At 38.1% G+C, this 144,179-nt stretch overlaps 8 protein-coding genes across 10 annotated transcripts in view; 5 read left to right on the top strand and 3 right to left on the bottom strand.

Moving 5' to 3' along the window:
• LOC139136171 (sulfotransferase 1B1-like) overlaps positions 1 to 1,338 on the top strand; it is a 5,332-nt gene extending 3,994 nt beyond the window's left edge. The window contains exons 5-6 of one of the 2 annotated variants that reach the window (XM_070703920.1): positions 104 to 263; positions 953 to 1,338. In XM_070703920.1, coding sequence (XP_070560021.1) covers positions 104 to 263; positions 953 to 1,059 — 267 coding nt within the window. In that variant the 3' untranslated portion in view covers positions 1,060 to 1,338. The remainder of the gene's footprint in view (positions 1 to 103; positions 264 to 952) is intronic. The other variant, XM_070703921.1, reaches the window with a different exon arrangement.
• Positions 1,339 to 2,200: 862 nt separating this feature from the next.
• Positions 2,201 to 8,421, top strand: LOC139137052 (sulfotransferase 1B1-like). Its single transcript, XM_070705003.1, has 7 exons — positions 2,201 to 2,386; positions 3,062 to 3,185; positions 4,026 to 4,239; positions 4,834 to 4,960; positions 5,576 to 5,670; positions 6,147 to 6,297; positions 6,900 to 8,421. The coding sequence occupies exons 1-7, from the start codon at positions 2,230 to 2,232 to the stop codon at positions 7,004 to 7,006; spliced, it is 975 nt and encodes a 324-aa protein (XP_070561104.1). The 5' UTR covers positions 2,201 to 2,229; the 3' UTR covers positions 7,007 to 8,421.
• Positions 8,422 to 10,185: 1,764 nt separating this feature from the next.
• Positions 10,186 to 28,643, bottom strand: LOC139136379 (tyrosine-protein kinase receptor Tie-1-like). The gene is made up of 14 exons (XM_070704104.1): positions 28,533 to 28,643; positions 26,705 to 26,827; positions 23,785 to 23,913; positions 20,582 to 20,710; positions 20,129 to 20,251; positions 18,665 to 18,796; positions 17,800 to 18,087; positions 17,272 to 17,580; positions 16,467 to 16,769; positions 13,186 to 13,418; positions 11,806 to 11,869; positions 11,392 to 11,482; positions 11,090 to 11,136; positions 10,186 to 10,888 (listed from the first exon to the last, which is right to left on the bottom strand). The coding sequence occupies exons 1-14, from the start codon at positions 28,612 to 28,614 to the stop codon at positions 10,635 to 10,637; spliced, it is 2,307 nt and encodes a 768-aa protein (XP_070560205.1). The 5' UTR covers positions 28,615 to 28,643; the 3' UTR covers positions 10,186 to 10,634.
• Positions 28,644 to 35,304: 6,661 nt separating this feature from the next.
• LOC139137050 (sulfotransferase 1B1-like) lies at positions 35,305 to 40,782 on the top strand. Its single transcript, XM_070705002.1, has 7 exons — positions 35,305 to 35,477; positions 35,960 to 36,083; positions 37,148 to 37,358; positions 38,491 to 38,617; positions 39,239 to 39,333; positions 39,835 to 39,985; positions 40,582 to 40,782. Exons 1-7 carry the CDS (start codon positions 35,321 to 35,323, stop codon positions 40,686 to 40,688), a joined length of 972 nt encoding a protein of 323 aa, XP_070561103.1. The 5' UTR covers positions 35,305 to 35,320; the 3' UTR covers positions 40,689 to 40,782.
• An 8,228-nt stretch (positions 40,783 to 49,010) lies between these two features.
• On the bottom strand, positions 49,011 to 51,983 carry LOC139137049 (uncharacterized). The gene is made up of 4 exons (XM_070705001.1): positions 51,789 to 51,983; positions 50,988 to 51,078; positions 49,930 to 49,976; positions 49,011 to 49,720 (listed from the first exon to the last, which is right to left on the bottom strand). The coding sequence occupies exons 2-4, from the start codon at positions 50,990 to 50,992 to the stop codon at positions 49,467 to 49,469; spliced, it is 306 nt and encodes a 101-aa protein (XP_070561102.1). The 5' UTR covers positions 50,993 to 51,078; positions 51,789 to 51,983; the 3' UTR covers positions 49,011 to 49,466.
• A 4,684-nt stretch (positions 51,984 to 56,667) lies between these two features.
• On the bottom strand, positions 56,668 to 62,610 carry LOC139136378 (uncharacterized). The gene is made up of 6 exons (XM_070704103.1): positions 62,518 to 62,610; positions 59,951 to 60,079; positions 59,434 to 59,494; positions 58,592 to 58,714; positions 57,501 to 57,632; positions 56,668 to 57,014 (listed from the first exon to the last, which is right to left on the bottom strand). Exons 1-6 carry the CDS (start codon positions 62,608 to 62,610, stop codon positions 56,686 to 56,688), a joined length of 867 nt encoding a protein of 288 aa, XP_070560204.1. The 3' UTR covers positions 56,668 to 56,685.
• A 6,381-nt stretch (positions 62,611 to 68,991) lies between these two features.
• LOC139137048 (sulfotransferase 1B1-like) lies at positions 68,992 to 94,673 on the top strand. The gene is made up of 7 exons (XM_070705000.1): positions 68,992 to 69,362; positions 70,165 to 70,288; positions 70,946 to 71,153; positions 73,551 to 73,668; positions 89,672 to 89,766; positions 93,119 to 93,299; positions 93,617 to 94,673. The coding sequence occupies exons 1-7, from the start codon at positions 69,203 to 69,205 to the stop codon at positions 93,721 to 93,723; spliced, it is 993 nt and encodes a 330-aa protein (XP_070561101.1). The 5' UTR covers positions 68,992 to 69,202; the 3' UTR covers positions 93,724 to 94,673.
• Positions 94,674 to 101,426: 6,753 nt separating this feature from the next.
• On the top strand, positions 101,427 to 136,710 carry LOC139137047 (sulfotransferase 1B1-like). Of its 2 annotated transcripts, none has more exons than XM_070704998.1 (7): positions 101,427 to 101,739; positions 121,908 to 122,031; positions 122,918 to 123,128; positions 124,690 to 124,819; positions 125,901 to 125,995; positions 131,341 to 131,530; positions 136,259 to 136,710. In XM_070704998.1, exons 1-7 carry the CDS (start codon positions 101,538 to 101,540, stop codon positions 136,363 to 136,365), a joined length of 1,059 nt encoding a protein of 352 aa, XP_070561099.1. In that variant the 5' UTR covers positions 101,427 to 101,537; the 3' UTR covers positions 136,366 to 136,710. The 2 variants fall into 2 exon arrangements, with proteins under 2 accessions (XP_070561099.1, XP_070561100.1); XM_070704999.1 differs by lacking the exon at positions 101,427 to 101,739 and adding an exon at positions 109,274 to 109,557 and having other exon boundaries at positions 136,259 to 136,493.
• The last annotated feature ends 7,469 nt before the right edge of the window (positions 136,711 to 144,179 follow it).

Raw genomic sequence — 144,179 nt, 5'->3', positions numbered from 1 at the left:
GAAATTGCTCGGTTCATATATATATATATATATATATATATATATATATATATATATATATATATATATATATATATATATATATATATCATTCGTTTCCCAGGATCAAAGAGAAACTGTAAGGAAAATTGCTCGGTTTCTAGATGTACAAACTACGGATGACGCAGAGGACAAAATTTTGGAGCACTGTTCATTTCAGAGTATGAAAATAAATCCAGCCGTGAACTCCAAGATGCTGGAGGGCGGTCAGTTCATAAGAAAGGGTAACTTACATTTACTGTCGTTATATTCCCTATTAGCTGGGAAGATCTCGCTGTGGGTGATTTGTGAATTAATTATCCCGCGAATCAGTAAAAGAGAGGAGAAGGATAATTGATGTCCTTCTTCTCCACTTGCAGGAATGAGTTTTCAATAATTTACACATATGAAAGAAGTGAGATGCGCACGACCTGAAATATAGACTTCTATCATTTGCTTTTAGTTTCTATTTTATCATACAATTGTTACATCGTGATTATTTTGGTTGATATTGACCTTTACGACCAAAATGAGTAATTTTGGCGCCCGAGGTCGTACAGCAGAAGTAACAGTCCCTTCCGCCGTCACGTGAGCAAATTGTTATCATAACCGAGTTTGTAATTAACGCTGTAAAGGTTTCGTCACATATTGGGACGTACTAGCACGAATTATGTTACCGTTATATGACAAGTCGATATTCCTATCTCACGGGAATTCGTTTGCGAATAATTCTGAATCACCCTATGTGGAACAAAGTTTGAAAAATCGAGGATGAAGACATACAGTGATTGTTTACATTCTCTTAACAAGAATATTGTAGGTCACCAGATGGCGAGAATGAATACATGGCGGATAAAGGAGCAGACGACATTTCGTAGGGCATCTATTGGACATTGCCTTTTGAAGTTTATTTGAATTTTCATTAATTTTTCAGGTGTCATTGGTGACTGGGAAAACTACTTCACTGTGGCTCAGAATAGAGAGTTTGAGAAACTGTACGCAGAACGGATGGAAGGGACTGACCTTGACTTTGAGTGGTGAAAGTCACGCAGTTAGCCGAGTTACAGAGAAATGATGACTCAAAGTATAGTGATAGGACTTCCTAGCTTTTAGGTTTTTCTGATTTGAACGCTCAACTTGATATAAGATAGAAAGCGATGTTCAACAGCAATGTGTGCGATGGCTGTGGTGTTGACTTAATCAATTAATCCGCTGATACGGACAGCGGATTAGCAAGTTGGCAATGTTTTCGGAGCAATTACAGTGATGTATACACAGGTTGGAGAGGAGATAAGGACTTGTCGGTAATATATAAAGCAGTCAGACAGTGTGGAGTCAAAATCTTTATTTGAAATGCCAAAGTCAAAATGAATGAATTACTTGTAGTGATGAAGAAAGCAGTCAGACGGTTTAGAGTTGAAGTCTTTATATGAAATATCACAGTCAAAATTAATAAAATCAAAGTAAACCGTTGGACAAAAAACACCCTCCCCACCCCTTCCCACCCCAGGTGATGCCTTCTGTGCCCTGTGGTTCTTATCACGACATTTGGTCAGCAACCGAAACAGCAAAACAGCCATAATTTGCAGTAGTGCACCTTGCATCAAGTCTGCTTAAAAGAAGTTTATTCGATGGACGGAAAGTACGACGTGGTGTCTGTATATGAATAAACAGTCCAGTGGAATTGCTATCCATTCGTCAAAAGCTGAACTCTTGGTAGTCTGGACGTCCGACTTCATAATTTCGCATTTCGAGAGTGATATCAATGTTTTCTTCTGTGATTGAACATGTGTCACGACATCATTATACTGCAAAATAGTACACTGACGATCGCCGAAATATAGGGCCATTTAAATAAAATTCTTAGTTTGCCATCCTTGGATTCTTGCAAAATCTACCAGCCAGCCAGGAAAAAACAAACAAACATACGCAAAAAACACAGGTGTATTAATATAAGCTCATTTTTATTTGTTGTTTTTTTTGAAAAAATAATATTTTTATTTGTAATAGTGTTAACATTGGGTTTGTTTTCTTTGTTTTCTCTGAAAACCTACCAGCACGCGGACGACAAACAAAGAATTTTATCTAAAGTGCCTAAAATGTCTAACTGGCAGTACAGGGCACAACAATGTAACAGATCATTATCAATTTAGTAGAGTGACCCTTGATTTGAAATGGCCTTCAAAACAACGGGGGTTGTGACTTCACAACATGGCGGATCAGGAGGCTGAGCATGTTAAGTTTCCCAGACAGTACGAGCATGGCGGTGTGACGTTTTTGGAGTTCGTAAATCCCGACATCGTAAGAGATCCAGGAATCGTCAGCTGCCGCGAGGATGACGTATTCGTGGCCTCTTACCCGAAGTCAGGTGAGAAAAGGACCTGTCAAACACAAGTTTAGCGATGACCTACAGTGGTTTCCGACCACAGGCGCTCGTAAGCTGGGTAGTCTGCTAAATCGATCGATTTCAGCTTCATCTATCGATCCCGTGGTCGATATGCCCGCCAGTGAGTATTTAGGTTATAGAGGCGGCATATCGACTACGGGATCGATAGATCGAGCAGAAAATCGATCGATTTAGCAGTCTACTCAGCTAACGAGCGCCAGTGTTGCCGACCGGATGTTTTACAAAAACTAGAGCAAATACCAGAGGATACCTTAAGTGCGTTACCCATGCTTCAACAATTACGGTTAGTTAGCTTCGTGGGTAGTTCATTCAGGGCTGAAATTTAGGTAGAAGACGTGTTCATGCCCTGAGACGCCCCTTCGTACTATTGTACAAAGGAACTGACCTTTGTTCCAAATCGATTGCTGATACTATCGAAAACGTGAATTTTTATGCTATTTGAATTTCGAATGCTATTGTACGAGTTGCACATTGTCTTCAAATGTATGCATCGTTTCAGCTTAAAGACACTGTGCGTTATTAATTTGACCGAGCGCTCCAGTAGTGGAACGGCTAGGTCCATGGCCCAACAGGAATTTTGCACTCAGATCTCAGCATCGACGTTTGACCTCCTACCCTGTTACATTTGCTCGGCAGGTACGACAGTAACTATTGAGATGGTGGCACTCCTACTCAACGGCGCCGACGTGGAAGCTAATCGTTCTGCACCACAGAATGTACGAGTTCCAATGGTTGAGCTATATTTCAAAATGTTCATTCGGTATGTCAAATCTCGGGTTTTTACTTGTGATCGCCTTGCAACTCTGTGAAAGGCTGGCCGCGTATGTAAAGGCATAGTGCACGCTTTAAAAGACTTGAACTTTTCTCATACTTTTCTCAAGGAAAATTTCAACCCTTTTAAGGATAAAAGTTGACCTAAAATTTATCGAACTTAAAAATTTAAAATAGCCAATACCCATATATAAACGCCATCATGACGGGGCAAACTAAATTTTCGTTTTTCACACAAAAACAAGACGGTGAAATTTTACGGGCAGCATAGAAGAAAAACTACCGTAAATCTGTCTCCGGGGAGCATTCAAGCTGTATGAGGATTTGGAGGTGCAACTGAGAATATCCTCTCATCAACGTTGGGAGCCGAAAGACGTGTACGTACCGTCTGGCCACGACAAAATGTGTCCAATTCAGCGAGTTATCTCTAGCAGCGGTGTCATCAAACTTGATTCTATTGAGATTACGTATTATCTGAATCTAGCACAGGATCGGTTTGACATTCTTAAGAAAAAAAACCCACAAGTGCCATGACGAAAATCTTCAATTTGCATCATTCTTCGAGGTTGCAGCAAAAATTCGGAAGCGTTTAAAGTCTTTCACAATTACTGATCGACATTTTACATACAAAAACAGTCCTTTATGACAAAGTTGGTTGGTTAATTTTTGTTGGCAAATTTTTATGATGATAATTCAACTATATTTCTGCGTGGAGCTTTAAAATGTCATTGAAACAGTGAAAGAATAAGTAATAATGGCTTCTAGAATTTCATCGACTCAAATTTTCTATAAAAAATAATTGAATCTCTTTTTGTCCGGACCTATGCAGGTTTCGCTGGTTCTTTTTCTTCTTCATGAAGATCTACTCATTTCTGCCTGCGATTCTTCGTTACCGCTATCTAAAGATACCGCTGTTGACGCCGGAAGAGCTGGATTCTACGGACGGTCTGAAGTTTGTAGAAAAGCTCCCGAGGCCAAGGCTAATCAAGTGTCATCTTCCGTATCAGTTTTTTCCAACTCAGGCGATTCAAAAGAAATGCAAGGTATGTTTGGAAAGAGTTTTTCGATCTGCATTCAAATGTGAAAAGATGTTTTTATCCGTCTTTTACCTTATGAGCTGTTAACCAGTTATTTGGTCAGGGCGATCAAATCAATGATATTTTTTGTTGGCTGGGCATATTATAAGTTCAACCTATTGGCTTAGTGTTAAAATGGGAGAAATTTGGCCCACTTGCTCCTAAGCTCCTCTCGCATTAATGATCGGCAGAACAAATTAATGAAGTGGATTGGGGGATTGACAGATATGGACTGCTTTCTTTGAAGTACTGTAAAGAGATGGCGTGGGTAAATAATAGGCACGCACCCAACACAGGTAAGGCATTAATTGATCATATTCGTAACTTCTGGACGAATAATGCCTGCAGTACCCTGTACTTTATGTTGAGGTTTCGATCAACATGCCTACAAGGTAAAAAGGGGGACATGACCCCCAGGCCGTAAAGTGATGGTGGCGATGACCTTAACGAATCTTTCTTTTTTCTTTAGTCCTTTTTCATGAGTATGACTGGACGACCTTGAATGAATCACTGACCTCTTAAAATTTTCAATGTCGTCGTTATTTACATTATTATTTTCAGATTATCTACATTGCAAGAAACCCGAAAGACGTTGTCGTGTCTTTGCGTTATCATCTGAAAAACCTTCCGCCGTACTTCTACTGGGGACCTTGGGATACCTTCTATCGGACGTTTATTGATGGGAAAAGTATGCTGTCCCTTTTTCATTTTGTCTGTGTTTCGTTTCTCACTGTAAAACATGAAATGTAAAGGCTTAGTAAGTGTAACATGCGGCAACCCAACTTGTATTATCATTCGTTAGGAAATTATCTACCAGTGGTCACCACGTCCTGTATTAGGTGGGTAGTCTATGAAACAAAACAGGGGTTTTTAAATTGCTTGAAAACACGACCACCGTGGCAGCTTTAATCACATAGTATATGGGTGGTATGTATGTATACATATTTTTCGCATTTTTCTTTCAAAAAACTAAGTTTTAGCCTTTCTGAGATATGGCTTTTAGTATTGTAAACAATGCTATTCTGTTTGCAAAGTATATGGGTACATACTGTCTTCACAAACTATTATACATTTCGACCTTCTTTTAGGAGTAAAACATGGAAGTTTGTTTTAACAAAACAACGTTAACATGATCACTTGTAAATCGAGTTCTGGGACACGTTTATTATATTCGTGCAGTGATTTGAATTTGTTTACTGTAAGTAAAAGTACTGAAATGCTGTTACTCATTAACGTTCGACTTTTTCTCGATCCTTTAATTCATACGGGGAAATTTTCTAACTGAGATGGCGCCATATTTCAGTGTGTCATGGAGACTGGTTTGATCACGTGATAGAGTGGTGGAATCATCGGGAGGAGCGCAACATTCTTTTTCTCAAGTACGAAGACTTGATAAAGGTGATTTATTTTATTTAACTTGTTGAGAAGGATTTTTCCAGGATCTCTAGCGATGAAGACATTAAAGCGAAACCTTGAGATTCGCACATGTAAAGATATACTTTTTGATGATAGAATGGATGCATACTCTTTTAGGTCAGAAGGTGGGCTGATACACAAGAGTGAATGGTTGATTTAAACATACTTCAATAAATGGGTAAGTTGCAAGCTGTATGGTTAAATGAATGCCGGGTGTAAATATTTGATATAAATATCCTCCAAGTAATGTTGCGGTATATTTACCCTTTCTATCTGTCGACCAGGTCGAAGTCAATTGTGATTAACTGTTATGTGGCCTCGTTTCGGGACCGTCCCACTCACAGCCTCGAACCCGGCCCATTTAAACTACAATAAAACAAGTATTATTGTTCACTATAAGACATTTCTATTGTTAAACGTTGTACACTATACTTTCTCTCATAATATCATTTTTTCAGAGACCTCGTGAAACTGTCAGGGAAACAGCAAGGTTTCTTGATGTTGAAGTGACGAAAGATATGGAGGACAGAATCTTGGATCACTGCTCTTTCAAGAATATGAAGGAAAATCCATCGGTGAACTTTGGAGGCAGTGGCTTTATAAGGAAAGGTTAGTGAGTATTAGCATATGGTAAAAACAATTTGACAGTCCGAATATCTGTCCCCGAGGCACATTCTACCTTAATAAATACATCTACTATAGATCCGATATGGTTTCGCACAACGTAACAGATGGTCTACCATTTTAATAACTTGCTATAAGAGATCCTTTTCATCTCACATCACAGGACAGTTTACACCAAATTAAGTAAATGTTCTCCGCAAGTGTGGCTTTGATATTAGTTGATATTGCGGACTAAGATGAAAATCTTGTGAAGTTATCGATTTGACTGTATTATTACTCAAAACTAGTCACGTTAATTCGTTTAGTGATTTTTGGCCTCATCTGTTAAATCTTATAGGTACATTTCGGAAAATGTATTATCTTTTTTGTAAGCAACAGAGTCTTAAAGATTTTATCGAGCCTTTTAACTCTTGAAAATTTCCACAGGGCGTGTTCAACAGAGAACATACATTTCTTTAGGGAGACTTCGGATGAAGCGAGAAGTTTTTGTCCCACACTAACTCAGTTAAAACAGTTCCGTGGCGTTTGCAATGAGATTTATTGCCTGGTTTGCTTGCTTCCTTTAAACTTTACATTTCTTTTCACAGGTATAATTGGTGACTGGACTAACTACTTCACAGTGGCACAGGACAAGGAATTTGATAAACTCTACGGCAAAAGAATGCGCGGCACCGGACTCGACTTCGAGTGGTGAAAACGCAACCGTCTCTTTGAGATGATAAATCACCATGCATTTGTGCTCTGTAAAAATAGACATTTCATGCAAATAATGAGAACACTTGAATCCAATTGTTGTTTGTCTTTGATGTGTGCGAGATTTAGAAATCGCTGTTGATGTCGCTTTGAGCGACTCTTCAGATAACTTATCACTGAAGATGTTACTGGTCCGATAGGAAATGCTCCGTCACACATGTGCTTTACAACTTGACGATTTCATCGTGTATCATGTGTTATGTGTATACATGCGATCATCGCTTGATATACTGCAATGTAATCCAGCATCCCAGAGAACACAATTTGGATCTATTTTGGTCATTCGCGATCTTGACATTTTCAGACATTTGCATGAATTATTCTTCAGTGGTCATGTAGCTGACCATCAATGTAGAAATCTTTCACAATTAAAAATACACGATTGGAGCTAATTTGAGATAATTGGATTTTCATATTATTTCAAATGTCTCAAAAGTGTTAGGTGCCGTATAGATGAATGTTGCGATATTACAAAATACTCATGAAAACAAGTGTGTAACTGAAAAAGAAAAGTAGATTAGGTTACATTTGAAGATTGAATCGACATCGCTTCATCATCCAATTATCCCAAATTAGTTCCAATCATGTTAAAAGTGAATTTATCTTTATTATAAAGAAGTGTGAAATTATTTATAAGGTTAGAGAGTTTAGAAAATACTGTAAATTGACGACCTTCACATTTGCTAAATGTACATAACTTAATTCATAACTTCACCGCAGCGCATGGAATATGTTTACGACTTAATTCGGAAAAGCATCATCGATTCATGTGACTTAAATATTTAAGCAATAAAGCACACCCAGCGATGGTATACCACGTGATTTTGACCAGTTCATGACATCTATGCACGAGCGGTAGCGAGTGCATATATGAAGTGAACTGGTCCAAAACTGGTGTGATTTATTGCTATTATATCATAACATAAATTTTCTCGATGTACCTTTGAAGTCAAGAGTGTTCTTTTAAAAACATATTGTTATCAATTGTATGGCGGTCCAATTTGGATATTCTGTTAATATTATGAGGAAACTGAAAGTTGCTTACAATAATGCTGCTCGTCTTTTATTGGGTTATGATAAACGTAGTAGTGCAAGCTCTATGTTTATATCTAACAGAATCAATAACTTTGATGCCTTGCTAAGAAGGCAAATTTATGGTTTAAAGCAAAGACTTATGAGGAGCAGTAATGATATTGTACGATGTGTGTATGACTCATTATATTTAAACTCCGAAATGATAAAGTAATGGAACAAGCTTCTTTTTGTATAACTTAACCAAGCTGTGTATATTTATCACCAGATTTTCTTTTGTTGTTATATGGACAATGAGTCCGAAATAAAGTCTACAATAATATAATAATAATAATAACAGTGTATTGAAATTCTGATGTGGAATGTGAAAAAGGATTATCGCTCTTGCCGAGAGTGCACACGTGCACCAACCGTGGTATATCGCGAATATACCACGGCTCTTTTCATGTCTAGACCAATCAGGTCGCTGCGATTGCGCCATCAATATGCTGGTATGATATAATTAACAATTCATCACATACATTTTTATAAGTTGAGGTGACATGGTACAGAATAAGTGATAACACAGGTCATTTTTCTTTCTAATTCCATAATTGAATAAAAAAGTAAATACTGATGCGTAACAAGAACTGAGATACGCTTATGGTGCCAATGAAGAGTACATATGGGTATCACAATTTGCATCAATGATATTCCACAGAAAATTATGCAAAATTAATTTTGAAATAATATGAGATAAATTATATAGCTTTTCAGAAGCAAACTTGGAATTTAAGACATAGGAAGCGTGTCAAACATCAGATTCCGTTCTGTGAGTAATGCTCCAATGACTCAATCTTTCACCGCCATATGGTTTATCCCAAACATATTATTATCAATGGTAAGAGTGGATCTGCTTACAGGGAGTCAGAAATGAGCAGTTTAGTATTCACAGAATTATTTGGTAACGACGCTGTATGCTTTATCATACTTTCTAAAGCTAAACAAGACATTCCGTATGCAACAAAAGTAAAGAAAACACTCATCGATCGTTAAGCATAATGGCGATTTCAAATATACTGTAACTGCACCTTTAATCTGTTTATTTATTCATTCACTAATTTGATGACATCGAAAGTGACATATGGCAGCAAAAGTCGTTTTAGTATTTTATAAACGTGGAAAAAGTAAAATATAATCCAGCCGTACGTAAATATGTAAGTGTTATGGTGGGAAGACTACCAAATGTTAAAAGTATTGCTGTTTTCTGTGTAATTCGGAGGTATGTCTGGGTAGCGTGTGAGTAGACCAGAATATGATGAGAAAAGTTCATGTTCAAGATTTACTTTTTTATATACATTGCACGGAAATGCATTTATGCTGCCGCTGCAGTTGCCGTTGATTTTGTAGTATCAATTACTTCTGTGAATGACTTTAAGTATCGTCATTCTCTTTCGACGTAGAGTTCTTAAACGCTACCCTATACATACATTCCATAAGTATGAAAGCACACTTTGGTTGCTGATCGAGAAAAGAAGCATTTTAGAGAGGACTATTTGGTAGAGAAACAAGTAACTGAGCTTTTCATCACAAACCCAGATTGATCGAAGTGTATTTTTCAATAAATTTCTTAACTTTTTCTCCAAGTCAGGCTTCTATGTAAGTTTCAGGAAAATATCAATATACCGACAAAATTTATAGTTTCCACATGCAAGTCAATGGAAACGGCTTACATTGCGCCACCAATGGGTAGTCGTCTGCTTCGAGTAACTCATCCTGACATAGTGGGAAAGTCAGCCCTGAGTAAAATAGTGGTCTTCTAGTTAACGGAGTTTGTTGCATTGCTTGCCATTATCATTTCATCATTTCAATTAGGTTAATCTGTCGACTCATACGTAAAAACAAAATATACATGGAAATTTATCGTATTCTCGAGGTCGTGTGTCGTTGACACCGAATGTATATGTTCAAACCAAAAAACAGTTTGTTCATCTTATAATATATATATATATATATATATATTATATATATATATATATATATATATATATATATATATATATATATATATATATATATATATATATATATATATATCATGCATTCCCTTATAGGCTAAGAACCAATGCCAAGTGTCAATAATTAGACTTTACAAACGTTGAATTTGCTCGTGAACAGAATGGCATAACTTCATGACAACAATTTTTAGGACGCATAGCCATCTGTAAGAAGTTTAAAAGCGGCAGGTACGCCACAGAATAAAAGCAAAGCATGTACAAAGTGACAACTGCATATAGTATACTTCAGTAAGCAGAGATATTCAACTGAGAATTACAGTGACGTGAAATGATCGATTTTGTATTGTATTTTATCTTACTCTAGTTTATGCCCGCAACTGAACCACCACTATCTGGTTATGGAACTGAAGGCAAATAAATCAGTCATCTGAAAAGATTACGACGACACTATGACGTCATAATCAGACTGCCCATGGGTCTTGCATAGATTAATTTTCGTGGCATTTTCCCTTATCCTGTGAATCGTACTGTGCAAAATTATCAAACATCTATCTCAGAGATCTCATATTCGGACATTTCTCGTCCATTGTGATACAATGGATTGGCTTTTTCGCCCGTCTCCTCGACTTCAACATACTGATTGAATGAACCACGCCCTGAATTCTGTTCCAGACTGCCACCACGTGTTGAATCCCCCTTTGGCGTGTCCTGGTCTCGCCTTTGCTCTAGGCTTTCACTAAACAGGACATCTTCGTAAGTGTTTTGGGCATGATCTTGGTCCTTCGTTTGTGAATCTGGAAGACGAATCGAATGCGGAAATCAAACCTATGTACCACCATGTACTATTTTTCTGTTCAGACCGAACCCAGTACATGATCTGTTTAGCGAATGAATCATGGCGAGGCTTCTCAACAGACATTACAGTACAAAGAACATAACGTTGAAAACGATACGTTTTTATCAAGACATCGATTTGCAAGAGTAGACAATCTTACCTTTACAGCAGAATATGATCTCATTTCCCTTCCTTATTTTTCCAGTTCTACAAATTTAAAAAGACGCACATGGTGAAAGGCTAGACCTGTGTTGATGATATTTTACAACTTCAACGAATAAATAATCCTATATAGGCCTGTGTGCATAAAAGCCAGGATACAAATACCGCCATCACAAATAATTCCGATACCAAATCGTAACACTCAGGCTCTAAATACAGCAGTCGACTACCGTATTTAGAGCCTGGGTGTCACGACTTTAATTCTAAACGTTGAAAGGAATGTATTTTCTTGATTGTTACCTCATTCCATATACAATTGCAATGGCGACAGCAATCACAACCAAACATATTACGATACATGTAATTATCACAGCCCCAACAGTAGATTTTCCTGATTTGGAAAAAAAAGAAAACAGATAACTGATTACAAAGCAACAATTATACATATCGATGTTTAGGATGCTCCCTGGCCATGCATGCCGCATCTTAAAGTTGGAAATCACTTGTTACTTTCTGACACCCATCGGGAAATTTCAGCACTCGTCTCTCCGATCGAGCCCCAGCAACTTCGAGCATAACAACATGCAATAGTGAGTTTGCAAACCACTTTGCAAAATCTATTACGAGTTATGCGTTATTTGTAGAATATTCTTATCAACTTTCATGAATATCGAATCTTGGTTTACTTTCATAAACACAGTTCGAAGTTCTTACCATCAGTAATGGCAGTTGTCTCGTCACTCCAGTCGCCGTTGCAACAAAAGTTTTCAGCCAAAACCTGTACGCAAAGGACAAAAGACGATTTCTAGGGTTATACTAGCGTGTCAATAACAGCGGTCTACATGTATTGTAAAGATACTCTTCAAGAATGCTTCAACAAATCTTTTTTGAATACTTCTCGTTGGTAAAATCATTGGCTCGTGGCGCCATTTTACTGAACAATTCATCAGTCTTACCGTACCTTCAAGCGCTGTCGAAAGATTAGCCTCGATATATCGGTGTTAAAAATTAAAGTTTTGTTGATTTATGATTTACTGAAAGGGTACTGATTTTCGAACAAAATAATTATGCTCACTTTAGCAATGTTGACTGTCTTTCCTCGCAAAAAAATCGCGGGAAGCAAATACTGACAAAACTTCTCATATGTTTACAGCCTATCTTCTAAATTACCTGCAGGGCTTCACATAAACTGATTACGTACTAAGTAACGGTGTACGTACATTTTGGGGGCTCTACGTAAAATTTGGTCGAGTGCTGGTCCAAATCAACAATACTTTCCGGAGACAACTGGTTGCCCGTTTTTACTCTAGTATATTTTAAATTATTTGGAAATGTGACAAACAAATAAATATCACATTCTAACATTACGGCAGTTCCTGGCCTCAGAATAACCAAACATTGTCATGAGACTACTAATTTCTGGGAAAAATAAAGGTTTTGCTCCGTGGGACTACCAGGTATTCAAATTTGGCTGGAAATGAAACCACTGACTGTGTAAAGCTGAATGGGATATGTTGGCTCCGAGCAGGTTTCCAGATTAATCACAACAACGGTCAGTGATCGTGTCTAAACCCAAGCTAAATATAACATAATATAATAATATCAGCTGTCATCGTGGTAAACTTCTCTGATCGCCATCCAGGATTATAAAATGGAGCTTAGTGTATCGCTTTCTCTGATGCACATAGTTATTTGTTTTACACAGTTTGATTAGCCTATATTGAAGGAAAATCTAGAATTTTGTAAATAGTTTTCTATAAGATTCCATCACTGTGTTGCCTAGATTATATGAATTTCACCTACAATTCTCTTTTTCATTCTTCTGCTATAAATTAGTATTCACCTTGAAATTGAAAGACTTAAACTTGTGGCTGAAATTTTCCAGAATGAAAATAACTTGAAATTCAAAATAGTCGCCACCCCTGTGTTAATTCTCTAGGGATTTCGATTATCACAAAAGTATGCAGGTAACAAATTGGTGTACTCCATGACCTTCAAAATGACCCCCCCCCCTCCCCAAAAGTAGTAGACTAAAAACATGTTGTAAAAGTTTGAGAGTCCGAATATCTATCCTCGAGGCACATTCTATCTTACTTTAAGTGTGTACATGGTTTCTGCTCGTAACGCTTGAACTGTGTGGACAAAGTCACTTTGATTGGAGACGACCGGCACTGTGTCATTTTCTGCTTTGCTGCGACTGTCTGTCTCCCAGTACTGAAGCATAAACGATGAAATAACTCCGTTTGGGCATTCTGGAGCACGCCACTGTGTTTTGAGTGCCGAGTCAGAGACAGCTGTGGCTTGTAAGTCTGTTGGTTTAGTCGGCCCTGTACAAAAAAACAAAGGGACATAGTTTGTTTTGCAAAAAACCCCAAAGCCGAAACAGAAGAGTGTTATGTTTACGATCTTAAAGGTATACTGTCACCTGTTCCAATTTTGCCGCAGTTACCATGGAAAGAGAAAATCTTACCAATCACACATTTTAAGCGAGCGGCCGCTTTTTAAAAACAGCGCCCTCACATGGGCATTTTGAATACCAAGGAACGCCCCTTTGACCACATATGGGCATATTTAGATTACAGGTGACTCTATACCTTTAACCTCCTTACTCTTTAAACCTTATTTACATGTCTTTAATTTCTGATTACTTTCCAGAATTCTTGTTCTGTTCTGTCAGTAAAATATAGTCTCTCGTCCTCCTCACGTCTAAAAGGCAGGCAATCACGTCTAAAATACAGCTTGTATTAAGTCAATCAAGGTACATCCCTACCTTGAAAAGTTAGTTAAATATGCAAATTAGTAACTTGATGAAGTTAAAATTCGAAACAACTTTCATTAACATTTTACCATAGTTTCTTTAATGGACATATCAACTTTCATCGACTTTAATCAAGTCAATCGAGGTAAATCCCTAATTTAAAATGTTCGTTAAATATGAAAATTAGTTATAAGACATTCTAAAAAATCAAAACTGAATTTGGTAATGTTATATTATAGCATCTACAGTGTTCATCAACTTCGGTCAATTCAACATATCCCCAATCAGGAAAGTGCGTTAAATACGCAAATTAGCAATTAGCTGAAATAACAACGAACTGAAAATGCTCGTGTTTCAGTAAATGTTGCAGTTGCTTGTGAATTTAAATTTTTGCCACATGTTTGCAACTTCATTGAGTATTATGATCAATATCATGAATAATATTTACCACAGATTAATTGCAAGGTTATTAAGTATATAAATATGTAATTAGCTGACATAAAAATACTAAATTCCTTAGCCAGCTGTCATTGTATTACCACTTTATACAGCAAGTGTAATTGCCTTTGGTCAAGTCCTTCAAGCCATATATGCCAAATTGTGAAAGGCCATTAGAGATACAAATTATAAATTAGTTGACATGTAGTGCAAAATATCTTTCATTTATACAACATAATGGTCTCATTAATGTACATAGCAAGTTTCATAATCTTATTTTAAGGTCCTCCCAGTCTTATATCCCAAATTGAGAAAGTTATTTACAATATGCAAAGTAGTAATCAGTTTATCTAAAACTGCTAAAACAACTTTCATGATTGTTGTATCAGTGTATCTAAAATATACACCGCTTATAAGGAAAGTTCGTTAAATATGCAAATTAGTGATCAGCTGATGAAGTGAAAATGCTAAATGACTTTCAATATTATTTTAAACCAGTATCATCAACAGCATGTTTCGCCAACTTTGATCAAATTAATCCAGATGTAGATCCCTAATTAGGAAAGTTCATTAAATATGCAAATTTGGAATTGGCTTAGGTAAAAATGCTTTATGACTATGTTAAATCACCAAGTCTCGTGGATTTTGATCAAATCACTTCAGATATATATCCCTAATTAGGAAAGGTCACAAAATATGTAAATAAGCAATTAACTTTCATGTCACTCCTTACTTTATGGCGGATAAATCGTTGTGTGATCAACTTTTGCAAATCTCATCGAATTCTGCGCAGCTGTTCTCAATGTAAGTCTGTTTTTTCTAAAATAATCAATTATGCAAATGGTATAAAATATGCAAGCCACGCCCATCAAAAACTCATCAGTTCTCGCCATTCTCGAACAAAATCTATATACCAGATTTGATTCTGATCCTATGGGCCGTCCTTGACATATCGCACCAACAGAGACGGACAGACAAAGCACGAATAAAGATTAATGGATACACCTTTTGGATACGAATATACCTTTCTCGGGAGTTTCTTACTATTCCCTCTACCGCTTACCCGGATCCTATGACTCCCTAGCTTACTGTTCATTAATGCGAGACGTTTCCTGTGTGTACTTATCATAACTTTTTCAAATCTCGAGGGTCTCTGTTTTGCAGTAAACGACAAACATGACGTCGATAAACAAGGATTTCAAATTCAGGTGCTGCGATTCAATCCAAAGTAGAGCGATTCGTTTCTACCTTGGAGTTAATCGCTTTGCTCCCATTCACGCCATTACTGGAGATACGGGATGGGCCTCTTCACGGGAGAGACGGAAGTTGAATATGATAAGAATGTGGAACAGGTTACTTGTGATGCCTGATAACAGGCTCACGAAGAAAGTGTTCATTTGGGATCTTAACATTAATAATAATAACTGGTCCTCAGAGGTTTATGATGTTTTCAATGAATTAGGAAGGGCTGACATATTTGATTCTGTCGTATCATGTAATCTGTCCATGGTAAAGGACCTATTATATAGTCACACTAAATGGGAATGGGCTAGCTCTGTACAGAGCAAACCCAAGCTACGTACGTACGTAACTTTTAAAGAGACCTATGGTCCTGAAGAGTACCTAAAGGTAAATCTATGTCGGAGCCAGAGGTCTCTTATTGCTCAGTTGAGATCAGGTACCCTCCCCTTGCGTATTGAAACGGGTAGATTTCAAGACCTAGACGTAGAAGATAGAATTTGTGAATTTTGTGATTTGCGTACCCCAGAAACGGAAACGCATTTTCTGTTTTACTGTAAGGCATATGACCATCATCGTAGAATATTATATGACAAAATTATAGAAAAATTAGCAAACTTCAGTGACTTATCAGACCCTGAAAAGTTAAAATTTTTATTTACAAATTGTTGTAGACCGTTAGCACGCTTTGTTGAAGCAGCTTATAATGTCAGGAAAACTTTTTTGTATCACCAGTGCTAATTTATTGTATTTTACTGCTTTGAAGTGACCTGTAAGCCCGTGTGGGCTGGTTCCACGTATTGTATTTTTACAGTTTTGCATTTTGTCTCAGTTGCAGCGGAGAGCTGCGAGTGCAAATGTCACTATAATAAATATCCATACCATACCATACTTCAGTTTGGACCTATGATTTATCACTACGTCCTAATCGCTTACTTACGGCCTTCATTGGTCGACGTCATCACACTTTCGACGGGCCCGAGTCCACCCTCCCCGAACGATTGAACATTCACTCTGTATTCAGTGTGTGGATACAAATCTGTCAGCGTATACTGCATTGTCGTGGCATCCAGTCGCACAGGTGGATACGTCTTCGTGACGTCACACTCGTAATGGGATGTTTGCGAGTAGGACAGGAGATAACCGATCAAAGGACACTCCATGCGTATCGGTTCAGACCAAGTTATTTCGATATCTGAGGGTGACGTGGCCTCAGCGTGTAAGTTGGTAACAACCATTGGATCTGAGTAAAATTATACCAGCAATGTCATTCATTGTCATTATTGACCTGTTCTTGTACAACAAATATTCGCGTATTTCGCTTAACCTTACACAAGATAGAGTTAAGCATCGACCTTAGGTAGTTTCCATCATTTTTCTCCGAGAGTTCGGCCATGATAACAACAAAATTCGTTTTGCTAATAATAGGTTTCTTCTCGAACTACTTAAAATGACTCCCTATGGAAAAAATAATCGCGATCATCATATTGCTTCGTTAACATATCACTTAAAATATACGCAACTTGATTACATAAAATTCGTGTAACAAATTTCAATGTGATCAGATTTTGCTGGCATGATTAACGAATATTATAGTCTTTACAATCATGCAAAGATGTAAAAATCGATTTTTTGTTACTAATATTTCAATTAGAGGTCAAGTCGTGCCCTGATTCACGTCAGCATCACATTTGAGATATACCATAGGTAAGAAATCCCCTACAAATTGCTAGAAAGTTCCTTACTATCACAAAGAGTGCGGTTCGTTACGGTAGGGCTGAGATCACCTCCGCCACCAACTCCAGGCCTGTGCGTCCTTATGGCAAATGAATACTCCGTATAGACATCCAAATTGTGAACCACCATCGAAGTGACATTATCAGGACACTCGCCATACAACTTGAAATTATCAGAGGCTCTAGCATACCAAACTTCGTATTTCTCAACGGGAGCATCTCCGATGTCAACTGTATCGTTCCAGGCGTTCCAATGCACGGTCATCCGCGTTTTGTTAATATTGGACAACCATGGTGGCGATGTAAGTGTTGGTTGAACTAGAGAAAGAAAGGATTTTTATTTGTTAAGATTAATTTTTACACGAGTACTGACTTACATCTTCTCGTACTGGTTGTTGAACATTTCATATTTTGGACATTGCTTTACCTCTGTAGCGAGTGTACTTCAATACTATAATCTCCCTCTCCCTCTCTCTCTCTCTCTCTCTCTCTCTCTCTCTCTCTCTCTCTCTCTGCGAAATGACAAAATATTCATACCGTATGCTTCAACTTCGATATCGAGTTCGTCATGTCCTCCGTGTGCCTGGACTTGGCAAGTAACGGTGTCTACTGCTGACACAAGTACTTCCTCGAACGTGTTAGTCCTGATGTATTCTGGATGGCTTCCGCCACCGGTGTATGTATGGGTGTACGGCGTTGATCGCACCAGCAGTACAATTTCATTGGCATGTACGACATTGCCTCTTACGTCACATGAGAAGGTTACTGGTTGGCCGGAATTTTCAAAGGTTTCCTGGTTCAAATCTGTGATGGTTGGAGAGCCATCTGTGATAGGCCAATAGAAGACGATGAAATAAATATGGGTAAGCTTATACCTTGTGCATGTGTAAAATGGTAGTGTGTCGGTTTGCACGACAAAAATGATGTACTACCTATTACAACTCCTTGGTTGTGGGCTATCGGGAAGAAACACACTTTTTACTATGGCGGACTGTGCCTAAACTGACAAACAGATAAAATTCGATGCCAATAACATTGTAAAATCGTAGAATTTATACGATCATCGAAATGTAGATGCTAAAGCACCATTTAGAAATTAAAGGTATACCGTCACCTGTTCGAATTTTGCCACAGTTACCATGGAAAGAGAAAATCTAACCAATCACAGATTTTAAGCGGGTTGCCGCTTTTAAAAACAGCGCCCTCACATGGACATTTTGAATATCGAGGAACTCCCCTTTGATCATATATGGGCATATTTAGATTACAGGTGACTGCATACCTTTAACATATTACGTCTCACTTGTGACATCCATGAAGGACACATCTTACTTCTGCCGCTGGCTAAGTTGTTCTTTATGTAACTTTGTGTGTGAGAAACTAACAAACTGTAGCTGATTACCTGACTGGCAGTCCATTCCGATGTAGCCTGTATTGCACGAACTGTCGCACCGTCCGTTGTCTTTGTAACACACATCCGCACAATTGCAATCAATGCACGTCTGTTCTCGGCTGAAGTAGTGGTCAGGACATGCTAAAAAGAAACCAAACGGCTATAGTGTGTCACAGATCACGTGATTATTCAAAGCTTAAAATAATATTCATGATTATAATGCATAAATACAAACAGTTATATCACAGAAAACTCACACTCTATTCAGACTGACTTTCAAAAGTATACGTTTTTATACATGGCCTTAGATTTTGTTAAAATTCCATTATAAATGATTTACGAGTCAGAATTTACACATCGTTCGAAATGATGTACAAGAATCTAGAAATTTTGCATGATTGTTTATCATATGAGAATTAGAATTTAATCAAGTATACTTTCATGTGTGTCCTGTAGTTGAAAATTATCTCATGCCAAGCCCTAGTCTGAGCATTTTGCAACGTTCTCACGCGACGTCTAAGACATGACCTCTCTCCCACGTAAGCACGGAGCTTGTGAGTGGCCTTGAGAGAAAACTCTGTAATATACACCTATAATGGGCAAGTTCACCAAATGAGGGCTTGTTAGTAGAGGAAACTTGAGAAAATTTGAGAAACTTAAAAGTATCGGTAAATGTAGAAAAACGACAACAATAAAGGGAAAATGACAAGAAAATGGAGTTCAATGGTGAAGACAAAAATATATGATGAAAAGGAAAATAGGATCAATGAGATTTCAAAAGCGATCTTCAGTATATCTGTGAACAAAAAAAAAGATAGCTGGCCACTGTCCGTGCAGGGCTCGTTGAGGGCGCAAATCTCATTCTCACCAACAGACCAAAAGTCTATCATTCTGTACAGAGCCATTGTCCTCTAATATTGGGACTCTTTGATCGTTCAATAATTAAAACATGGTTATATTTCGGAAGACTAATCGCTGCAAGGTCTCGCAAACCATGTTTATTAGTTTTGAAATGAGCGTCAACACTTTCCAACAAATTTTGAGCGACTTGGAATAGCTTACGTTCACGCTTGAGAATGTTAAAAGAGGGCTTTGAAATGTTTTCATGATATACTGATGGGATTAGAATTCTAGTCCCAATACTAAAGTGCTATGTCCAGACAGCCCTTGATGTATCTCCAGATCGAGCTTAATTTTACAGATTTGAACAGCCTAAATGACAAAAAACATATATTTGAACACTTTGAAATTTTGAATATTGCCATTTCATGTCAGTGGTATACACAATTTTCGGTTCGAGGCATTGATTTGATAAGTGTACTGGTAACGACAGACATGCTGGCAAATATTGAGAATGCTTTTCTTCGAATGAAGATGTATGACATGAACCGCAAGTTTGGAATTTTGCGTGTTTGAGAGTTCAGCTTTCCGTATTCAGTTTAATATTTTTTGAGAATTAAGCACAGTTCTTACTTGTAGCGTAAAAACACGTTGGCGAGTGTGACGATTCATAACAACATCCTCGACTGGTGCAGGCAGCTGCTCCATAACTGCCACAGTTAATTCTGTCTTTGACTTCAAGACTGCTGCATTCAACTGCCGTAAAATAAACAGTGTCATTGTCTGTCAGTTTTCTTTGTGTCAGACAAATCAATTTACAACAATATAATCTACGAGAAGTTTTACCGCTATACTATGTATGTTCAAATATTTGTTTACCAATATAAAGGTGTTCTTGTTTTTTACAAATAAAATATAGTACAGTCTGAAAACCCTTTTAAATATTTTACTGAAAATTCCTATAAATTTTAAATGTATACGTGATGAATTTATGATATCTTTCATATTCAGAAAATCGCAAACACTAACGCTGATCTCAAAAGCAACACATCAACAAGATAAATCACGCATGAAAGGATTACGTGCCTTTAGAATGATAGCAGTTAGGTATGTGACTATCACCCCCGTCGTCATAGCAGCAACCTTTAAATAAACAGTCGGCCATTGACGAACTCTCACATCGAATGCGCTGAAAGACGTCCAGGGCACATCCGGCTACGGGGCGAAACAAACAAAAATATCCATAGGTAAAATTATTATTCAGACGCAAGAGGGCCGAGGGTCTTAATTGTATTTTACTACGACTAAAAGAAACTAAACATTGTAGCCTTTTGATAAAAGATGGTCATCCATTTTGAAAATAAACAAGTCATCGTTGATAACACAGTCCCCACTTGTTTAATGGATACTTTTATTACAAGTCCTTGGAGAGGATAGAGTCCTGTTCATTAAAGGTATACTGTCACCTGTTCCAATTCTGCCACAGTTACCAAGGAGAGAGAAAATCTAACCGATTACAGATTTTAAGCGGGTGGCCGCTTTTTAAAAACAGCGCCCTCATATTGGCATTTTGAATACACAGGGACGCCCCTTTGACCATATATGGACATATTTAGACTACTGGTGACTGTATACCTTTAATCGGGTCTGTGATTAAAAATGATTTCCATGGTGGTGAAAACGTTAAAACAATGTAGGCTGCCACCCTAATTACAAAAGCTCTTAAACAAGTCAACTAGTAATAAATCCACTGGATTTTGCCAAACATTTTGCATTCTATTATAACAGTGACAGATTATTATGTGTGCCACATTTAATACACAATGCTGCAAAGAGTCAATAAAATGTATTACAGCACTGTTAGATCAATGTCTGTACGAAGTTTCATCAAATTTGATGAGGTGTTTCTGGACATATCACTCTAATTAGGAAAGTTCAAGTAAATATGTAAATTAACAATTAATTAACATGACACTGCATAGAGTCTTTGTTCAATGTTAAAGCAATGTAAGCTCAACATCTGTACCAAGTTTCATGAAATTTGATTAGGGGCTTCTCTACATATCAGCCAAATTACAAAAAATCATTAAATATGCAAATCAGTAATTAATTGACATGATACTACTACATATCTTTGCATGCCTCAACATTACCGGAAGATTAACACCCGTACCATATTTCATCAAATTTGATACAGCATTTCTAGACATATCGTACTAATTATGAGAATTCATCAAATATGCAAATTAGCAATCAATGCACATGACCCTGCTTAATGTCTTCGCACCACAGTATTACAGTACTGAAAGATCAAAATCTGTACCAAGTTTCACCAAATTTGATGCAGTATTTCTGGACATAGCCCACTGATTAGGAAAGTTCATTAAATATGCAAATTAGCAATTAATTTGAATGGCACTGAAAAATGTCTTCATTCAAATGTTAAAGCAATGTGAGCTAAATCATGATCTGTACCAAGTTTCATGAAATTTAATGAACCATTTCTTTACATATCGGCCTAATTGCAAAAATCCATTAAATATGCAAATCAGCAGTTTATTGACATGATATTTCTGTATATCTATGCACACTATTACATCACCAAAAGATCAACATCTGTGCCGCATTTCATCAAATTTGATGCAGTATTTCTAGACATATCATACTACTTATGAAACTTCATCAAATATGCAAATAAGCAATTAATTGACTTGATACTGCTTAATGTCTTCACACGGTATTACAGTGCCGAGAGATCAACATTTGTACCTTGTTTCATTAAATTTGATGCAGTGTTTCTGGATAGCCCACTAATTAGGAAAGTTCTTTCAATATGCAAATTGGCAATTATTTAGCATCACACAGCTGAGTGTCTTTGTACGCTGTTATAAGACAGTGTGCTAAAGATCTGTACCAATTTTCATCAAATTTGCTGCAGTATTTCTTGACATATCCTGATTACAAAAATTCAGCAAATATGCAAATTAGCAATTAACTGATGCAATAATGACATATCTCATCGTGTGCTATCAGGGATCTCTGCAACAAACATCTCTACAAAGTTTAATGAAATTTAGTGTAGTTGCTCTACAAATAGAGCTCTTTTTCAGATCAGAGGATTGGCCGGCACAAACCATGTATCTAGGCTAATCCCCTGAACGCGGAAAATTTCCGCGTTACCGAATTAATGGCTTATGACTCCCCAGAGAGTAAATAAACTACCGATCAAGTAGAACAAAAGATCACAATGTTTGTAAATATGACACAACGCGTGATATTTGCAGAGCAATCACCGATTGACAGTCAGTTCACACCTCAAGTAAGGTATCTTTTTAAATGGAAATGATTTTGAACCTACAGCGTTTGTGCCGGGGAATCTTGGCATTTCAGAAAGTCATAGTCAATGGCATAGTCCCTTGTTTAATAAAATGGCCATCACAATGCTATTTTGGATCGGATCACAAAACAAATCAAAGGGCATATGTATGACATAAGGAGTAAACCTTGTACCAAGTTTGAATGAAATCGCTCGATGCATCTCTGACATATCTGCGTGAACGGACGGACGCAAGGACGCATGGATGCACAGCCTTGACCAAATCTACGAGTCACCCTGGACGGTGTCCATGGAGACTGATCAGAGTGAATTTCAGGTGGAAAAGAATGAAGCCAGATATCACATCTCATTTGGCTCCCGGCGACCTATAAATGTGAAGTCAGCTGCTTTTATTTCTCTACCGGGGCCGGGGTTTTCCTTAAACAGGAACTTCCCCTATAAAAGCTGGATTACTGTAAATCTATATGCAAATGTAGAAAAACCACGCTACGAATCGGACGTGCCATGTTTGGTCCCAGAATCCCATAATTTTGCCATGTTACAGGCGTTCATTATCATTGAATCTTGAAAATGATGTCTGTAAATATATAGCGACTAAACTTGAGTCGAAAATAAACTGAAAAACATTTCTGTTTTCAAATGTTTGAAAATGTGTACGACCATTTTACCCCTCTTTGCATATGTCACGAAAGTACCCATCATGATCATTCAAATTCATTATACGGTCAAAGCGATGTAATTAGAATTCAAAAACTACAACCAAGTGTATGCAAATGAAAGCGTCATCAATAATCCCACTATTTTGCGCGTCCTGTAACTTCCCGTTTAATCAAACCATGGCCCGCAAAAATAACTAAATTATAAGATATTAATCAATAAGCATATTTAAACTCGACGGCGCCCTCTTTGACATCACTGTAAACTTATAAAAATGCAAAAAGCCGACATATACTTTTAAGAAAACAGTCGCCCCTGTTTTGAGTTTCTTGAAACCAGCAGCAGTTTCTATCAAAACAGTCATGTTCATTATTCACGTTCTGTCCACACGGAAATCTCTCCGAGGATGGTGTCGCACAAGGCTCTGAAATGTCAAAAATGAAACAATACTATTAGCTCACTTGTGACTCACTTTATAAAGTTTTACTGGTGACCGTCTTATTGACGATGTTTCACTAATAAACATGGCTTCTTAACAAAAAGTTGTATTTTCGGTCGACAAACATCGCGCTGTTTGTTCTGAAGATTGCAAAATACCTTTTCATTCACAAACTGATAATCTCGGCCTCAAAGCCTGTTACAGAATTCTCGGTCTGCACCGACATTTTGGCCAAGTCCACTACTGGAGGACATCAAAACCAGGTAATAATCAAAATTTGGTGTATTGAGCGTTTTCAAACTCAAAGCTGAGACAGTGTCATCGGCGTCCTTCCACTGTCAAATTGCTGAGGGGCCGTCCCGACCGGCACATGTTATTTGACGAAATAGCGAAATGGCTAAACGACGAAATAGAAGAAATGGAGATATAAAGAAATAAAGAAACTAAAAAAGAGACAGAGAAATAAATCCGACAAACAACAGACTTTATTGCCATAATTAACAGACCATCGATTACATGTAATAAACTACTCACATCGCCCACGGCACTCCACATTGTCCCCGTCAGTCTTGTTACAGCGCCCCCATGTGGCTAATTTGCTCCAACGTAAAGATGGAGCCTTTAGCATTATTTAAACTTGAAATATGCCCGAAGACTAAAAACACAAAGCATCCATAACTGTGGTCAATCATGGGTCATTTATGACACCACACACTGCACAAATAGAGTCAGTCGACAGTGATTGACATTCTCAATATTGAATCTGGTTTCTCCTTTTAGATAGAAGATAACCACCATGATCAAACCAAAAGGAGGGGGACACAGAACAGTAGGGCAACTGATGAGGGAACCCCGCTTAGGTCTCGAAGCACTGTTATGACGAATCACACACATGAAACCGTTTTTAGGGACCAAGGTCACATGACCAAAGTCAAAGCACTACCGATTCACCGGCTTCTCGCAATGTAGTCCACACAAACTACTACGGGGGAGCCATGCTCAGGCTGAAATTTCGAGTAACAGCTCAGCCAACCATAATGAATTTGAGTAATCACCCTCTCTAACATAGAAATTTAACTGATCCTTCCCCCTTGGAAATGTTAAATACCATTACAACGTATTTGCATTATCAATGGATACATCAATAGTAAGGACATTTCAAGTCCCGCGGTTTACCCTGCTAGATTATCATCAGTTACCTCATAACAACGAACTATAGATGCAAAAGCTCTCTCTATAACTAGTATCCAACCATACAGTGTTTGGTAGGTATGGTAAAATGTCAAAATGGTTATTGAACTTAAGTCGCTTATAGGGTGAATTCACAGCAGTTCATTTCCTAAACAGTCCTATGCACTAATGACGGTATCAGCTGAGAGCATTTCTCCATGACCCACCTCTCCTTCCATCTCGAGGTCAGTACACTTGGTATACACGTATATCAAATTGTACTATATTTTATATTTGAATTTGTAGTGTTTTTCATTCTTTCTATTATTTTTGTATCATTTCATAACTGCACTAAAAGCTTCAGTACAGTTGCAAAGAAATTGAGCAGCCATCCCTTTTCTCCTCCACATTTTGAGCACTCCCGCCTTGTAGCTTTTCAATTTTTTGAGTAACGCCCCCACCTCTGATTTCTCCGACTCTTCCCCAGCCAGTAAATAATGATGGCTCCCTAACTACAATGGTACTTCCATTCGCTATATCGTGGCACAACGGTAGACCAGATGTATGAAGTTGCCTTCACATTTCGTTATATTTTTATGCATGTGTCATGTTTTGTTTGATGTTGTTGTTGTTTTATTTGGAGGGTTCATGATACCAAGGATAACTTATATTGACATCTTGCCGTGGTTTATCAGCGTATACGCAGCCCATGACGAAACTGTGATACATCTACCTTAATTTACCGGATAGCAGAACCAAAGTTAAGCGAAAAGTCATGGGTGCCAGGGTGCTCTATATTTAAGATGACGTTCAAAGCAATCTACTGATATTGTAAGTGACGACGTTGGTTATTGACATCGTATCAAACATATTTAGGTTGCAATTTATTTCTCTACTTTGTAATTTCTTTATTTCTTCAATTCGCAATTTCGTCATTTCGCCGATTAGCTACTTTGCCGAAAAAAACATTGGACGGCCTGGCCCGGTCAACATCCAAGAAGGTGTACTTGTGTATGCCAACAAACTGGTGGCGCCATGATACCAACCTCAATGAAACACAGAAGCCCTGTAAGAAGGGCACATGCTGCAGATAATTGCCGTAACATTTTTTAAGTTTACTATGGACTTTCGTGTACAAATAGTCGTAAGAACTCGATATAAACAGTCATATCATATATGACCCAGTATCTCTTAGTAAACTGTAATAATTTTACTTTTAGGGGGGGGGGGGTCTGGAAGATTTTCGGGGAAAAAAGATTCCCAGCAAATGTCAATGTAAAAAAATCAACCAGAGAAGGCTTGACAAAACAAAGGGTGGGAAAGTGGAAAAAATAATGTACAATGGATCAGATAAAAAAATTATGCTACCTCATCAATTTTCAGACCCCCTCCCCCGGCTATCAAATTGTCCACCCCTTACTCGTGATATGTACTGTATTCTGTGAAGTACTTCGGTTAATTTTGCGCAATTCAATTATAAATCCCAGACCGGTTTAAATGTACTAAACGGCAATGCCCGTTTCTCACATGGCCCTGATTCTTCAACTATTTCAATGTTTCCGCCCAGCTTACGCCAACTCATGACAGTAACTCTACCTACACCTACCTGAGAGGGCGCACCAAACACTTCCGGAAGGCTCATAGCAACAGCGAAGATCATCGCATCGAGATTCTCCGCCGCCAGATTTATTGCAGTCATAACGAGAAGGCAGACCACTGCAAGTGTAACCTGTAAACGTAAGGCGTTTTTGGTTATCTGATGATGCAGTCCCACAAAAATCATGCTGCTCACAAATGACGTCATTGTTCTCTAATAGATATAAAAAAGACAAATAGTTTTCCGAAATTGGAGCACAATTTTCCCTATCATAGTCTTTAAAAAATCAACTTTGGTGGGGATTATTTTTTTAGCGGGTATCGATCTCTACAGACGCCCATGAATACATGTATCTCACAATCACGTCACCATTTAGTTGTTTTGGCGTTGGAAAACGTACTACAAGCCCGGGGGGTACCTGTTCAAAGAAGTGGCAGGGGTGTGCGGCCGCAGGTATAAAAATCAGGGCCCATTTGAGACCTAAAATCTTGTTATTTTAGGACCCCATTTTAGAACTTTATGACCTTTGACCCATGTCAAAAGTCATAGCGTCAAAATTTTAAAATGGAAAAAGCAAGTATTTGCCCCAATAAAGCCTACCATTGTTGTTCCATCTTCTACAAATTATCAGTTATCTGCAGTTACAGTCTGACTGGTGTTTTTTTAAAATTCCAATTCACAACAAGTTTGTCTGTAAAGCAATACTACTTCATATGGCCATGGTCGACCTGTCTGTCATGATCAATACTAGGCACAGTAGAGCCACTTTGTTTGGGTATTTTCTATTGGCAAATATCTGCAATATAAAGAGTTCTGACCAATCAGTGACAATCTTTTAAAACAAAATCGATATTTTCTTTGGCTTAAACCAGGGGGTCTCTTTATTGGTTCCCCTGCCACAGAAAAAGATATCGATGCCTATGAAGTGCAGCTCAGAGCCCTGCGAGCGAGACGGGAACAGACGGTTGAAATTTGTTCTTGTGTGGCACTCAAAAATCAACCCCATTTTGGACCTTGGTTTACAGTGGAATCGCTACCTTATTTTCGACCAAGTTGCTGAAATACCCGACCCTTTGGGCGGCACGTATACATATTGGCAAGAAATGGAAGTGAGCCCCCGCCCCTCGGGACTACAAGGTCGACAACTTGAATTTTTGCAACTTAGTGTATATGCCAAGCTAACAAGGTAATCCTTTGCATTAGTTTTGGGTATAAGCACAATCATCGATCATCGATAATGTACATTATATATTATCGCACCCTATCGGTCTTCTTTGTTTAATGACCATGTGTGTAAATAGCCACATCATCCCATTGTCAAAAGCGGTACCAACAGACTCGGAAAATAGCGCTAACACTACACGAGCGCCAGTAGGGATGGGAACGATGTTCGCCATAACGCTCTGAATGTGACAGCTCTTTATCATACACAAGGCCAATTTCGCTACAATTTAAAACTTTCCACCTTCATTCTGTAAAAGTTTATGAATTGTAATTTATCAATTAAACTATTGATGGCAACCTTTTCAATTCAAACAGAGATAGTTTAGGCAACTTTGTTCTCTCCTTTAAAATACACTCGTTGCCCTGTGATTAAAAAAATTCCCCGTGCAAACTTATGAACAAGTGCCTGGAATTTTCATTTTCCATAAGAGCATTGCCTTGACAGGATAACAACAAGCTAGGTTAGTGTCAACAGACCACAAAAGTATAAGACTCGGAAACTGAAATTTAACGCTCAAGCTGTTTAATCACAACAAAACTCAAAAAATCATCATAAAAAATACTATGTAGTCCTGTGAACATGGCCTACTTGCAAATAACGACTCGATCTTACCTTTCACGGTGTATTTCTGCAAATATTGCATGGCAATTAACACAGCAGAAGTCAAAAAGAGGGAAAACTTGGTAAAATCCATGTTGGCGTCACCAAATACGATAGGGGATGATAAACTACTGTGTAGGTTTGTGCTTGTGTGTTGTTTAAATCTGTACGCGGTTGTCAAGCAATCTTTGGTTACAGAGGAATCTGATAGGAATGACCAGTAAAATGCAGAAGTGTATTGATTAACGATAAATACAATACAATAGAAGATGAACAAAATACCGTATGTACCTTTGCACCGAGACATACAGGTCACAAGTTGCTTAAACAAAAAATAATTAGGACATTGGCCAATCACGGACAACCTTACTGGACGCCGACAGCAAAGTCCTGTAGTTTTCTAATAAACACCAACAGATGATACCAATCCGTTTATTGTTGATTTATGCACACTAAATCGATGTTAAATACCAGTGTTGTTATGTAAAATAATGATATAACCAGACTAAGTGTAATCCATGTATTAGCATCGACGATTTTTGAGCATAAGGAATAAGTTTCACAGTATGACATTTGAGCAGTTCATTCGAAGCTAGGGATATCTGTCGACCGTAATCTCCTTTAAAACACATTGAAAATATCAACAAGTTAATTGGAATAGAAAAATGAGCAGGTAGCGAAACACGCACGAACGATGCAGTACAATATATCAACACATAGCAATGTTGGCATTCGATAGCGGAAAATGAGCTGAGAAACATAAAATCAAGACCAATTTTATAGCGCTGGAAAAAAGTTTTTGTTCCCTAGGAATCAAAGGCATTGGCAAACTTTGGAGAGATTTCCAGCCTTGTAGCAAAGTCGGTTTTAAAACATGTTTCGATTTTTTGTGAAGTGCAGTAAACCTTACCAATGTCGAGAAACTCTACTTTTTTTCAGGACTTTGTGAATTCAATATGACATTTTTCATGTCCTGTTTTCAATAGAGTCAGTAAGTATTCACTCAAAAGGATTATTGTTCACATAGATTGCAGAATAGTGTAGGTGAATGATCATGAATCATTTATCTACATGATCTGGAATCTGAAAAAGATCACAGCGCTCTCATCTTCCTCATTGTCATGCGCACACATTTATCAATGTTTTCCACCACGGGGGAGGGGGGACTATGGGACTAACCAGAGAATTTGACATTTTTCTGGCCATGTCAAATCCCCACTCTCGGACTATAAAATTATGTCAAACACCCAGGGGCCGGGGAATACAGGCTCATGCACTGGCTACATGTGGCTGATGAAAGCGAGAGAATTTGTCTCACATGACTTCCTATGGGGAATGGTGTTCTCTACATTGCTGTGTACAAATGTACACTACACCAGGGCATGTGATATTGTGATTTGAAAATGGTTGGCGAACTGAAAATCACTGAAATTAGCCAACACGAGTGGTAGAAGAGTCAGTGAATAACTTAGTACCTTGGAAACAGTCATAAGTGTATGAATAATTTTTTTATGCAACCATTGATTACTACGTCTTGTTTAAACAGAAGGGAGAAAATCCTTGGTATGGATTACTTTCAACATTTTTCAAAAAAAAAATATGCTTAAATTTGGCCTGTTGCATTCATGAAGAAACAGATGAAGTTATACTTTTAATTAAAAGGACAAGTATCGTAACTTTTTCTCGATTATAGAAATTGTAGACAACATGAATTGTAAACGCCACTCGCGGAAATGAATATTTTCTGATTGAAAAGTTTTGCCTGAGCGATCGCTGGGTCTCATCGCCCTTTGAGAGCTTAAAATCATTAAAATGACTCTGAAAAGTTTGACAGACACTCGATACTGCTGAAAACCACCGACACAATCCGATAATGATACCGTAAAATCTTAAAAGACGTTTTTTTGCGACATTTAGGCCTACAGCCCAGGATGACGGTGAGTTGTGCATGCCTGTCGTAAAATGGTACACGTATACATAGAAACAATTTGAAGCCCTACTCTCGGCCTTAGAGAGTATACCTGACGGATCGTGCAACTCGACAAAACTGTTATGATAAGGCCGCTCTGTTTTATAAAATGCTACACTTATTATCACGTCGATATATCGTGGTAACAGTCGGCCTTTTGAACTTTGGTTAAAGACCAACGAGCAAGCAAGATGTTCTAGCGGTCCACAAACAAACGCAGCGAAACGTGAACTTGATTGTCGACAGGATCAAGCTCTGATTGTTTACTTATTTTGGTAGTTTAGTTTACGTTGTGCCACCGCGCAACCAGACTGATAAATCAAATTCAATGTATGACGTGAAACGGGGGGGGGGGGGAGGGGGGGGCTGGATGGGGTGTGTTTGGATCAATGACAAATATCGGAAGACGATGTGTTTACGCGACATTTTCTCGCCCGCCCATGACGTTTGAGAGACCAAACTACGGATCTAAGGCTGCAATCTTTTAACAAGAACTTACAGTACATTTTTCTATTACACTATACCAGACATAGTGTTGAACTGTGATAATTAGGTCTCCCTTCCTGGCTTGGATACTCACAGTGCCAATTATCATTGTCAGTCAAATCTAGACCATTGTTTTAATCTACTCAAAACACCGTGAAAATTCAATTGACAATTATTGCAGACGTCACATCCGTTGTCAGCACAGATCTATCAAAGCACGGTAAGGCCGAACATAAAAATTGTGCTGTTTTTTCCGATAACCTGACCTACCCTATTTTTTACCTACCAATCCTAAATTTTTTAGAGCTACGTAAACACAGAAGTAACAAAAAAGAAAGAAAAACCCGTGAAATCACGTGTGCATTACCTGGCATTTTTATTTTTGCTTGAACGAGGATATCTTTTATGTATTTTTTCCCTTTATAAGTATGATAAATTTTTCTGGAAATGTTGTGGCCGATGTTTGACCGGCCTGAACCCCTGAAAAATGCATATTTAAAAATAAAAATATTTTGAAAATAAAATTCCTGCCGACCTACCTACCCTATTTTTGAAAACCATGTCATCGGAACAGCACAATTAATTTTTTTGGCGTAAACATCGTTCTTATTATTTCTGCAGTGTGTTACGGAGACTGGTTTGATCACGTGACTGGGTGGTGGAAACACAAAGACGATAGCAATATCCTGTTTCTGAAGTACGAAGACTTCATAAAGGTAATAATATTGACTTAGAGTTTTCGCGCTTATACAAGTGCATGTGTATGTACGTACGTATGTATGTATGTATGTATGTATGTAAGGTTATATGATGTATGTATGTATATGTGTAGGTAGATTGGTATTGATGCATGTATGCATGAAAATAATATATATATATATATATATATATATATATATATATATTATATATATATATATATAAATACATCTGTTGTATCTCATAAATAAACACGCATTTGTTTATATATACTCTGGTTTGTTGATTTTGTTGCATTGCCATTCGTTTCCCAGGATCAAAGAGAAACTTTAAGGAAAATTGCTCGGTTCCTTGATGTACAAACGACGGATGACGTAGAGGACAAAATTTTGGAGCACTGTTCATTTCAGAGTATGAAAATAAATCCAGCCGTGAACTCTAAGATGCTGGAGGGCGGTCAATTTATACGAAAGGTTAACTTACATTTACTGTCGTTATATTTTCTATTAGCTGGGAAGATCTCGCTGTGGGTAATTTATGAATTAATTATCCCGAGAATCGGTAGTAAGAGAGGAGAAGGATAATTGATGTCCTTCTTCTCCACTTGCAGGAATGAGTTTACAATAATTTACAAATATGAAAGAAGTGAAAGGAACAAGATGAGATGCGCACGACCTGAATGAAATACAGACTTGCACCATTTGCTTTAAGTTTCTATTTTTATTATACAATAGTTATATCGTTATTATTTTGGTTGGTATTGACCTTTACGACCAAGATGAGTAATTTTGGCGCCCGAGGTCGTACAGTAGTACCCGCCCCTTCCGCCGTCACGTGACCAAATTGTTATCATAACCGAGTTTGTAATTAAAGCTGTAAAGATTTCATCACATATTGGGACGTACTAGTACGAATTATCTTACCGTTATCTGACAAGACGATTTTCCTATCTCACGGACATTGTTTTGCGAATAATTCTGAATCACTAAATTTGAAAAATCGGGGATGACGACATACAGTGATTGTTTACGTTCTCTTAACAAGAATATTTCAGGTCACCAGCTGGCGAGAATGAATACATGGCGGATAGAGCACCAGACGACATTTCGCAGGGCATCTATCGGACATTGCCTTTTTGAAGTTTATTTGAATTGTCATTTAATTTTTCAGGTGTCATTGGTGACTGGCAAAACTACTTCACTGTGGCCCAGAATAGAGAATTTGAGAAACTGTACGCAGAACGGATGGAAGGAACTGACCTTGACTTTGAGTGGTGAAAGTCACGCAGTTACTGAGAAATGATGACTCAGAGTATAGTGATAGGACTTCCTAGCTTTGAGGTTTTTCTGATTTGAATGCTCAACTTGATATACGGCAGAAAGCGATGTAAAGGCAGAAATTTATGAAGAAGGCTTTTTTAATGTAAATCTATCAATTCTCGTCGATTAAGGTACAATGCGCCCCTGGGACAGATATTCGGACCCTCAAATAGCTTCTTCAGTACTTTTTGGTCTACCCCTTGTGGGGGTTCACTACGAAGCTCGTTGATTAACGATGGTTTTCAGCGGTTTATCTTTGTGAAAATAAAAACATTTGATTTCACGCCATAAATTTACAACAGGGATGATGGCGGCCATTTTGAATTTCATTCGTCGGAAAATATTGTGTAATTTATTTCACTAGTTCTAAATTTTGCACTGTGACCCCTAACTTGTGTTCATGATTTCGAAAGGAAAGATTTAAAGTTTCCTTAAGTTTAAGCAGAAGTCTAATTATTTCAATTTCGAGGCGCATACTACCTCTACTGACAGGAGTATTTTAAAGGAAATATCAAAGCTTCGATTTGTATGTGCTGGTATAGAGGTAGCGATTTAAAACTTTAATTAACCTGATTTTCTCTTGTTCGAATTCAACTAGTTGCACACTATATACTTCAAGATGTATCGAACTTTTAAGGACGAACTCAATTACTTTCTGGCGTCCATATCGACGAATCTTTAGTCGTTTTGTGTATTTTTGTTGCTGATAATATTTTGCTGTTATTATGAGCAAAATTTGCTGGCTAAGCAATCCAACAAAGGAAAGTAATCAAAAATTATTTTTCAGATGAATCCTGACCTATTTTTGCTGTTGTGTGTGAAAGAATAAAATACCCTTCACCAGTCTGGCTGACGTCAAGTCTTCTCGTCAATATCCACAACCTTGGTGTTTACGCATATCAGATGTACGGGCCCCTGCTTTAATCGCTATCATTGGTGATTGCACAATGAGAACATGTTTACAATGAATTCAGGTGAACAGGCCGACTCTTGTTTCGTCGGAGTCATGTATTTTTCGCGACAACAGTGGCAATAAATGTAGTAATTGTTTTCTCTTGAAACACAAATAATGACCACGTCATTAGGAGTTGCAGGTATTATCCCTTAAAACCGGAAATTTCAATACATATATTGAAGAGATTTTAATATTTGGTTATTGAGAGAATGCAAGTCTTGTCGCAAAGAGCTTTGAAGAAGGAGGACCCGACAAGTTAACCCATAGCCGATAAAAGGCTCGTGTCGACCATTTCTCATTTTCCCCGTTAAAATGTTATAGTCTCTCGTTGTAAATTCGATACCCCTTGAGTAAATAAAAGTATAAATCGAATAATTAGCACAAAAGCTCGATGTTAACGCTGACTAGAGTAAAATTCGCTCCCACGGAAGTAGCGAAGTTCAGTTTTTTTATTCCACATCGATCACGTGTCGTTGACCCTGACGAATTCATACTTGCGATAAACGCCCTCTTGTGGTTACAAATGGCATAGATTCTGCATCTTCTCTGGACTTAAATCAAATAAAAAAAGAATGAAGACTTGTGTTATTGCTAAAGAATGTACAACTTGAAATGCGTTCATTTGCAATAATAACAGAAAGAAGAAATGTCGTGTTTGATAAATGCATTCTCATACCGAATAATCACCGACTGTTTCAATGAACTTTCGTCGATAGCTTGCCATCTTGCTGAAGAGTTTTGCTTTGCCGTACACCCATTTTCTTTACATTTGACTAAAATCGACTGTTGCAAAGGCTGCGTTTAATTCATTGTTTTCATCTGATTTCTTCTAAATTTCTGTATTAGTAAAACATACCAGTCAAGTGGAATTGCTATCCATTTGTCAAAAGCTGAACTCTTGGTCGCCCAGTGCGTCCGACTTCATGGTTTCACATTCCGCGAGTGATACCAATACTTATTTCTGGTATTGTGTGCAGGTGCAAAATACTGCAATGACGACCGCCGAAATAAAGGCCATTGAAATAAAATTCTTTGTTTGTCGTCGTTGGGTTCTTGAAAAACCTACAAGCCAGTCAGGGAAAAAAACATACTCAGACAAAAAACACAGTTGTATTGATATCAGCTCATTTTTTATTTTGTTTCTTTTGAAAAAATAATACTTTTATTTGCAATAGTGTTAACATTGGGTTTTTTTTGTTTTCTCTGAAAACCTACCAGCACGCGGACGACAAACAAAGAATTTTATCTAAAGTGCCTAAAATGTCTAACTGGCAGTACAGCGCACAACAATGTAACAGATCATTATCAATTTAATAGAGTGACCCTTGATTTGAAATGGCCTTCAAAACAACGGGGGTTGTGACTTCACAACATGGCGGATCAGGAGGCTGAGCATGTTAAGTTTCCCAGACAGTACGAGCATGGCGGGGTGACGTTTTTGGAGTTCGTAAATCCTGACATCGTAAGAGATCCAGGAATCGTCAACTGCCGCGAGGATGACGTATTCGTGGCCTCTTACCAGAAGTCAGGTGAGAAGGGTCCTGTCAAACACTAGCTTAAAGCGATGACCTGCTGTGGTTGCCGACCGCCGGATATCTTTAAACAAAAACTAGAGTAAAGTCCAGAGGATACCGAAAGTGTGCTACCCGTGCTTCTCCAATTACGGTTAGGTAGCTTCGGGGTAGTTCTTCAGGGCTGAAATTTAGGTAGAAGATGTGTTCATGCCCTGAGACATCCCCTTTGTACTGTTGTAACTTACGAAGGAACTGACCAGATTGTTGATAATATCGAGAACGTGAACTTTTATGCTTTTGAATTTCGAATGCCATTATATGAGTTGCACATTGTCTTCAAATACATCCTTCGTTTTAGCTAAAAGTCACTATAAATATTTATGATTTGACCGGGCGCTCCAGAGGAGAAACGGCCTGGTCCCACGCCCAAGGGAATTTTGCACTCTGATCTAAAGTATCGACCTTTGACCTCTTACCCTCTTACATTTGCTCGGCAGGTACAACAGTCACTATTGAGATGGTGACACTCCTCTTGAACGGCGCCGACGTGGAGGCTAATCGTTCTGCACCACAGAATGTACGAGTTCCTATGGTTGAGTTCTACTTCAAAATGGTCATTCGGTATGTCAAATAATTAATTTTGCCGCACTAGAAAGAGTCCAATTTTTATTTGTCGATAAGATATTTGCTATTTGTCTTTCACACTGGGTCATCGCTCGTTCGTTATTGGGCGAAGAAGAGAAAATTGATGATGTATTTGAAGGACGAGAGCTACATTTTGGTCAAAGGTCTTGGGTCTTCTCGGGTTGTACAAATTATTAAGTAATTGCTTTACAGCTCACTGTGAAAGGCTGGCCGCGCAAGTAAAGGCACAGTGCACACTTTAAAAGACATTCACAGTGCATACTTTTAACTAATCTCTGTTATAATCAAGAATGAAAATCATGAGTCACGGTCCCGCACAAATTTTGGTTTTACCTAAAATTTACCGAAGTTAAAAATTTGACATAATTGACATCCATATATTAATGCCATCATGATGGGGACAACTAAATTTTCGTTTTTCACACAAAAACAAGACGGTGACAATTTTACGGGCAGCATAGGAGAAAACTACCGTAGGCTAAATCTGTCCCCGGGGCGCATTCAAGCTGAATGTAGACTTGAACGTGCAAATGAGAACAGCCTCTCATCAACGCTAGGTCCCTAGGAGCCGAAAGACGTATACGTACCCTCGGTCCTCGTCAAAATGTGTACAATTTAGCGAGTTATCTCGAGCAGCGGTATCATCAAACTTAATGCTAATGAGATTATGTATAATCTAGCAGGACATTGGTTTGACATTCCTAAGGAAAAAAGACAAATGCCATGACTAAATCCTTCAATTTGCATCATTCTTCGAGGTTTCAGCGTTTCCATCAAGCAAAATTCCGGAAGCGCTTAAAGTCTCTCACAACCGAATTACTGATCGACATTTCACATGAAAAACAATCCTTTATGACAAAGTTTTTGGGTTAATTTTATTTTCGCAAAGTTTTATGATAACAATTCGACCGTATTTCTTCGATGAACGTCATAATGTCATTGAAACAGTGAAAGAATAAGTAACCATGGCTTCTAAAATTTCATCGACTCAAACTTTCTATACAAAATAAGTGAATCTCTTTTTGTCTCGACACATACAGGTTTCGCTGGTTCTTTTTGTTCTTTATGAAGATCTACTCATTGCTGCCCGAGAGTCTTCACCGCTATCTGAAGATACCGCTGTTGACGCCGGAAGAGCTGGATTCTACGGACGGTCTGAAATTCGTAGAGAAGCTCCCAAAGCCAAGGGTCATCAAGTGCCATCTTCCGTATCGGTTTTTTCCGACTCAGGCGATTCGAAAGAAATGCAAGGTATGATAGGAAAGAGTTTTTTTGATCTGCATTGAAATGTGAAAAGACGTTTCAGTGATTAGAAGAGGTCACGGGAGAAATGTGATTCTGCACCGCGTACTGTAAAAATACAGCATGAGCTCACCGTTTTGACGGCTGGATAGTTTGATGATTTATGTTAAATTTGTAAAAATTAATGTATGAAATTAAACCAAATAATCGGTGACTTTGGGCCTGTCTCTGAGACTGACACCTGCCAACCTCCTCTCTCCAAAACGGACAAACAAGTAAAAGCTTTCAAGTACAGTAGGTACCATATAGACTACAATTAATATGGATTGCATGTTAGCCTGCTGCGAATGATATTTTCATAGCGGTGGCAGCCTTGGCAAAGGTGTAAATCACCAATATATATAAATACATATATATATATATATATATATATATATATATATATATATATATATATATATATATATATATATATATATATATAATTTTTACTGTTTCAAGGAGACTTTAAGCAATTACAAGTGTGTTTTAAAAGGAAGTAAGATAACTTTTTCCCTTTCGAGAATCGAATTTTCCCATACAGTCAACACAGGGAGGTGGCCATTTTGATTTTCAAATCTCGGAAAATGCCCTTTCGAGAATCGAATTTTCCCATTTAGTCAACGCAGGGAGGTGGCCATTTTGATTTTCAAATCTCGGTAAATGTCAGGTAATTTATTTCTCTAATTCAATACTTTGCGTGGTTACCCCTGATTTTTATCTTTGATTTGGTTAAAGCACGCCATTGGTTGAAAGTTTCAATGAGGAAAGTTTGAGCAAAAGTATAAGTCTTTAAATTTCGAGGCGCATACTACCTTAAGGCTATTATTACACTGTATTTTATAACTGTTACGAACTGTTATGAATCTTTTAGGTTGTGCATTAGCCGTTCTCTGCTGAGCTCTATGTTGAGGATTTTGTTTGATATGCCAATAAAGGAAAGGGGGATGTAACGCCCAGGTCGTAAAGTGATGTTGGCAATGACCTGAAACGAGTCTTATTTTTGCTTTAGCCCTTTCCTGAGTATGCGAAGGCGACCTTGAAAGAATCATTGACCTTATAAAATGTTAAATGTCACCGTTATTTACATAATTATTTTCAGATTATCTATGTCGCAAGAAACCCGAAAGACGTCGTCGTGTCCATGCGTTATCATCTGAAAAACCTTCCGCCGTACTTCTACTGGGGACCTTGGGATACGTTCTATCGGACGTTTATTGATGGGAAATGTATGCTCTCCCTTTTTCTTCTCGTCTGTGTTTCATTTCTCACTGTAAAACATGAAATGTAAAGGCTTAGTAAGTGTAACATGCGGCAACGCAATTTGTATTCTCATTCGTTGGAAAATTATCTGACAGTGGTCACAAAGTCGTATTTTTGGTGGATGGTTTATGAAACGAAAAAGGACTTTCAATTTGCTTGAAAACAAGAGCACCGTTGCAGCTTTAATAGCATATGCTTATATGTGTGTATACATATTTTTCCGCATTCTTCTGTAAAAATACCTAGTTTTAGCCCTTCTGAGACATGGCTTTGTATTTGTGAACAATGCTAGTCTGTTTGAAAAGTACATTGCATACATACTGTCTTCACAAACTATTATACATTTCGACCTTATTTTTGGAGTAAACCATGAAAGTTTATTTTAGAAAGACAAGAACGTTAACATGATCACTAGTAAATAGAGCTCTGGGACACATTTTTATCATATTCGTACAGTGATTTGAAATTGTTATTACTTACTGTATAAGTAAGTAAAATACTTAAATACTTTAAATCGTGAACTTTGTCGAATCTCTAATTCCCATGGAGAAATTTTCTAACTAAGATGGCGCCATGTTTGATTTCAGTGTGTCATGGAGACTGGTTTGATCACGTGATAGAGTGGTGGAATCATCGGGAGGATGGCAACATTCTTTTTCTCAAGTACGAAGACTTAATAAAGGTGATCTAATTTATTTAACTTTTTGAGAAGGATTTTTCCAGGATTTCTAGCGATGAAGACATAACGAAACCTTAGAGGTATACAGTCACCTGCAATCTAAATATGCCCATATATGGTCAAAGGGGCGTTTCTTCGTATTAAAATGGTAACTGTGGCGAAATTGGAACACGTGACAGTATACCTTTAAGATTCGCACATGTAAAGATGTACTTTTTGATGATAGAATGGAGTGAATGATCGATTGTTTTAAACATACTATCAATAAATCGGTCAGTTGCAAGCTGTATGGCTAAATGAATGCCGGGTGTAAATATTGGATATAAAATATCCTCCAATTAATCATGCTGTATATTTACTCTGTTTATGATCTGAAGACCTTAAGGTCGAAGCCAATTGTGATTAACTGTTAGTTGGCCTCACCCCGGAACCGTCCCACTCACAGCCTCGAACCCGTACAAGTATTATTGTACACTACTTTCTCTCACAATAACATTTTTGCAGAGACCTCGTGAAACTGTCAGAGAAACAGCAAGGTTTCTTGATGTTGACGTGACCCCAGATATGGAGGACAGAATCTTGAGTCACTGCTCTTTCAAGAATATGAAGGAAAATCCATCGGTGAACTTTGGAGGCAGTGGCTTTATAAGGAAAGGTTAGTGAGTATTAGCATATGGTAAAAACAATTTGAAAGTCCGAATATCTGTCCCCGAGGCGCATTCTACCTTAATAAATACATCCACTTTAGATCTGATATGGTTTCGCGCAACGTAACAGATGGTCTACCATGTTAATAACTTGCTATAAGAGATCCTTTTCATCTCACATCACAGGACAGTTTACACCAAATTAAGTAAAAGTTCTCCGCAAGTGTGGCTGTGATATAAGTTGATATTGCGGACTAAGATGAAAATCTTGTGAAGTTATCGATTTGACTGTATTACTATTCAAACTAGTCACGCTAATTTCGTTTAGTGATTTTTGGTCTTTTGTGTTAAATTTTATAGGCGCATTTCGGAAAATGTTATATTTTGTAAGCAACAGAGCCTTAAAGATTTTATTGAGCCTTTAAACTCTTGAAAAACTCCAAAGCGTGTATTAAACAGTGAACATAAATTTCTTTAGGGAGACTTCAGATGAAGTGTGAAGATTTTGTCCCACACTAACTCAGTTAAAACAGTTCCATGGCGTTTGCAATGAGACATTGCCTGATTTGCTTGCTTCCTTTAAACTTTACATTTCTTTTCGCAGGTATAATTGGTGACTGGACTAACTACTTCACAGTGGCACAGGACAGGGAGTTTGACAAAATCTACAGCGAAAGAATGCGCGGGACCGGACTCGACTTCGAGTGGTGAAAACACAACCGTCTCTTTGGGATGATAAATCACCATGCATTTGTGTTCTGTAAAAATGGACATTTCATGCAACTAATGAGAACACTTGAATCCAATTGTTGTTTGTCTTTGATGTGTGCGAGATTTAGAAATCGCCGTTGATGTCGCTTTGGGCGACTCTTCAGCTAACTTATAAGATGTTACTGGTCCGATAGGAAATGCTCCGTCACGCATGTGCTTTACAAATTGACGATTTCATCGTGTATGATGTGTAATGTGTATACATGCGATCATCGCTTGATATACTGCAATGTAATCCAGCATCCCAGTGAACACAATTTGGATCTATTTGGGTCATTCGCGATCTTGAGATTTTCTGACATTTGCGTGCATTATTCCTCAGTGTTCATGTAACTGACCATCTATGTAGAAATCTTTCACAAATAAAAGTGAATTTATCTTTATTATAAAGAAGTGTAAAATTATTGATAAGGTTAGAGAGTTTAGAAAATACTGTAAATTGACGACCTTCACATTGGCTACATAAAATTAATTCATAAATTTAGCGCAGCGCATGGTATATTTTTACGACTTAATTCGGAAAAACATCATCGATTCATGTCACTTAAATATTTAAGTTATAAAGCACACCCAGCGATGGTATACCACGTGATTTTGACCAGTTCATGACATCTATGCACAAGCGATAGCGAGTGCATATATGAAGTGAACTGGTCAAAATCGAGTGGTATACCGTCGCTGGGTGTGATTTATTGCTATTATATCATAACAGTGTATTGAAATTCTGATGTGGAATGTGAAAAAGGATTATCGCTCTTGCCGAGAGTCCACACGTGCACCAACCGTGGTATATCGCGAATATATCACGGTTCTTTTTATGTCTAGACCAATCAGGTCGCTGCGTTTGCGCCATCATTATGCTGGTATGATATAATTAACAATTTATCACATACATTTTTATAAGTTGAGGTGACATGGTACACAATTAGTGATAACACAGGTCATTTTTCTTTCTAATTCCATAATTGAATAAAAAAGTAAATACTGATGCGTAAAAAGAACTAAGATACGCTTATGGTAAAAATGAACAGTACATATCTGTATCATAATTTGTATGATATTCCACAGAAAATTATGCAATATTAATTTTTAAATAATATGAGATAAATTATATAGTTTTCACAAGCGAACTTGGAATTTTTGACATGGGAGGCGTGTCAAACATCAGATTCCGTTCTGTGGGTAATGTTCCAATGACTCAATCTTTCACCGCCATATGGTTTATCCCAAACATATTATTATCAATGGTAAGAGTGGATCTGCTTACAGGGAGTCAAAATGGGCAGTTTAGTATTCACAGAATTATTTGGTAACGACGCTGTATGCTTTATCATACTTTCTAAAGCTTAACAAGACATTCCGTATGCAACAAAAGTAAAGAAAACACTCATCGATCGTTAAGCGTGATGGCGATTTCCAATATACTGTAATTGCACCTTGAATCTGTTTATTTTATTTATTCATTAATTTGATGACATCGAAAGTGACATATGACAGCAAAAGTCCTGTTAGTATTTCTTTAATCGTGGAAAGAGTAAAATATAATCCAGCCATACGTAAATATGTATGTGTATGGTGGGGAAGGCTACCAAATGTAAGAAGTATTGCTGTTTTCTGTGTAATTCGGAGGTATGTCTGGGTAGCATGTGAGTTGACAAGAATATGATGAGAAAAGTTCATGTTCAAGATTTACTAAATTATATACATTGCACGGAAATGCATTTATGCTGGCCCTGTTGTTGCCGTTGATTTTGTAGTATCAATTACTTCTGTGAATGACTTAAAGTATCGTCATTCTCTTTCGACGTAGAGTTCTTAAACGCTACCCTATACATACATTCCATAAGAATGAAAGCACATTTTGGATGCTGATCGAGAAAAAAGAAGAGAAAAATGTTAGCATTTTAGAGAGGGCTGTTTGATGAGAGAAAATGCCGAGAGAGTTTGACCGGTTGACCTCGCTGTTAATTTTATGCAGGAAATTACAATAACAATGCTTGGTCGAATGACGCAAGGCCTTGAGGGTGGGATCACCAGTGGTATATGGGGAGGAGTACCTTCCCGATGGTGATAAGTGGTGCAGATTACCGTCGCCTAGGTGACTGGCGTATAAGCGTGCCAAAAGACACCTATGGTTGATTTCCTGTTGACCAGTCGGATGGCAGAGTTGCAAATACCTGGACTGAACCATTTGGTTTTTTGTGGGTGTCGGTGTACTTTGACAATATAAGTAAAATGCACATATATTGAGTTTATTGTCTTGTTTATGAGCGGCCAGTATTTCCAACAGCATAAATTATGTGCATTTGCCCTTGAAGGAATAAATAATTTTCGAATAAAACATCGCGAATGTAACTACATTCCTTAAGCTCGACGTACACTTAAAGGCGGAGCCTATAAATACCCCCTATCTCCCTGAGCATTCATAATCCAACATGAGTGGCACATGGTAGCAGCGTCAACGAATGCTCCCGAAAATCTGGATCCTTCAAGAACCATGGTGTAAATTAAAGCACTGTCCCAACATTACGTTTTGTGAATACTTGTGGAATCACCTTGTTGGAAAATTCTCTCACTTTTTCTATTTTAAGTTGCTTTTTGATGCTAAAACTGCTTCGATGCTGTGTTGAAGCGTACAAAGAACAATTGATGAAAGCGTTCAAACAGCTGCCAATCACGAGGGGACGCGCAAAGGTGCAAACGATCAAACATTTGTTGTGTACATCGGATCGATTACGATGTCAACAATGAATAAACGATTCTTACTATCTACTGAGCAAAATACTCGACCAACGGTTACATGGACAAAACCGGCGACATGCGGACCCATTTTGGACCGAGCACGAAAAACTACTTTTCTAACTACTTTCAGCCGAAATCAACTCGATTCCGATCTGTGCCTACACAAATAACTAAACCGCTAACAGAAGGCGAAAAATTGCTCTCGTGACGTCCAAAACCGTTGTTTGCTGGCGATGCACGGTCAAAGGCCAATGCAGTGGCCGGCCATTGGATACGTTCATGCAACGATTATACAGGTGCCCATAAGCTACATTATTTCCTGTCGGGTCGGGGCGATGAAACTAAATCGCGATCCATTCATCTCTGTTGGAGTTGTCCAAAAAGAGACACTTGCCATAGACTATAGCATCAAATGTTGACCGTTCAGACTGTAACACGATGAAAGGTCTGAAGATCGCCGTGATGTCGTTCTTCTCTGTACGTTTTTCTGAGCTTTGTTTTTTACTAACTTGCTCTAATACTATCTGATTTTCTGTTCTTCCTCGATTGTCTGTAACTGACTTTTCTATCCCGATATCGATATTGCGTTCGCAATCACGTGTCTTGAAACTAACGTCATTACCTGAAAAAGTTTTCGGACAAACTCAAGAAATTTGACAATTCCTAACGAATAGTCGGCAAAATTTACAGAAATTAGCAACAATAATTACATGTATGGTAATTTTACCGTCTTTAGCCTAAGCGGTTCGCTTGGGAGAAGCAGTGTATAACGATCTGAGTTCCCATTTTACCCTACAGTGTGAGTGTAGTATTCGAACAACTCAGATCATAATCTTACGCTGTTCCGAGTAGCCTGGGCATTTTTTATAATATACAATAAATTTAGCCTATCAAAATTACTCGTTTTTACATTGCTTGGATATCGATATTTTTTCTATATTTTTTGACTTTTGATTTGAAGTCTTTTGATTCTCCATCGGCGGCAGCACATGTACGGTTACAACCGTCATGTGATCACCGGAGTGTGCTTGTAAAATTGTCGGGAAGTTGTTCGGAAGAAAAAGCATGTTGTAGTTAGCGGCTGCAGCTCGGGATTTTTCAAGATAACAACCCATTATAAATTTCTTACATCTTTGAAAGGGGGATTACGGTAATCTTTCCTATGATAAAAATTTGTGAACGTCTTTGCAATGTGTTTCCACGATGAGTGTAAACTGATTCTCTGTTAGTAAAAATCGTCAGAAATGGTCCAGTGGCCGTGATAAAATAGACTCGGGAGCAAAAAATCATTGCGACGAAGATAGTAAGAAATTCACATTGCGATATTTGCTGTCGTATTTCTCAACAGGAATAACGCATTTTTACGCATTGTGTATAAGAAGAGCAAGGTGTTCGGCAGTCAATTGCTTCTATCATAATAATCTTGATAACAGCTATTAGGCGAGAAGACAGCGGGCTCTTATAATCGTGCAAAATTATTGATATTATGTCTTTGTGTTGAAATTTTCGATCGAAGGCAGCAGCTCAACTTCAACAGCCGTGGTATATTGGGAATCGTGTTTATCACAGTGGACGCAGAACTACCATGCTATCAACATTACGTTCTATACCAATGTACGCCCCTGAAAGTTATAGAGTCAGCTGTGGCATCGGCAGTTTCACATTGGTCGTAATCTTTTCTTATTCTGCCCCGTCTTTTGTACCGTCTAGACATTTCAAAGCTAGAATTTTTTACACAGTGACCTTGCACACAAATGATCATTCCACTGTTTCTGTTGGGGTTTGTTGGTTTTATGATTTGCCCCGTGGCCCCGGTAAAATCTTTTCATACGATACACAGTTGAATTTTTTAAAGGTAAATTAAGTATATTCCCAGTTTGTTGGGTAAAGTTGTCTAGAGAGAAAGGTTGAGTTGACGCTGATAGAGAAGACGTCGGGCCGGCACAGTTGACTGAGGTCCGGTCGGTTTGGGGTCGTTCAGTCCAGAAACCTGCAAAGTTCTGTATCATGATCGTTCGGCATTTGGGTGTTTTAACTCAATTTTTTTTGGACAAAGTAATTCAGTAATAATGTACGCCAGATTCCTTGTGTTGTTTTGCCACCGTCATACGCTTATACGGACGGCTTGAGATTAAAAACGGTAAAAATATTCAGTGCTCGTAAATGCGTGCAAAGTTTATTTAGTGACTGTTTACGCAGTATAGTCATCAATACGACAAGGATTTGCCACCACGTAACGACTGTAATCCTGCATCAATAGTCCATACGAAAATTTTGTGCTGAATCGAAGGAGGTAAAAATTACGGTAGGAAACGTCGGTCCATTTTCCGTCAAAGTTGTTGATCTGCAAAATCTTCAATGTGCACAAACTACATAAGTGGCTGTTATAGGTCTACACGTCCCACGTGCTTTCCACTGTTCATTACGAGCTATGTTCAAAGTGCGGAGTTAAGACATTGTTGAAGTACCGGGTACATTGATTGTGTTCGAAACCTCTACCTGTTTGCTCCTCGTGTTTTTTTTTGTCCCTAACGTCGACTGGCTCTATGCTCTATGTTGCGTACACACATAGCTGTCGGGATTAAGATTTCCTGGATAAATAGATACACTCATAGTTTATTCCGCCTCTGACGCAAAGATACACACTGTTTTACATGTGCCACTCCTAGGCCCTGGGATCGATTTTCATACCTTTAAGTGCCCCAAAGAACCATGAAATCACCCGACTTTCGATTGAAGAGATGAGTTTTGCCAAACCGCGTATACAGAAAAAGTGGCAGATGACTTTATTTTTAGAATCATAGACAGTAGAGCGAGATGTAAAAAATGTGAAACAGGCTCCCCACCTAACTATCCTAAATGTTTTTGTGTCGAGTTTGTGTTTGATTCGTTTCGAAAATATGTTCCTACATTCTTATCCGATTGTTGTGTTAATGAAATGTTTTTCGCTTTGGATATTTGTAGAGAAGTTTGGATTAGTGTGTACGGTAATGTTTTGTTTGTGTGGGGAAAGCTTATGGCGAGACGCAGCCGGACCTATGTTGTTACAAAAGTTGATAGAGTCGCCCTTTGACGCTTGCGTTTCGAAACCGAGTGTGGTTTCTCATCAGTCGCAGTGTAGATTCTTTCCTTAGTTTGTGTTTGTGAAAATTTATTTTAATGCATTTTAGTGGTCTTGCTTTCCGATTAGCGAGGCAAGTATATTAATTTTGGTCACGTTGTGAGTCCGTTTGGTGGTTCGGTTTGTTTGTTCTATATTTCTTTACTTCGGTAAATTTGTTTTGACTGGTGTGTCTTTTAGATTTTTGCGGAGGTTTGTGAATTTTTAGGCAATAAGTACCACTGCGGGGTACGGATTTTATGTTTATTGGATCAAGATACTTACAAGTATCCTGGTTGATGTGCTTGTTCTCGTACATTTTAATTAATAGTTCATTTACTTTGTTTACTGTTTGTTCTGGCTTGTTGTGTATAATACTGAGTGTTACGTAATTGCCTTTCGCATTCGAGTACGTAATCGTTTGTGTTGACAATAACGAAAAATCGACCCTTGTCGAAGGGTTATTTTCCCAAAATTTGTCCAATGTTTGCAAGCTGGTTTATCGCGATTCTTTTGGCACGCGACATGTTTTGTTTCCTTGTTTGAAAGGGTATCTCTAGAAGTGCGAGTTTAGCAGCTTCAGATAGCTTTCAAGTTTTGTTTTTTTGTTGTTCGTGAGTCCAATTTGACTTTTCTTTGAATTGGTGTTGTTGCGATTGTTTGTGTCTCACGATGTAGCGTAGTCACATTATACGACTTTATTTGTTGAAATCCTGAGGTGGTTTTATTCTGTTTGGTTTTGTTGGTGTCCGAATGAATTTAAGGCTTTTGCCTAGTACTATTTTTCCGGAGTTTCATAGTTTGAGCGATGATAGGTTGTTGTTGAATTTCATGTTGTTGTCGGCTTTTGTTTGGAAATAGCTGATTTATTTCCACGGCCATGTTTCTGTTACGTTACTGTGATTGTTTATTTTGTATTTAGTTGTTTTTTATTGTTTTTATGTTTTTTTTTTTTTTTTTTGTTTTTTTTTTTGTTTCTTTCTTTTTTTTTTTTTTTTGTTACTGTGATTGTTTATTTTGTATTTAATGTTTGTGTTTCAGTTGTTTGTTATGTGTACGATTTTTGTTATTTCTTTTAAGTGTTTGTGTGTTCTATGTCATCTTATCGTATTTTTTGGTTGTTCCCTTTTTGGAGTATTTGGTGGCCCTGAAAAGGGCCGCTTGGTATGGGTTTTTGTTAGCGCTTGGCGCGTTTGTTTTGGCGATAAGCCTAGCTTTTTATGCTTCTTTTCGCCGATTCGATGTGCTTGGTGAGTAGGTGTTTGCCGCCTTCTTGTCACTGTGTGTGCTTACATGGACAGTCTGCATAGCCCTTGAATGTGGTCTCGATTTTGATCAAACTTACAATTTAGGAGTATATATCAAAACTGATAATGATTTATGTGATTACTGTAGCTATAGATAGGCTACATTCAGGACGGGCAGCGACGGGCAGTAATTAGTAGGCAAAACAGGTGGTTTTCACCGTGGGCAGAACTCGGTGCAATGATACTGAACATTAATAGTAAGCTGTCACCTTGAAGGTAATGCTGTAGGTGAAACAAGGACACACGATGGTACAAACAACACCACAAGTGAAACGTACACACAGAAATACACGCGTTCCTACGTTGTGCCCACCGGGCCACGCGATTAAAATATGACTGATACTGCTGGATAGTGTTAATTGGGTCGGTAAACAGTCAATTAATAGTTTAAGTGACTACCTGGGTGATTGGCAGGTCGCGTCCAACGACGTCATATGCAAAGCAGGCCAAAAGACAAAAGCCCCAAAGTTATTGACAGCTGGCCAGGGGTCACCATGAATACGTAATGAAGCTTCACTACGCAGAAACTGCGTAGTCAAGCCCTTCTTAACCGGTCAAACTCTCTCGGCATTTTCCGGCCTGGCTGTTTTTGGTAGACAAGTAACTGAGCTTTTCATCTCGAAACCATTGATCGAAGTGTGTTTTTCAACAAATTTCTCAACTTTTTTCTCCAAGTCAGGCTTTTATGTAAGTTTCAGGAAAATGTCAATATACCAACATTATCATTTATAGTTTCCACATGCAAGTCAATGGAAACGGCTTACATTGCGCGACCAATGGGTAGTCGTCTGCCTCGAGTAACTCATCCTGAAACAGTGGGAAAGTCAGCCCTGGGTGAAATAGTGGTCTTCTAGTTAACAGAGTTTGTTGCCTTGCTTGCCATTATCATTTCATCGTTTCAATCAGTTTAATCTGTCGGCTCAAACGTGTAAACAAAATATACATGAAAATTTATCGTATTCTCGAGGTCGTGTGTCGTTGACACCGAACGTATATGTTCAAACCAAAAAAACAATTGATATATATATATATATATATATATATATATATATATATATATATATATATATATATATATATATATATATATAATATACATCATGCATTCACCTATGGGCTAAGAACCGATGTCAAGTGTCAATAATTAGACTTTACAAACGTTGAATTTGCTCGTGAACAGAATGGCATTACTTCATGACAACAATTTTTAGGACGCATAGCCATCTGTAAGAAGTTTAAAAGCGGCAGGTACGCCACAGAATAAAAGCAAAGCATTTACAAAGTGGCAACTGCATATAGTATACTTCAGTGAGCAGAGATATTCAACTGAGAATTACAGTGACGTGCAATGATCGATTTTGTATTGTGTTCTATCTTACTCTAGTTTAAGCCAGCAACTAAACCACCACTATCTGGCAATAGAACTGAAGGCAAATAAATCAGTCTTCTGAAAAGATTACGACGACACCATGACGTCATAATCAGATTGCCCAAGGGTCTTGCATAGATTAATTTTCGTGGCTCATTCCCTTATCCTGTGAATCGTACTTTGCAAAATTATCGCGCACATCAAACATCTATCTCACAGATCTCATATTCGGACATTTCTCGTCCATCGTTATACAACGGATTGACTTTTTCGCCCGTCTCCTCGACTTCATCATCCTGATTGAATGAACCACGCCCTGCATTGTTTTCCACACTGCCATCACGTGTTGAATTCCGCTTTGGCGTGTCCTGGTCTCGCCTTTGCTCTAGGCTTTCACTACACAAGACATCTTCGTAAGTGTTTTGGGCATGATCTTGGTCCTTCGATTGTGAATCTGGAAGACGAATCGAATGCGGAAATCAAACTTCTGTTCAAATGTACCATCATATAATATTTTTTTTCTGTTCAGACCGAACCCAGTACATGAATATTCAGCGAATGAATCATAACAACTTCTAAACAAGCATTACATTACAAAAAACATAACGTTGAAGACGTTACATTTTTATACTGACATCGATTTGCAAGAAAAGACAGTCTTACCTTTATAGCAGAATATGATCTCATCTCCCTTCCTTATTTTTCCAGTTCTACAAATTCAAATAGACGCACAGAGTGAAATTTAAAAGCTTCACTTGTGTTGTTAAAATTTTACAACTTAACCCTTTGAGCGCCAAAGTCAACTTTTGTCCCCTTATAAAATGTACCCAAGTCAAATATTTTCAGATTTTTGCCAACATTTTGGTGAAAACCTGTAGCCTATGAAATGTGATGTCCATTTGATCTAAAATAATAAAAAAATTACAGAAAAATTGGTAAAAATTGGTAAAATGTTGCACTAAATTTTGGTGGGAAAAATTACAGCACTCAAAGGGTTAAACGAATAAATAATCCTGGTGCAAAAACCCAGGATACCAATACCGCCCTCACATATGATTCTGATTCAAAATCGTGACACTCAGGCTCTAAATACAGCAGTCGACTACTGTATTTAAAACTATCTACTGTTGATTGACCAATCAGAGTGCTCAATTCAGGGTGTTTTATTTACTCATAAAGCCTTGGTCACCAATTCCAAAAACGAATGACAGCGCCGTAGTAAAGTACTGTCCAATCACAAGTGAACATGTCATATTCTGTAGACATCTGGTACATTTTAATATTCAATTTGGTAGCACAGCAGAAACCAGCTGAAAAGCAAAATCTGCTGTGCCCTAGGGCATTTATATAATTTGCACTAGGGCATTTATAGAATGTTTCATTACATTGGAAGGCTATTTCACAAATAAAAGTTTTAATTCATATCCTAAACATGTTACATTGACAAAGGGGACATTTGACGTAAACACTTTGAAAACGAAAATATATCAGTTAGGGGCGATAGTTTTTAAGTCGGATAAAACCCTCGTACTCGGGCTCTTCTGGTATATAAAGTCCAACCCTACGATAAAATGTCTCGGCCTGCGGCCTCGACATTTTATCGTTGGGTTGGACTTTATATACCAGAAGAGCCCTCGTACTCAGGCTTTATCCTATATTTAGAGCCTGGGTGTCGCGATTTAAATTCTAAACATTGAAAGGAATGTATTTTTGATTGTTACCTCATTCCATACACAATTGCAATGGCGACAGCAACCACAACCAAACATATTACGATACATGTAATTATCACAGCCCCAACAGTAGATTTTCCTGATTGGGAAAAAAGAGAAAAAGCGAACTGATCAAATAGAGCAACAAGCATATAATTCTTCATTGCGTACTGTAAAACCATAGACTATATATTTGTAACTTTCACATTTCCATGTTGAGGATGCTCCCTGGCCATGTATGCCATATCTAAAATTTGGATATCTCTTGTTAGTTTCTGACATCCATCGGCAAATGTCAACACTTGTCTGTCTAATCGAGCTTCAGCAACTTCCAACATAACAACAATGTTGATGCTGGTTTTGCAACAACAAGGAGCATTAACCTGTTACGAATATCGAAAGATGTGTAGAATATCCTTATAAACTTTCATATATATATATATATATATATATATATATATATATATATATATATATATATATATATATATATATATATATATATATAATATATATATATATATATATATATATATATATATATATATATATTACTATTATTGATTATTATCATCATTTATAACGCTCTGCTTTAGTATCGAGCACTGTAACTTCCCACGAGGAAATCTGTGTACTTCGAGATATATATATATATATATATATATATATAATATATATATATATATATATATATATATATATATATATATATATATATATATATATATACATATATATATATATATATATGAAATCTTGGTGTACTTTGTAAACATAACGTGATAAGTGACAATGGTTCCAAGTTCTTACCATCAGTAAGGGCAGTTGTCTCGTCACTCCAGTCTCCATGGCAACAAAGGTTTTCTGCAAAAACCTGTTAACGCAAAGAGCATGATTAGAAGATGGTTACTGGGGTGGTAATAGCGTGTCCATAGCAGTCGGTCGATCGTGGAGACAAACCTAATGTTTCGACAAATCTATTTAAGAATATTATTCGTCTCCATTTTACTGCACAATTCATCAACATTTCACTTTAGCTTCAAGTGCTCTCGAAAGATAAGCGTTAATGCCAAAAATTAACATTTTGTTAATTTATGATTTACTAAAAGCGGATTGCTTTTCGAAGAGAAAATGCTCTCTTTAGAAATGTTGACAGACATTTTTTGCCAAAATCGCGGGAAACAAATTCTGACAAAACTTGTTATGTACGTAGAGCCTATCTTCTAAATTACTTGCAGGGCTTCACATAAACTGATTACGTACTCATTAACAGTGTACCTAAATTTTTGGGGCTCGAAATTAAAATTTTGTTAAGTGCTAGTCCACATGAACACCACTTTTCGCACACACCTGGTTGTGTGTTTTTACCCTAATCATATGGGTACATTTAAAATCTGACAAAGAAATATCTTACTCCAACATCATAGCAGTTCATGGTCTCAGAACAACCAAACATTGCCATGGGACAACTCATTTCTGTAAATGGTTGTCCCATGGAACTACCAGTTATTCAAATGTGTCATGAAATGAAACCACTGTGTACAGCTGGCTTGCAGACTTTTCAAAAACGGTCAATGATCATCTCTGAACACCGCTAAATTTGAACCATAATAATATAATGATCATCTGCTGTCATTTACTCATGGTAAATCTTCTTTTTCTATTCAGGAACCTAAAAAAGAGGGGGATATGGAGTGAAGCGTACCGTTTTTCTCTCGTGATTGTTTATTTTACAAAGTCTGACTAGCCTAGGAAAAGGAAAATGTAGTATTTTGTAGATAGTTTTCTATAATAACATTTCAGTCACTGTGTTGGCCGGATGATATGAATTGTACTCACAGTTTTCTTTGTCATTTCTGCTGAAAAGTAGTATTCGCTTTCAAATTGAAAGACTTTAATGCTTTGCTGAAATTTCCAATAAGGAAACTTTAAACAATTCCCTTGCTTAATCAAGAATAATATTTACCGGCACTTGAATTTCAAAATGGCCGCGATCGCTGTGTTAATAGGGAAAAATATATTTTCGATTGAAAAACAAGTAAGCTGGTAACAAATTGATGTACTCTGTAACTGGGCTTCAAAATGGGCCTCCACAAATGGTATACCACAGACGTACATGCAAATGTAAAATACTATAGAAATAACGGGCGACGCGCTGACCATTAACGTTTATTTGTTGGCAAGGGCGAGAGGAAAGCCAAAAATTAACGGGCGAGGCTTGCCGAGCCCGTTAATTTGGCTTTCCTCGAGCCCGCGCCCACAAATAAACGTTAATGGTCAGAGCGGAGTCTGTTATTTCCATTATATTATCAACGAACCCAAGAAAACCGTCAAAATTTCTGAAAATTTCAGGAGCGAACGACAACTGGGCCCTAGAAAATGAGCAATACGCGACGCACTGTCACGCGCTATGAAAAATTGGCAAATGCGGAAATGTTTTCAGAAAAAAGTATCTCAACCTGACCTACAAGTGCTCCATTTTATTTTGTGATTGATTATGATTTACGTTTGAGCTGTAAAGTTACGATACTTTGAGTTGTTATTCTTATAATTCATATTCACGGGCAAGTAAACAAACCATTGCTGTGTATTTGTGGTCAGTCACGTGGTTCAGCTCGACCAATCAAAATGCGACGGGCAGGGCATCGTAATAGTCGCGCCAGCGGCTTACTGACTACGCATGCGCTTATTCATAATATACTATGCGAGTAACCGGAAGTGTTAACCTTCTTTCATGGGCGCCGCCATTTTTTTTTTTTAGTACTCGTAAATAAACAAAAACGAAACAAATTACCATTATATAACATGCCTTTTATAAAATATACCTCTTTTATTAGCCAGTAAATGTTATTATGCACCTTGTCGCTGATACAAATATCGTTAATATAGATAAAGGGAGAAAACTGTCGTGCATATGAACGGGGGCATACGCAAAGAATGCCGGGATTGAATTATAGAAGAGCGCCCCCTGTGTCAATAATTAGATTCAAAAATTGCCAGTTTATAGACGGAACGCTATAGTTTTCAGCTTGCAAGTGGAAGTTGGGCAGTGCGGTTACCATTGCAATGATAATGATTGCATAATACGTCTCTTGTTTATCGCAATAGGCTGTTATCATTGTAAAAATTGCCAATTTTTGTCCAAAATTTTTACACGCTACAGAAAATCTATACCTGCCCTGCTGCAGGGTTTGACGTCGTGTACGTACGTGAACTGCTTTCATCAGAGGGAAACTGGGCATAGTTGTCATATAAACGTTTATGAAGTAACAATTACAGTTTATCATGAATCAATACAAATAACATTGCCAATCTTTAATAACCCCTGGCGCGACACCAAGGGCTGAGCCCTATATAATATTATAATGTAAGTTTGAGAGTCCAAATATCTGTCCCTGGGGTGCATTTTACCTTACTTTGAGAGTGTACTTGGTTTCTGCTCGTAACTCTCGAACTGTGTGGACAAAGTCACTTTGATTGGACACCACCGGCACTGTATCATTTTTTGCTCCGCCGTGACTGTCTGTCTCCCAGTATTGAAGCACATATGATGAAATAACCCCGTTTGAGCATTCTGGAGAATGCCACTGTGTTTTGAGTGCCGAGTCAGAGACAGCTGCGGCTCGTAAGTCTGTTGGTTTTGTTGGCCCTGTACAAAAAGAACGATGTTTCATTGATATTTCGCTGTCACTGTTTGTTTGGCAACAAAAACAGAAGTGTAAACATATACACTCCCAGTGAACGCCTCCTTACCTCTAAAGTAGAACATTAATGCGCCTCGGGGGACAAATATTCGCCCTCTCAAACTTTTACCATTCTTTGCTGATCTACCACTTGTGGGGTTTATTTTAAAGCTCTTGGTGTAAGAATACTTTTCATCGTCTCAGTTTTTTCGAAAATCGGAAAATGTATATATCTCCATAGAGTAAAAACTTGGATGACGGCCATTTTGAATTTGCGGGTGTCCTCTAATTTTTATTCTTGATTAGTAGAGATTTGTTGACAGTTTCGTTGGGGAGATGTTGAGCAAAAGTTTGTCTTTCAAGTTCGACGTGTACTAAAATTCTGTACTAAAATTCATGATCATTTGTCAACAATGATATTTCATTATTTAAAAAAATGCATTGAGTTTCAACCATAGATCCTCTCTTTTAGGGTATATGTTTCTACAGAGTTCAAGGTGAAGAATAAGAACATGATCTTTGTACTGAACAACAAATGAAAATATTTTAAACGTTACAAGGCAGGCGACAATTCTCACCGCTAGACACTCCGACACCATACATGTAGTGTATAGTGGTCTTTACTATTGCAACAAACAGAAAGTGGCGAAGCTCGCAAAGAAACGGAAGTCGACAAAAGGATAAAAAATATATGTCATTTCAACACAAACCGGAAAGTTGACAAAGAAATGTTAACAACGGACGAATTAAGATCAATGGGCACAACTTTTGGATACGAATCAAAGTACTGTTCCTGGTAGCATCTTATTACTCACTCTACCGCCTAACAGATCCCATGACTCCCTGGCTTACTGTGATTAACACGAGGCGTTTTCTGTGACCACTGATAATGACATTTGCAGTGAACAACAAACTTGAGGAAAACAAACGAGGACTTCTTAGCAAAGCTATGATATATATAACTACGTCCTAATGCGGTTACTTACGGCCTTCATTGGTCGACGTCTCAACACTTTCGACGGGCCCGAGTCCACCCTCCCCGAACGATTGAACATTCACTCTGTATTCAGTGTGTGGATACAAATCTGTCAGCGTATACTGCGTTGTCTTGGCATCCACTCGCACAGATGGATACGTCTTCGTGACGTCACACTCGTAATGGGATGTTTGCGAGTAGGACAGGAGATAACCAATCAAAGGACACTCCATGCGTATCGGTTCAGACCAAGTTATTTCGATATCTGATGATGACGTGGCCTCAGCGTGTAAGTTGGTGACAGCCATCGGGCCTGAGCAAAATTATACCAGTAATTTCATTCATCGTCGTCAATAATCAGTTCTCAGTTAATTACACTTATATGTGATATAGTTAAGCTTAGACCTTCAGTATTTTAAGTTATTATTCTCCGAGGGTTCGGTCATGATAAACAAACAATTTTTGTTGCTGATAACGTGTTTCTCTCACTACTTAAAATGACTCCCATAGGTAAGAAACCCCCTACAAATTAACATCACTTACTGTCACAAAGAGTGCGGTTCGTTACCGTAGGGCTGAGATCACCCCCGCCACCAACTCCAGGCCTGTGCGTCCTTATGGCAAATGAATACTCCGTATAGACATCCAAATTGTGAACCTCCATTGAAGTGACATTATCAGGACACTCGCCATACAACCTGAAATTGTCAGAGGCTCTAGCATACCAAACTTCGTATTTCTCAACGGGAGCATCTCCGATGTCGACTGTATCGTTCCAGGCGTTCCAATGCACGGTCATCCGCGTTTTGTTAATATTGGACAACCACGGTGGCGTTGTAAGTGTTGGCTGAACTGGAGAAAGAAAGGATTTTTATTTGTTAAGATTAATTTTTACACGAGTATTGACGTACATCTACTCGTACTAGTCGTTGAACATTTCATATTCTGGATATTGCTCTGCCTCTGGTAGTGAGTGTACGTATAAAACGCTCTCTCTCTCTCTCTCTCTCTCTCTCTCTCTCTCTCTCTCTCTCTCTCCCCTTGGTTATTATTGCTCGGTGTCTGTGCGAAATGACTCAGTGTTTTTACCAAATGCTTCAACTTCGATACTAAGTTCGTCATGTCCTCCATGTGCCTGGACTTGGCAAGTGACGTTGTCGCCTTTTGACACGACTGCTTCCCCGAACGTGTTAGTCCTGATGTACCGTGGATGGCTGCCACCACTGGTAGATGTATAGGTGTACGCCGTTGATAGCACCACCAGTACAGTTTCATTGGCATGTACTATATTGCCTCTTACGTCACATGAGAAGGTTGCTGGTTGGCCGGAATTTTCAATGGTTTTCTGGTTCAAAGCTATGATGGTTGGAGAGCCATCTGTGATAGGTCAATAGGAGACAGTGAAATAAATATGGGTATAACTTGTGCACTGTGTAAAACGGTAACTCTTTTTAGGGTATTTGAGTATTCGAAGCTTCAACTTGAAATCAAAGTTGTCCCTTTTGAACAGAAGTTACAATAATTATTTAACGCATGTCATTTTGCACGACAATTAAATGATGTACAGCCTACTAAAGCTCCTTGCTCTGTGGGCTATCAGGAAGAAGCACATTCTTGCTTAGCTGCTATGGCGAACTGTACCCAAATAGACAAATTGATAAAATTTGATGCCAATAACATTGCAAAATCGTAGACTTTATATACGATGGCCGCCGAAATGCAGATGCTACAGCGCTGTTCTGAAATTAGATTTGACTTCTCAATTCTGCCATATGCATGATAGGCATGGCTGCCTATTTCTGCCGCTAGCTGCGCTGTTCTTTATGTAACTTCGTGAGAAAGAAACAATTCGTAGCTAATTACCTGACTGACAATCCATTCCGATGTATCCAGTATTGCACGAACTGTCGCACCGTCCGTTGTCTTTGTAACACACATCTGCACAATTGCAATCGATACATGCCTGTTCTCGGTTGAAGTAGTGGTCACGACAAGCTAGAAAGAAACCAAACGGCTATAATTTGTCACAGATCACGTGATTATTCAAATCTTAAAGTAATATTCATGAGTATAATGCAGATGACGCCAAAGACTATATTTCAGAAAACTCACATTCGATTCACAATGACTTTCAAAAGTATAAAGTTTTACACATGACCGTATAATTTGTTAAGTGCTTTTATAAATAAGTAACAAGACAGAATGCACACACAGTTTGAAATGATATGCGAGAACCTAGAAAATTTGCATGATTGTTTATAAGAATTTGTATTCAATCAATGAATATATACCACGTGTGCATCTTTGTTCCATAGTCGACAATTTCACCAATTTGAATACTAATCTTGCACATGACCAACCCTAGTTTAAACATTTTGCAGGGATATCCTGCTCGCTAGTTGTCGATAAGCCCCCCCCCCCCCCCCCCCCCCCCCCCCCGCTGCTGGAAAACTATGTCTTGCAACCATAATTGACAAGAATAGAGTTTTCCGTTCACCAAGTGAGCGGTTTTTAGTCGAGGAAACTTGAGAAAATTAGCACTGAACTTAAATTATAAATACAGAAAATGTTTAGATTGTATACTGATGAGATTAGAATGCTGATCCTAAAACTACAGTGCCGTGTTCACTCCAGACTATCCTTATTGTATCTCCCGATTGAACTTAATTTTACCCAGTTGAACAGCCTAAATGACAAAAAAACACCCATATGTTGACACTTTGAATTTTGAATATAGCCTTCTTCACGTCAGTTGTATACAATGTCGCGTGAACAATTGTCCGTTCAAGGAATTGATTTGATCACGATGCTGGTAACAACAGACCTGCTTAGATATATTGAGGACTGTTTTGAATGAAGATATATGACATGAACCTCAAGTTTGGAATTTTTCGTTTTTGAGAGTCTTGCATTCCGTATTCAGTTAAATATTCTTTGAGAAGCAGAGTTCTTACTTGTAGGGTAAAAACACGCTGGTGAGTGTGACGACTCATAACAACATCCACGACTGATGCAGGCCGCTTCTCCATAGTTGCCACAGTTTATTCTGTCTTTGACTTCAAGACTGCTGCATTCAACTGGCGTAAAACAAAAATTGTCAGTCAGTTTCCCTTGTGTCAGCAATATAACCTATAGGAACGTTTTACGCCTTAAGGTAGTATGCACCTCGAATTGAAATACTTAGACTTTTGCTCAAATTTTCTTCAATGAAACTTTCCAGCATTCTCTTACCGAATCAATAATATAAATCAGGGGTCATTGTGCAAAGTTTCGAACTAGAGAAACAAATTACCCAAAATATTGCGATATTTGAAATTCAAAATGGCCGCTATCTTTATGTTACACTATACTGGAAAAATATGTAATTCTGGATTTTCGTAAAACTGAGAAGGTTAAAATATTGCTTTCTGCAAGAGCTTTGAAATGACCCCCACAAATGGTAGATCAGAAAAGAATGGTAGTAATTTGAGACTCTAAATATCTATCCCTGGGGCGCGTTCTACCGTAATATCTACGTTTATGTGTTTAATACTATAAAGATGTTCTTAGTTTTACAAATAAATATAATAGTGCAGCCTGAAACTCCTTAACATTTTTTAGACTTTAACTGTATATTTAAGAATTTAAGATATCTTTCTCAGAAAATCGCTTACATTAACACTGTCGTTAAACGCAACATGTCAATAACAAAATAAATTACGCATAGGAGGATTACTAATCTGAAAGATCCGTCGCTCGAGGGCGCTCTCCACTCCGCCCTCTCACGAGCGACGGATCTTTCAGTATAGAGCATTACGTGCCTTTTGAATGATAGCAGTCCGGTATGTGACCACCACTCCCGTCGTCATAGCAGCAACCTTTAGACAAACAGTCATTAATTGACGAATTCTCACACCGAATCCGCTGGAAGACTTCTAGGGCACAGCCAGCTACGCAATGGAACAAGTGAAAATAAGGTAACATCGTCGTGCGTACGCTAGAGGGTTTTGGTCGTGTCTTGCGACGACTGAAAGAAACTATACATTTATGTAGCCTATTGATAAGAGATGATCGTCCATTTTGAAAACGAATCAGAGTGATTTCTACTAGGATAGAATGTAGCTAGACATTATTTTCCGTGTGTGTCGCGGCGACTTATAAACGTGAAGTCAGCTACATTTATTTTTCTGCTTGGGGATTTCCTTAATCAATTATCAACCCATGGTTAACAACAATAATGATATATAATATTCGAATTGATATTCATATTAAAACACGGCGGCTTTCTCTCTGATATCAATGCGAACTCATTAATTGCAAAAACGGTAACATACTTTTAAGAAAACAATCACCCCTGTTTCCACTTTCTTGAAACAAGCAGCAGTTTCTATCAAAACAGTCATCTGCATTGTCCACGTTCTGTCCACATGGAAATCTCTCCGAGGATAGTATTGCACAAGGCTCTGAAAAATGAAACAATACAATTAGCACTCTTGAAATTCACCTTCCAAAGCTCCACTAGTGATTGTCTTATTTAATTATCGTTCAGTAATAAATATGGCTTCTGAGCAAAATATTTGCGTTTTCGGCCGACAAATATTGCGCTATTTGTTTTAAAAGATTGCAGAGTACCATCCTTTTCATTCCGATTGCACTGACAATCTTGGATAAGCCTAATTTAAGAGCCACATGCATGTGCCGCGTACCGGCGTGCCAAATTTCACGGGCGACGATTTACGTTCTGCACTTTTTAAGCTTGAAACAGAAATAGATTTAGCCTGATATTGATGACTGGCAGCCGTTTTGATTATCTTTTTATGCGGTTTCACTTTAGCTGATGGTGGGTTTGAAAAGACACACTGTTGATCTTGTCAACTTTGGAACAGACGTTCTTGTCTAAAAAGTCACTAGTTTATGTAGTATATTCATTTTCACATTGACGGTCAGATAGTGAGCACAGCCGCCATGATGAGGAAATATCGTTCCACGTCTTATGTTATCAACTGAAACAAAGGTATATTTTTTCTGATCTAGGCCTATGTGATTTGATGCGGATTAAAAACAGATTCAACAAATTGACATTTTTGCAAAAAATAATCGCTAACTTTTGTTTCAGCATTTTCTTGCTCATCAGTGGATGTGTGGACATACGTTGCCCCATCAAGTGAGCGACATCAGCAGGGACTTGATAATTACCGATTGAAGCCTCGATATGGACAGCATATTAGCTGGATAATTGGCTGGACTTGCTGTTCGATTATATATGCAGTCACCGGTAAGGAAACATCGGCTGTAACTTTTTGCTTAGTACATTTCGCCCTGTGTTTACCATGAAGGTATAGGACGTAAACGTAAATTGAAGTAAGCGCGAATATACTTCCAGCTAAAGCTGCAGAATATGAATCGTGGCCCATGAAAACACAGGCGGCCCAGACACTATTAATAAGCTTATTATTGAGTTTTCTCATTTTTCTCTATCAGTTCCTCTCCTTTTCTTCATGCTCTGACTGATCGTAGTAAATAAAATAAATGACTACATAGCTTAACCTAGCCTCTTGACTCTTTATTTATTTTAAACCCCATTACAAGGACGTTTATCTCTTATGTACACATCTTGTAATTAATTAGTCAACGCAACTAATCATGCTAATCCGTGGACTTATCAAGGGTTGGTCAACATTGGAAAGATAGGAAAGGTTCCTTTTTCATTTACATCTCTAAAACAGTAAAACAGACCATGTCCCATCTCTACTTTCTACTGTTCTTTTAACCCACATGGCATATATTGCTTTTATCTGAAATTGTACATTAATTGTACATTAACATGCTTTAGACCGCCATTCTCTTTATAGAATCCTATTTGAAATTCTCCTTTTACCCTTAACAAAATTATCAATAAGAATCTGAATCTGCTCCCAAATTGTTATTCAAAGGCTGTTTGACCTGAAGCTTCTAGTTGTTATTGTTGACACTATGCACTATTCCAAATAGTTTGTATACTATCAAATTCCTAAAAAAATAAAAATGTACATACAGTGACATGAATGTTTGACATCGACCTATACCCAATGTACTGCCAATGGGAGAATGATATCAAATAAGTTATCTCCCAAATTGTTATTGAAAGGCTAAGTTGAAACTTTTAGTCATTATAAGGGAAAGTTATGCACAGCAGAGGAGTTGGGTAAGTAGAAATCATGAGAACCTAAATCTTTTGCCTCAATGTGGCTGCTTGGATCATCAATAAACTGTTGAATATACCCTAAAACTTGCGCCAAAAGGTGCGCCGAAATGGAAATGGCAGAAAATGAAACTGCCAGAAGGTATTTTTTTCTTATTTTCAGTATTCCATATTCGTCAATACGTGCACATGCAAGTTTAGCTTATATGCATGAAACAAGAAGACCCTCCCCCATAAGCTTGCACAAAATTTTATGACCCTTCACAAATGCTTGCGCGAAAAATGGCGACCCACCCCAAAAACACACCAGCCTAACCCCCCTGTAATTTATGTCCAGTCCCTAACTCCGCAGGGTCGAGCTGAAGCTTTGCAGCCAAGTAGTATGCACGACTAATCGTCGATTCTCTCGATGAATGATGTAAATAAAAGATAGAACATATGTAATGATAACAGAACCCCATGGCCTGTGAGTGCAAGCGCGCCGTACTAGCGGTATTTGCACGAGTGATGCGGTGTATTCGGCTGTCCTCCGCCAAATACACCGCAGCACTCGTGCAAATACTGCTAGTACGGCGCGCTTGCACTCACAGGTTGTGGGGTTCTGTCATAATATACACGTCAATGCCTGTTTCCTACATGACCAATATTCTCCAGTGTTTGTTTGGTTCTGAACTACAATATTCGCACCCGGCCTACGGCAGAAACCTTGACTACACCTACCTGAGAGGGCGCACCAAACACTTTCGGAGTTATCAAAACAACATCGAAGTTTATCGCATTCAGATTCTCCGCCGCCAGCTTTGTTGCAGTCATAACGAGCAGGTAGAGCACTGCAAGTGTAATTACCTGTAAACGTAAGGTGTTTTCGGTTATATGAGTATGCAGTCCCGCCAAAGTCATGACGTCATTGTTGTCTCATTGATTTGCAAAAGACAAATGTTTGCCCGAAAATTTGGATTACACTTTTTAAATTACTGTACGAACGCAAGAACCACGACAACACAACTTAATACGCGAGTGCAAATACAATGAACACTGGCAAAGACATTCAGGACTCAGACTATGAGCGGAAACAACACCCATGTATATGTCACTGTCAAAAATTTGTCGGAATTTCAATCAGCAGTATCCGATGTCGCGCGCGTGTAGCTTTATTTCGTAAAACATCTGCAACCAGGAATTCCCTTAGCGTAGTCGTTTACTTAGGTCACATTTGCAACCCAACTGAAATTTGGGCCAACGCAAAATAATTGTCCTTTTGGGATTAAATTTGGTCCGCGTCCGCACTTATCCACACTTACCGGTACCAGAATTAGGGCCGACGTAAATTTACCTTCCTTTGTGACCTCTGACCTGTCAAAGTTCGAAATGGCACATTTGAATAATGTCACGCTGTTTCTACTGTTCATGATTTCCCTGCGTTTTTAGGCATAAGAAGGGCAAATATGACTACCATTCGCCCCCGCACTCGCCCTTTAAATCATCGGAGAGATCTTTGCTATTTATTGGATGAGCATATGGTATATTAAAGACCGCGGTGGAGAAATAACCAGTGCGCGGTGTTTTTGACATGCGTCTCTAGTCTAATTACGTGCACTGTGGAATCGAATGACATGGTCTCGTTTGCGGAACAAAAGTTGGTGGGAAGTTCTGCGTACATGGGATGATACATGTAAAGACTGGATCGAAAACTTTCGATAGGTGTAAACTTTAGTTTCAAACGTCGTTTTTTGTGCGAATAGGGTGACTAGTTCAACTTCGATCCATGGCGGAGGCCTGGTCAACTGGGACCAGGGCCGACGCAACGTGTCCACACTGTACAAGCTGTACCACACACGTGAATTTGCGTCGGCCCTTGACCCCCCCTTTCAAGCCGGGACCAAACTGCGTCGGCCCTCGGCCGTCCACATTGTTGTTTTTACGTCGGTCCGGACCCAGCACCGGTGCTACACCGACGCAAAGTGGTCAATCTGAACAAGACAATTGTAAAGCAACATCGTTGGATATTTATTTTGTGTTAGCGGACACCGACTCCTACGGCCATCCGTTGATATTCCTGCCTCACAATCATGTCAACGTTTAGTTGGTTTAGGGCTGGGAAACGTAGTTCACAGTTCTTTTCCAAATCCTGATATACGTCCGGCGAGCGAGATAGTCTTTCGCACAATTCTTTAGTTTGGATATCATCGCACCCTATCTGTTTTCTTTCTCTTTCGACTATATGGCAAATAGCCACACCACACCATTTTGTTAAATTGTGGCTGAGGTACTTGAAAATAGCACCAACACTGCTTGTACACGGGCGCCTCTAGAGAGCGCTGTCCGCAATAACGCTCTACATTTTGACAATTCTTAGTCATATATAAGGCCAATAGCGTTAGTTTTTAGATAAAATTTGAAAGCTAATGACAATTTTCACAGCTTCATTTTGGTTAAATTGATATATTTGCCAATTAACCTGTTAATGGCGACCATTTTAATTCGAGCAGAGACAGTTCAGGAAACTTTGTTCTCACATTCCTAGCCACTGGGTGTGTTGGAGCGGCGATGTGAGAAAAATAAATCCCACACTCTCAGAAATCTTCCCACACTCAGCAGTATATATTACACGAGTTCTGGTTGGAAGATAAAGAGCCTTTCGTTCCACGCGCAAAATATAATCCAATGGCACAATGAGTAACCAAATATACAACACAATACAATACGATACAATACAATACAATACAATACAATACAATACAATACAATACAATACAATACAATACAATACAACACAATACAATACAATACAATACAATACAATACAATACAATACAATACAACACAATACAATGCAATGCAATGCAATGCAATACAATACAATACAATACAATACAATACAATACAATACAATACAATACAATACAATACAATACAATACAATACAATACAACACAACACAACACAATACAATACAATACAATACAATACAATACAATACAATACAATACAATACAATACAATGCAATGCAATGCAATGCAATACAATACAATACAATACAATACAATACAACACAACACAATACAATACAATACAATACAATACAATACAATACAATACAATACAATACAATACAATACAATACAATACAATACAATACAATACTTTATTAATCTCCGTGGAGAAATTACGAAGGGAATCAAAGTTTCCTGAAGAGTCTGTTTGAGTTAAAATTACACACGGACCGAAACTAAAAATAAGCAGGGTCAGAGTACAGTGGCAGACGACAGTGTTGCCACGACTTTGGATAATATTGTACGTCGTTGGTGACAGACTCACAAAAGACGGCCAAATAACTGGTGAACATTGGCCACTTGGTACATATAGCCTTTTTTCCTATTTAAATATATCGTAAATACCAGAAATTGAAATATAACTCGTAAAGGGGTTCGCGTTAGTGACATGGAATACTAGATGGCCACGAAGTAGGACAGTCGCTGATACAGTTAAACATTCAATGTTTCCTGTGTGAATTTAATGCATTTTGCGGTCATGTGAGAAAAAGAATCTCACACATAAAGAACCAGGGATCAGATTTCTCACACTGGTTGGGGATATTTTGTCTTCGGCTCGTGTGAGACAAAATATCCTTAGGTTAGTTTAAAATTATGAACAAGTACCTAGAACTTTCATCTCTTCCAAAAGAGTATTGCCCTGACAGCAAAATATAAAGTTGTGTGGTTGTCAACAAACCACAAATGTGGACACATAAATATTTGATTAACGGTCAAAAAACTTAGCGTTAATGTCTCATTTAAAGATTTTCCATAATAAAGAAACTAAATAATTTTTACAACCCAATCTTCTTAAATCATGTCCTAGGTGAGAAGACGACATGTATGTATACCGGTTCAGTTTGTAGATACTGTAGATACTTCGTAAAACATGTTCAAAAATAAAGTCCGCCAACTTTGAAAGAATGGATTAATGTGCTGGATTTATATAATATTAAGTTATCAGTAAGGTTTTACGAAAACCCAACTGTGATACAGAGTATTGCGGAATACGGAAATATGATAAAAAAAACCCCGAAACTGTAATCAATGCACAGGCCGTTTCATCAAAACAAGACTCAAAATTCATCATCAAAGAAATACAGCGTGTCCTGTAAACCTGGCCTGCTTGCGCATAGCGACCCGACCTTACCTTCCACGTTCCATTTCTGCAAATATTGTGTAGTAATGGCCAGAGCAGTAGTAAAAATGATGGAAAACTTGGTAAAATCCATGTTGCGTCACCAAATACGATTGGGGTGATAAAGCACTGTCGTTTTGTGCTTGTATATTGTTTAAATTTATGCGTGTAGCTGTCATGCAAGTTTCGGTTACAGAGGAATTATGTGATTGAACAGGAAAATGCAGAAGAATATTTAAGTTAAGATAAATATAGATAATACGATTGAACATGAGCAGAGTACCGTATGTACCTTAGCACAGAGAGACACAGGTCACATGTTGCCCAAACAAAGGAATAGTTAGGATATTGGCCAATCACAGACAACCTGATTAGACCGCCCACGGTAAAGTCCTGTAGTTTCCTAATAAACGCCCACAGGTGATACCGGTTCGTTAATTGTCGATTTACGCACACTCTGTTAAGGCAAAATACCAATGTTGTTTTGTATAATGATTCTAGACCAGACTAAATATAATCCTGGTGTTAGCATCAACAATTTTAGAGCATTAAACAATATCACAGTATCACATTTGAGGAGTTCGCTCAAAGCTAATGAAATCTGTAAAAGCTCCCAGGCGACTGCAATGCACAGTCTCCTTTAAAACACAAGAAAATTTCATTGGAATAGAAAATCGAACAGGTAGAGAAACACACACAAACAGTGAGAACAATCAACCAACTCATAGCAATTTTGACATTCGACGAAGGAAAATTAACTGAAACTGAAAATGGAAACTGACTTTATGCGTTGCACAGACAAAGGAGTGTAGCGGACTATAGTGCTGGAAAACAGCATTTGTCCCCCCTTGGAACCAAAAGGATTTGCAAACACGTCGTTTGTCAACCGGGATAGAATTCCTGTCTTTTTGACATAGTCGATTTCAAAATCTTGTTTCGATTTTTGTGAAGTGGAGTAAACCTTACCAATTCCGAGAAACTTTACTTTCTTGTCAACATTTATGAATTCACTATGACGTTCACCATTTCATTCATTCAGCAATGATAAATATGTGAGATGCTGTGATGCCAAATAAGTTATGACGTATGCCTTATTGAATGTCGGCAAACTAACAAACAGCACACTCACATACATTCAATCACACCTGTTCTCTGGACTGACGATGATGTCATCATTAAAAACTCTTCACTTCCCGTTTCACCGTCATATTCTGCAGTGCTGGTGCTGATATAGACCGATTTGGTAAACATACAACTTGCGTCGGCTGAGTATGCTTTCGGAACTTGACCTTTGCATGGATATTTAGGGAACAGAATAAATATTTCACAAAATAGGGGGCAACAGAAGTGAACAACCTCTGCATTAAGGTCACCGGTCGTGATCGAGTAACCTTTTTATCGTTATGTCTATCATTATTAAATTTTTTACCTATGAAATAATCTCTGTGTAATATCATAAATAATACCAAGAGGTGACGTTTGCTTCAGAAAATTACCGACATGTTCAGTTGTAGCCATATCTAGTCTCTGCTGTGTGACATTCGGAGTGGACTTTTTGCGTGAACTACGCCCTCTCCGTTGTGACCCTGCAGGTGTACTTGAAGCAGGTACGGTGGTAGCACCACAAGGAAAAACGAAACTGCATAAATCAGATGAGTTAACCGACTGTTTGTCGTGTAGGAAAGCTAGTCGCATCATTCATGATAATATTTTTGTACGTATCTGAAGTCAGCAAAGCTGCAAAGGGAAGGGTTTGGCGGGAAAGATGTAATAATATTTAATAATGTGACTGACAGTTACCAGAACGAATTTGGAGTCTTTACTGCTAAACAACGTACATTGAGATGAATATGACCATAAGTTAAAATAAAAACTGGCATTCCGATATTTCACTTTGATTTAAGAAGCACGGTCACCCAAAAGGCAGCCGTGTAAACTGACCTTTTGACACGGAAACCACAGTATCCTGTATTGTTTCCTTCCCATGAAGAAGCACGTTCGTCATTTTCCAAACACGGAACTACCTTATTTAATCTTACATATGTTTATATTTGCCAGATAACGAGTGGTTTCATGTGGCAGCAACAGTACGTGACATACTTTTTTCGGTGAAATTCCTCTTTATTGGGAACAGAGATGCCTAGTACGTGTGTTAGTAGACACAATATCTGCAATTCTTTATTGTGTATAATTTTTATCTGAAAACAAGGACAGTTTCTTCTCCTATTTGTACTTAAAATTACTTGCAAAATTAGTGACACGAACAACGAATTATACACAATATGAAATGCTGTTATGTACCTATTGCCTTTACCCAAGTGGGCATTGTGCCAATAGTATATGTTCAACGCTTGTGCGTAAAGAGAACATTGTATTTCTGGCAGTTAGCAAAATATTATAGAAACTTACTCTCGCACGCATCAATGCCCCTATAGTTGCACGATGCGACGCCATCTCTTTGACAATGCCAATTTTACCGAAAATCTCTCGTCATTTCATGTTTAGAGATAAAAGGTATACAAGTATATACAAGTAGGGTTGTGTACAAAATTGTGACGTTCGGACCTTGGCCTTTTCGAGTTGCCTAATTGAACTTACCTGCCGCGCGTTCACTACATCATGCAAGGGCTCCTCCTGTGCCTACATGGCCGTATTTTGTGAAAATTATTGTATACAAATGAATTCCAGACCGGAAAAGAATTTAGCTGTTAACTGATAGAATTACCAGGACATAATACACACTCAAGCTGTATTGACAATCTGATTCTTGGCATTTCACTATGACCGTAAAAGTAGAAGCAAGCACACGTTACAAACTGTAGCAAAAGTAATGAAGAAATACAACAAGAGTGTCATTATTGCCAAAAACTGTGCCATGCAAAACGCGCAGAATTTCAATACTTGCGACAGTGTAAGACCTCGACCTAACCCTTTATCTTTCCTGCCCACCGTTTGTGTCGTACAACGGAGGACAAACAGGGGAACACGAAGTAATTTTAACTGTATGTGACTGATATCAGAAGAAATGCTGCCCTTTTAAAAGGCCGCTCTGTTGATATGGCGCGGTTAACCATTACACCAAGAAGGTGCGTGCGGAGTGCAAAAAGTAGAACTAGAAGTGCGTTGTTTTGGCGAACTTTAACACAGAGATATCTGGTTTGATTGACCTACAAACACACCTTTACGTGGACACTATAGCGTCACCGATTTACAGCTGTCCAATTCGCGAAGATGGGAGACATTGCCAAACGCAAGCAGTTTAAAACGCCCGGCGAATACGTTTACGATGGTGTCACCCTCGGTGGTTATGTGAATCGGCGTGTCGTAGAGTACCCAGGCATCGTTAACTGTCACGAAGACGATGTGTTTGTGGTTAGTTACCCCAAAGCAGGTGAGTACACGCCGCCATTTTGGGGCGAATCCGGGGTCAATGAGTTCTGTGCACATTACTCTGCATGAGTCATCCAAATATCACGTTAGCAGTTTTTTTTAGCAAACTGCTGAGAAAAACCAGTCTTAAACATTTTCACTTTCTGGTACTGTTATCACAGCATTCATACTATTCTCTAATAATTACTTTGGAGAAATAAAACTCAACTGAAAGCTTGACATGCACAATATTAATGGCTATTAATGACGGATACATTTAGGTGGTGCAGTGATTATTTTGTTCTCGGCATATCGACTCGCTTCCAACACCTGGACTACATAGAGATATTTAGAATTGGGCTGGGGCTCTTTTTGGAAAATAAATGATATGCTTCAGCATTTGCATGCAGTAATTACAACATGAGACGAAAATTATACGCATACCACATAAACATTGCGCCATCCTGGCTTATGACGTCATCATCGAGGTATGATTTTCTAAGTAAAATGTTTCCATTTGGTCGACCGACCAGCAGCAAATTGCAATAGCTTCTTTCTAAGTAGGTCCTGATTGTATCTCCAATGAGAATATCATAATTTCAATTGAAGCATAAACAGTCAACTCACAAGAAACAGTGAAACAGTGTTGTTATTGTATCGAAAACAAAAATCTAAGTTCTCAAATGGCGGTAAGCAGTATTTTTGTTGAAGGTGATATAACTGTCTTAATTTTACTTTGGAATCTGTAGAAAGATAAATTTGCCTCGTGATGTAATTAGGCGAGATGGTGGATATCATATCTATCTTGTGCTTCCTATTTACAGGCACAACATGGGCCCTAGAAATGATATCTTTGGTTATGAACGGATGTGACGTCGATGCGAACCAATCTGCCATTCAGCAAGTGCGACACCCCATGATTGAGACATCGTTAGATTTCCTCGGATGGTAATTATCATTTCCACGATAACTTGAACTTGACAACCTAGCTGCGTCTTTTCTTCCTTAGCCATAAGGGCGTAATTTGCCTCAAACAGCAACAAAGGAAACTCGAGTAGAGAAATTCCAAACAGATTAAAAAGACACACATTTTTAAGATCTTGAATACGGTACATAGTAGTAAGATGTAAGTTAAAGTGAAAAATACTTTATAACATTAACAGCGACACTACCGGAGATAGCATACAAAGAGTATCCATATTAGCAACTTCTGTAAATAACTCGTAGCCACGCTGAACATTAACTTCAAGAACGAGATTCATTTTCTTATTTATTATACTTTCACGTACGTGATATGCTCGTATTAAGTTTTAAATACACTTTATGTCGGCAAAGGAGGTTTTCCCGGTTGTAGCGAACTTTAAATACACCAACTACTATGAGATCTTATGGGATGTGTATATCTTTTCAGTCTTACGATGAGCATCGATGATGGCCTAACTGTAATATGTTACTATACAAACATCATGGGGAATTGACATATCCTAAAATGATAACACCCCGCCTACAGATTCATGCATGCACATTGCCCTTTTCAAAAATAACCGCATATAAACTTTACATTTAACAGCACTAGTTTGTGTTTTCCGCTCATCTGCTTTACAGGGCTAAGTACATCGCTTTGTTTCTGTGCAAGGTTTCGTACTACATGCCGAAATTTATCAAGAAACTTGGCTTTCCGGACGTAGCCGAAGAAGAATTCAACGCTGGTCAGGGGATTGAGCAGATCGAGCGTGTAGCCAGACCGAGGCTGTTGAAGTCCCATCTTCCCTATCAGTTCTTCCCGACACAGGCTTTAGAGAAGAAATGCAAGGTACGGCATAAATAAGTGAATTTTCAGCGTAAATAACATATTTTGGCAACTTTACCTGGAACAAAATGTAATTTCAAATTTTGATCCAATATCAGACACAAAGCTTGGCAGCATTTCAAAAGTTCATGATTGATGTGCATGCTACTATCGCAAGAATCTTTGTGTGTGCGCAGAATAAACATGACATCTGCTCTACATAACTTGTAGTCGCACCGTAACATTTATCGTGATATGCCTTCGAGTGGATAAAGAATGTACACAATGTAGGCATCAAACTTTGTTACGTGTTGGGTTTTCTGTTCAAAATTTGCAGGATTAACCAAAGTTTGCAGAATTAACCATTTTCCTACAATCGATATTTGTTTTACTCATTTGCGGGAAGGTCGTAGGCAAACATATATCCCTAAATGGCAGTAGGTAACAGGTAGCTAGATGAAGGTGTGCCTTGACGTGAAATACTTGCATAAGAATCAAAGTAAGAGTTATTTGAATGTGAAAGCTTCACAACACAGCGATCAGCTAAGTAGCAGTGCCTTCAGTGTTGACCTAATTTAAATACTAAATATGCAAATAAGGTAATCATCGGTGTCTACTTCAAGTGACTTTCAAAATTACTGTGATAAACCTGCGTAAGTACCTTCAGCTTTGATATATCATGAAAGGGACATTCTGTAAAGCAAAAAATAAAGTGATTTAGCTCGTGCATAATTTATTTATTCATTCAGTTTATCTCGTGAATAATAAGTCGAGCGCACTGATTATAAGTTGTGCTCACGAGATAATAAATCGTGTACACGGAATAATAAATCGTGTGCACGGAATAATAAATTGTGCACACGGAATAGCAAGTCGTGCTTGCGATATAATAAATCATGCGCACTGAATTATACAATGTAGGCCTAAGTAATGCTCACGAGAAATACTATGCTAACTCTGTTTACCTCGATATGGTATTAAATTCTTGTTAACATTGTTAAATATGCCCATAGACCCTCGAGGGTCTATGATATGCCCTTGTTATTTGACAAATCTAACTTACCGTGACCACTAATAAAAGGTCAAGCAATTTATTTTTGAAAAATAAATGCAAATTAATTGATTCCTTTCTTTAATTGACATCCTTGTTTATAGCGATATTAAACAGCTTGTGCTTTTGGTTGTATGCGGGGTTTAGCATTTATTTTATTTTCCAAACAAAGAAGACCCCAGAACTTCAGTAAATTTATTGTCTTCAAATTACGAATTTGATATCTTTATCTGGTAATGTAATATTAATAGGAAGATGCCAACTGAAGGTCAGTGGAATAGCACTGAGAGTGAGCGAGCAAATCCTTTGTAGTGTGAAATCTGATTCTTTCACCATTTTTCCAACATTAAAGGCGCCCTTCTCAATCCCAGGTTGTCACATTAGCGAATATGTCAACAGCCCATTAAAAGTTTGTCAGTCTTTTGTTTGCTATTGAATATTTCATCAAGTAAATGATATTTATATTAGATAAATCTGATAATTGAGTGTGGGCTTTAAAACTTTATTATGATAGTAGATATAACAGTTCATGAATTAGGATTGCCAGTTTTTTAAATCTTGAGGTGAACAAAGATATAGTCACGGACACACAGACAAACACACAGACAAACACATATAAAACACACAGAAACAAGAACGAATGAACGAGCCATGGGAAAGGCCTAATTTGTTGTATTATGCCCATGATACACATGTGAGTAAAAATCTACCACCGTGAGTGAGGTGAGTACGCCCTCACAGGCAGATGTTAGGTTTTCTCAGAGCCCTTTGTGGCCTGCTTCCCTGAACAGCATCTTTTACAATATCGATCGTGTTGTCGACAATACTAGATCTTCAGTCAGAGTATCAACATATCCGACACAATGGAATATATTTAAGGCAGTATACGCCTCGAAAGAGAAAGACTTAAACTTATGTACAAACTTTCCTCTGTGGAAATTTCGGCCATTCTTACACAAAATCAAGAATGAAAGTTCAAGAATAAAAATGCGGGGTCACCGTCCGAATTTGGTACTAGAGCGACAAATTACAAAAAATGATTTCGCGATATTTTAAATTCAAAATTGCCACTATCCCTGTGTTAAATATCTGGGAAACAATGCAATTTTCGAAAAACTAAAAGGTGAAATTTTTTCTCACTCCAGAAGGTTTAAAATAAATACCCACAAGTTGTAGCGTAGACCAGAAAAGTATTGATAAAATTTGAGAGTCCGAATATCTGTCCCTGAGGTGCGTTCTACCTTAAAAATAATATGGCAATATTGTTACTTCCATTCATTCATCCTTGCATCTGTATGAACTGATTGTTAAATTGTACTTATTGTGCAGAGTGCATATATCGCAGTATTGATGTCAACGTTATTTTTCAGATTATTTACATCGTCAGAAATCCAAAAGACACCGCTGTCTCGTACTATTATCATTACCGATTATTTCATTTTGTGGCACCATGGAATGATTTCTACAATCTCTTCATCAATGATAATGGTAAGCATAAATCTAAGCCCGGTAAAATTCCAAAACACACACACACACACACACACAAGAGTTTCTTAGGAATACTTTGCTTTGCCAAAATTAATGTTGATTTTAGGAGAGATGCTAATCGGGGTAGATTGTCAGGAAAACCGGAAATGTCTTTAAATTTCACAGTTTCTAGATCATGCGTTCAAAACGCTAGCAAATATCATACCGGTGTCGGTCTGTGAGTGTGTTTTGAGAACGATTCAATGATAGGGAATCCACTCTGATACAACGCGAACAGTTTGTTTTGGGAAGGGCAATTAATTTCCTAATCAACTAAGTTCCGAATCAATAATCTAACTGATGAATGTTTTCACTACTACTTATTAAGAATCAGATATTCTCCGAATGGCAGCATCAAATCCGATGAATCTCACTGTAGATATTAATCATATCAACATACGGTGATTTTTCTTGGTGATATCGTAAAATCACGTCAATGATATTGCATATTTGCATATTTAACTCTTTGAACACGATTGGAACTAATTTGGGATCTGGACTAGACTTGTTTGGCTAGTATGATCCTCTGCTCCATTTCTGCCGCTGGCTGCGCTGTGCGCGAGAAGAGTGCCCGGTATGCCAAAGTCATCTTGTTCAAATCATGGTTCTGGACTAGACTTCCCTAAAGTCTGTTGGCATACATAAATACTAAAACAGAATAGATTGAGAGTGAATCAACTTAGGCAGACTGTTACGTTAGTGGTAAACTGTTGCGTAGATCAAGGGGTGATCGCGTTGTCCCATAGTTACTGCTGCCGCGAAAAAGCCATGACTGGAGTATGGCGCCGAGCGCACTTGCGCCTCTAGGTTTTGCTCGGCAATATTCGTGTAAAGCACAATATAGGATCTGAGAAGAGCATAGATTTCAAGCAGTAGTAGCGCTGTTTTAAGTTTTAAATCAATGTCATAGGTGATTTCCATGACAAGGGCGCATGAATATTGTGTGGTTGTTGAGTAAGTCTTACCCACAATGCCACTGTAGTTTGACTTTTATGACAATAATGGTAGGGATGGACCATTGGCTCTTAGCAGGTATTGAGAGTAATACTGATATGAAAAGACTTTACTTGTTACGCGATTCACTTTTTGACTCTTCTATGGCATGTATACTTTTCATCAAACCACTACATATGTTAACCTTGACATTCATATCAATGCATTTTTCGAAATAAATTATGGCGGCTTTTATTATTTTTTTCTTTTTTATGATTCCTCTGTATTTCATGGACCTCCTAAGTTTTAATGGTCGATCACTTACATCTTGAAAAGATAGCGGCCGCTTGAATTAGATTGTGGGACAAGCATAGTCAGTTTGTTGCTGGGTCATTTCTATGACGACATAGTTTTAATTTACTGCATCAGCTAATGCGGTTGCTAAACTTCATTAACCCTGAAACAATTACCACCTCCGATATGAAATTTCATGATTATGACAAAGTGAGAAGCAAGACTCGAAAAAATGCCTGACAAGTTTGAAGTTAGCCGATATATGATGGGCGCTTGTGCGATTTTTGTTGGCCGCCATTCATCTTACACAGCATTGCTTATGGAGGTTTAATGTTTTAGCGATGAACTAATGACCTTTGAGTTCTTGCAAACGCTGGCTACGTTATAACATAGCAGATTTCATGTGTGATGTCAACGCGCCGTAGGCAAATTGAGCTGCTAATCATTTGTGTGACCTGGGCTAACCGTACTTGACACACAAATCTCGTTTGCTTCCTCCTGGATTGGTAAAGCAGTATTCACAAACATTTAAAAGAGGACAATATCTGTGATTTTTGTAACTTTTCAGTGTCTCGTTTTTGTGTGCTTCAGCTATGCGAGCTCTTCTGTTGCACCCTATGACACGATGAAGTGTATATTTAGTTTGTCAAAATGACTGACTGTGGTGTAGTCTGTAGAGCTGATGAACTGATTTAACGTCATGAGATAATTCCATAGGAACATAAACGGAATCAGCAGATCGTGCGTACACAGATCCCCCCAAAATCTGAAAAAAATAAAACGTGAATACGGGTGTAACTTAAAATGTATGTCATTAATGGTGCCAAACACAAAGACTGACACGAAGTTTTATCTGAGTGAGGTTCTAGATTTTAGTACTCGCGCATACAAGTCTGTCTATTGGTTTATTTATTGAATTGCAAACAACTATATCAAGACAATCCTCTTATCCACTGCCCTACTTCTCAACATGCAAGTCACGCCAAATACGCATGTTCATGCGGGCATGACGTTGGCTGAAGTGAACACTTCATGTATCGGCTCATGGCTGCCGAATGATCATCGATTCGGTGTGCATAGCATGCGATCCGTGATGATCAAGCGGCGTGTTGATAACATGGATACAACGTCACAGGTAGAATGGAATCCGAAGCGTAAACGCGGAGGAAATATTTTGCAAGCTTTGTGAATGCTTTAGACACACATGTATTCGATGAGAGTAAACGAATGTTAAGTTGGACCATGCCTTTGGTACAGTATTTTGGACACTGGAACTTTCACCAAGATTTGTCTATTGCTTGTGTCGGATCATTTTGGCCCAAGAAATCTTGGCTTATACAAACGTTTAGAGTTTTATTTCCGTCTGTGAAAATCAAACTTTCATTTAACTTCATAGACTTAACAGAGGATGACAAATTTGTTTTGCTTTTCCTAACATTTTATTAACGACCCCTAATTTTCATTGTTGATGAAGAAAGAGGATGGTTTAAAGCTACCTTGAGAAAGGTTTGAGGAAATGCTTCTTATTCCAGTGCGAGACCAGTGTTGTCTCGATTACATTATTGGAAAACACGAACAAAATTTTTTTGAAGAGCGCTATACAGATACTCCATTCGTGCAAAGAGCTCCTCGTGACCTATTTCCAGGGGTCTTTTTTTAGCTCACACTTAGCTATTTTTAGATATAGAAAATGAACTACATGGTAACCGAATACCTCAACACAAGCGTGTTGTTGTGCGCTATGTATATCAAGTAGTCCTTGGTAGTATCCAATCAACTTGTCCCAACTGTGTCCAACAATCACACAACGCCTTTATTGACTGTCTGCTGATCGATGCCAGGCCGTAACATCTCGGAAGGTAAACTTGCTGGCTTTTATCTTTGAAGCCTTTAAGGAGGAATAGTTTGAAGGTTTGCAGCAAAAGTAAATAAAATAGTTTTTTAACTTTTACAATACTTTGTGTGTGATGGTGTGGAGCCATATTGGGACCACGCCTTCTTAAGGTTCCAAGAAAAGAAATTCACCTTTTTAAGCTAACAATTCTCTAGTGATTAATAAGCTCAGAACCCCCGTAAATTATATATTTTTGGAAAGCCTAGATATAGGGGAACATTTCGGTTACAATAGTGTTACTATTATTTACATAACTATCATGTGACAGGTAATTTGCATAACCTTTCAAAAATCGGTTTTCCCTATGTTTTGTTTCAATGCTTTGAGATATGTGACCGAAATTTGTGTGAGTGCAAGCTGTCTTAAGGATCTTCCAATGTTTCTCAGAATTTTTTTAAACCTTCTAAAACAAATTTTAAGCCAGAAAAACTTCCAGAGCGGTGAATTTAATCCTAGTTGATTTCTCCAAAATTGTGCTCAAATAAAAACTAAGTAAGATATAAAAAATCTGAGACACATTTTGAAAGAGCGTTGTAACAGCTTGCATTCCAGAAGGTTTGAGTCAGATATTTTGAAGTATTGAGACAAAACATAGGGAAACCCGATTTTTGAAAGGTTATGCAAATTACCTGTCACGTGATAGTAATGTAAATAATGGTAACACTGTGGTTACCAAAATCTTCCCCTATATCTAGGCTTTCCGGAGTTATATATAAATTACGGGGGTTCTGAGCTTATTAACCACAAGAGAATTGTTAGATTGGAGAGGTAAATTTCTTGTCTTGGAACCTTAAACTGGAGCAGGCCATCGTTCAGGTCACTAATTTTTGTCCCATGTGGGAGGACTGTAAGTGCTCTTGCGTTAGTGGTTGGCGTTTGTTAGACTGCATGTTTATCTGCAATATGTGTCTGTGTTTAAGTCTCTCTGTGTCATAAAGCTTTGTTGTCCTATATCTTTCAGACTTCTTTATTTAATGTCACGTAATTGGTACACAGAATCTTCAGGCTTAAAACCATTAATGTGTTTAAGTGTCATTTCGTCTTGTCTCATTGTGCATGCCTAGGGAAGATGCACTGAATCATTAGGTGTCGGGCATAGATGGCTTGGGTAAACAGTAAGTTCTGTGTTCTTGGTTTTAGCTCGGGTATTCACATGTCTGTCTGTATATGTGTCATTCTGTTTGCCTGTCTTTCTCTCTGTTTGTATGTTGGTGCGCCCAAAATCTCCAGAAGGATTCATTGGATCAGAATCAAATCTGGTACATAGACGAGAATTGATTAGCTCTTGGGAGGTGTGACTTGCATAATTGATACTAATTTGCATAATTATTTGTCAATAAATCAGATATTCTCATCATGGCAGTATCATATCTTCCGAGTCTTCCTATAGATGTCAATCAATTAACAATATAACAGATTTCAAGCTCGAGTAGAAGTTCCCATTACGATGGCACTGCTCATTTGCATGTTCCAGGAACGTTCCTAATTAGGGTTATGCATCTAATTTGACTCGACCAAGGGTGATGAAACATGCTATTTACATTCAAGACACTTCTATGTAACTTAAATGAAAGTCATATGGCATTATTACGTCAGGTAATAACTAATATGCATATTTAATGGCCGTTACCAATAAGGGACATAAGACTTGGAGGACATGACCCAAGTTGATGAATTTTGCTATATAGGTGATATGATCATGTAACAGTTGAAAAGATGAGATCACGATCAGAAAGATCAAAAAGCAAAATGGTGGTGATGTAAGGCCATGTAAGATCGACGGCACTGCTCAGAAGTCTAGACTTGCTTGTGTGTCTAGTCTGGTCCCCTGCTCCATTTCTGCCGCTGGCTGCGCTGTGTTCAAGAAAATTGGCTGCTATATGCCATAGCCATTTATTCGAGATTCTAGTTCTAGACTTGACTTGCTCCAAGTCTGTGATCATATATGTGATCATATAAATACCAAAGCCGAATAGATTAAAGGAATAAATTTCGCGTTTGTGTTAGACTGCTTCGTAGTTCTTGGGGTGATTGTGTTGGCCAACAGTGACTGCTATCGAGAAAAGCCAAAAATGGAGTACGGCGTCAAACGCTTCTCTGCCTCGCGGTTTTGTTTGGCAATATTCGTTAGCGAAATCTGACATCTCAAATGAGCATAGATTTCAAACAGTAGGAGCAGTAGGACGACAAGGGTGCATAACTATCGAAAGTAAAGTAAGCGCTCAGAGGTTCAATCAGACTAGGGGCACCGTCAGTTCAATGATATCAATATTTTAATTATACCATTTTTCCCTGCTTTTCGGCTAGCTGTCACGCCTACCTTTCGTACCCTCGGTAATTACATTGCATTTATGTAAATGGGATATGATTTTTAGCGGGTATTGCTAAGTAGCCATTTCTGTTTCGTATAATCCAGTCACAATTCAGATTCACCCGCCTCAGAAAACTTAGCTCAATATTAATTGTTTGTTTCCGAAAAACATAATGCAAAATTAAAAAAAAGACAAATTTTTGCATTGTTCTCTGATTTTGGATACAAGCACAGGTATTGTATTCTTAAATATCGTATGGTCTTATCGTAGTTATTTGTTTTATGACATCGCGTGGTTGTTGAGTAAGCCTTGCCCACAATGCCACTGTATTTGGACTTTTATGACAATGATGGAAGGGATGAATCATTGGTCCTTAGGAGGTGTTGAGAATAATGCTGACATGTAAAGATTTTACTTGTTACTGGTTTCATTTTTTGACTCTTGCATTGAATGCATACGTTTTATAAAACCACAGTATTTTTTAACCAGACATTCATGTCAATACATTTTTTCAAAAGACGATGGCACTGCGGTTTGTTTCATATTTTCTTTTTGGTGTTTACTCTGTATTTTATGACCTCAGAAGTTTTGATGGTTGACCCCTTCATCTTGCCTAGATAGCCGCTGGTTGAATTAGATTGGGGTTCAAGCATAGTCAGTTTGTAGCTGGGGCATTCGTAAGTCGCAATAGTGTTAATTGTTACATCAACTAGTGTGGTTCCTAAACTCCATTTACCCTTAAACAATCAACAACGCCTCCACTGTCAAATTTCATGATTATAAAAAGGCAAGAAGCAAGACACGAAGTTCGTTTCGGCCTGGCAAGTTTGTAGTCAGCCAATAAATAATGGGTGCTTGTGCGATTTCAGTTGGCCCCCACCCACTGTAAACATCATTATTTATGGACGTTTAATGTTTTACGATGAATTAACGACCTTTGAGTAGCATGCAAACTCTGTCTACGTAATAAGGACACAGAGAAATACCAGAATTCAGGTGTGATGTCAGCGTGGCATAGGCAAATGAAGTTGCTAATACCCGGGCTACTGGTACTTGACACGCTATCTTGTTTGCTTGGTCCTGGATCGGCACAATCAAAACTCGGCATTCACTTAAGTTAAAAAAGAGGACAGCATCTGTAATTTTAAAATCGTTTCAATGTCTCATTTTTATGTGCTTCAGTTATGCGAGCTCTTCTGTCGCTCCCTATAACACGATGAACTGCATATTTAGTTTGTCAAAATGATCGACTGTTGTGTCGTTAGTAAAGCTTGGGAGCTTCTTTAAGGTCATGAGATGTAATTCTATAGGTACTGGAACATAAACGGAATCAGCCGTTCGTACATATAAGGAACAAAAAAAAACAAAACAAAACAGAATCTGAAAAAAGTGAATACAGGCGTAACTTAGAATGCATTCCGTTAATTCTGCCAAAGCCAGAGGCTGATAAGAAGTTGTACCTGCGTGAGAATCTAGATTCAGAACTCGCGCAAACAAGTCTCTCATTGGCGATTATTTATAGCATATGCTTCCGTTGGCTCCTCAAAAAAAGACATGAAAACAACACCCTTATTCGTTGCCCTACTTCTAAACTGTAAGTCACGCCAAATACACATGTTCATGCGGGCACGACGTTGGCTGACGTGAACACTTCGTGTATTGGCACACGGCTGCTGAATGATCATCGATTGGGTGTTCATAACATGCCATCAATGATCACTCGAGCCACCGATTATAATAAGATACAACGGCACAAGAACTATGAAACCCGAAGCGTAAACGTTAAACCCAACCTGTTTGAACGGGAAAACTTTTTGATAGCTTTGTGAATGATTTACTCACACATATGTTCGATGAGCATAAATCTGTGTTAAGGTAGAGCGTGCCTTTGCAACAGTATGTCGGACTCAGAAACTTTCACCAAACCTCTTTGGTTTACTGATTCTGTCGAATTGTTTTGAAACGTCTGGAGTAAACATAGCTATGCAGTTTTCTGTGAAAATCAAATTTATTTTTTCCATAGACTTGACCAAGGATATGGAGGGCATTTTGAATTTAGAGTATCTACAAATGCCAAATGTGTTTAGCTTATCCAAACATTTTCTTTACGAACCCAAGGTTTTATTGTAGACTAACAAAGACAACAATTTAAAGCTACCTTGACGAAGGTCCAAAGACAAGTTTAAAACTTTCCGTTACGAGGCCATTGTTGCCTCGATAACATTACTAGAAATTGCGAGCAAAACTATTCTGAAGTAGTAAGGACAGCGCGATACAGTTAGTCCATTAATTCAAAAAGCCGCTCGTGACCTATTTTTTAGGGGTCTTATTTTAGCTCACACTTACCTATTTTTAGAAATAAAAAATAAAGTACATGATAACGAAATACCTCAACTCGAGTGAGTTGTTTTGCTCTGTGCGTGTCAAGCAGTCCTTGGTAATATCGAATCAAACGGTTCCCACTATATCCACCAATCACACAACGACGTTGCAGACTGTCTGCTGAACAAGGTCAGACAGTAATATCTTGGAAAGGTAAACATGTTGACTTTCATCTTTGAAACCGTCAAGGAGGAATAGTTAGAAAGAGTACATGAAACAGTTTTTAACCTTTACAATACTTTTCAATGGGACGATGTGACGCCATATTGGGACCACGCCTTCCTACACTTGAACAGACCAGCGTTCAGTTCACTAATTTTTGCACAATGCTGGATGACTGTAAGTGCTCTTGTTTCACCGCACATTAATGTTTTAAAGTGTCATTTCGTCTTGTCTCATTTTGCATGCCCAGGGAAGATGTCCTAAATCATTAGGTGTCGGGCATTGATGACTTTGAGAAAGAGTAAGTTGTAGTTGTGACTTGGGTTTTAGCTCGGGCGTTCACGTGTCTGTCTGCTTGCATGTCTGTCTGTCTGATTCTCTGTTTGTCTTTGGTGCAATATCTCCAGAACGATTCATTGGATCAGAATAAAATCTGGTACATTGATTGTGTTGGAGAATGATAAGATTTGATTACCTCTCGGGAGATGTAACTTGCAGAATTAATACCAATTTGCATAATTGTTTGTAGATAAATCAGATATTCTCAGCATCATAGTATCGTATCTTATGACTCTTCCTATAGATGTCAATCAATTAACCGTATGAGAGATTCTAATCTTCAGTTGAAGTTCTATGACGATGTACTGCTTATTTACATATTTTAGGAAACTCCAAAAGTAGGGATATATACCTGGTTTGCCTTGACTAAAGTTGATGAAACATGCTATTTACATTCAAGACATTTTGTATAACTTAAATGAAAGTCATTTGGCATTATTACATCAGCTAATTACTAATGTGCACATTTAATGGACGGTACCAATAAGAGCCATAAGACTGGAAGGACGAAACCAAAGTTGACAAATTTTGCCATGTAGGTGATATGGTGATGTAACAGTGGCGAAAGATCAGATCATGATCAAAAAGGTCAAAAAGTAATGGTGCTGGTGTAAGACTAGTAAGATCGCTGGGACTGCTTGAAGTCTAGACTTGCTTGTTTTGCTAGTCTGGTTCCCTGCTCCATTTCTTCCGCTGGCTGCGCTGTGCTCAAGAAAAATGCCTGGTATTTGCCACAGCCATTTTGTGAAGATTCTGGTTCTGGACCAGACCTGCTTCAAGTCTGTGATCATATATGAATACCAAAGTAGAAGAGATTGAAGTAATAAACTTCAGCAGACTGTCGCGTTTATGGTAGACTGTTGCGCACTTCTTGAGGTGATCGCGTTGGCCAACAGTGACTGCTGCCGAGAAAGCCAAGACTGGAGTACGTCGTCGAACGCTCCTGTGCTTCGAGGTTTTGCTTTGCAATATTCGTAAGCACAATCTGACATCTGAGAGGAGCACACATTTCAAACAATGGTAGCGCTGTTATAAGTTTCTCATTGATGCCATCTGTGAATTGCATGAAAAGGGCGAATGAATATCGATAGTAAAGTAAGCGCTCAGTGGTCAGATCAGATTAGGTAGGGTCATGTCAGTCCAATGATATCAATATTTATATTATATCAGTTTTCTCTCCTTTTCGGCAAGCTGTTAGGCCTACCTTGCGTACCCTCGATATTTACGTTGAATTCATGTAAATGAAATATGAGTTATGATAGCGGCTATTACCAACGCAGACATTTCCGTTTCACATAAACTAGTAACAATTCAGATGCACCCGCTTAAGAACACTTAGCTCAATATTTTTTTTTCGGAAACACTATACAAAATTGGAAGGAAAACAAATTTCTTTGCATTGTTCTCTGATTTTCGATACAAGCATAGTGTTCGTAAACTATCGCACCTTCTTATCGTTGTTATTTGTTTAACGACTGTGTGGTTGTTGAGTTAGTCTTACCCACAATGCCACTTTAGTTGGACTTTTATGACAGTGATGTAAGGGATGAATCATTGGTCATTAGGAGGTGTTGAGAGTAATACTGATATGGAACGATTTTGCTTGTCACTACATGGTATGCATACGTTGTATAAAACCACTGTTTTTTTATAACCTGACATTCATGTCAATACATTTCAAAACAAATCATGACTGCGTTTTTTTTCCGTTTTTTTTCTTTTTGGTGTTTCCTCAGTATGTTGTCGACCTACTGGGTTTTAATGGTCAAGCTGTTACACCTTGCCAAGATAGCTGCCTCTTCAATTTGAGTTTGAGATGAGCATTGTCAGTTTGTAGCTGTGGCATTCATATGACGTAAATGTGTTTATTTATTGCGTCATTTTATGAGGTGTCTAAACTCCTTTAACCCTGAAATAATTACCGCCACCACTATGAAATTACATGATTATAACAAAGTTGGTCGCATGGATTCTGTACCGTAAGAAGTGGGACACGAAAATGCTTTGTTTTGGGCCTGACAAGTTTGAAGTTAGCCGTTAAATAATGGGTGTCTGTGAGATTTCGTTCGCTAACATTCACAGTAAGGCTGCGTTCACAAAAAACGGTGGGGGAGGACAGGAATAATTAAGGGGGGATTCGACAATTTTGGGGGTAGTGGAGGGGGGGGACTTAAAAGTTTTGCACTGCCTGTTTCGGGACCTTAAATTTTTTTGGTTCCCTTCTATGTTTACATTTTCCAATTCCAAGGTTTGTCAGGTAATTCATTGAAAAATGAAGAACATTTGAGTGTCATCCAATTGTTCTTATATTAGTAATAGTTAAACAAAATCTAGAACCATTTTGTCATATTTCATGACTTTTATTTTGAGAAAATCTAAACATTTATGATTCTTTGTAAAAATCCAAAACAGGTTGGCCTAGTAACGGGCCAATATTTCTAATCAATATATCAAATACAGTTAAGTTTTTTGCTGTCTCCCCAGAATATGCTGAAACGCACAATATTCAGTTTGACGACAAAGCCTGTATATGTATATATGTATTTGATGATAATTAGAGTCCAGACTGCAAGTCATTTGTCAATGATACAAATGCCCAGTACACATACACAGACTCTGTTGTCAAGCTGAATACTGGACAGTTCAACATGCAGGAAGGAGTAGAGCAACACAGTTGTATGATCTGAATAAAAATATTGTCAAAGTAGTCAAAATTAATACAGCTTCTGCCTTGCTACTGCAGTGTCACTGTCACTGCATATCAGCAGTGACAGAGATAATTCTTACTCTCATGTAGTTGAAGAAGAGCTTCGGTCAAATGAAGCTCATGACAGTGAAATATACATGTACATAAAATCAGACCAGAGAGCAACACACGATACGGAAGACCAGGAAACTTGAAAGTTATCAGAGATTTTTGAATTCTTGCATATGAGAATAATCAAATATTAAAGGAAAAAGACTGGGTCACCACGCTGGATTTTCTAAATTTTCGCATTCTCATCTTAAAATAACACAAAATTATAAGTTTGAACGCTAAAGGCTTTAATTTTTTTACTGAGTATTTTAGCCTTCCAGTATTGTCAATTTTGAGCAGCATCTATGTCATATATGTCTCGCACTTTTGAAAAAGTATTTTTGGTAGATACTTTGCTCATTCATAACTATATGATAATTTGAGGGGGATTTGAAAAATCTTTATCATACAGACCGGGGGGACTTGAAAATTTTTGAGGGTACCGAGGGGTAGGTGTCTGAAAACAAAAGACTTCCATCACGATTCCTCAAGTCCCTCCCTCAACCATTATTTGTGAACGCAGCCTAAACAGTATTAATATGGACGTTCTAATGCTTTAGCGATGACTTAAGGCAAAGAAATATCAGAATTCAGGTGTGTTGTCGGCGTATCATAGGCCAATTAAGCTGCTAATACCCGGCTGCTGGTACTTGACACGGTATCTTGTTTGCTTGCTCCTGGCTTGGCAAATTCATTTAAATACATTTAAAAAGAAAACAGTATCTATGATTTTTACATCTTTTCAGTATCTCATTTTTGTTTGCTTCAGCTACGCCAGCTCTTCTGTCGCTCCCTATAACACAATGGACTGTATATTTAGTTTGTCAAAAATATATATTTTGTGTAGTTGTTAAAGGTTTGGAGCTTTTTTAAGGTTATAAAATTAAATTCCATATGAACATAAACGGAATCAGCGGTTCGTTCGTACACAGAACCAAAATATCAGAAAAACTGAATACAGGGGCAGCTTAAAATGTGTGTCTGCCAGACCAAGAAATTGGTAAGAAGATATACATGAGTGAGATTATAGATTTCAGTACAAGTGCATACAAGTTTATTATTTGAATGGGTTTATTTATTGCATTTGCTGCCGTTGGCTTCACAAAAGACAATTATATAAAAACAATCCCCTTATCAACCTACTTCAACCTACTTGCCCTATACTTCTCACCATGCCAGTCACGCCAAATACACATGTCCATGCAGGCATGACGTCGGCCGACGTGAACACTTCGTGTATCAGCTCATGGCTGCCAAATGATCATCGATTCGGTGTGCGTAACATGCGATCCATGATGATCAATCTAGCTAATATAACACGATTGGAATAATTTTGGATAATTGGATGGTGAAGTAATGCCGATTTAATCCACAAATGTAATCTCATCTGCTTTTCTTTTACATTACACACTTGTTTTTATGAGTAATTTGTAGTATTGCAACATTCAACTATCTGGCACCTAACACTTTTGAGAAATTAAAAAAATATGAAAATCCAATTATCCCAAATTAGTTCCAATCGTGTTCTATATCGATAACACCTCGACACAGAGTCAAAAGAACTATGAAACCCGAAGCGTAAACGTGGTTTTAACTGTTTGAAAGCTTTGGGAATGATTTATTTGATAAGCATAAACCCCTGTTAATGTGGAACGTGCCTAAACAACGGTATTTCGGACTCTGAAACATTCACCGAACGTTTTTGGTCCACTGCTTGTGTCGCTTTATTTTGAAACCTCAGGAGTAAGCAAAGGTTTACCGTCTTCTGTGAAAATCAAAGGTATATTTTTCTCCATAGCCTTGACAGAGGATATGGAGGCCATTTGGAATTCAGAGTATCTACAAACTCCAAATTTGTTTACCTTCTCCAAACATTTTCTTTACGCCCCCTACTTTTTTGTTGACAGAGGAAGAGAATATTATGAGCTGCCTTAAGGAAAGTTCGAGGACAGGTATAAAACTTTTCGTAATGAGGCTAGTGTTGCATCGATAACACTACTAGAAATCGCGAGCAAAACGGTTTTGAAATAGAATTAAGGACAACGCGATACAGATACTCCATTAATTCAAAAGGCTGCTTGGGACCTATTTTTCAGGGTCCTTTTTTATCTCAACTTAACCTATTTAAATAAATAAAAATATAAAGTACATGATAACGGAATACCTTAACTCGAGTGTGTTGTGCGCTATGTCAAGAAGTCATTGGTAATATCCAATCAACCGGTCCTCACTGTGTCCGCCATCACACAACGCCCTTGTTGACTGGCTGCTGAACGACGTCAGGTCGTAATAACATCTCTGAAAGTAAACATGTTGGCATTTATCTTTGAAGGCGTTAAGGAGGGATAGCATGAAAGTTTTTAGCAAAAGTACACTCGATATGTAAGTTTTTAACTTTTACAATACTTTGTCAATTATATTGAGGCCCATACTGGGACTACGCCTTCCTAAACTGGAACAGGCCATCGTTCACTGAGCTTACCAATTTTTGGCCCACGCGGGAGGGCTCATAGTGTGTCTGTCATAGTGTGTTAGTCTGAATTTGTGTCTGTGTGTCTCTTTCTTTGTGAACAAGTTTGGAGTCTTCGATATTCCTCAGACTTCTTTATCAAATGTCACGTAATTTGGTACACTAAATCTTCAGGATTTAAAACTGGATCTGGAAACGTTTTGAAGGATGGGGGTTTTACCGTACATTAATTTTTAAAGTGTTATTCCGTCTTGTCTCATTTTGCATTGCAAAGGAAGATGCATTAAATCATTAGGTTTTGCGCATAGATGAATTGGGGGAAACAGTACCTTGTAGCTGTGACTTGGGTTTTTAGCTGAGTAGTTCACATGTCTGTCTGCTTGACATGTCTGTCTGCCTCTCTCTCTGTCTGTCTGTTTGTGCAACATCTCCAGAACGATTCATTGGATCAGAATAAAATCTGTTACATAGATATTGTTGGAAAATGGCAAGAACTGATAAGCTTTTGGTAAGTGTGATTCTCAGAATTTATACTAATTTGCATAATTTTTGCCAAGAAATCAGATATTCTCAGAATGACAGTATCGTATCTTATGAATCTTCCTATGGGAAAACCATGTGGCAGATTTCAAACTCAAGTAGAAGTTTTACTGCCATGGCACCTCTTATTTTCATATTTAATAAACTTTAGTAAATATTGATATATATCTTGATTGACTTGACCAAAGTTCATGAAAATGCAATGCACATTCAAGATACTTTGACATAAGTTAAATGAACACCATTATATTAGTACAAAGTTTCTTAAAGTATGTATTAGTGGGTTAAGCAACATTAACACTGCATAAAATGTTTCTACGGAGAAAACAAAACGGATGTAAAACAATTATCGTCTTCCATAAAGACCTTGTAAATTCAAAGATTCCACATGCTTCAGCTTCTCTCACGAATGTTTTATGCAATTGACATACAAATTCCATTTCTTTTTATAGTTTGTTCTTTTGGCTCACTTTGTTATTCATAACCAATATGTTTCATTTCATCTCGCATTTTTCAACTATGCTGCATTGAGCAATATAAGTTTTCCTTAATTGTATTTGAGAGCTATCTCATAACTGAAGAAAAAACAAAATATAACATTTAAGAAAGGCATTGGAAAATGACTCAAAATGAAATAACAATACTTTGCCACCGTGACTGTTCACATACCGTGCACTTAGAAAGACTCAACTTGGCACACATAACTCAATTCCGAGGCATGCATTTGAGCACGTCGTTTTTGACACGTAAAGTGGGGTACACTAATCTCCACGCGTATCGTCGCATGACAGCAAAATAATTGTCGCCTTACGTGCCATGCGGACATCAATCAACTGGCGATCGATACTCCAAAGACAACACAGCGCCAAAATCGGCAGTGCATGGAGGTCATTAGTGGCAGTCCGCCAACTGATTTTGAAAAATTCTAACAAGAGGTTATTCACAATTACTCATTCTAGCTTTTTTAGTAAAAATCAAAATTAGAAAGGGAACAGTGGCTATTTGTAACTACCCTAGGCCTACGACTGGTAAACAGATCCAACCTCCTATCATTTGTAACTACCCTAAACCTACGACTGGCAAAACACCCAACCTCCTGCCACTGTAGTTTCCACTCTTCCTAGCTCCCCTCCCCACTAAAACGTTTCTCTGTCATTGATTTGCTACACGTCTATCTACAGACGTCCAAAAGCAATCGAATCTACGTTAAAACATGATTTGGCAAATAGTTACTTGTGTAAGGTGTACAGACACACTTAAAACTACAAATTTAGGCTTACAATTATTGTCACTCGGTGTTACATACGTCCTAATATTCACGTACTAGTTGTAAATATGGTTCATCACGTCCATCATTCAATAAAAACAGGTTAGCTTGTGACAGTTGTGGTAGGAGAGCTTTAGGGGTTTGTATTAAGCTTAGCAATTAAATTTTGCGTGTTGCACTTGAAATGTATTTCTCGTGCGATAGAAAGAGAACGCTGGGGATTACATTTAATTACTGTTGAAGATGTTTGAATGTAGCGAGTATACCGCATACCCAACCATCCATAGGTTTTTAGGCACTCATAGTAAGTTAGATGGCAGATTCATCAAGATTCTTCAGGTAGAAATTACAAAATGATTAAAAATCACTCATACATTCATAAAAAATCAAAAATATCTGACGATCTCGAACAATTTAAATAAAAAACACAAAACACCCTTACTAAAGTGGTTGATTGGCACATCCTGTTGCCTCAGAGAAGGGAATTAGAGAGCAATAGTGAAATGTGTTACACCAACCCATATCCCTCCGTCTGAAAATACGTACTAACGGTGAGGAATAATTTCTCTTCTAGTGTCCTATGGTAGTTGGTTTGATCACGTACTTGGCTGGTGGAAACACAAGGATGAAAGTAATATTCTGTACTTGAAATACGAAGACATGAAAAAGGCAAGTTTATCGTAGCCAAACTAAGTTTAGTTTAAATTGATCCAATAGAAGTTAAGTGTGTGCACTAATTGTTCTTGATTGGAGGCGATGCATGTACTATAAATACTTACTCCGCGCTCGTGTTTAAGTTGTAGAGGGAAATATTTTTACGTGAAACACTTAGAGCTCTGCTTACATACGAATATTACTCGCTCGTCTTTTGATATCCTTGTAACTTTGAAGTCCCAGCGCGTGTAACTTTAAGTCCGTGGAACCAAGAGTGATTTCTGTATAATCCCATCCTGAGTATGCTCTTAAAAGACATGTTGATTTTGAACATAAACATGGCAGCCTTCGCTCACGTTGGTTGCTGTTTATTGTACATTGTGTCAACCATGGCGTCTAATTGATGTGCCAGTAGCTGTCTCCGATGAATTTTCGATTGCCCCTTGGCATTATGCCATGATGGTAATGGGTGCAATATTTGAAGACTATCGTTACCTTTACAAAAAAACATACTATGAAATGAACTCCCTGGATTTAGGTTATTCCAAGAATCACCTATAGATTACGACACTGTATCGAGTTCACGTTTATATATCGGAAATCGAGTGAAGTCTTGAAGTAAGACGAAGATAATGTAGGCCATTAGTGATTGAGTGGCATCTTACCAATGGTATGCGTTGCCTTCGGTCAACAACGCACCCCTTATATCAGTGTAATGTACGATAAAATCATCTTGCTGGCCATGAAACACTATCAAGGAATTAAGAGTCAAACATGGACTTAAGTTATACATGACGTCAGATTTATTTAGGCTATCTCAGATAACCTACATATATGTAATATTTGTACACTTGTCAGAATTTAATGATTATAAAACCATCAACCCTGCCTTAATTGCAAATGCACGTAATATTGCGGTTTACATGTCTACGTTGCCACAGTTACTCGCAATACCCGCCGATGGTGACCGTTGTCGATAAGATATAACTTGGTACGATCAACAGAACAGTCGCGTGACAGGTAGCAGATAGATCAATAGCACTCGCACATATCTGCATAGGTCAGTCATAACTCATGCCTGTCATATGGTATGTTTTGGGGACTTTTATCGATCTTGAGAAATACCGAATGTAAAAAAATATATAAAACAACAACCGTTTAGTATGTCTTTTTAGCTCACGTGTTCACACACGTGGGCTAATGTTATAGCAATGTCTGTCTGTCTGTCTGTCTGTGTGTTTGTGTGTGTGTGTGTCTGTCTGGCTGTCTGACTGTCTGTTAACACGATAACTCAAAAACGTCCGAACAGATTCAAGTCAGATTTGGTAGACAGGTAAAATATGCTACTTGCAAGAACTGATTAGATTTTAGATAGTGTGGTTTGCATATTAATGAAGTTATGCAATATCATTTTTTTCATATAATGGTTTCCCTATGGAGACAGTAATGACAGTGTCGACATATATCAAGAAATACTGCACAAAATTTCATGAAACTTCACAGATGACAATCTCAGAACATTATGATGGTACTTTGAGTGTGAGTGTCTTTTCAATTATCTGCTCATTTGCATATTTAATGAAATTTTGTAATTAGTAACATAACTCTGAAATGCCTGCACCAAATTTGATGATACATGCAATAAATATTGATCTGATATATATCTTAATGTACTGAGAAGCATTGGGTAGTGTCAAGTTAATATATATAATAATTAATTATATAACTCCGAAATAACTGCACCAACTTTGATAAAATTTGTTGCAGATACTGATCCGACAGATATCTAACTGTGCTGTAAAGTATTTAGTTGTGTGAAGTTAATTAAGGGTCCGTTTGCATATTAAATGAACTTTGTAATTAGGTATTCCAATTCGGTGAAACCTGCCGCAGATGTTGATCTGACAAATATCTAATTGTGCTATGAAACATTGAGCAGTTTCAAGTTAATTAAGGGTTCATTTGCATATTCAATGAACTTTGTAATTAGTGATATTATTACAAAATTTCAACATTTAATTTGATGAAACGTGCTACAGATTTTGATCTGGTAGATATCTCTTTGTACCGAGAAGTATTGAGCAGTGTCAAGTTAATATATAGCTAATTTACATATTTTATGAAGTTTTGTAACTACTCATATAATTCCGAAATAAATGCACCAAATGTGATAAAATCTGCTGCAGATACTGACCCAATAGATATATGACTTTGTTGTAAAGCAATTAGTATCGTGAAGATAATTAAGGGTTCATTTACATATTTAATAAACTTTGTAATTAGGTATATTACTCTGAAATTATTGAACCAAATTTCGTGGTTCCTGTTAGAGATATTGATCTGATAAATATCTAATTGTGCTATGAAACATTGAAAAGTGTCAAGTTAATTAAGCGCCCATTTGCATACTCAATGAACTTTGTAATGCGTGATATTACTTTAAAATTTCAGCATTAAATGTAATGAAACGTGCTACAAATGTTGATCTGATAGATATCTAATTGCCCTATGAAGCTTTGAGCAGTGTCACCTTAATAAACACATCATTTGCATACTCAATACATTTTTGTAATAAGTGATTTAACTCTGAGATTACTGTGCGAAAGTTAATTAAACCAGCTACATATAGTGATATATCAGATATCTTATTGTTCTATGAAACGTACTACTTTTAATGAAACTGTTTTAAAACACGTGAGCACGTTTAGTTCACATCTGGTTTGTCATAGGTAGTTTGGGTCGATATTATATAGACTTATTAACTTTATTGATCATATCAGTGATTTTCTAGCTTTAATAGGGAAGTTTTGCTCATTTTCTCAATTTTGGGCCTGTAAATATCTTTTCGGAAACCAGACAATCTGTTTTAGAACTTGCATTCAGGGACGAAACACGTCTAATACTATATAAGCTTTCCAACTCACATTGAGGAGGCATCATGAGCCAGCGGCGAACTCGAGCCCTGGCATTGGCATGGTGTTCTGTCCTTAAGTAACGTACTTTATTCCTCATTGCTTCTCACCACCCAGGAGTGATGGGTACCCGGTAGGACAGTGGTCGTAATGTGTGCGTTTAACTCTGCTGCGCCAATTTGGCTGCACATGTGAGCTGTTTTATGCTCCCCAGGGAATTGAGTGGTATCAAATTAGGTATGGTGTCAAGGGGTAAAATAAATTGTAAAGCGCCTTGTGCACAACTTGTGGATATGTTCGCTATAGAAGAACCCGTTATTATTATTATTATTATTATTATTATTATTATTATTATTATTATTATTATTATTATTATTATTAAGATGTCTTCAATATATTGTTCTCACATTATTATCCAACCTCATTTTATTTGTTCGGTCGGGTTTTTTGCACAGAACTTCAAGAAAGCCATTCAGTCTGTTGCATCATTTCTAGACAAAACCGTCTCTGACGAAGAAGTAATTAAAATAATGGATTTCTGTAAGCTACAGAAGATGAAAGAAAATGCAGCAGTGAACATGGAACGATTTACCCACGGATTTGGTTCAAAGAAGACCGACAATTTCATAAGGAAAGGTCTGTAATCTATGCAATCGGAAAAATGTATTAATGTGGTCTTGTACATTAACAGTTCCTAAAACACGGTTACAATGAGTTGCCAATTCAATTTCTTTTGTGACCTTTCCAGGCAAATAATTTCCAGAGCAGACTCGAAGTAATTTTATCAAGTTGGCCGTACTGTCTATGAAAATTTAACGCAAAACGCCTTGTATAACATAGAATCTCTGTATTATTCCTGATACTTAGGACTATTCCCTTTTGGTTATATTCATATACTCTTGATTGAGCAAAGCCGCTGTACCAATCACAATTCTGGCTTTTTTCGACCGTAGGCATAATTGGTGACTGGGAGAACCATTTCACAGTGGCACAAAATGTGAACTTTGAGAAGCTCTATGAAGAGCGCATGGCGGGCACTGGCCTTGATTTTGACTGGTGATGATCATTAAACTGCAATTAACGTTGGAAGCTAGAAAGAAGCGACCAAAGACTTAAGAGCATCATAACCCTTCAAACCAGAATGATCTTCGTAAACTTCCGGTAATTAGATTCGGTTTTTGTTAGGTATATGTGATCCGATTTTGTAAGACTTTGCACAGTATGGCTGTTAAAACATTCAACATTCTTTTACCGTTTTCAGACAGCAACATATAGGACTATGAAGACTTTATATGGAAATAACATACTTGAATTGACTTTGGGTCATGAAATTAACACAGTGTCTTTTATTGTACACACATTTCTCAGACATAACAAAGCCATCTAAGTGTTAATGCAGCCTCCTGAGTATTTTACATGATTTCTTTAGAAAGTATTTTAAGGGGCAAAGACTAATTATTAACTGTGCAAAGGATAATTACTAACCATTGGACCAGGAATCATTATATGACACAGTTCAATAAACACGATTGGAACTAATTTAGGAGAATTGGATCACTTCAATGTTCAAATTTATCAAAATTATTAGGTGCCCCTATCGCTGAAAGTTGCAATACTACAAATTACCCATAAACCAAGTGTTTGGCGAAAACAAAAAGCAGATAAGCTTATATTTTCAGATTAAACCAACATTAATACACTATCCAAGTATCCAAAATTAGCACCAATCGTGTTCAGGGGATACATCAATGTCAGATACACTTAAATTCCCATTTTCTGAGCAAAGTACGGAGTATAAAAACTTGAATTACAAAGAAGCTTATAACTTAAAGGAGTTTATTTTGTGCGTGTGATACTTTTGTCTTTATCATATACTCTGTCACTTGATTTTACATCAAGTATTTCATTTCAATCTGCACTGTTTGTTAAATTGAATGGTGACTTACAAGCTCATTAAGTTTTACAATTAATGGCGTTGTAAGCCAAAATAATAAACTCTTTCTATTGTCATTATTGGTCACAGCAAATTACAATATTTTGTTTGACTAATAATACATTATATATGTATAACTTTGTAATGACGAAAACTTTCGAGAAGTTAAGAACAAAATACATGTAACTACAATTTGAATGATTGTTTGCAAAAAAAAAAATACCAACTTAAACTTACGAGCTTAGGAAAGATAAAATCTCATTCCAATAAAAAAACAGTATGACTATTCGTCTGGCGAAAATATGATTCACGGTGTTGAAACTAAAGTTAGAGAATGATGTATATTTTTGATATAAGTCAAATTTATAGAACGTTATTGAACATTTAGGGGTTATTACACGAAGTTTGGGCGATACCACGTCGTATTTGAGTGATGTGTCCGTATTTTGACGAGTTGCGCAGCAACGAGTCAAAATACGGACACATCACGAGAATACGACGCGGTATCGCCCTAACTTCGTGTAATAACCCCTTTCTCATACATGCATGCTTTGGTTATGACTGTTTTCCTACATACGCTCCGAAATTAGCCACGAAATCAACTTGAAATCGACCTTGCTTCCTCCAGGCTGTACTTATAGAAAGTTGGTTGCTAAGGAATGATGACAACCGTACCACTTCTTGATATCATTTCGCTATTGGGCCATCCACTTCAAAGGAGAGTTTATGGAGCACTCTTAAAGCGAAAAAATTAAGATTACGATGTCGACACAGGTTTCCACGATTTGAAGAAGATTTATTTTTAGTTTAAATTGACGGTGGATGTAAAACATTGACTGGAGTGTGTAAAATGGGTGTGTTTTCGTGTTTTGTTACATAAACTCATCCCTGCGTGAAAGTTATGAGGCCACCAAAATCGCATCAAAATACTCGCGCCATGCCAGCGTTCGATTTCAAACTCAATCGAGTATGAACAGCTGAGAGCATGGAGCAAGCAGCTCTGCGACATCTATGAATGCACAGTGGATATAATACCCGTACCAGTCACTTTATCTCGAAGAATTATACATGTCCTCAGACGTCAAATATGCCAAATTTACCTTAGTAAGCGGATTAGGGAAAACATGAAGTGAGTACACTGTAAGCTGTAGTGTGGTGTTGTAACTCGGTCGTGATTTTGTTGCTGTACGAATAAAACATTTCAAACGTATTTCCGTCGTCTGCTCGTATATTTTCAAGTTCCTGGCTTGCCTAAATAGAACTCAACTTCCTTTAACAACCTAAGCGAAAGTTTGACTTTTCCTAGATCTTACATAGTATCTGAAACCCGCGCCGCACCGGTGCCACCAGACAAGATCATGACCTGTGAATCTCACTGACACGTACAAATCGGAAATATTATGTGCACCTTCAACCTTGTCTGTCGCGAGTATTTTCAGTGCGGTCGGATTTTGGGGGCTCATTTACGGCTGTAAACGATGTAATTCACCGCCTAGATACTTGAGCTCATCAACAGGAAACTTTTCGTAAAGCGGTTCTATCATGATGCATTGTCAACCGATATCTTACATATTATCTTCAGCAACGTAGACGGATACGAAAACACTGCACCGCTACGGGACCGGCCGTGAACGATAACAGGTGTCGGCAAATGATACAAATTTTCAGTACGTTTGTTTGTATGTTTTTGGTACAACTGTACTTGTGCCTAAGTGCAATGCCCATGAAGTGACTGCAAACAACAGAATTTTGACCATAATCATAATGACGTTTTGGATTGTCATTTGTCTTATTCGCTCAGCTGTTTTATATGTACATATACCAACGAAGGTCATGCATACCAGCTAAGGTCACGCGTAGGCGTCGCTGTAAGTAGTTCGGTTACAGTGAAAATATAATTCGTATTTTCACTAGTTAAAATATGGGTTCATATCAGTACCGTCTGAACAATAGAAGAATGGCAATACAGGCATAGCATGTATGATAAACATACATATGCTATTATTGAGCGTGTCATACAAACGAATCTTGAAGCATAACGAAAACTGTGTATGATCAGTGTACCCTAGAAGTCTGATGAATTTCGGTGATTCAGAATTGATATATGGCCTAATTACAGATATTCATTAAATGTGCAAATAAGATAATAACCAGAATGTCCTGCTCATTTAAAACATCAGCGTAAGTAGACCTATGTCTGTTTAATAAGTAGCAGACATTTGGTCAAAATCAGTTCCTACAGTAATGATATATAGCCTACTTACAGAAATTCATTCAATGAGCAAATGGGGTCCGGTTCAAATCGGTGCATTGAGTGTTTATATGTGGCCTTATTAGAGAACTCTATTCGATATTCAAATGAACTGATAATGAGAATGTTCTGCTCATCACACTTTCAGCAAAACTAAAACTATGTTTGATGAATGTATCAGGGGTCAGATTAAAATCAGTGTATTCCAAATTGACTTGTGGCCTAATTGCATTAATTCGTTAAATTTGCAAATGAGATAATACCTAGAAAGTCGTGCTCATCGAACTTTCAGCAAAAGAAGACCCAGGTATGTTAGTCGAAGGTTCGGTCAAAATCAGTACATTCAGTATTAATATAGAGCCAAAGTAGAAATATCTATTCGATATGAAAAATGAGCGAGTAATTAGAGTGTCCTGCCTACAAAACTATCAGCATAAGTTTATCTAAAAATGATGAATGGATCTCAGAAGTGTGGTTCAAATCCGTGCATGTAGTGTTGATATATATCTTAACTGAAGAAATGCGTTAAATATGCAAATTAGCAGATAAATATAATTTCGTGCCAATCAAACTTTCACAATAAGTAAAGCTGTGTACAATCCATGAATGCCGGAGTTCTGATCCAAATCAGTCTAACGTTTCGATATACAAGCTTATTACAGAAATTCATTAAATATATGAACTGGCAATTAGAATGCCATACTCATCAAAGGTTCGGCATAATTAAACCTAAGTACGATCTATAAATTTCAGCGGTCTTGTTCAAATTGTTGTTCTCAGTATTGATATGTGCTAGAATTACATATGGCATAATTACAGAAATTTATTAAATATTGGAATGAGCAAATAACAAAACGTCGTGCTCATGAAATTTTAAGCATAAGTATGACCAACATACCTCGGTGGTCTGATGAAAGTAACTGGGTCGATGTTTGGTGTATGACTTATTATAGAAGAATTTGTTATATATACAAATGAGTTATTAACCGGTAAGCAATGTCCGCCAAAGGTTTTGTATAGTAAGATTCATAGAACGGGTTAAGTGTCTGCAAAAATACATCAAAACCTTGTGTATTTCTTAAAATATAGCTAGGAGTACAAATTCATTAATTGCTCAAATAACAATTAATTATGCAACCCAAACAGACAAAAATCTAATCAGATTTTGATCATCATATGACCATGTCATGTACCAACGGACGGATGGATGGACACAGACACACACACTCGGACACACAGATACACACATATCTGGGAAACCAGATGCTGTTTGGGGCTACGGTGTCCAATGATGGGTTTATTATTCCTCCACCCGAATGATGACATGAACAAGATTTTATTTTTGGTGCATCGACAGGGCCTTCCTTCTATTTTGTAAGAATGATGATCAAATTTGCGTTTGTTTTACTGAATTTGCAAATACAATTTCCTCAGTTTTGGTCATACATGCACGCTCTTCTCTGCAAATGCTCCTCAGATAGCTTCCAAATTTGCTTTACATGCTACTTTGCTATTTTTGGTCAAATTGCGGTGAACTTTGCACGACATAATATAAATTTGGAGAGCTCATTTTCACATCTTAGGTCACAATGTCCATTTTAGCAGCCATTCAAACATCAATGCTTGTAGAGGTGTCATAAAAAATTAATTAAAAGAAACGTAAGCTGTAACGTTTGGTGGAGTTTCCGGGTTTTTTGTGATGTTTTTTCCCCCCTAAAATGCTTATTTTGCTCCAAAGAAGATTGGCCGATGCTCAATTTATCAACACAGCCTGTTGATAATTAATACCCAAATATAAAGGCATAATTTATGTCAGAATTTTTGTCAGGATTAGAATGGTATTGTCACCAGCAATGATGCATATTGTACTCGAAGCATTGCGCTTGCGAGGCTAAAACTTTGCGTTTCAACATACTTTAAGGACAATAATTATCAGAAAAAGTAATTCTTTATTTGAATGTAAATGATGAAAATATTGAAAATATGTAGGTATTGCCTATTTCACGTGACTGAATTCCCCAGGTTTTACGAAAGTCATTGGAGAGGCAAGTCATGTACCGAACAAGTCGTACGTATTCAATACATTTGCAAGTATTACAAAGTGGTGAACAAGCATACGCGGTGCCAAACTTGAAGGACCTTATCACCTGCGTATCTGTTTACAATTTGTACTTGCTGGTACACTCTCTGTATTACAAAATTTGGCATCCCTAATCGACGAATCATATCTCCCAACAAACAACAAACAAACAAACATAGGACTTAACGAGCAAATAGCCAAGTCACCGAGGGTAATGTTTAGGGTGTGTACTGATAAGAAATCAACATAAATAAGGCGTTCGTTCAGTGGGGAAAAATTATGTCGTTGAAAGGGCTTGGTTAAGCCTTGACCCCTTAGCCGCATTTTTTCAAAGTAGTTCACCACGACACGCTATGATCATGACGTCGTTGTATAGCAGTGTACAGCACATAGTTTTGAAAGGCTTGGCGTATTTCAAAAACGGCTTTCGTCTAGTGTTCAGATTTTTCAAATATGATGCAGAGATGTTTTTTGTTATTGTTTTTGTCAGTTAATCTGTGTCGCTCGATATGTTGAAATAGATTTATGGAGTTTTGACCTCAGGGGAAATGCGAATAGATATCACTTCGATTCTTTAGATTTCAAGAAAGGACGCACCCGGTGGTTTATTACGATGGGATGTTAATATGCAAAAATAAACGTAATAAATGAACAATATAATTTCCTGCGGTGTCTTATACACGCATTTGAGTGGTTTCCCTCTGGCTACATGCTTTTAACTTTCTTTCTTTTTGTTGTTGTGTCACTGGAATTCAGCCAAAGCAATATATGTGGGTCAATATGACTTTGAGATTTAGACGATATGTCGCTTAACATATCGAGACCGCTTCTATTTATAGGAGGTGACTTGATAAAAGGTTGGAAAGGTACCAAACTTTAACCAATAACAGTTGTTGACAGAGATAATGGACGAGTTTGATAGAGAAGGAAGGTGAAATTTCGCAAGAGCTGTTCAAATGGTAAAACTGAAGGACTCTCTGAGGCCCCTCTAGCTCTGAAATAAAACTGATTTAATGTACATAGATACGGCCTCCATTGACTATTCCAACACTATAGGCAACACAACGCTATCTTGGCAGTTGAACAGGAATTTATTTGACAAATATTAGCAAAATCTTGTAAAATACATCCAAACTTTCATCACTGGGGGCTTTAAAATTTACAATTACGCCACTCTCACATAAGAATCAAAGGCCCGCGTGGGGACATTGTGTACATAGTATCATCCTTTCGACTGTTGAAGCAAACATGGTCTTATCCTTGCTCGCCAAGCCTCGTCGTTCAAAACTTGCTTTCAGACAAAAGTGTACGTCCTGCTAAATCCCCGAACGTCCGAACGATACAAAGTGGTTGATTACGCTATATAGAGACAAATTCCGTTGGATCATTAAAATCATTCATCGATTTTGAATTTACCATGCCTTACACAGGTCAAAACTCAATGTATTTACTAAGTCATTCGACAAATGGGAAGCGAAAGTGCAAATAAAGTTGTCAGGAAAAGCCGGCGATCAACGTGCACTGCTAAAATGCCTCTACAACAACTATCCATCGGCTGTTAACTTTAATGCACGTTCCGCCACATACTCGGTGCACGGCATACATTATAATCACCGGTATGATAGACATTGAAGAGTTCGACGTACTGTTTGCTTCGACCTACTTCTCCTATTTCTAAATAGGGTCCCCTACTCGGGCGTTCTAGGTTGCGTTTGCTTTATTAGGAAGGAGGTATCGGAGTGAGATTACGTGCACGGTTATTGACAGTAGTAGCGCCATGTAGGCAAAAATCTTGCATAGGTAAATCACATACCTCCTCTCAAATGATCACTGAAGACTGACATAAATAAACTTTGGTGCAAATTGAGCTCTCCGCTTGTTTTCGGAAGAAAAATAATGAATTCTCTTGTTACAATTTGAGAGGGAACGGTGAAATTTGTATGAAGATACCCGAAGAAACGATGAGTAATTCCCAATGGCGACATATTGCAGGCGTCATGTGGGCATTACATAAAAAAGTTCGAAGGCTTTGATCTGAGGCTCTTCATTAAACTGCCACATCAAGATTGGTGTTGACCCTCACAAAGATAGGCCCAATGTCATCGTAAACACGCGCAATTTAGTAGTAGGGTACCTCGCCGATCATGAGCACGACAAGTGTCGCGGTTTTAAGTCAGTCCGGTATAATGGCAAGAGCGAAGAGAATGGAATCATCCGTCACTTAAAAGTCATTATTTTGCAATCTGGTTTGCAAGGGTCACAAGTAGTTCATGGACTATGCTGCGGTTGATGACACTTCCACTTTGAATGTTCGACTTTTGTCACTGACTACTGTCACGCACTGCTCACATATTTTTTACACATTATCAATTGGGAACTCACCAATAGCACACGTCGGATTGCAGAGTATGACCCGCCTAGCCTAGGTGATAAACTTTAATGTTTGCCTTCATTGTTATTTCTCGACTTTGGGAGATACGTGGGCCATTTTGACTGTGTTCCTTAGGGGCTGATGACATTAAGATAAAGTCCATTCAGGTAACACTACAGGCCCATAACAAGCTGCGCCAAAATTTGGCTTATATTTCTGCACATCGTCACAGCAAAACGATGCAGTCAATCGTAGATGTTCTCTCATATCGTGACAAACGCATCATGAGCGTTGAACAAACTGAACTTTTCAAAACACCCGGCCAGTTCATTTTCAAGGGAGTCCCGTTCACATATTTCGTTAACCGTCGAGTCTTAGAATCCCAGGAAATCGTTCGGTGCCGACAAGACGACGTTTTCGTCGTCACGTATCCTAAATCAGGTGAGTGAGCGTTAAGATGAATATCTTCACGGTGTTTTTCATTCCACTCTTCATTTTGTATTTCTTAAGCTCGAAGCAGAAGAGTAAGATTGTTTTTCGAAGTAACAGCTCGCAGAGTAAGAAGAGGAAAGAAGACATGGTGATCTTCAAAAGCATATTTTGCATTCTGAAGGCATTGTCATCCACATCTAATAGAGTCAGACAGTATCATTTGACGGCACTGTCTGAATTTTGTACTAGAACCCTACCGTGTGACAATAAATTGCGCGCAATTACCGTGGCCAAGTTGCCCTCTGGCGGTCTTCCCTCTCAATTCCAAGGTCTCCTCTTCTTTTAGTTCTCAAACTGCCTGTGTTTCAGGTAGTCTGTATAGATAGTTTGAATGTTGTCTAAGGTAAGGACGTTCCCCTGCAATATGGAAAACACAGAGTTTAATGTCTCTCTTGAAACTTTGTTGCGTATTATTTTTTTCGAAGAAAATTGGGGAACCTAGAGTTTTGTCTGTAGCAGTCATTGTAGAATGCACCTCATTGACTGATACTCTGACACTCACAATGGTTAGAAGTTACCTTAAACTTCTGGCAGGAGTTTAAGATAATCGCAATCACACCAATCCATAATCCAATAATACTAGGTCAAAATTTGTAAGACAAAAGTTGTAAACATAGACACAAAACAGCACAGAACAGACAGTAAATAAATGGCACGGCCCCTTTACTTTGATTCTCATACAAGACTATTTACTTTCACAGTCGGTTAAAGAAAGCATTGTTCCACAGGTTAGCTAAGCTGGTAGCTGGCCACAATTTTATGGATGGCCTTGAATGACGAACAAGACATATATATGTATATATCAAAGAGGTTTTAACAAGAAACTCGTTATGCAGACCAATGCAGCCTTATTGTAGAGTGTTTGCTGACTTTTTATTGAAATTTGCTATTCAGTTTGTTGATCTTTCTCAGTTGTATTCATAGTCATGAAACAGGGCTTAGCGAATTCTCATAGAGTTACGCTAAGGTCAGATCTTTCATAATAATATTCGTTATTTAAAACTGAGTATCCCATGTCGTCACTAACTTTAAGTCAGAATTTAGGCATGCTGTTTGAAAAATCCTCAGTGATATCTAAGATTTTGCACATCAATTCACGCAAAGTCGGGTGACATGAACAAAATGGACATTCATTTATATCTTACAAAACAAGGTTTACGCAGGATGTCACCAAAATCCATGCTTGAAGACTTATAAGGGTATCTTGTATAAAAAGAAGAAGCTCCAGATGTAGTACTGCGCAGGCCAAGGCTCGAGAAGCGTGGGCTACTACATAAATCACGCATCAAGTATAAAACACGTTGCTGACTCAAAGACAAAGTTTAGATTGTCGGATTTTGAGTATTACAGCTATAATTTAATGGAAAGACAATTATTGACATATAGCACAAGCCCCTTGGCTACAGCTACTTGTATATTTAGATATTATTCCCTGATATTTTCTTCGTTCGGTGAAGGAAAATACGAATGACGTAACGACTTTGTCGACAGTTGATGACACGGGTCATTACGTCACGAGCATTTTCCGAGGTGAGTGAAGAAAAATGTAGCCTAAGGGAATAATATACATATCATATACGTACTGTAAACCCAGAGTTCGTTATTTTTCCCAAATAAAAGATAGTTTTCCTTAACGATTCAGGTTTTAAACTTTTGAACTACTTTTGGAATTATGTCAAATGGCTGTGTGCAAGTTGTCAATCATTTCTACGGGTCTGTCGCGTGAGCGACAAATGTTGCTCACGTTCGTGTACTGGAAAAATGCCAGTCTACACGTGCGATTTGTACACAGAGGCCTAAAAGTTTACGTCAGACAGAGTTGCGCTATTTTTCGAGGACAAACATCAACTGAATCCCAGCGGTGCTGATTCTGGCACGTCAGTACAGTAGGCCGCGCCTGCGTGCATTGCAGTGCTCAAGCTCGGTATCCAGGGTATATAATGCGAACAGTTTAGAGTTTGTTGTTTCCGCAAATTATTGGCGTGATTCCTTTGGCATGTAATCTCCTCCTTGGCGACAAAAATGCACCAAATATACTCAAAATTAATCAGTTGGATGAATTTTGTCAGACTCTAATGATAATGAATATTTTTTTACGAAATTTTCCCGTCATACACAAACTTTGATCGCAGGAGAGATTCCGGCTGCCATGTTGTTATATACATTGAACAGCACCTCGAAGATCACACGTTCTAGTGAATGATCGTACAAATTTAAAAATGTGTACATTTCCCATTTGGGCGTGACAATCTTTTGGTTGCTACTCTTATCATTACAATTAGGCAAAAGACCCCTAATTAATTTCCCATAGGTCACCACAGTAGCGTTGAGCTCGATTTTGTACATCATGTGTTTCATTTCCATCTGCACTGTGTGTTAAATTAAATGGTGACTTACAAGCTCATTTGGTTTTACAACTTATGGCGTTGTTAACAAAAATAATAAACTCCTTCTATTGTCATTATTGGTTACAGCAAATTACAATATTTTGTTTGATTAATTATATATGTATGTATAACTTTGTAATGACGAAAACTGGCAAGAGGTTAAGAGCAAATTGCATGTAACAACAACTTGAATGATTGTGTGCAAGAAAAAAATACAAGCTCAAACTTACGAGCTTAGGAAAGGTAAAATCTCATTCCAATAAAAAAAAAAAACAGTGTGATTTTTGTCTAGCGAAATTGATTCATGTTTTTGAAACTAAATTTAGATATATATATTTTTGATATAACTCATATTTACAGAAAGTTATTAAATATACATATATGCTATTATTTAGCGTGTCATACAAACCAATCTTGCAGCATAACGAAAACTGTGTATGGTCAGTGTACCATAGAAGTCTGATGAATTTCGGTGATTCAGAATTGATATATGGCCTAATTACAGAAATTCATCAATGTGCAAATAAGATAATAACTAGAATGTCCTGCTCATTGAAAACTTCAGCGTAAGTAGACCTATGTCTATTTAATAAGTAGCAGACATTTGGTCGAAATCAGTTCCTACAGAAATGATATATTAGCCTACTTACAATAATTCATTCAATGAGCAAATGGTCAAAACATTAGAACGTTCTGCTCGTCAGACTTTCAGCATAAATGAATCTACGTATGAGGTGCGGTAGAAATCAGTGGATGTAGTGCTGATATATAGCCTAATTTGTAAAGTTAATTTGATAAACAAATGACATAATAATTGGAATGTTCTGCTCATCAAACTTCCAACACAACTAAAACTATATATGATCAATGTTTACAAGGGGTCCGGTTCAAATCGGTGCATTGAGTGTTTATATGTGGCCTTATTAGAGAACTCTATTCGATATTCAAATGAACTGATAATGAGAATGTTCTGCTCATCACACTTTCAGCAAAACTAAAGCTATGTTTGATGAATGTATCAGGGGTCAGATTAAAATCAGTGCATTCCAAATTGACTTGTGGCCTAATTGCATTAATTCATTAAATTTGCAAATGAGATAATACCTAGAAAGTCGTGCTCATCGAACTTTCAGCAAAAGAAGACCCAGGTATGTTAGTCGAAGGTTCGGTCAAAATCAGTACATTCAGTATTAATATAGAGCCAAAGTAGAAATATCTATTCGATATGAAAAATGAGCGAGTAATTAGAGTGTCCTGCCTACAAAACTATCAGCATAAGTTTATCTAAAAATGATGAATGGATCTCAGAAGTGTGGTTCAAATCCGTGCATGTAGTGTTGATATATATCTTAACTGCAGAAATTCGTTAAATATGCAAATTAGCAGATAAATATAATTTCGTGCCAATCAAACTTTCACAATAAGGAAAGCTATGTACAATCCATGAATGCCGGAGTTCTGATCCAAATCAGTGTATTACGCTTCGATTTACAAGCTTATTACAGAAATTCATTAAATATATGAACTGGCAATTAGATGCCATACTCATCAAAGGTTCGGCATAACTAAACCTAAGTACGATCTACAAATTTCAGCGGTCTTATTAAAATTAGTGTACTCAATATTGATATATTTTCCAACGGAGGGATGGATTGACACAGACACAGACACACAAACACTGACACACAGATACACACATATCTGGAAAACCGGATACTGTTTGGCGCTACGGTGTCCAATGATGGATTTATTATTCCTCGACCCGAATGATGACATGAATAAGATTTTATTTTTGGTGCATCGACAGGGCCTTCCTTCTATTTTGTGAGAATGATGATCAAATTTGCGTTTGTTTTACTGAATTTGCTAACACAATTTCCTCAGTTTTGGTCATACATGCACGCTCTTCTCTGCAAATGCTCCTCAGATAGCTTCCAAATTTGCTTTAAATGCTACTTTGCTATTTTTTGTCCAATTACGGTGAACTTTGCACGACATAATATAAATTTGGAGAGCTCATTTTCTCATCTTAGGTCACAATGTCCATTTTAGCAGCCATTCAAACATCAATGCTTGTAGAGGTGTTCTGTTTTTCATTTTTTTCAGCGATCAGTTCATAAAAAATTAATTAAAAGAAACGTAGGTTGTAACGTTTGGTGGAGTTTCCAGTTTTTTGTGATGTTTTTCCCCCTAAAAGGCTTATTTTGCTCCAAATAAGATTGGCCGATGCGCAATTTATCAACACAGCCTGTTGATAGATAATACCATAATATAAAGGCATAAATTAAGACAGAATTTTTGTCTGGATTAGAATGGTATTGTCACCAGCAATGATGCATATTGTACTCGAAGCCTTGCGCTAGCGAGGCTAAAACTTTGCGTTTCAACATACTTTAAGGACAATAATTATCAGAAAAAGTAATTCTTTATTTGAATATAAATGATGAAAATATTGAACATATGTAGGTATTGCCCATTTCACGTGACTGAATTCCCCAGGTTTTACCAAAGTCATTTGAGAGGCAAGTCATGTACCCAACAAGTCGTACGTATTCAATACATTTGCAAATATTACAAAGTGGTGAACAAGCATACGCGGTGCCGAGCTTGAAGGACCTTATCACCTGCGTATCTGTTTACAATTTGTACTTGCTGGTACGCTCTCTGTATTACAAAATTTGGCATCCCTAATTGACGAACCATATCTCCCAACAAACAACAAACAAACAAACAAACAAACATAGGGCTAAACGAGCCAATAGCAAAATCACCGAGGGTAATGATTAGGGTGTGTACTGATAAGAAATCAACATAAATAAGGCGTTCGTTCAGTCGGGAAAAATTATGTCGTTGAAAGGGCTTGGTTAAGCCTTGACCCCTTAGCCGCATTTTTACGAAGTAGTTCACCACGACACGCTATGATCATGACGTCGTTGTATAGCAGTGTACAGCACATAGTTTTGAAAGGCTTGGCGTATTTAAAAACGGCTTTCGTCTAGTGTTCAGATTTTTCAAATATGATGCAGAGATGTTTTTTGTTATTGTTTATGTCAGTTAATCTGTGTCGCTCGATATGTTGCAATATGCTTATGGAGTTTTGACCTCAGGGGAATTGCGAACAGATATCACTTCGATTTTTTAGATTTCAAGAAAGGACACAACCCGTGGTTTATTACGATGGGATGTTAATATGCAAAAATAAACGTAATAAATGAACATAATTTCCTGCGGTGTCTTACACACGCATTTGAGTGGTTTCCCTCTTGCTGTATGCCTTTAACTTTCTTTCTTTTTGTTGTTGTGTCACTGGAATTCAGCCAAAGCAATATATGTGGATCAATATGACTTTGAGATTTAGACGATATGTCGCTTAACATATCAAGACCGCTTCTATTTATAGGAGGTGACTTGATAAAAGGTTGGAGAGGTACCAAACGTTAACCAATAACAGTTGTTGACAGAGATAATGGACGAGTTTGATAGAGAAGGAGGGTGAAATTTCGCAAGAGCTGTTCAAATGGTAAAACTGAAGGACTTCCTGAGGCCCCTCTAGCTCTGAAATAAAACTGATTTAATGTACATAGATACAGGCTCCATTGACTATTTCAACACTATAGGCAACACAACGCTATCTTGGCAGTTGAACAGGAATTCATCTGACAAACATTAGCAAAATGCTGTAGAATACATCCAAACTTTCATCACTGGGGCCTTTAAAATTTACAAATACGCCACTCTCACATAAAAATCAAAGGCCGGCGTGGGGACATTGTGTACATAGTATCATCGTTTCGACTGTTTAAGCCAACATGGTCTTATCCTTGCTCGCCAAACCTTATCGCTCAAAACTTGCTTTCAGACAAAAGTGTACATCCTGCTAAATCCCCGAACGTCCGAACGATACAAAGTGGTTGATTACGTTATATAAACACAAATTGCATTTGATCAGTAAAATCATTCATCGATTTTGAATTTACCATGCCTTCAGAGGTCAAAACTCAATGTATTTACTAAGTCATTCGACAAATGTTAAGCAAAAGTGCAAATAAAGTTGTCAGGAAAAGCCGGCGATCATCGTGCACTGCTAAAAAGCCTCTACAACAACTGTCGATCGGCTGTTAACTTTAATGCACGTTCCGCCACATACTCGGTGCATGGCATACATTATAATCACTGGTATGATAGACATTGAAGAGTTCGACGTACTGTTTGCTTCGACCTACTTCTCCTAATTCTAAATAGGGTCCCCTACTCTAGGTTGCGTTTGCCTTATTAGGAAGGCGGTACAGGAGTGAGATTACGTGCACGATTATTGACAGTAGTAGCGCCATGTAGGTAAAAATCTTGCATAGGTAAATCACATGCCTCCTCTCAAATGATCACTGAAGACTGACATAAATAAACTTTGGTGCAAATTGAGATCTCCGCTTGTTTCGGGGGAAAAAATCATAAATTCTCTCTTGTTACAATTGGAGAGGGTACGGTGAAATTTTTATAAAGCTATCCGAAGAGATGATGAATAGTGCGCAATTGCGACATATTGCACGCGTCATGTGGGCATAACATGAATATGTTCGAAGGCTTTGATCTGAGGCTCTTCATTAAACTGCCACATCAAGATTGGTGTTGACCCCACAAAGATAGGTCTAATGTCATCGTAAACACGCGCAATTTAATAGCAGGGTACCTCGCCGATCATGAGCACAACAAGTGTCGCGGTGTTAAGTCAGTCCGGTACAATGGCAAGAGCGAAGAGAATGGAATCATCCGTCACTTATAAGTCATTATTTTGCAATCTGGTTTGCAAGGGTCACAAGTAGTTCATGGACTATGCTGCGGTTGATGACACTTCAACTTTGGTGTTCGAATTTTGTCACCGACTACTGTCACGCACTGCTCACATATTTTTTACAGATTATCAATTGGGAGCTCACCAATAGCACACGTCGGATTGCAGAGTATGACCCGCCTAGCCTAGGTGATAAACTTTAATGTTTGCCTTCATTGTTATTTCTCGACTTTGGGAGATACGTGGGCCGTTTTGACTGTGTTCCTTAGGGGCTGATGACATTAAGATAAAGTCCATTAAGGTAACACTACAGGCCCATAACTAGCTGCGCCAAAATTTGGCTTATATTTCTGCACATCGTCAAAAAAAGGCACTGCTCAAGCGAAACCATGCAGTCAAGTGTAGATGTTCTCTCATATCGTGACAAACGCATCATGAGCGTTGAACAAACTGAACTTTTCAGAACACCCGGTCAGTTCATTTTCAAGGGAGTCCCGTTCACATATTTCGTGAACCGTCGGGTCTTAGAATCCAAGGAAATCGTTCAGTGCCGACAAGACGACGTTTTCGTCGTCACATATCCTAAATCAGGTGAGTGAGCATTAAGATTAATATCTTCACGGTGTTTTTTCATTCGACTCTTCATTTTGTGTTTCTTAAGCTCGAAGCAGAGGTGTAAGATTGTTTTTCGAAGTAACAGCTCGCAGAATAAGAAGAGGGAAAGGAAACATGGTGATCTTCAAAAGCATATATGCATTCTGAAGGCATTGTCATCCACATCTAATAGAGTCAGACAGTATCATTTGAGGCCACTGTCTGAATTTTGTACTGGAACCCTACAGTGTGACAATAAATTGCGCGCAATTACCGTGGTCAAGTTGCCCTCTGGCGGTCTTCCCTCTCAATTCCAAGGTCTCCTCTTCTTTTAGTTCTAAAACCGCCTGTGTTTCAGGTAGTCTGTATAGATAGTTTGAATGTTGTCGAAGGTAAGGACGTTCCCCTGCAATATGGAAAACACAGAGTTTCATGTCCGTCTTGAAACTTTGTTGCGGTTTATTTTTTTCGAAGAAAATGGGGGAACCTAGAGATTTGTCTTTAGCAATCATTGTAGAATGCACCTTTTTGACTGATACTCGGACACTCACAATAGTTAGAAATTACCTTAAACTTCGCGCAGAAGTTTAAAACTTTGTTAAAAAAGGGTGTGGCCCCTAGACTTTGATTCTCATACAAGACTATTTACTTTTACAGCTGATTCGTGAAAGCATTGTTCCCCAGGTTAGCTAAGCTTGTAGCTGGCCACAAGACACATATATGTATATATATATATATCAAAGAGGTTTTAACAAGAAACTTGTTATGCAGACCAATGCAGCCTTATTGTACAGTGTTTGCTGACTTTTTACTCAAATTTGTTATTCAGTTTGTTGATCTTTCTCAGTTGTATTCATAGTCATTAAACAGTGCTTAGCAGTCTCTCATAGAGTTTCGCTATGATCGGATCTTCCATAGTGACATTCTTTACCCAAAACTGAGTAGTATATGCCGTCACCAACTTCAAGTCAGAATTTAGGTATGCTGTTTGAAAAATCCTCAGTTATTTTATTTGTGCACATCTGTTCACGCAAAGTTGGGTGACATGAACAAAATTCAAATTTAACTCTTCCAAAACAAGGTTTAAGCAGGATGTCACCAAAATCCATGCTTGAAGACTAATAAAGGTATCTGTTATAAAAAGAAGTTCCAGATGTAGTGTAACGCCCCTCCCTGTAGAGATTTTATCTCGAAGCGTCCCTCACGTGGCCAAGCAGTGTGACTCAGATCGTACGAGAAGCAGATAAGAGATAGTGTGATAGTTTAATTAATTATATGTTAAGATTTCAATGAGAACAATCGAGAATGGGATATTCCATGGTGTGATCTTATTTAATCTTAAGAAACAATCAAAGACTGGCGGGAAAATTACCACGTGATAACTTTTGTAATTATGTAAGTTTGAATATGTATTTAACTTTGTAGAGAGCTTAGACTAGATAGACTTGAGATCAGACCGTTGACAGTGAACGAGACGGTCGCCATCTTGCAATAAAGTACAAGGTTGAGTTACAATCAACATCTTGGTGTGTCAGCTTCAGTTACTGAAAGCATTACGATCCAGACTGGTACCTCAACTCGTAAATTCCCTTAACTACGAGCGCAACAATTTGGTGTGAGAATCCGGAGTATACTGAAGCAGGACGAATATATGATTCTTAGATCTGGTAAAATCAACGGGCGACAAGAACCAGACATGGCAGAACAAGCAGATATACCAGTAGCTGTACCACTGAACCAGCAGCAGGATCAGCGATATGATAACCTCCAGCAGTGCATCAGAGAGATACTTTAACAGGTGCAGGGTTTGCGAAACCGAGGGCAAGAAGACCGACAAGCCGAAATGGATGCTCTAGGTAGGCACGTTGACAATTTGACTATAAGTGCAAATATCATGCCTCCTAGGTACACTGAGTGAGAGAGCGACTGCCCTCAGAAATTGATGAGGAAGTTTGAGCTGTACGTGCACTTAAGACAATTAGCGCAAAACAACATCCGTGATGTCTTTGGTTTGCTGCTGACTGATGAGGCTGAGCGTTGGTTTAACTCACAGCCAGAGGAAATCTTGGGAAATTGGGAGGCCCTTAGAAACGCTTTTCGTGAGTGTTTTACTCGACAGACACCGAGGTGGCGTAATGATGAAGAAATTCGCATTATTCGCCAGAGGCCGAACGAATCTGTGGAGAGTTATGCAGGTCGCCTGAAAGACAAGTGTGATCAGTATGTTCGAACAGACGCCGAACTTTTGAGCGCTTTCCTCCAGGGACTGCGGCAAAAGCTGAAGAAGTTCGTCGCTGGATGGGACCCCGAGGACTTCAGGGCGGCTTTCACATCTGCAAAGACCGGTGAGTTAGTGGTTGATCTGCCCGAGGACGATGGTTCTTCGACAACGGAACTGACGAAGATCGTCATGATGCTGGCCGAACAGAATAAAAGGCTGGTAGAAGAAAAGAAGGCTGCCGTACTGCAGGTTGCAGTGACGAACGGCATTTCACCAGCATCGGTACAAGTAGATACGGTATGTCCTAATTTAAGTAATAATTATGACCAGAGACAGAACTCTTACTCGTACCAATGGAACAATAGCCAGCAATTCAGGAACAATGGGAGACAACAGACTTTTCAAAACCGGCAAATCAATCAAAATGTGGTTTGTTATAATTGCGGAGGGGTTGGGCACACTAGATCTGCATGTCCCAGTGGTAATAATAGTAACAATAATGTTGGGCAAGGTGCTAAAGTTTGTTATAATTGCGGTCAACCTGGCCATATTGCTCGTAACTGTCTGGCAGGGGGGCGTTTATACCATGAAAAAAACGAATAAAGCCGGCAGGTGTTTGGAGAAAGAATCAAGGGGATGGTACCTGTGATTGGCCAGATAATGGGATATTTGATAATGTTAAGAGCGTGTGTAATTTGAATATTGATGATAGTTGTGTACAAGTTATTAGTGTTATCAATGTTAGTATAATGAATCAGAGTGTTCCAGCAATTGTTGATACAGGTGCTGCCATTACGGTTGCTCCGGTGAGTTTGTTATCTGAAATTCCGAAATTGCATAAGCAAAGAATTCATAATATAAATTACAACGCAATCAAATTAGCTGATGATCGTCAAATTCCAATTAAGGGTGTTGTAAATGTACGTGTTAATATTGCTGGTAAGAAAGTTATGATGTCAATTCATTTGGTTGAAAATTTGAAACAAAAGTTAATTATTGGTGTTGATTTTCTTATGAAATATAGAGCTGTAATTGATATTGCCAGTAAGAGATTAAAGCTTCGTTCGGCTATGGTTGTCAAGGCTACCGAGGGCTTCACTGTTCCACCTCGATCAGAATTAGAAATTTCCGGTAAGTTTAGTGGCCATATGCCGATGGAATTCTCGGACATACAGAAAACACAAAAACTTTGAGCCATTTGGAGTCGTGGCAGCACGTGTTTTATCGATGACAAAGACGAACGAAGTTCCGATAAGATTAGTTAATACGACCGAAAGGGATGTATACATAAGAAAGGGGACAAAACTGGGGGCGTTCCGTTTTCTTCCAGGGGGTGCCACTATTCATAATTTGGATATTGATGTTGGTAGGAATGTGAATGAGCAAGTAAATGAAACCGCCCGTCAACGATTTCTGAGTCAGTTTGATTTTTAGTGATTCATTTTTGAATGATCAACAGAGCAAGAGTTTGCAAGAAATATTATGGAAAAATCGACAAGCATTTGTTGGTGATGATAAGAAGTTGGGTTATTGTGAAGTCATAAAGCATAGAATCGAGTAAGTCCCGGGGGCTCAACCTGTTCAAATGCCGCCCTATAGAGTTGACCCAGAAAAGCGCAAGGTCATTGAGAAGGAAGTTGATAATTTGCTGGCCCAAGGTATAATTTCCCCAAGCACTTCGCAGTTCTCTTTCCCGGTCGTGCTTGTAAAAAAATCATCATCGAACGAGTATCGCTTCTGTTTAAACTATCGCAGAGTAAATTCTCTTACTAAACCGAATGTATTCCCTATCCCAAACCTTACCGAGTCTCTTGAAATGATAGGTGATCAAAATCCCCAGTACTTTTCGACTTTAGACATGATGTCAGGTTTTTGGCAAATTGCTATTGACGAACGAGACACACACAAAACGGCCTATGTCTGTCATGATGGTTTGTATGAATTTAATCGACTTCCCAAAGGTATGAGAAATTCAGCTAATTCTTTTCAACGTACTATGCAGTTTGTTTTCAGGAATATGTTATGGCATTATGTGTTGGTGTATATTGATGATTTGATTGTCTTCTCAAGGACGTTTGAAGAACACTTACAACATCTCGACGCGGTTTTGTCTCGCCTCCGTGAGGCTGGATTGAAACTTCGTCCTCAGAAGTGTTCTTTTGGTTAGAAACAGGTGAAATTTCTTGGTCATAATCTCAACAAAGATGGAATTTCTGTTGATTCGAAAAAGGTGAGTGCTATTCGAGATTTCCCCGTCCCCAAAAAGGTTTCCGAATTACGTGCATTTTTAGGATGTGTTGGCTTTTATCGTTGTTTTATCAAAGATTTTGCAAAGATTGCTGGCCCCCTTTACAAATTGTTGAAGAAGGAGGTGAAATTTTATTGGAATGATAAGTGTCAGGAAGCGTTTGATACTCTTAAACAAGCCTTATTACTGCCCCAGTTCTATGATTTCCACGTTTCGGCGTACCTTTCAAATTATACACAGATCCATCGGCCTATAGTGTTGGTTTTGTAGTGACACAAGAGCAAGACGGAGTAGAGAGACCTATCGTTTATGGTTGGCGTTCCCTCAGTGCAGCGCAACAGCGATACACAACTACAGAAAGAGAGGCTATCGCAGTTATACATGGTCTGGCCCAATGCGACCCTTACTTGCGTTCAACGAAATTTCAAATTATTACTGATCACGCAAATCTCCCGTATTTGTTCAGAATTAAGAAACCTTCAGGTAGAATCGCTCGTTGGATACTGAAAGTGCAGGGTTATGATTTCAAAATGGTTCATAAACCAGGGAAGTCTATTGCGCATGCGGACGGATTGTCTCGTAGGAAATACTCGGAACTTTGTGACAATAGTTCCGATTTCAGCGGTAGAGATTTCATTGATGATGAGAAATCGGAAGTAGATATTGATTTTGACGCGACAAAATCAAATGAAGATAATGATACAGGTATGTCTACGGAAATTCAAAGTAGCGAATCGGTGGTCCCAGTAAATAAGATAGCTATCCCGTCCGATAATGATGTTGTAAGGGATGTACGGCAATTGTATACGGAGACTGAATCTAAAACAGGCGCGGAATTACAATCTAGTGATGACGTTGACGATGGAAATCTAGAGATTAGTCGCCGTGACTCAAGAAGTACTGATCAAATAGTAGAGGAAGATGAGGTGTTGACACGAATTAAGAATTTGCAGAGAAAAGATAGTCAGTTAAAATAGTGGTTTAATTTTATCGAGAAAGGCGAATTACCAAATAAATTGGCGCAATCCGTAACATGTTATAGCGATAACTATGCAATCATTGACGGTGTGTTTTATCATTACTGGAATGCGACAGGTAAGGCTGCAAATAAAGAGAAATGCGTTAGCCAGGTTGTGGTCCCCAATCATTGCAACTTTATATCCTTCAGAGAATGAATGATGATATTACAGGTGGTCATCAAGGCGTACGCCGCACTTTGGAGACTATAAGATTGCGTTATTTCTGGAAAACAATGATCAAGGATGTTACTGATTATGTAAATACATGTGTGAAATGTCACTCGCGCCAGCGCGGTCCTCAAGGTAAAGCCCCTTTGCTCCCCATCCCCGTGTCCTCAGTTATGCAACGAGTTGGAGTTAATTTTCTAGGTCCCTTGAAAGAAACAAAACAAGGCAATAAGTACGTTTTGTTGTTTACGGAATATTTGACGAAATTTAGTTGGGCTTTTGCAACCCCTGATATGAAAGCTGAGACGGTTGCTAAGATTATGTTTGAGCAAATCCTTTGCATGTTCGGTTTCCCCAGTATTTTAATCTCAGATCAAGGACCAGCATTTACGTCACAAATTGTCAAAGAAGTTTGCCGTTATTTTGAAATTACAAAACGTTTCACCAGTCCTTATCACCTTTCCTCAAATGGGGCCATGGAACGTATGAATCAGAGTCTTCTGAGTATGTTGTCTATGTATGTGTCTGAAAGAGAAGATGATTGGGATCAATATTTAGCTTCCGTGATGTTTGCGTATCGATCAAGTCCGCATGAGACGACCGGTGTCAGTCCTTTCATAGCAATGTTCGGATATGAAGTGAAACTTCCGGTGGATGTAGAAATCTTACCACAGATCAAGAACTATAGATTTCCATTTGAAAGACATAGCGCAGAAACGAAACTTAGCAGTTTGGTTAGCCAAAGTAATTATACACAGAGCGCAAAATTTTATGAAGGAAAGACACGACAGAAAATTGGGCAAGATTGTCAAGTTTAAAGTAGGCGATACAGTCTATTTACACTCTCCAGCAGCAACAGTCGGAAAAAGTCCAAAGTTCGCCCATCCCTATCGAGGCCCATACACAATCAGCGCGCAAGTATCCCCAGTAAACTACCATTTACAACCAATAGTAAATGTAAAGCCCAACAAAAATGTTGTTCATGTTAATCGATTGAAACACGCCCATCTGAGACCACGCCGACTGTTAGATTCGAAACCGAGTCAATACAGCACCGATGATAGTGAGACGAACGACGACGTAAACAACATGCCACATCCAGCAACTCTAGATTACCACTTAGAGTTACATACCGACATTTACTTTAGTGCCAGTGAAACGCCCCTCGAGTCATCTGATAATAATCAATGAAACAAACAACGTCACCGCGAAATTCGTGAGCGCGCCGAAGAACGATTATGTCGGCTTTCTGTATCACAAACTGATGATAATGATAAGAATAAGTACTTTGGTATAGAGAAAATTGAAAAATGTAGATATCGAAATGGAAAACGCGAATATTTGATAAAATGGCATGGATACGACGCGAAACATAACACATGGGAACCGGAGGAGAATCTTAATGACGCAGCTTCGGAAAGTTTGAAGTCAAATCCAGTCACCATTATAGGTAAACCCACTCATAAGGCCCGAAAGCAACGCAAATAAGCATGCATGACTTTTTTGTTTTTGGTGAATTGTCTGGTATTTTGGAAACCACTCTTTTATTAGGATAATACTCTGCACTTGTATGCAAACGAGGCGTCTTTCTTTTTGAAGTGTTTTGTTGTGTTTTGTTGATGAAGTTGAAGCTATGTTGTTGTTGAAGAAGTAAGTGTAAGAAGTTGTGGATTTTTTGTTGTTTCTCTCCCCTCAGTTGGCTAGGAATGCCAGTGCTAGTGATCCGTAAGTGATACAATGGTCCTAAGATTTGACCGAATGGCCTGAAGAATTGAGTTTTGGAGATGAAGCGATATTGAGGTTTATCACGTTTATTTTTGGAGTTTTTGTTGTGTTGATGTTTTTGTTGTTTTATGTTTTATGAAGATTTTTGGAGATAGAAAGAGCCGCGAATATTGGCACAGGAGTTGCTATTTGCTACAGTCTATTGATGCCTAAGGGTCGTTACTATGGTTACCCTGAACCTTTGACCGTGATATCAGAATACCCCAAGCAAAATTACGTCATCCTTCTCAATGTCCACCCCCTTTCAGTTCACTCACCTTTCACACAAATTAAAGAAAATTTTCATTAGCATTTAGCACGATTTTGGAATGATTTTTGTCGATTTCCTGTATTTTATGTAGAAAAGTTGAACTTTGAGTTTGTAGTTGGATGTATTTTAGTGATTTTATTAGTATTTCTGTAAGTATTTTAGATGCGTTAATGTTAGTCTGTAATTTTGTAGGTGCACGAATAATGTCTTTATGCTAACTTGTAAAATGTGTGATTTTTGCGTATTTTAACCACACTGCGTTACGATTAATGTATTTTTAGCTCACGTGTGTAAACACGTGGGCTAATATCGTAGCGATGTCTGTCTGTCTGTCCGTGTACGTGTGTGTGTGTGTGTGTGTTAGTGTGTGTGTGTGTGTCTGTCTGTCTGTCTGTCTGTTTACACGATAACTCAAAAACGCCTGAACGGATTCAAGTCAGATTCGGTACACATGTACCATATGCTACTTGCAAGAACTGATTAGATTTTGGTTAGTATGGCTTGCATATTAATGAAGTTATGCAATATTGTTTTTTTTTTTCGGTACAATGGTTTCGCTATGGAGAACTGTAATGACAGTGTAGACATATACCAAGAAATACTGCACACAATTTCATGAAATTTTTTACAGATGACAATCTAAGAATATTATGATGATACTCTTAGTGTCATGTCAATTATCTTCTCATTTGCATATTAAATGAACTTTTGTTATTAGTGAGATCACTCTGACATTCCTGCACCAAACTTAATGATACTTGCAACAAATATTGATCTGATATATATCTAATTATACTTTGAAGCTTTAGGCAGTGTCAAGTCAATAAATAGCTCATTTGCATATTTTATGAAGGTTTGTAATTAGTCATATAACTCCGATATAACTTCACCAAATGTGATGAAATCTGCTGCAGATACTGATACGACTGATATCTAACTGTAGTGTAAAGCATTTAGTAGTGTGAAATTAATTAAGGGTTTATTTGCATATTTGATGAACTTTGTAATTAGGTATATAACTCTGAAATTACGGCAGCCAAGTCAGTGAAAATGGGTACAGATATTGTTTTGATACATATCTAATTGTACTGAGAAGCATTTGGCAGTGTCAAGTTAACAAATAGGTCATTTGCATATTTTATGAAGTTTTGTATTTAGTGATATAATTCCAAAATAACTGCACCAAATGTGATGAAATCTGCTGCAGATACTGATCCGACAGATATCTAATTGTTGTGTAGAGCATTTAGTTGTGTGAAGTTAATCAAGGGTTCATTTGCATATTTATTGAACTTTGTAATTAGTAGTATTACTCCAAAATTACTGCGTTAAATTTGATGAAACCTGCTACAGATGTTGATCTGATAAATATCCAATTGTACTTAGAAGCATTGAGCAGTGTAAAGTTAATAATTAGCTCATTTGCATATATCATGAAGTCTTATAATTAGTCATATAACTCCGAAATAACTGCATCAAATATGATGAAAACTGCTGCACATACTGATACGACAGATATCTAACTGTGTTGTAAAGCATTTAGTAGTGTAAAGTTAATTAAGGGTTCATTTGCATATTTAATTAACTTTGTAATTAGTGACATTAGTCTAAAATTACAGCATTAAATTGAATAAAACGTGCTACAAATGTTGATCTGTGGGATATCTAATTGTCCCATAAAGCATTGAGCAGTGTCAAGTTAATTAACAGCTCATTTGCATATTAAATAAAGTTTTGTAATTAGTGATTAAACTCTGAGAGTACTGTGCGAAGTTGAAAAAAACCTGCTACATATAGTGATAACATATATCTCATTGTTCTGTGAAGCGTACTACTATTAATGAACCTGTTGTAAAACACGTGAGCATATTCAGTTCGTATCTGGTTTATATTTTAAGTAGATTGCAATTGTTCGCTATCGCCATGCTTCGTCACTCGTTTTGACAAGCGAGGACGCTGGTTATAAAAAAGTTGGGAGAGTGTAACGCCCCTCCCTGTAGAGATTTATCTCGAAGCGTTGTGTAACGCCCCTCCCTGTAGCGATTTTATCTCAAAGCGTCCCTCACGTGGCTAAGGCGTGTGAAGGTCATTGACTCAGATCGTACGAGAAGCAGATAAGAGATAGTGTGATAGTTTAATTAATCATTGGTTAAGATTTCAATGAGAACAATCGAGAATGGGATATTCCATGGTGTGATCTTATTTAATCTTAAGAAACAATCAAAGACTGGCGGTAAAATTACCACGTGATAACTTTTGTAATTATGTAAGTTTGAATATGTATTTAACTTTGTAGAGAGCTTAGACTACATAGACTTGAGATCAGACCGTTGACAGTGAACGACACGGTCGCCATCTTGCAATAAAGTACAAGGTTGTGTTACAATCTACATATTGGTGTGTCAGCTTCAGTTACTGAAAGCATTACGATCCGGACTGGTACCTTAACTCGTAAATTTCCCTAAGGACGAGCGCAACAGTAGTACTGCGCAGGCAAAGGCTCAAGAAGTATGAAGTACGTTGCTGACTCAAAGAAAAAGTTTAGATTGTCGGATTTTGAGTATCACAGCGATCATTCAATGAAAAGACAATTATTGGCACACAGACATATATTGGCGAGTGCTACTTGTATATTCAGATATTATTCCCTAATATTTTTCTACGTTCGGCGAAGGAAAATACAAGTGACGTAACAACTGCGTCGACGAGTGATAATAAGGGTCACTACGTCATTTTCCGAGGTGAGTGAAGAATAATAGAGGGATTGTCACATACGTACTGTAAGCCAAGAGTTCGTTACTTTTCGCAAAGAGATTTAGCTCGACGATTCTGTTTTAAACTTTTGAACTACTTTTGTAATTATGTCAATACGCTGTGTGCAAGTTGCCAATCATTTCTAGTGGTCGGTCGCGTGAGGGAGAAATGTTGCTCACGTTCGTGTGCGGGACAAATGCCAGTGTACACGTGCGAATTGTACACGATTTTAAAGGTAGTTTACATAAGACAGAGTTTCACCATTTTTCAAGTACAAACATCAACTGAATCCCGGCGGTGCAGATTATGATACGTCAGTACAGTTGACCCAGCCTGGATGCATAGCAGTGCTGATACCGGGTATCCAGGGTAATACGAACAGCCTAGAGATTCTTTTGGAATGTAATTTCCTCCTTGGTGACACAAATACACAAGTGGTTGTAGTTTGTCAGATTCTGAAGATTATAACTAATTTTTACGAAACTTTCACGTTACACACAAACTTTGATCCCAGGGGAGATTCTGGCTGCCATGTTGTTGTCGAAGATCGACGCAGAAAATTTCTGACGCACTTAAATTGCTGACATAGACACGGGTTGTCGTGACGTAGAACGACCAGAGGATAAATCCCGTCTTTATCGTTAAGAGATGACAAACTTGACTTGTGCATATCATAAGGAGTGAATTGTACCCAAATCTTGTGTACTTCACCTCCGAAGGGGCTTATTGCTATTGTATCATATCAAAATTCGTGTTTATGGCGTAAAAGTTGTGTACTCCGTAGGACTCAAAGCATCACACGTTCTAGTGAATGATCGTACAAATTTAAAACTGTGTACATTTCTCATTGGTGCATGACAAGCTTTTGTGGGCTACTCTTATCATTACTGATACTGTCAGTTCCATGATGTCGAAAAAGTTTACACAGATAAAAGCAACGCAAGCTAATCTGGTGGGTTGTGCCACAATGTCTAAATGGGCCTCCTCATGCTGTCCCCGATCAAACAGAATTTGTAGCACAGAGTGGATAATTCTGACCTAGCTAGAGAGTCTAAGAGTCCTTGACCGCACGCCCCACCAAACACCTGCTAGTTGATTAAAGTATACTAACAGTGGATTAAGGTATAATGCGACTTAGGGACAGATATTCAGACTCCCAAACTTGTACAATTCTTTTCTGATCGACCACTTGTGGGGGCTCATTTTAAAGCTCTTTGTGTAGAAAAAAACATTTCGCCGTCTTAGTTTTCAAAAATCGAAAATTTTATTTTTTCTCTGTACAGGCAACACGGGGGCGGCGGCCATTCTGAATTTCAGATATCGCACGTAAATATCTTGGGTAATCCTTTACTACCAAAGTTTGCACGGTAACTCCCAATTTTCAGACGTGATTTTGAAAGAGAATAGTTGAAAGATTTCTTGAAGAAACTTTCAGCCAAAGTTTTTAGTCCTTCATTTTCAAGTCGCATACTACGAGGGTAAAAAGTTTGGCATCACGCTGGGAAAACTGCGAACTGACCATTTCAGGAAGTGGCCTTCAATTGCAGAAGGACCATCACGCCCTATCTCATTGGCTTATATATTTTCAGGCTGTATGTCGAATTTTTCTTCCCCATTGTTTAAACACGCGGATGGTGGTCATTCTGAATTTTAAATATCGGTTAATGTTAGGTAATTTATTTATCTAGTACCAAATTTTGAAAAGTGATTCAGTATGATTATTCTTGATTCGGTAAGCGAATTGCTGAAAGTTTTTTGAGGAAAGTTTGAGATACAGTTTAAGTAACTTAAGAAGATAAGCACTTTGTTTGTAAACCTCGACTTACAATATTCACATAACTATGCCTTGCTTTAATCCTTACTATTAATATAGGGCTTTTACACTTTATACCTCACTCTCAGGTACAACCTGGACTACGGAGATGGTCTCCCTGATTTTGAATAAAGGTAACGATGAAGCTAATCGCGTTGTTAACCAGCTTGTCAGAAGTCCCATGGTTGAAATGTATGTCGAATCAATCGAAAAGTAAGTCTTGCGTTGATAACACTGTGCGATGCTTTTAGCTTTTTACACGATTTGTGTAGCATTCTCCCATTCTGTTTTCAACTGAACATGTTCTTGCGATCTCGCACGGGAATCCTCCTGATGTCAAATATCGACCATTGGCATTAAAAAATGTGTTTTAAAAATGTTACCAAGTGGGAGTGCCTCTTTAATGTTGACTAATGCGTGGTAGCGCTAGGCGAGGAGGGATCAGATCTACTATAGTATATAGTGAAGCCTCATACAAACGGTTGGCGTTGGCAGGAAGGCAACTCGACCACATCACCAAAGATAACTTATCCAACGGAGACAATTCAGGCATTTTCTTGATATGACCAGACAGATGACTTTAGATTGCATATGAGTGGAGCTAAACGTCATTACGTTGATATTTATTTAAAAGCTGCGGAGTTAAATATTAAACAAGATAAAGCTCCACACATACGGGAATACAGCATTTGCTTGGTAGGTCAGTTCAATGTACTTTATGAAAAATGGACCGATTTCTTTTGAATTCTGAATCGTTGTGAATTTTCAATGATATTTCTGAAATTCCACGGTGACGTCGGTTTTTGTTCTTGACTTCGAAAGTGAATCGTCTAAAGTTTCCTTAACGGAAAGTTGTGGCAAATGTGTAATTCGTTAAATTTCGCGTACTCTTGTGGGTTATTCTTAATATTGAGTAATGCGTGGTAGCGCTAGGCGGGGAGGGGTCAGATCTACTATCGTATATAACATCGGCAGTTCGAAATATGTTGTACTTATTACTGCCTGCATTCGAGAAATGTAGGTCGCTTTCCGGTCAGACACAGTCGTCTCTTTTTTTATCAGCCGTAATTATTAACATTTCCAATTTCTCTTCAACTAGATGGAAGTGGTTATTTTGCCTTGTGTCATTCCTGAAACAGCTTGTTCCAAAATTCATCACAAATTCAGTGTTGTCGGCCTTGCCGGAAAGTCGGGAAATGTCGGCTCTGAACGGACTCCAGCATATGGAAACACTGCCGTCTCCAAGGTTACTCAAGTCTCATCTCCCGTACAAGTTTTTCCCTGACGAGGCACTGAAGAAGAAATGCAAGGTATACATATTAAAAGACCCCGCGTTTCCTTTAACTCAGCCTTGTATAATGTTATTAAGGTAGTATGCACCTCGAAAGTAAAAGACTTAAACAATCGCTCTAATTTTCCTCAAGGAATCTTTCAACTGTTTTCTTTCAAAATCATTGATAAAAATCGGGGGTCACCGTGCAAACTTTGGTACTTGAGAACAAATAACCCAAGATTTACCAGTATTAAAATTCAAAATGGCCGCCATACCTGTGTTAACTCTTTGCAGGAAAATAAAATTTTCGAATTTCGAAAGACTAAGCCTGTGAAAAGTTTTCTTAGGCCAAGAGCTTTAAAATGATTCCTAACAAGTGGTAGCTCAGAAAAGAATTGTAAAAGTATAAGAGTCCGAATATTTGTCCCCGAGGCGCGTTATACCTTAAGGCAGAATGCGCCAGGGGACAGATGTTTCTATTGAGTTTCTAAATTTTTTACAGTTTTTCTGACCTGCCACTTGTATAGTCTCCTTTTAAAGCTATTGGAGTAAGAAAAAATCGTTTTCTTGGTTTTGCAATAGAGAAACATAGATAGAGTGGCAACGGGTATTGTTTAAGGCGTGAAGCGGTTACGTAACCCATCCATGTTCGCCTCGCCTCAGGTTGCTCTCGCCTCTCTTTTCCGAAGAGTGCCGACCATGAATCCTTCGGTAATTTTCGGATTTTCGCCAATTGTTAAGCGAAAGTATGTTCGGCAAAGTTTGTGTTGTTGTTGTCGTGTGGTGCTGAGCAGAATTGACGTGCTGGCGAAAACGGGAGTGTTTTGAGCTTCAGAAAAGTGAGTTTTACCGTTTTAAAAATTCCTCTCATATTTTTATGAATATATAATGAGTGTGTTTGAACCAAATTTGAAAGTCTTTTATCGATACTGTCTGGTTTTACTCAATGGTTTACGGTCAGTCATACTGTCTTTTACACGTGCGTCAAGGAAGGACATGTTTATGAAACTGCTGGCGTGTTATGTTTTGATTGGCGTGAAGCAGTGTTTCTGGCCTGAGAGCTCACAAAGTAACTATGGTTGCTACGCGACTGGCAGTACGATGCCATCTCGTCGTATTTTTCGCATAATCTCGTGTAATTATCAACCACATACAAACAAAGCCTCCAAAAACTTTAAACCTTTGAAGCTCATTTTAATATAAAGCCAATAGTCTACCGAGACGACCATGGAACAAAAGGCATGCAAGTGTTGCCACTCTGTCTATGTTTCTCTGTGGTTTTGCGAAAAAGCGCTATAGAGCTAAACAGGGATTTCAGTCACTTTGAGTTTATAATATCGGTAAGGTAGGTACATTGTTTCTCATGTATAAATCTTTGCTCTGTAACCCCTAATTTGTATGCTTGATTTGATGAGAGAATTGTTGAAAGTTTCGTTTAGGAAAGTTTGAGCAAAAGTTTTAGTCTTTCATGTTCGAGGCGCGCTCTACCCTAAAAGGAATATGTCAATCGGTGGATTTTAATCTAGCCGAAAATCTCATTTCAACCTTTGGTCCCTACTAAAAATGATGTTGAGATTGCACAAATCGGTTTCTTTCAGATTGTTTACGTCGCCAGAAATCCCAAAGACACTGCCGTGTCATACTATCATTTCTATAAACTGTCGCCGGGTTACGGATTCGCCGATGGAACGTGGGATTTGTTTTTTGACTTGTTCACACACGGACGAGGTAAGCGAGAACACCTCCATTTTCCGAGATGCTTTCTGTAGCTTTCAACGTTGCAAATCACTACTCAATGAGAACAGATCGAGAACTACTTTGATATGTAAATTATACATGTACTTCAATTCCCTAATGCCCTTCAACTTCGAAAATTCAATATGCAACTTATATTTCATCTCCCCAGTAATATAAATTCATCTAAACAGCCCTTTCAATAGATCATATATTACTTGTCGAAAGAATACTTTATTTATTTCTTTTTTAACTTATTTATTGTAACGAAGTCAGAAGTCGGGACTTCTACTAACTCTGTAGGACTTGTACCTTAGGCTGGACTTGGACGTAACTCTAACACACAGCAGCAAACACAGACTCATGCAGAGACAGTACTTCTTGAAAAGGAGACTTGTTTATTACGCCGCACTTGCGTCTAAACCAAGATCTAACAATTCCACAGAAAACTACTCATTTATAATGCCAAAACACAGAAGCTCCACCTAATAAGTTCAAAGGCTAGTTATTGGCTATCCATAGTCATATGACAAAATTATTGCCATGGATTCGTCAGAGATACAAAATATTCAAATCACACTGTATAAGTTAAACATTAACATTACATTCTAGTAGAATCTCTTTGGTTTCTTTGTCTTCTACTTTGTATAATTAAAAGATTGCGATAACATCATAAAGCAGCTTGCAATTATCTAAGCTGATCATCAGATCAGCTTCTAAGAAATCATGAAACAATGCACCTTGATTAAAGGATTAAAATATTACTAGGTGTTTACCTTAAGAAGCTTTTGGGTATTTAAGATAATCATAAGTTGCCAAAGTAGATAATCATAAGTTGCCAAAGTATTACTTATACACCTGGTACAATCAAACCTTGGTTAATATTTGTATAAACATCCACTAGCATTACACATAATCCAACTTCATGACACTTATTTATTAAATAATATAATTATTTATTTATTTTATGTTATTCATTGTTTAATTTATTTGTTTATTTTTTACGACCAGTTTACCTTTTTCGTTTTGCTTTATTTTTTTATTCATTTACTTATTTATTTTGTTTTGACATCAGTGGATTATGGAGATTGGTTTGATCACGTGTTAGAATGGTGGGGTCACAGGAATGACGATAACGTACTCTTCCTAAAGTACGAAGATATAAAGAAGGTATCAGGTGGCACTAGACTTTTTTATTTTACATTTTAGGCTGATTCAAGTTTGCCAAAATATTTTTTAATGTGGTAGTGTTATAAAATATCATATAAACTATCTTATTCCGAGATTGGCACGGCACGAAACTCGGACAGCGTGTTTGTGTTGCTGATTATCTGATTATCTGATTATCTGACAATAATGATTCTGTCAACATCTTACCTACACCAAATTATATACCGGCTTCCTAATCGGACCTACTTTGCTTAAGAAAGCCTCTGCCGATAATGACATTTCCTCTGTGTACGAAAATAAAGTCAACGTCCTGATGTTACTAGTAATTTTTGACAAAATAATAATTTCTTGCTGATTACGATCAACAGATATTGGTTCTTCTTATGAATTTAGGCACCAAAGATCTCACTTCACCAACAGAGAATAGAAATAAATTTGTCAATTAGAAGACTTAACAAATACCATAATCTTCAAGCTGCAATATTGGTCAGGATTGACCTATTATTTCGGCGATTTAACTTTATAGAAAAGTCCGGAACAATTTCATTTGCAGATTCGATCATTAACAGCAACACGGGGATGACTCTAATTTGAGTAAATTTATTACCAAATAAATTGCTGTTTTGGTACGTACTATTTGCGAGAGTAATGCACACTGATAATTTGAAACGTCATTTCTACTATTTGAATATGTACGCATGCATATTTGGTGCGTGGTAACGCTCTGCGATATCGCAACGTCGCAAAGTACTGTAGATTTCCCATAATTCAATATGATTTGTGTCCTCGGAGATTCCTCAGTGAAGTCTACCATGTCTCCCATATGTAGACAAATTCACAAACTGTTTATCAAAATTTTGAAAACGTACTTTTATTCACACCATTCTTCTCAGTCCTCATTTTAAATGATTTGAAAAATTATCCATAATTGAGAGAGGAGATAACATTTTTGTAAAATTTACCACAGATGTGTCCTCAGCCATACAGAGTAATGTGATGGAAAGAAGGGAGACTAGTTTCACCTGTTTAATGAAACAAAAGGATATTGATTTTTTGCAATGGAAGAGACAAAAGAAATTAGCATGCTAAGTTTTCTCGGAGAATGACCTCTTCAGTTCATCATAACTTGCTGCCCAAAAAGCAAGGCATTTGTAGTACCTTAAGAATGTGACTTTTATGGTTATTTGGAAACTTTAACTGAAATATCTGAACGTACTTTTACAAATTATTAATTAACAATTATTCTGATGCTGCACATTAGTGCTTACATGCAGAACTGAAAAAGTTTTTGATGCAATGAAATAATTGATTATTCAATAGAGCTAACAAAATCACTTAGATCCGTAAGCATTAATTGATTATGTAAAATCCTTCAGGTCGAATAGGCATTTTTTCGGAAACAAAGAAAAACTGGTCTCCATCATCAATGGTCTCATTTACAACATACATGACTGAGGGGAAAGACAGCCAGTCGCCGATCTTCTGCATTGGCGGATGATACTGAACTGGGCAAAGCTGTCAAATAAATAAAGTGTACAGGTAGCTCGCCTTTTAATATGAAAAATGTAACAGCATGCATAGGGTAGAAGATTGCGGAAAGGCTGTCAGGCACGCGGTGAACAAAGCCAGAAAGGTGTACGTGGTCTGGACCCTCGATTGAACACACACAGTAGGTGCATACGGCGCGGCGCTGATGTATCTGTGAGAAAAGTAGAGCTGTACTTTATCTTGTCGATATACGTATATTTCCGAAACATTAAAACGTACCAAAGTTAGGCAAACACAACATATTCAATGATTTATTCATTATATGTCAAGTTCCTGAAGTTCTGTTATTGTGTCAACAACGCCCTTCCAGTGTGCACTGTATGGAGACGTCAACAATCTTGGTGGTACTTGTCACGTGCACAGAAGAAAACGTAAATGTTTTTGTTTTGAAAGTTTGTTTACAGAACAGCTTGTCTAGGTGGCCGCAACGTATCTAAATGAAAGTGTTTGTGTGCCGGGATTGGTGTGAAGACTAGCTAGGAAGAGTACTTCAACGTAGTATGTTCTATTTGTTAAAGTTTTACGAAAAAAATCGACAATTTTGACCTATCTTGCAACTTTAATGTCCGTCCAAACTACCAGGCAGTCAGCGAAAATGTCTAGGTTTTATCATCTTTCTCTAATTACTATGTGTATTTTGGGAGAATACAAGTGTTGTTTTGGAGAACAGTAACTTTTGTTCACGTTTTCTACATTACGAATTTTCTCGGCTGTGTGAAAACAAAAGTGAAGAGAATGACATCTTAAGGTGTACGTTTGTCTTATCTCGTATTAGTGTAGGAAACTGATTCACTGAAGTTTTGAAGAGGTAGATACTCAGATCAGAACAGAAGCTTTGACCCGAGCTTTGAACCTGTTTTCTTAAAGTCGGGTCAGTAATGTTCCACCGACCGTAGATTAACCTGAACCATAGACAGTTGAAGGTTCTTCTGTCTATGAGTGACTTAACACAGCCACTCCTTTGGGACAGACTGGCTACAGGTGCAGACTCCATTATCTACATAAAATGACACGTAAAGAACATAAAACACGCCTGTGTTGACCACATTTTGTACATTATCACACGAACTGGCTCGAATCGCCACCTGTGTGACGAAGAACAGGACGGTTAAAAAATCCGAAGTACCCCTGTTCTACGTCATCAACCGGAACTTTTTTCCCAGCACTGGTACCGTTCATACATACGCGCCGCCGCGACGCTTGACCAATGAGTCGCAATCAATGCCGTGCTCTCACGACATTATGCATTTGTATGAAAAGGTGATGCGATAAATTCAGTCATGGAAACACGGAAAGGGTAAGCATAACCAATGGAACTTTGAGTCGCTAAAGCTTTAGCCACTCCCAAGAATAGAATTGGGGTGCCGTCGATAGATTTAATAGACAGGTTTGGCTACACGTTTAGGTGAACGTGAACGCGTAACGTCAAGAATTTCTGCGATGATGTCATCGACTTGTACGTACGTTCTCCACGTACACGGAGCCGACGTCGCGTATTTACGTGGATACAGCTGTTTTCACGTAATTTGTAAAATTGTAAATTTATTCTCATCTTTAGGTATCAAAACATGATATAAACTGTGAATCATTCATGCACTTTGTTAGTTGGATATATGATGAGGACATCCTCAAAGGTATTCAATATTAGATATTTTCGTTATTTTTTCGGGAAAGCGACAGAGGGAACAAAAAATCAAATTATGCTACGAACAACGATAACTTTCCTTCATCACGTAAATAATTGCGTAAATTTTCGATCGGATTCGAACCTGCAGTGTAGAGCTCAACTGGTATGAATACGTCAGTTGTCGAGCTGTAGTCTGAACTCTGCAGTAGAAATTATTATCGAAAATTGACTCGGACAACAAAACAGCGTTTCCATCAAGTGCCAAAATTTAGGGGTATCTACGGGCTAGATATGTGTCACTGCGAACATCAAAGTCTATAAGACGTCAACATTGACAACCGTTACCGGGTTGACGAGTTGACACCGGTGGAGACCGGTCACTGCCCGTTGTGGCCGGATACGATAGCTGCAATAATTTTAGCCCAATTAAATTACATTAAATTAAATAAGAATATTAAACCTTGTTGTGTGCACAAACCTTTTTTCTTTATTCTCGTCTCTTGCCCAATGTTTCCTCGCATTGTGCATGGAATCAAGACGGGTCAGTGTTAATTATGTAACATAAGCAGTATGTAGTGCACCCTCTCTTGGTGACCATTTGACAATCTATCCTATACCCTGACGGTATGTGTATTGTGGATTGGCCTGGTCATCTCCATAGCGTGTAACATGTATTTGTGGATAGGCCGGGGTATCCTTCTGCCATGATGTGTACATGTACTGAGTTATTGTATTGTGGATAGGCCTGGGTCATCTTATTTGCATAGGTCATATTATTTGCATGAAGATCGGCCCGGGACGTTGTCCTGTTGAAGGTTTACTACGCTGTTACCCTCAAAGCCTTATGTTTAGTGTGGTGACAGTATGGCGGTCAAGGCAGAAATCCTGTATGAAAAGTTCACAAAGAGAGGGCGTACTTCAAACTGCATACACAGTTAACTTAGAACCGTCATGATTCAATGCACAGATCGAGGAAACATAGGGCGAGAGAAGAGAACAAAGCAAGGTTTAATACCAGTGTTCTTTATTCTTTCTCATATTTTAGTGGGCCCCCGTGATCTGGGTGACAGTGGGTGCTATCGAACGGAATTTTTCTGTCGATCGTAAGCTTGTGAAAGCTTTGGAATCCATGACACTTCCTGGTGCAAGAACAACTGTTTTCAATCCTTTCACTGCATTCCCTTCTATTCCTAAAAATTCTATAAAATAACTCATTATATTACTATGCCTGTCAGGCGCAAGCGCGTGAAACCTCCCTGCCAGCCGATGGCTGACTTCCTATGGCATCGGGTCAGCGCCAAACAATATTTGACAATTTAACGTGACCGAATCTTTATGTGTGATTGGTGAGGATGGCATCCGGTGTATCAAAATTTTAACTCAATCGGATTCATGAATGAAGGTATCCCATGAAATTTGCATATCTCCAGGGTGACGGGCTTTTTTACTCATTAAAGGAAAGTAATCCCGGGGAGTAAAACCCAGATCGCGATGATTTTTTTGCAATTTTCGACAATAATTTTGATCCATTCCCATCAAACGAAGAAGAAGAAGACTGTCCATGTGATAAATATATAATCCTATGGAATTTTTCTCTGTTTGACGTCATCGTATACTCCTGTATTTAATGTAGCTGCACAACTTCTCACTTTCAGCTCGAGGTTGTACGGCTCCGCGAAAAACACCCGTATACAATAGCGACAAATTCATAGGGTTATATATAAAAAGTTACATCTGGTGTTCAGAATTGAGTGAGTCATAATCGTAAGTTGCGGGGTAACGATAGAGCAATTTATTCAACGGGACTATTCTTCATTTGTGTCCCCGTGTAAAGTGACTGTAAAAGACATAACCTTTTCTCAATTTCCCCTAACTTTCGACCATTCTCTTACCAAATCAAAAACAAAAATCTTGGGTCACCGTGCAAAATTCGGTGCTAGCGAAACAAATAACTTAGATTGCTCGATATTTGAAATTCATAATGGCCGGAGAAAATATAATTTTCGATTTTCTTAAGACTAAAACGATAACTTTTCTTACATCAAGAGCTTTAAAGTGAACCCCCCTCCCCGAAAGTGGTTGATCGGAAAAGAATTGATAAAATTTGAACGCCCGAATATCTGTTCCGGAGGCGCGTTCTACCTTTATACCTATCGGTTGTATTTTTTAGAATCCAAGAGATATTGTCAAGACCATTGCCAACTTTCTGAACGTGACTCTCACAGAGAACACGATCGAGAAAATTGTTGAATGCTGCTCCTTCGAGAGGATGAAGGCAAACCCGGCGGTCAACATGGACAGGATGTTCAAACCGAATTATACTATTTCTCCGACGGAAAGAAATTCATTCATGAGGAAAGGTATGTGCGGTAGGCTCCAAGTATGCAAATTTAGATGTAATGCTTCAGGAGTGCCTTGCGTTCGCGAGTTCTGTTACAAAATGCACTGCGAAATCAATTGTTGATTGCAACTCTATCAGTGCTCGCCGTCTTCGTTCGGGTAATGCCTAGTGAGAGGACGTTGGGATACAGAAACATGGTAGCTCAAAGTCTACAAAGATAACACCGTTTAGTTCTTACACCAGCTGCCTGACTTCTTCAGCCTGCTCCCCTCTGCATTCGTAAACACACCTTTTATCGGTATTTACATGCAAGTAAAATATAAACTCATCATATCATTCTTTGTACATGTGGACATCATGCATGATCAAACCCTTTCACACTGGTACGTGCATGTCATGATAATTTTATAGTTTTATTAATGAGTTCTTGACTTAATGGTCACTAGGCGAAAGGTAACAGATGTAGGTATTACGTAATAGTAGCAAAGTTGACAGGATCAACGTAAATGGACTCTGTAACAGCTCGAAATTGAATTGTTGACTGGCACTTACAGTTTAAACAAGTTAAAGTTTGATAGCCATCCAAATAATCCGAGTCTTACATTTCAAAAGGGCTCACTTAGCTCAGAGACGTGTACTCGGTCGCCCAGCCCCATTTGATATAGAAACAAGGGTGAACGTCCATAACGGGTATGTTTTAAAGTCTAAAGAGGTTATCAAAATCCCAGACATTTGAAGTAGAGATGCCAGACACTTTATGGAGGCGAGTGACCGCCTGTCATTGCTGCCACCTTGATAGAACGAAGACGCTTGACAGAGTTTTACAAGACCAAATCTTGAAAATACCTTTTTTAACACGATAAAAACCTCCAACATTTCAATGAGGGAGCCTGCAAACAGGTTCTTGGACTGTCGGGGAAAAACTTTACTAATTTTAATTTCAGAGGCTGATACTTGAACCAAAGAGGCTGTAAACTTGTTTTATCGGAAGGAGTTAAATTTAGAAGTTAAACCATTAGAGAAAAGAAAACTAGGTAGCAGCCATGATCGAAGTGAAATAAGACTTCAGTACAGTTTCAACAAATTTGATTGTCTAACACAAGACATCGAGTTGTCGATAAATGCACTTCTAATGGTCATGTCCTTATATAGTAATTGCAATGAGACGATCTTGTCATATCACGATCAGGTGATTTGCATACGATGACATGACGTCTGTTTCTATCTTTGCCCGAACTACTGTCCCGATTGGCGCGCTCACCTTTCAAACACTACGCTATGACCTACTGTCCATGCTGCAAGTAACCGTGTTACCACCGGCAGAATGTGTACGTCCTTTGCCAACGATGTTACGGCCGATCCCTCGAACCAGAAGAGATTTGAAATAACGAGAAATTGATGTCCCGAACCAGAAGAGATTTGAATTAAGGAAATATGTAGGGCTGATTAATCGAACGTGTACAGGTGTACAGGTGTGGGATAGCCGACCTAGCGAGGCCTAGCCCCTGGGACTCGGGCTTGCAAACGTTAAGGGATCTTGAGATCTCGAAGATAGCCGATACGCATTTAATAAGTTAATTTAAAAAATCTACGGCAAAACGCTTTTCAATCTTTTGGTAGTATTGAGCGCTCGAGCCGAGCGGCTAACGACTTGGATCATGATTAAAGCGGATCGTTCTAGCGTAGCGCCCTAGTTGCAACAAACAGAGATCGACGGCATACCGCAGGTATGCCTTCCCCGTCCTTCTTTCATTTAAAATAATTGATAACCCAACCTTATGATTTCCATTCTCACGTCTGTTGGGTAAAAGGTAATCGAAACGCGCACTTGCAAATGAGCCAAGCGCTTATGTCTCTAATGAACGAATTTTTGAAAAGATACATCGATTTGGAAATCCATGGGCCCCGCCATTGTTCATTTGTATCATAGACAGTAGCATGTGCGTACCTGGCCAATTGATTTATTGAGAAGTTGTGACGTCATAGTATTGATACGCTTCATTGCTTCACCAAATAAAGTAGTTCTGGACGAAAAGCACCGATATGATTGATTTCTCCATTCTGATTTATTTCGCATAAACTCTTTAATTGAAGGACGGACAAGGCCATATGATAAAGAGGGCTTTACTCGATATACAACTGCTTTGTGGTCTTTTACCAAGGACAATTCGTGTGTTCGTACGTGTCATGTTGCAAAGACCTGTTCGTTACCGACACAGTAACACAGTCTGGTATGCTTTATTTGACCTTATTTAAGACATAATTGGGTTAGAGATAAATGTGCACGTACAAACAAAAATGTGAAAGACCTTAATCAAATAAGACTCATTCTAGAGGAGAGTCTATAAATTGACAATGCGGGGGAGATATGGGTCTAATTCAGAAGTTCTTCCTTGGTCTTGAAAGTGATGCTCGCATAATATTTCGAGTATTGCTGCAACAAATCAGTAATATTATAGAATAGCACAATATTAATAATCAAAACTTCATCACCGACTCCTGTTTTAATTTTGTGGACGTGGGGTAGCATGATCCAGGGGTGGTATGATTTAAGTCTGTCTGAAAGATTCAAGATTTTGATTACCGATATATGCCTAATCAGTTCGCTCTGATCAGCCGTTGTGGAATTCAAACTTGAAATGGTTCATGGGGGAGTATTTATTCCATCGCCCAAAGGGCGAGAAGCCCATGTATAGAATGAGGAGCCCCATAGCTCACTACCGCACTGATTAACGTGGAGGGAAAGTGCCCTGTACAAGGGCACAATGCCATTCTAAAGCCTTGAACTAACCATCCTCTGTTGGTAAGTGTACTGGACACATCCAGTTCTCGAACTCAACATCCGTTGATCTGGATTATCCTACCCGATTGGCCAAATGATGATGCTTCGAGTTATTCATCGCAATGAGGAAGCGTTCAGTAATTACAGGGGATTAGCCGGGGAATTGACGGAGGGCCACTTTTTAGAAAATTTTCCAAGGTTGATGGTCACTTTTTATAAACCTACCTTTGGGGTAGGGTCACTTTTAACAGAAGCTAATTTTACGGCTATGTGATATTTCCTGTTTAGGAAATCACCGACAAAATACATTCGATTCTTTTAAATATATGTACATTATCGACAAGCATCACAAGCCAAGAAGATGCAGTGGTATCCTACATTAAACATCTTGAACAGCTAAAGCTGATGAAAGACAAGATACAAAACATATGGAACAGGTGACAAAGTGTATATCAATTATCGAATGTCTATAAATTAGAGATATTGTTAGTCTTATGTTTTATATTGGGAAAAAAAACTTTCTTTCATAGACTACCATATGTAGTGATTCAACATTTCGGTGAAAATCCAAAATCTAATTTCTTACACACATCCATTTGTAACCACCCTAGTCTAATCAAGTACATTAATATCAAAAATCAAGAATACCTAAATACACAGTTTTACCTAGTGTAGTTTTGTATTGGGAAAAATATTCATAGTTTCCTCATAGACTACCATGTTTGGTGAATCAACATTTCGGTGAAATTCAAAAATCCAATTTCTTGCACACACATCCACTTGTAACCACCCTCGTCTAATCAAGTACATTATTATCAGTAATCAAGAGTACATAAGTACACAGATTTACCTTGTTTTGTATCGGAAAAAATATTAATAGTTTCCTCACAGACTACTATGTATAGTGAATTAACATTTCAGTGAAACTCCAAAATCCAATCTCTTGCACACAGATCCCATTGTAATGACCATACATTAATATAAATAATAAAGCATACATAAATATACAGATTTACCTAGTTTTATATTGGAATAAAATATTCATAGTTTCCTCACAGACTACCATGTATAGCGAATCAACATTTTCAATGAAATTCAAAAATCCACTCTTGTGCACTCAGGCACGTTTTACTTCCCACTTCAAGCAAAGTACATTTACATATATTATCAAACATATATATCTGTGCAGATACAGCTTGTTGTGTGGGAAGAAATTGTCAATATTTTGCCTGATAGCCTCAAATAAATGGTGATTTGATATTTTTTGGTGAAGCACTCAGCCACATCTTGCAGCCTTGTAGTTGCACAAAATATGGTGACCCTCCTTCAAGTATATGGCCCTTCAAAAATGCTTGCATGATAAATTGTGACCCCCTCAAAAAACGCCAAGCCCTTGTAATTTCTGTCCGTAACTTACATAATAATTAAACCAATTGGTATGTAAAGTAGCTGATATCGTCTCAGTTATTCATGGGGAAAATACTGCAGTGATTGAGGGGAGGGTCAAGTTTTAGAATGTCGGACAAGGGGAGGGTCACATTTTAGACATGGAAATAGGAGAGGGTCACATTTTACAGTACAGGTGCGCACGGAATTCCCCGGCCCACCCTCTGTAATTACTTAAGGCTCCCTAAGCCTAGCTGTCTCTGTTACCAGAATTAATTTACACGGCGGCGCCTTATCGTCTCCCGTCTTGAAATGCTTAGTTATAAACGTGGACTCTTGGTTGGCAAGCAAATTATTGTTCAGACTTCCCGACAGATAAATAAAAAAACTCAAATTTTAAATGTCTTTGTAGTTTGATGTTAAATTCGCACTACAGTTTCGAACAGTTAGTGAAAGAACCAAAATGTTCTAGACAATCAGACAATACCCACTCTACAGCTGCTTTTGTTCAATGTCGAGTCAAGGTCCAGTGTTTGACTCTATGTATAAGTGAATTTCTTTCTCATTTGACAAATCCAGGTGTTGTTGGAGGTTGGAGAAAACACTTCACAGTTTCCCAGAACACGGAATTTGACAGTCTCTACCAAGAGCGAATGGTTGGGTCTGATCTGGAATTTGAATGGTAGCCTTTGCAGTGACCGTGAACTTTCCTGCTCATCTTATTGGAAATGCATTATCTTGTTCAAAAAGTGATCTGCCGTCGTTCTGAAATATCCAATTGTTGAAGAGTGTACAGCTATTGAACGACTTTCTAGTTTTAAAATAGGCTTTCATATAATAATATCTGGCAAGAGAAGAAAGTTATTTTCGGAAAATTTTTTCAAGTATATTTGACCAATAGGCAATGTGCTGAAAGGCCAATCCATAAGCAACTGTTGCCACGTTTCTTACAATCATGGTAAATGTCTCAACAACTGTCCCATGGCACAGCCATATTTGTGCAATATTGGAATCCATATTTGACGTCCGGCAAATGCAGGTTTGACCTCCAGAAAAAGTCAGCATAGCGAATACAAGTAGTGTGTATGTGTAGGTAGTAAAGGGAAAGCAACTCCACACATCGTTCATATTTGGGTTGTTTGCGTTTTATGTATGATATCGTGGATAATATAAGTGTATATCCTGTTTGGCTGTTTCATGTAAATTGTTGTTTTAGCCATGGCGAGACGTACCCGTAATCTACGTGTCTTGTGTTACTCCGGGTTGGGGCGGAGAGATTACTGTGACACTACGATCCTTTGGCGCTACGTTTCGAAAACAGATTTTCTTCATCAGTCGCTTAAAATTCAGTTTTGTTCGGTGAGACGTGTTGAATGGTTGATTGTTTTTATTTTGTAATATGTTGTTCCATTTGAGTTTGTTGTTCATATAAGGAAGCTAAAATATCTACTGTTTGATCTTGTTGTGTTTGTATAGGTTCTTGTGAACCTGAGTTTGAGCTATTGTAGTTTTTGTGAAGTCTGGCGCTTATAAGTGTGTCGCCTATATTTCTGTTCCTTCTGTATGCGATTATTGGTTTGTTTTGGAACATTTTTTTTAGTGTTTCGTCTTTTTCAAGTTCATGCCAGTTTTCTGTCAGGGCTTGCTTGATTTTTGTTGTTTTTATGTACGGGCTGTATGTTGTTATGAAGACTATTGTATTATTGGTGGCGTTATTTTTGTCTTTTGTTGTTCAAGCAGTTGTTTTCTTTTTTTATGATTTGTCTCTCTGATAATGCGTTCTATTTCATTTTTCTTGTATTGTCGGTCCTGTAATTTTTCACTAAATTGTGTGACTTTCTGTGTAAAATCGGTTTCGTTGTTGCATGTTCTGATGTATCGTAATGTTTCACCTTTGATCAGACCATTGAATGTTGCTGCCGGATGGCATGAGTTTCTTTGTAAGAATTGGAATGTATCTGTTGGCTTTGTGTGTGTCTTGATGTCGAGAATATTCTCTTTGTTGTACCGATGACCTTTGTAGATAGTCAGGTCTAGGTATGTGATTTCTTGAGGGAGCTTTCAAACGAAAATTTGAACGTGGGATGTATTTTGTTAATGTTTGATATGAATTCATTGAGTTCGTGTTGTGTTCCGATGAAAATCAGAAAGACATCATCCCTGAATCTCAGCCAGGTCGATATTTGTTGTTTGTGTTTATGTATTATTCTCATTTCTGTCTCGTGGAATGTGAGGTCAGCCAGCTCGGGGGACGTTGGCGAACCCATTGCCACCCCGTAAATCTGCCTGTAGAATTCATCATTGAATTCAAATGTGTTGTTTTTTAAGATTATTTCTAGCAGAGCTATCATGTATTTCGTTGGTGGTTGCTTGATTATGTAATTGTTTGATGATCTTTCCTGATTTAATGCTCTGCCGACTGATTCAATCGCCTCATCATGAGGTGTATTCGTGTACATGGAATTTACATCCAGTGTTACTAGTGTCGCATTGGTCGGAACTTTGATTGTCTCAATTTTCCGTATAAAGTCTGTTGTGTCTTTGATGTATGTTGGTTGTTTCTTGACGATTTGTTTGAGAAAATGGTCAATGAACTCTGATATGTGAAATGTTGGACTGGAGCATCCACTTATGATTGGCCGTCCTATGAATATAGCTCCTGGTGGCGGCACTTTGTGAATTTTTGGTAGAAGGTACCAAAGTGGTGTTCTTATTTTTCTATTGATTGGATTCAGATATTCATATGTGTGATGGTCAATGTGTTTTTCATTGTACATTTCTGTTATGAGATTGTGTATGTCTTCTATTGTGTTTCGTGTGTCAGCGCCAGACTTCACAAAAACAACAATAGCTCAAACTCAGGTTCACAAGAACCTATACAAACACAACGAGATCAAACAGTAGATATTTTAGCTTCCTTATATGAACAACAAACTCAAATGGAACAACATATTACAAAATAAAAACAATCAACCATTCAACACGTCTTACCGAACAAAACTGAATTTTAAGCGACTGATGAAGAAACTCTGTTTTCGAAACGTAGCGCCAAAGGATCGTAGTGTCACAGTAATCTCTCCGCCCCAACCCGGAGTAACACAAGACACGTAGATTACGGGTACGTCTCGCCATGGCTAAAACAACAATTTACATGAAACAGCCAAACAGGATATACACTTATATTACCCACGATATCATACATAAAACGCAAACAACCCAAATATGAACGATGTGTGGAGTTGCTTTCCCTTTACTACACATGTGTTTGTCAATGTGACAATGCACTTTTGACCTCAGAGAACAAGGGCACACCGTCTCCCAATCATCAATTTACTCAATAAATCTCGATATATGTATGGTCTGATGGTCTAATAATTGCTATGTGTGACCTTTCTGTCTACTGCAAGCCAATATTTTTATTAATACGTGCCTCATATATCGAAAGTCGCTCGCTCCATTAGGATTCAATGGTCACTTTTTGATAACATCGCGGGCCTCATAATCATCATTTGACTGAAAGTGAACCGGAACTATATTCGACTAGACAATTTCGGGATTTAAAAATTGTCAAATTACTTGTTTGACATATAAAAATACTGTTTTTACAAAATTGCGTTAAAAAAATAAACAAACTGCTTAACAGTGACATAACTATATAAATTCGCCGTTTGATAACAAACATTGTTCAATGTTTCTAACACATCTTCGTCTAACATAGAAATCAAGCATATGATTGTCATTTGTATATAAAACTATGCATGTCATAAAAAAATTATAGCTCAAACAAGGGACTATATACCCTCGAGGCAGGAGACCATTTGCCCTCCGTACGACGGCCAAACGGTCACCTACCCTCGGGCATACAGTCCAATGTTTGGGATGTGTAATATCGCTATAAAAGTGTCGACCGATGAACTCGTGTTTCCTTTCGATGCCAGTAATTATGCCATAGTCACCTTTTTCGATTCTGTCTGCCAGTGGTGTTGAAACTCACGCTACCACTCGTGGAGTATTCTTTAGTGCATTTATAGCTGCCGATTGCAATACCATTAATATCTCAAGCAATGTAAAAATTACAAAACTTATTAAACAACAACACCGTTTTCCATCGCTTTGTACAAAAGAGAAACATTTTGTATGCATGCTTTGAAATCCAGCGATTCTCAAGCTACCTCGAGCCCCCAGCCGAGTAAAGCTCTTATGTTCAAATACAGGTGAAAGGTTAGCTCGCACTTTTCCAAAGTGCTATGTCGTGCACCATTGCAATAGTTGCACTTTTATTTTCCATTCGGTGTGGGTTTTTTTCCAGGTTAAGATAGTTTGCGCCTCGACAGTGAAAGACGTAAACTTTTGCTTAAATTTTGCTCTATGAAACTATCAACTATTATCTTACCGAATCAAGAATATAAAGCAGAGATCAGGGTGCCAAGTTTGAATTATAAACAAATGGACGCTCAGTCGGTAATAACACATAGCCCTACCACGTAGAGCTAAGTACTTACCATCTCATGGAATGAGACCTGGGTAGAGAAGCCAGGTGTTGAAAGGTACAGAGCAACGATTCCTCTTAGTGCCAGTACAGTACATGTACAGGTGCACGTTTCAGTGCACGTTTATTTGCGTTTCTAGGCCTCCGGCCCATATGCAAAGGAGTTACAGAAAATATAATAGTCTGTAAGTAAATGACAGGTATAAAAGGTACAGGTAGCAATACACGAAATAAACTCAGAGTTGCAATGTAAATACACATAATTGGATACAAACAATATAAAAGTATTATTATGTTTCTTGCTGCAACAGATTTGTTCTGAATTTGAAAGCTTTTTGTACAAAATAACAGAGATTAACAATCACATTAGAACGGCTGGAACTAATGAGCTGCACAAATTTGTTGAAATTTGGTTCTACAATTGAAAAGTTAGGCAAATATAGAATCCTCAAATTGTTGTATGCTGGACATTCCAAAAGAAAATGACACTCATCTTCAATAACATTCATTTGGCAAACTTTACAAAGTCTGGCTGATGGGTCAATACCACGATGTCTGCCTTCCTCCATTGCTAGAGGGAGCACCGAACATCGAAAACAGGTAAAAATCTGAATAGCTTTATAATTACAATTTGAAAGTAAATGTTTCTCTGGTTCAAGTAAACCCTTGAATTGACTATATACATGTAGTTTCGGTTTTGTTGATAAGTTGCCCTTCCATTGTTGTTTTAAAGTGTCTACAATTCTCAAGTCAAACCTAGATAAAAATACTTGTTTATTTCCTATTTCCTGTGGGATCCACGCATATCCAAACCCATATGAAAACATGATATTTTTGATGGAACTCGCCCATGTGTTTCTTCCTAAATTGTCAAGATTGTACAACATTTTATATGCCTGCCTTGGGATTCTATCAGGAGATAACTCAAGCAGATTCACCCAAAAACGAATACAACGTTTTAATGTATGGTAGTATATTGGAAGACGACCACATTCTCCCATGACAGCTTCATTTGTTGTTTGACGTGGCACATCCAGAAACTGGCGACACCACTTTCTCTGGATTTTCTCTAAAACATCATAATACTGAACGATTCCTCTTGGTTATAAGAGGTTGCTCACCGTTTACCTAAACCATTAGGACCTAAATCATCAGTATGACGTGAGTCAAGGTTATAAGTGTTTTTCCTCAATGACTTCCATTTGCTTGAACTATCGCATTTAGGGACTTTACAGCGATATTTGGGGGTTTTGTCATTTAAAGCCCCAGTAATGTTAACTTTTAACCATTTTTTCCTTCGACACAGCCCGTTTTTCCCGTACATTCATTGTTGAATATTGTTTTGTGAAGAAATAAGGCAGATGTATCCTGTTATAGCGTCGTACAGTCGCTAAATATTTCCCTTTCGAGTTGAAATGCAGCGCGGGTTTGCTGACAACTTCTGTGTTGTGCTAATGACTGATAACGCCGATAATGATGACATCATCGAAGCCTCAAACTATTCGAGATCACGTCGCCCGCACGATCAAAACTGCACGTCTACGCATCTTGCTATTGCTGGCTGAATGACCTGTGAAAGAAATATTGATTTTGTAGAGCTCTGTTCAAATACATATGACTGTGTTTCAGAGGGTACAGAACTTTGACACGTACAGTCGCCTGTGGTTCGATACACCGTAAAGGCTGCTGTATATGCATCAGAAATATAGGAAGTTGGGAAACAGAATTGTCATTTCTCACAACAGCTGCCGTGCATTTAAAATCAAGGATGCTGCGATCTACTGCACATTGTCATTTCGCGATAGCTTGAAACATTTAAATTCAGGTATGCTGATTGAACCAATTAGTGTACGGCAACTGTTGTTAGAAAAGTTTTTCTAAGAAGTTGTACAACAAAATGCGCAGAAGATTGACGGTAACGCAAAGAGAATAACAGGTATGAATTTAGAGATGAAGTGGAAGCCATCGTTGTTAGTTTACTGACTTATTTGTGCCTTCCGTGAGGGAAATCCCGGCGTCTCCGACCTCAAGATGGCCATTTGGTTTCTGCACTTCCTACATTTCTAATACATACAGCGGCGTTCGCCGTGTATCATTCTCGCAGGCCAGAGCAATAATTTCCGCTCCGCTGACCTACGCAAAAATCAAGCTCTGGCAGATTACGCCGGGAAACTGCGGAAGTATGAATGGGGGTTAATTAATTATTCATGAGAACATATCATCAGAATTAGCCAATCACGAATACGTTTTACAAAGTCATGTCGGTAGTACTACCTCCATGCACTGAGCGAGTGTACTGTGATGAATTAATGAAACATAATCGGACTTGAACAACTACGCAATTTCCCGAGATTTGTGATTTCGGCAGTGTTGAGAGGATCGGGAGCCTAGCGTACATTTGTGATTTTTATCGCGGAGCACCAGCTCGAATGAGAGGGCCCAATATACCATTCATACGTTTCTAGCTCCATGTATACCAACAGCACGATAAGAAAGCTTTCAGTGTGAACCTTAATGAAGAGATCGATACATAAACGTTTATACATAACTTGTGGTAAAGTAAATTTATGATCAAAGTTTTGACCAACGGGTTTTACACAGCGGTGTTGTTCTACGTCTGGGTCGGACACTGTGCATAGCGAGGCGTGGGGCCAGCTGCTCCAGTTATGCGATACCCTTCGATATAACGCCCGTGAAACACGATTGGCCGACGGCCTGCCATGCCTGGTAGCATACAGACTTGCCACGCTAGTCCTTGTGCAAAGAAACCCATCTTTTCCTTGTAAAATAATTATCAATGGCGTCTTTTTGGTGTGAATAGAGCGGTTGAGTCCAAAAACATTAAACATTTACACATTGCGCGCTCTTCGTCGACAGTGAACGCTGTGTGGTAAACACCAAGATCAGCTCTGTAACGGGCAATCTGATTGGCTCGTAGGTTTTCCTTGACTATCATAGAGCCTTGCAGCAATGCGTGAACGCTTAACGTGGCCAGTGATACCACGGCCTTTTCGGCGTTGGGTGATAAGACTCGCCGAAGAGGGCGTGGTGTACGACGATGCCGTGTACGAACCTTAAGCGACTGCGAACTTTATTGGTGGAGTCTAACATGTTATTTTGTGGCAATGTGTGCGTTACATACGACTAACAAATAGTAGTCAGTCGTTACATGGCCGATTGAATCGGGTTTGTCGGTAGTGTAAAATCGCGGTACCAATGTAAAACCAATGCGGGGTAACACAGCCTGGCCTAGAATTGCCTCAAGTCTGGGGGTAAATAAATATCAAAATAGAGTAAATACAAGTGGTAAACTTCAACAGACTGTCGAATTAGTGGCAAGGTCAATGTGAAATTGAAGAAACATACTTGGGAAGACTGTCACGTAGATCGTTGGGTGTAAAGGCGATGACCTTGCTATAACCGATATTTCGGGAAAAATACAGCAAAGAACTGAAGCTACTCAAATAAATTTACAGACCCTTGTCCTTGACGCATTATTTTTTTTGATTTCATATAAAATATTTTGAATACAGCTAAACGTTCCTGAAAGACAAACATGGGCGTCGTGTACTCGCCGCTGCCAACTTCTATGAGTACTCGGAGCCTTACGCAATGAATATATTTGGTACTGCATTCAAGACACGTTTTTTGTTCCTTTTTGTAACGATTTCAACATAAATATTTTTCTGGAAACGATATGTGGAGTGTGTGTGTTGTGTACATAACTTGTATACAACACACTTTCATTTGACGGGGCAGTGTCCGATAATTTATTTCCCACGAAATTTTCATAACACAACGTTCAAAAGGAAGAAAAGAATTAGTGCAAAGATTACGAAGGTGTAGCAAAAGCATTTTTTGTGCGTATTTTTTCTGTCCATCGTCATTTGATTGAGTAAACTTAATCACCGTATACAGTCGCCAACTGTGAAGTGGTAGTGCAAGGGGTAGCTTACCAGACTGCCTCCATGCATGGTTAGTGTAGCTGTTCTTGTGTATTATTTACCAATA

The sequence above is a fragment of the Ptychodera flava genome, chromosome 7 (assembly GCF_041260155.1).
Source record: "Ptychodera flava strain L36383 chromosome 7, AS_Pfla_20210202, whole genome shotgun sequence".
Lineage (NCBI taxonomy): Eukaryota > Metazoa > Hemichordata > Enteropneusta > Ptychoderidae > Ptychodera > Ptychodera flava.
The sequence above is the reverse complement of the archived record's forward strand: the minus strand, read 5'-3'. Positions and strand labels throughout refer to the sequence as shown.

Bases quoted from the DNA above. Each gene is read 5' to 3' on its own strand.
- LOC139137052 (XM_070705003.1), top strand. From the start codon at position 2,230: ATGGCGGATCAGGAGGCTGAGCATGTTAAGTTTCCCAGACAGTACGAG. The intron at 3,186-4,025 runs GTATGTCAAATC...GGACCTATGCAG, and splicing joins TATTTCAAAATGTTCATTCG to GTTTCGCTGGTTCTTTTTCT. The intron at 5,671-6,146 runs GTGATTTATTTT...TCATTTTTTCAG, and splicing joins AGTACGAAGACTTGATAAAG to AGACCTCGTGAAACTGTCAG.
- LOC139136379 (XM_070704104.1), bottom strand. From the start codon at position 28,614: ATGGATTTTACCAAGTTTTCCCTCTTTTTGACTTCTGCTGTGTTAATT. The intron at 13,419-16,466 runs GTAAGTAAGCGA...TTTTTTGTACAG, and splicing joins GACGTCGACCAATGAAGGCC to GGCCGACTAAACCAACAGAC. The intron at 11,483-11,805 runs GTAAGAACTTCG...TTTCCAAATCAG, and splicing joins GACAACTGCCATTACTGATG to GAAAATCTACTGTTGGGGCT.
- LOC139137050 (XM_070705002.1), top strand. From the start codon at position 35,321: ATGGCGGATCAGGAGGCTGAGCATGTTAAGTTTCCCAGACAGTACGAG. The intron at 35,478-35,959 runs GTGAGAAGGGTC...TTTGCTCGGCAG, and splicing joins GGCCTCTTACCAGAAGTCAG to GTACAACAGTCACTATTGAG. The intron at 39,986-40,581 runs GTTAGTGAGTAT...TTCTTTTCGCAG, and splicing joins CAGTGGCTTTATAAGGAAAG to GTATAATTGGTGACTGGACT.
- LOC139137049 (XM_070705001.1), bottom strand. The intron at 49,721-49,929 runs GTAAGACTGTCT...TTCGTCTTCCAG, and splicing joins GATCATATTCTGCTATAAAG to ATTCACAATCGAAGGACCAA.
- LOC139136378 (XM_070704103.1), bottom strand. From the start codon at position 62,610: ATGACTGCAACAAAGCTGGCGGCGGAGAATCTGAATGCGATAAACTTC. The intron at 60,080-62,517 runs GTAGGTGTAGTC...TTCATTTTTCAG, and splicing joins TGTTTGGTGCGCCCTCTCAG to AGCCTTGTGCAATACTATCC. The intron at 57,633-58,591 runs GTAAGAACTCTG...GTTTCTTTCTAG, and splicing joins AGCGTGTTTTTACCCTACAA to CTTGTCGTGACCACTACTTC.
- LOC139137048 (XM_070705000.1), top strand. From the start codon at position 69,203: ATGGGAGACATTGCCAAACGCAAGCAGTTTAAAACGCCCGGCGAATAC. The intron at 69,363-70,164 runs GTGAGTACACGC...TCCTATTTACAG, and splicing joins GGTTAGTTACCCCAAAGCAG to GCACAACATGGGCCCTAGAA. The intron at 71,154-73,550 runs GTACGGCATAAA...GTTATTTTTCAG, and splicing joins CTTTAGAGAAGAAATGCAAG to ATTATTTACATCGTCAGAAA.
- LOC139137047 (XM_070704998.1), top strand. From the start codon at position 101,538: ATGCAGTCAATCGTAGATGTTCTCTCATATCGTGACAAACGCATCATG. The intron at 125,996-131,340 runs GTATCAGGTGGC...TGTATTTTTTAG, and splicing joins AGTACGAAGATATAAAGAAG to AATCCAAGAGATATTGTCAA. The intron at 131,531-136,258 runs GTATGTGCGGTA...TGACAAATCCAG, and splicing joins AAATTCATTCATGAGGAAAG to GTGTTGTTGGAGGTTGGAGA.